The sequence below is a fragment of the Girardinichthys multiradiatus genome, chromosome 11 (assembly GCF_021462225.1).
Source record: "Girardinichthys multiradiatus isolate DD_20200921_A chromosome 11, DD_fGirMul_XY1, whole genome shotgun sequence".
NCBI lineage: Eukaryota > Metazoa > Chordata > Actinopteri > Cyprinodontiformes > Goodeidae > Girardinichthys > Girardinichthys multiradiatus.
Window position 1 is genome coordinate 17,680,695 of NC_061804.1, and position 103,082 is coordinate 17,783,776.

At 39.2% G+C, this 103,082-nt stretch overlaps 1 protein-coding gene and 1 long non-coding RNA gene across 3 annotated transcripts; one reads left to right on the forward strand and one right to left on the reverse strand.

The window, feature by feature from the left end:
- Nucleotides 1-10,310: 10,310 nt before the first annotated feature.
- On the reverse strand, nt 10,311-52,313 carry cpeb4b (cytoplasmic polyadenylation element binding protein 4b). 2 transcript variants are annotated; one of them, XM_047379597.1, is made up of 11 exons: nt 51,878-52,313; nt 45,661-46,897; nt 29,122-29,212; nt 22,997-23,047; nt 17,362-17,385; nt 15,263-15,433; nt 15,074-15,163; nt 14,600-14,718; nt 14,325-14,439; nt 12,181-12,362; nt 10,311-10,624 (listed from the first exon to the last, which is right to left on the reverse strand). In XM_047379597.1, exons 2-11 carry the CDS (start codon nt 46,846-46,848, stop codon nt 10,397-10,399), a joined length of 2,259 nt encoding a protein of 752 aa, XP_047235553.1. In that variant the 5' UTR covers nt 46,849-46,897; nt 51,878-52,313; the 3' UTR covers nt 10,311-10,396. The 2 variants fall into 2 exon arrangements, with proteins under 2 accessions (XP_047235553.1, XP_047235554.1); XM_047379598.1 differs by lacking the exon at nt 17,362-17,385 and having other exon boundaries at nt 51,878-52,311.
- On the forward strand, nt 52,287-74,549 carry LOC124876657. Its single transcript, XR_007040347.1, has 3 exons — nt 52,287-52,420; nt 56,201-56,326; nt 74,391-74,549. It is a non-coding gene; the product is annotated as an uncharacterized LOC124876657 (long non-coding RNA).
- The last annotated feature ends 28,533 nt before the right edge of the window (nt 74,550-103,082 follow it).

Sequence of the window (103,082 nt, forward strand, 5' to 3'; positions counted from 1 at the left end):
ACCTGTTACAGGCTGGCAAAAACATGGAATTGGGGCGGCTGATGATTAACGCACAGCTGGAAAACCAAAAGCTAATATACAACCAGAGCTTCGATGGAATCACACTGGAATGTCCACCACATAATATCCAAATGACGTACAATCAAATGTGTGGTTGTAAAGAAACAAAGTGTGAAAGGTCTGAATACTTTTTCAAGGCACCATCCATGGGATGCCTTTAACAGTACATATACAGGAGACACTTTGTTCATGCTGTAGTCCATGTATTATGGAACAGTCATGTGCTGCTTGTGATTACATTCTTTTAAAATAATTTAACTGTGAAGATGTAAACAAGAAAACATGTATGTTTAAAGGGGATTCATAATTGTTTCTGAATAAAAATTCAAAGCTTTATTTGGGTTAAGAATGAAAAATAGTCCATATCTGATTTAAAGTGTTCACAAGATAGTAGGACCGTCTGAATTCAAGCATAACATTTGAAAATAAAGAGAAGAGCCTTTTTAATTAGAAATGAAAATATGACCATTGATTTCCTTCTATGAAAAACTGGACTTTACTTCTGTGAATAAATGCTGAGTAGTCTAGACTTTGCTGGCAGAAAATATTCATTTGTTTGGCTGCAAAATTATATTGTAGAAAAAGATTTTTGCTGCAAAAGCATGCAGCCAACTGGTAGTTTTCAATCTGTTGTAGGTTTTTTTTTAATCACTAATATGTATTACGTTTGGTATTCATTGATTCATATGTGAAATATGCCATTGCAAAAAAAGCTGTTTACACATCTTTACCAGGAATGCCAATAAACATGGACATAGTATCCCTCCATGATTTAGGTACTGTTCCACTTATAAATTACAAGCCATAAATCTACAGGGTCCTACAGTCAATATGATAAACTGTTAGATTTAAACAGCCACGTGGCATGAAGTCAACAGTGTGCTGGAAATACAGGCCTATATGAACAAAACTGAGATATACAGGGGTTGGACAATGAAACTGAAACACCTGGTTTTAGACCACAATAATTTATTAGTATGGTGTAGGGCCTCCTTTTGCGGCCAATACAGCATCAATTCATCTTGGGATTGAAATATACAAGTCCTGCACAGTGGTCAGAGGGATTTTAAGCAATTCTTCTTGCAGGATAGTGGCCAGGTCACTATGTGATACTGGTGGAGGAAAACGTTTCTTGACTCGCTCCTCCAAAACACCCCAGAGTGGCTCAATATTTAGATCTGGTGACTGTGCAGACCATGGGAGATGTTCAACTTCACTTTCATGTTCATCAAACCAATCTTTCACCAGTCTTGCTGTGTGTATTGGTGCATTGTCATCCTGATACACGGCACCGCCTTCAGGATACAATGTTTGAACCATTGGATGCACATGGTCCTCAAGAATGGTTCGGCAGTCCTTGGCAGTGACGCGCCCATCTAGCACAAGTATTGGGCCAAGGGAATGCCATGATATGGCAGCCGAAACCATCACTGATCCACCCCCATGCTTCACTCTGGGCATGCAACAGTCTGGGTGGTACGCTTCTTTGGGGCTTCTCCACACCATAACTCTCCTGGATGTGGGGAAAACAGTAAAGATGGACTCATCAGAGAACAATACATGTTTCACATTGTCCACAGCCCAAGATTTGCGCTCCTTGCGCCATTGAAACCGATGTTTGGCATTGGCATGAGTGACCAAAGGTTTGGCTATAGCATCCCGACCGTGTATATTGACCCTGTGGAGCTCCTGATGGACAGTTCTGGTGGAAACAGGAGAGTTGCACATTTAATTCTGCCGTGATTTGGGCAGCCGTGGTTTTATGTTTTTTGGATACAATCCAGGTTAGCACCCGAACATCCCTTTCAGACAGCTTCCTCTTGCGTCCACAGTTAATCCAGTTGGATGTGGTTCGTCCTTCTTGGTGGTATGCTGACATTACCCTGGATACCGTGGCTCTTGATACATCACAAAGATTTGCTGTCTTGGTCACAGATGCGCCAGCAAGACGTGCACCAACAATTTATCCTCCTTTGAACTCTGGTATGTCTCCCATAATGTTGTGTGCATTTCAATATTTTGAGCAAAACTGTGCTCTTACCCTGATAATTGAACCTTCACACTCTGCTCTTACTGGTGCAATGTGCAATCAGTGAAGACTGGCTACCAGGCTGGTCCAATTTAGCCATGAAACCTCCCACACTAAAATGACAGGTGTTTCAGTTTCATTGGCCAACCCCTGTACATGCATGTTGACAAAAACCTGGTATTTACATAACTGCAGGTGCATGTCAAAAAATCTGAATACTACTGAAGTTTATTTTAGTAATTCCATTTTAAAAGTGAAGCTTATTAGATTCATTACGCACAGAGATGTTTATTATAAGCATTTTCTTTTTTCAATTTTGAGGAGTAGGGCTTACAGTCGGTAGAAACTCAAAATACGGTTGCTAAAAAATTTAAATATTACATGTCTAAAAAAAAGGAATCAACTTTTAATACAGAAATGTTATGGCTCACACAATTACACAATAATGAGGAAGACTGTTGATTTGACAGTTGTCCAGCAGACGGTCATTGACACCTTCCATAAGTACAGTAAATCACGTCATTGCCAAAGAAGCCGTTTGTTCACATAATGTTGTATCCAAACATATTAATGGAAAGTTGAGTGGAAGGAGAAAGTGTTGTAGAAAACGGTGCATAAGCAATGGGCATACAGGTCCTTCTCAAAATATTAGCATATTGTGATAAAGTTCATTATTTTCCATAATGTAATGATGAAAATTTAACATTCATATATTTTAGATTCATTGCACACTAACTGAAATATTTCAGGTCTTTTATTGTCTTAATACGGATGATTTTGGCATACAGCTCATGAAAACCCAAAATTCCTATCTCACAAAATTAGCATATCATTAAAAGGGTCTCTAAACGAGCTATGAACCTAATCATCTGAATCAACGAGTTAACTCTAAACACCTTCAAAAGATTCCTGAGGCCTTTAAAACTCCCAGCCTGGTTCATCACTCAAACCCCAATCATGGGTAAGACTGCCGACCTGACTGCTGTCCAGAAGGCCACTATTGACACCCTCAAGCAAGAGGGTAAGACACAGAAATATATTTCTGAACGAATAGGCTGTTCCCAGAGTGCTGTATCAAGGCACCTCAGTGGGAAGTCTGTGGGAAGGAAAAAGTGTGGCAGAAAACGCTGCACAACGAGAAGAGGTGACCGGACCCTGAGGAAGATTGTGGAGAAGGGCCGATTCCAGACCTTGGGGGACCTGCGGAAGCAGTGGACTGAGTCTGGAGTAGAAACATCCAGAGCCACCGTGCACAGGCGTGTGCAGGAAATGGGCTACAGGTGCCGCATTCCCCAGGTCAAGCCACTTTTGAACCAGAAACAGCGGCAGAAGCGCCTGACCTGGGCTACAGAGAAGCAGCACTGGACTGTTGCTCAGTGGTCCAAAGTACTTTTTTCGGATGAAAGCAAATTCTGCATGTCATTCAGAAATCAAGGTGCCAGAGTCTGGAGGAAGACTGGGGAGAAGGAAATGCCAAAATGCCAGAGGTCCAGTGTCAAGTACCCACAGTCAGTGATGGTCTGGGGTGCCGTGTCAGCTGCTGGTGTTGGTCCACTGTGTTTTATCAAGGGCAGGGTCAATGCAGCTAGCTATCAGGAGATTTTGGAGCACTTCATGCTTCCATCTGCTGAAAAGCTTTATGGAGATGAAGATTTCATTTTTCAGCACGACCTGGCACCTGCTCACAGTGCCAAAACCACTGGTAAATGGTTTACTGACCATGGTATCACTGTGCTCAATTGGCCTGCCAACTCTCCTGACCTGAACCCCATAGAGAATCTGTGGGATATTGTGAAGAGAACGTTGAGAGACTCAAGACCCAACACTCTGGATGAGCTAAAGGCCGCTATCGAAGCATCCTGGGCCTCCATAAGACCTCAGCAGTGCCACAGGCTGATTGCCTCCATGCCACGCCGCATTGAAGCAGTCATTTCTGCAAAAGGATTCCCGACCAAGTATTGAGTGCATAACTGTACATGATTATTTGAAGGTTGACGTTTTTTGTATTAAAAACACTATTCTTTTATTGGTCGGATGAAATATGCTAATTTTGTGAGATAGGAAGTTTGGGTTTTCATGAGCTGTATGCCAAAATCATCCGTATTAAGACAATAAAAGACCTGAAATATTTCAGTTAGTGTGCAATGAATCTAAAATATATGAATGTTAAATTTTCATCATGACATTATGGAAAATAATGAACTTTATCACAATATGCAAATATTTTGAGAAGGACCTGTACATGCAGCCTTAGGAGAGTTGTGAAGCAAAGCTCATTCATGAGTTTTGGGAGAGATTCACAAGGGGTGGACGGCAGGTGGAGTCTCCACACACTTACACATCCAAGACAATGTCCTACAACTGTCACTGTCCTTGTGTTCAGCCACTCCTGAACCAGTGTCAGAAGGACTGGGCAGTTGCTGAGTGGTCCAAGTGTTCCCTTCAGATGAAAATAAAGGTTGAATATCATTTTAAAATCAAGGCCCTAGGGTCTGGGGGAAGAGTAGAGAGGCACAGAAACTACCTGCTTGAGGTCCAGTGTGAAATTGTTACAATTACGTGATTATTTGGGGAGCTGTGATGTCTGCTTGTGTTGGTCCAATGTGTTTGTCTAAAGTCCAAAGAAAGTGTAATTGTCTACCAGGAAGATTTTAGAGCACTTCATCCTTCTCTCTGCTGACATGCTTTATCAGGATGCTGATTTTATGTTACGACAAAAGCACCAATAACTGCTTCAGTGACCGTGGTATCACTGCACTTTGTTGGCCTGCAGACTCACCTAACTTAGATCCCAGAGAATCGCTGAACTATTTTCGAGGTAAAGATGAGACAGCAGTTACCAAGAGCTGAAGGCTGCAATTAAAGCAACTTCTTGTAACACCTCAGCCGAGCCATAGGCTGACTGATAACTGAATACTCTCTAGAATAAGAGTAAATAGATCCAACACTACCTAATTAACCTAAGGCGACGTACAGTGAGTAGGCAAAATCCAATTTTAAACTCCTAACATGAAGCATAAATAATCAGACCACAACACACACTTTCATCACAGTTAAGATTTATTTCATTCAACATTTCACATTACAAATATTTAAAAATTATGCATACTGTTATAAATAGTTGGCTGCAAACAATTAAATAACATTAGATTTTTCTTTTTCGTTTCACTAGCACTTCTACAGACCAACTCCTAGAAATATGGACATATCCGTATTACATAACTTAATTAGAAAGGAAAATACAAAAATAGGAACTTATAAAGTGAAATGACAATAAAAATTAAGGTGATATCTTAAGTAAAAAATGCTATTAATAAATACAACAACCTTCCCATACACAGTTAAAAACTATTGAAATCTTGCCATTAAGTAACATCATTAACAGACAAATATTTAAATATTCATTTTCCTTCAGAAAATGTGAACCATATATTGTTGAGCACAATATAGCAATTAGTAAAAACTAGACACTTTAACATATTAAAAGCTTCACCTCAAAAATATAACAAAAATCTGATCAAAATTATAAAAATCAATTATACATTCCAATTAAAAATATACCAATAAACGTTGACCTAATAATTACAATGCAATCAATCAATCACAGTAGCTTAAAATCAACAAAAAAATAAGCAAAATGAGCACAAAAACCTTTAATGTTTGAAAAATAACTTCAATTATTTATATTAGTACAAATAGATTGATTTCTTTTCTTTTTTACAAACACCAGCATGAAAAGGATTACAATAACAGTAGAAAATGACTGTGAAAAACATATTAACATCTTCTTTAATTAAATGTCTGCAATTAAAAATGGCATTAAAGAATTACATTGCAAAGTCTTTCTCTGGAAAAAGGTTCAAAAGAAGTATTGCACATAACAACTTGAAGTTAACTTGCAACAATTTACCACATTCAAGTCTTTAAGCTCCCCTTTCCTCCAGATAGATCTACGTAAGCTCACCGCGACGCATGGCGGGGATGAGTTCTCAAGTCTTTTCAAAACAGTGTTTCTTTTTGTTTGTTTGTTTTTTATGCTGTTTTTTTTTTTTTTTTTTTTTTTTTTTTTTACACAGATGCTCAAAGTCCTGCACTGCCTGCATCAGATTAAAGGTTTTTTTTCATGTTTATCTCTCTGTCATGTGCATCCCTGCAGAGGTCTGCGGCTAAGTGGGAAGCGGGGGGGGGGGGAATAAAAAAAAAAAAATCGACACGAGGGGAGGGAAGGGAAGTGGGACGGGGTGAGCTGAGGTGTCCTTAACGTAATAGTTGAGAAACATTTGGTGCACACCACAACAATTAATTTTAATATCTAATTCATGTACTTGTCATTTTCTCTTTTTTTCTTCATGCATGCTAAGGATTACAATAGGTGCTAGTTGGCAAGTTCAAGAATATATTTATATATATGTATATATATATATATATATATATGTATATAGATTTTTTTTTCAAATATTAAAATATCTAAAACACCAAACATCCATTCTTGTGGTACGAGATTCAGCGTTTAAGCGTGAACCAGAATTTGCATTCTCCTCTTTATAAGTTACGCTCCATCTATGGAGAGGAAACCAAGACAGAATTTACCATTTCCCTCCCGCCCAACTAGTACAGCAACGTTTGAAGACATTTACATCAATTTGAAATTCCAAGGTTTTTTTTCCTTTTTCTGTTGCCGCCATACTTTTATTGACCAGATTGACTGGAGAACATCTAGCGTACGACCAAAACAAAACAAAACAAATAAAAATAGACCAAGAGAGCGTTCCGCTTTGGTCTCTCCTCTGCAGATCTGAAGTCGCATCAACACAACTGCGCACTTGTAAAGTTGTAAAGATTCCTCAGCACGGAAATGTATAAAAAGCATAATTGAAAATAATATATATTGAAATCACTCAACTTTTTTTTTGTCCTTTTTTTTCGTAAAACGAAACATCTCCATATATGCAGATCTCTCAGTAACAAAAGTACAAAAGCTACCTTTCACAATGTGAAAAATTGAGGTATTGCAAAAAGGAGTTTCCCCAGTTTGTGAAAAATGTGCCTAAAATGACTGTTTGGAAAAGAAGACAAAAAAAAAAAAAAAGGAAAAAATATTTAGAAAAGTAGTGCATAATAAATGTTTATATGTGCATGACAAAATAATTTAGCTAGAAAACACTGTACCAAAAAATCAGCAGGCCATGTATAAAATAATCTTTTTTTTTTCATCTCATTTAAACAGCAAATTCTTCACAAAGTGTTTTTTTTTTTTAAACTTCTAAAATGCTCACCCGCAAAACTGACGCTCGGGGCGCAAAACGACAGCCCCCTGCCAATATGAGGATTCTCACTAGTGTGTGTTATTAAATCAAGTTTCAGAACTAACTCCCTGACATTTAAATGCTCGGCTAGAAGGTTGCCACTGAGTGACGGAAAACACCAAAGAAAATATGAGGATTATTTTCATCTTCGCTCTGGGAATGTGCACTTTAAACTTGCAGAAGTGTTTGAGAGAAAAGAAAAAGAAAAACAAAACAAAAAAAGAAAAACACGTGCCTGACAGTACTACCTCCGCTTTGAGCTGCGGTCTTTTTGTGTACGTCTGATTCATTCATATATATATATATATATATATATATATATATATATATATATATATATATATATATTTAAAAAAACCTTTTTGAAGAAATGAGAGAAAACAGAAAAACCCAGACAGGAAATGAGCTACAGCATGACCCACTACTGCACAGCCATCTTTGGTTCCCCTGAGCCACTGGGTACAACCGAACGGGCCTGAAAACTGCATGTGGGTCATGATTGTGTTGTAGCAGTAGAGCACACTGCGAGAGACTATCTTCATTTATGCTTCTAAAACACTGGATGCTGAGTTGGATTCAGTTGGCAGCAGAAAGGATAGATGGATGGATGTTTGGATGGATGGATGGATGGATGCGCGGAGGGTTGTCCCACCCCCACCCCCTCTGTGAATCGAACAAGCGCCGACGTTGTGCAAAGCAGATCAACTCAAACCGCACGCTTCATGGAGCGTCGCTTTCATTCTTGATTGGAAAAGGAGCACTTTTGTCGTTAAAGACTCAGAAGAATTGCACAAATGGGTTTTGAGGGAACCAGCGGAGACAGGCGGTTCCCTGTTTGGTAGCAGCCCTTGAGCTGGAACTGTGAAAAGGCAGCGCCTAGCAAACGTACTCACACCCCTTTAACCTTTTCACATTTCAGTGTTATTTTAGGGAATTATGTGATTAGGCCAGCGTAAAGTACTATATATATAAGTTCACATGAACTCTCCCCATATTAAGCTGCTACAGCTAAATGAAATCCAATGCAACCAAGCTTTGGTTTCATCTACCATTCAGGCCATGCATGGATGAAAACTAACGCTGAACATCCCTTCCACAGGGTGAAACATGGTGGAGGCAGCATCAAGATGTGGGGATGCTATTCTTCAGCAGGCACAGGGAGGCTGGTCGAAGTTGACTGAACGATAGGTGAAGCTAAATAATGGAAAATCTGTAAAAAAAAAACCAGTTAGAGGCTACTAAGTATTTAAGACTGGGGAGAGTTTTACCTTCTAGTATGAAATCAATCCTAATCAAATAACCAGGGCTATGGTGCAATGGTTTAAGTCAAAGCATACATATGTGTTAGAATGGCCCAGTCAAAGGCCAGACCTAAATCTAATGAGGAATCTGTGGCAACATTTGAAAACTGATGTTCCCAGATATTCTTCATCCAGTGGGACTGAGATTGAGCTATGCTGCCCAGATGAATGGGCAAAAAAAATTAGGTTGCTAAAGCTGGTGGGGAGACACCTCAAAAAGACTTGCAGCTGTATTTGCATGTGGTTGTAATGGGACCAAAATGTGAAGAAAAGATTAGGAGGTATGAAATACTTTTGAAAGGCGCTGTACCCTCACCTCATGTCCTAAATAATCTGAATCCAAACTCTCAGGTTTTGATCCAACAGCGAGGCTGTGCTCTCGGTTAGCTGCTGGTTCTAGAGGCCACAAGCGGACATGAGGAGGGGGAAGAGGGGCTGCATTCATCTCTTCGCCTGCCTCTCAAGTATCCTCCCTTAGCCATACATTCCCATATTAAACTGTATACTGTACGATACTTTACTCCGTCCCTAGCACAACCCTTGGTTTGATTACAAAAATAAAGAGGTGATGAAGCAAGCGAGTATAAAACTGTGCCTGTTAGGTCACTCTCTATCTGTTGCAACACTTCCCTCTGATTCTCACTCAAAGGGAAGCTTAACACCAGAGAGCGGTAATGTTTCTTTTCTTGCTTACTTGCTGTTTTTTCTTCTTCTTAATGTATTCGGCACATTAGCAGCTGAGTTTGAGGTATTGGTTTTTGCATGTGAAAAATGGAGATCAAAACCCGAATCTGTGTTGCTAAAAATTTGTTGTGTGGTTTTTCAAGTAACGTCAAAATGTCTGTATGGTCTTGGATCTCATAAAAAGAGTTTTTCTTCTTTTTTTGTTTCAAACAGGGAGAGAAAAGACTCCATTACTTCCTGCAACCGGGCCCTTTCTGTTCTTCAAAGTTAATTAGGATGCAGCTTTGGTTAACTACAAAAGGGTCTCATATACGGTGTCTTCACTCTTTACAACAGGAAATAAGTGCACTCTTCTTCAGCAACACCTTTGTTAATCACATTTGCTCTGGAGTCTCTTGAAGCAGTAGCAAACTTAACCCCACGTCTCAGAAATAAATAGCCAATGACGCACTTTTTCAGCAGCATCTGCTGTGAAGACTTTGCACAAAAAGGAAAAAGGCAACAGCTCTGCTACAATATAAGACAGCTGAATGTCAAATCAAAAGGTGTTTTAAGGGCCTCTTGTATCAAAAGGAAATATTCTTTTTAGAAAAATATGCCAATTGAATAGCAGAGTACCATATTACACATCAAAACTTTCCTATATTTCTATATATATATATATATATATATATATATTTATATATATATATATATATATATATAAATATATATATATATATTTATGCGTGTTTTTTTTTTGAGAACTAATAAAAATATTTCAAAAAATCAGAAGAAAAATAAAATGTTACACTTTGTTTCCTAGATGAACATATTTGGATACAACTCCAGTTTTTCTTTTCTATCTTCAAAATATCGATATATATTAACTTTAAATAAAACCAAAAACAAAATGCTGTTAGGTGAAATTAGAGCAAAAAAGGAACCAGCAACAGAAAAGTGCATTTATTTGTACAATGATTTGCGACTCCTGCACTACCTCTCCTTCTCCCGCCTCTCTGTCGCCTCTCCGGTGCTCAGTTCCAGCGGAAGGAGATGTGGCGAGGCCGGTCGCCTCCTTCCTTTACCAGAGGCTTGTGGAACTCGCGGCCGGCGCGGGAGTGGATGGCGGCCCAGCAGTATTCGCAGTAGTACTGCAGACAGGTGACGTTGGCGCAGAAGAACGGCGCAAACTTGCCGCCGCAGCGGGTCCCCTGGCACTCATCGCACAGCTGGTCGTCGAGCACGTATGGCTTCACCTCCACCTGAAAGCCGCCACGAGGATTAGAAGGTTTTACTAATAAAATCTCAGATGATGCAGAGATTTGGCTCCTGCACATTTTTCATTTCAACATTTCATACTTTTTACAACTCAGACCTCCAGAGTTCTCAGTGCTTTTCATTATGAATTATGACAATAACTGGTAAAGAATAGCTTAGGGAAATAAAAAAATCTTTTCCATAGATTATTTCAGACCTGACATACTTATCCAATTTCATTCCAGACTGCATAAGAACCATGGAGAGCTGAGTAGAAGATATCCTATGATAAATGGTGGTGCTCTGTAACCTGCCCAAAAATCACTTCTTGAGGTGTTTAAAGTGGTAAATATTTGCTTGTGGAGAAATCAAATCTGCATTTGACAAAATAAGGTCAATGTGACCACTGCAAGCACATTTTCCTGGTATCTCCAGCTCTTACTGTCTTTCAAGCAAAACATTTTGATATTAAAATCAGCAAATCACAAAAGAAATATGATACCAATAATCCCATTTATTTCCAACAGAATGCATGTACTTCCTTCTGCCATTGATTGATATAAAAAAAAAACATCTGCTGACAGCAGTCATATGAAGTGAGAAATGTATAGCAGAGGTCGGCTCTAAAGATCGATTTTCGTAATCTTCACTTACTCTTTTGTGCAAACATGAATTACATTTGCATTATTCGCAGGTTATGGTGCAATGTGCACCATTCCTGCAGATGTTAGTGTGAATCCTCGACTAAATAAGCTTGCACGGTGAGCGAACCACGTGACTGAAACTGCCAAACGGTGATGCTGAGAAGCAGCAAAGTTCATGATTTTGTCTCCTACAGAAGATTTATTTTCAAATGACAGCAGAACAAGCATTATTGGTGCTATTGTTTCTAGGCTAACACACTGAAATGTCACCTGCAGTAGTAAAAATAAAGTGTTTACAGAACTGCTGCAGAGTGGGAGGGGAAATTTCAGCACCTTTGTTCCAGATGTAAAAATCCCATTTACTGCTCCCACACACAATTTTGTGACTCACAGTTGGAGCACATCTACAGCTTGGATCAGCGCAGATCTTGCTGTTTAACAAGAGTATTACAAAATGCATAGCTCTTCAATTAAAAACGCAAAAGTTAGGTCTCATAAGAGTTTATGGAAAAACAACAACTGAACCCTTGACTCCAAATCTTTTCAGCAAGAAGCTTTCAGTGTTGTTAAAGCTGCTGCCCATCCTCCCACTGCAGCCTGTTCTTCTACTCAAAGCAAAAATGCAATAAAACTTCATGAAAGAGAGTTAAATAAGAGAAAGGTTGTTTTTTTGTTTTTACTTATTCTGTATGTAGAAGTTATACTGGACACATTACATGCCCAATTTATTGTCTTACTTCCAACAAACTACTTTTATTTTCAGCAAAAATGAATTCTTGGCTCATCATAAAGACAAGGGCAGTTCAGTTTGAGATAAAGGAACAGGAAGTAAGACTGGTGTGTAGACGACTTCAGACCAAAAGGGGCTCGAGGAAGGAGACAGAAAAACACTGAGGCTGCCTTTTCTTTCCACTCACCCGTTTATCGATTTCTCCGTGCTGCAGCTGTACAAAGCGAGCACTGATAGCAGCAATGTAGCTCTGCTGATTAGAGAAGGCGACCCGCCCCGCTCCCTTGGGGTACTTCAGCTCTGGGTCCGTGTCGATGCCTGCGTAGCAAACTCCGCCGTACAGGCGGTCCATGATCATGGCCAGTTCCACTGAGGAAAAACAATAAAAGAAACATCGTTTTGACTAATGTCAACAAAAGGAGACGCAGCGGAGCAAAAAAATACTCAATGAGGCTGTGTTAGCATCCAACACGAGAGGCACACTTCTTCTTGATGTGAAAAGACTAAGTTTACACTCCAGCGTGAAAGTATTCCTACTCAATCAACTTTGTATTTTGTTACGTTATAACAACAAACTCCAGTGTTTTTTATTTCTGTTTTCCAACAGAAAGTATTGCATAATTCTGAAAAAAAAAAATGCATGGAAGGATCCCAAAACGTTTTAACTAGCAAAAATCTTAACAATGTGGTGAGCATTTGTCTTCAGCTCCGTCCATTTTCCCCATCAACTCTAAGTAGCTTCCCAGTCCCTGCTGGAGAAAAACAACCCACAGCATGATGTTGCCACACCATGTTTCATGGTGGTAGTTTCCTGATAAACAGGAAAGGCTTGCACACTGCAGGACTCCACTGTTGGCTCGTTTGTTGCACCATAATGCGGCACTATGTACAGTGCTATCTTGAACCATATGTTAGAGACGTTGGACAACATCACATGACCAAGGAAATACCAATATCTGAAATTTATCACAAAAATTGCTGAATAAACTGAGTCAAAAACACAAAACGTTTTCACAAAGAACGTAATGTAAATAACATCTGTATATAAGCAAACATGGAGAAAAGGTGCTTCGATCACAGTCAGACAAAAAAATTATAATCTTCATCAACTGGAGACTATACAACACAACAGAGCTGCTGTGGTTGATGATGGTGCCACCATCAAGGCAAGGAAGTTCAATTTTGGTCCCATCCTTGACAAGAGCATCTTCTTTCACGTTTGCCGAGTCTCCTACAAATGGGAATTTTTATGGTTTTCTCTCAGCGATAACTTCCTCCTGCCCCTCTTCTCTAAACACTACATTTGTTGGTTGCACAACTAATAGTTGTCTAAGCCAACAGGTTTTTCAGTCTGAACTGTAGCTCTCTGCCGCTCCACCGGAGTTCCTATGGGATTCTTGGCTGCATCTCTAAGTAATGTTCTCCTTTCTCTTCACAAACCAGCAGAATTTATACTGAGACGAAATCAGACACAGATGGATTACATTTACTAGTTATGCAAAGTCTGAAGTCAAATAGTTGCACTAGATTTTATTTAGGGGTATTAGCGTAAAGAGAGGCTGAGTACAAATGCATGCTTCCCTTTAGAGATTGTTATTTGAAAAAAATAAATGCTGAAAATAATGCATTGTTTCCCTTTTACACCAAAATTAAGTGCTACTTTTTGTTAAAGTAATACAGAAACTCCCAATAAAATACATTGTGGTTGTGTGTTAGATAAGATGTGAATATTTTTTCAAGGCACTTTTTTTTTGTCCTCATATTCAAGTGAACAACTTTGCTTGTTAACTTCGAAATGATGCAAATAATTTGTCTGCTCTATGTTTCTATTGTTTTTATAGCGGCTTACAGAATATTTACTATGGGTGACCTTGATCACTACTACTAAAGCATGACAAGCAGCACTGCAGACATGAACTAATAATAAAAATAATACTATAATAATAATAATAATGCAGCTATCCGGAAAAAAAAAATCAATATTCTAAACAGCTCAGCAGGCTGCAAAGAACTCATTTTAATACCACCAGCGTAGGTCAGTGCCGCTGTCGGTTTACTCTCCAGCAGGTCTGATCACACTACAGAGAGGAGTATTTAACGAACTGGAATGAAGCCGGAAATGTACAGGATGAAATGTAGTGTTTTATGCAGAGATGAGAAACAAACACGAGGAACATTTCAGAAACCTTTCAGAAATGACTCAAAATATAGGTCAGTTTTGAGGTCTGAAATTCAGCCCGTATGCTCAGTGTGTACCTTATATTCAACTGTTTTCATTATAAATACTCACGTGTTTTCAAATTACCCTGTAAAAAAACGAGTGAAAGATACCTGCACGGAGCGGACGAGGAACTCCTCCCACAAAGATGGTTTTTCTAGGGTCCAGAGGTTGAGATCCGTCCATCACGAAATCGCTGTCGTTCAGGTTCCATGGGCGAATCTGGACCTGATCCCACACACACACGCACACAAACACACACACACACACACACACACACACACACACACACACACAAAGCTTTAGACTCTCACAAAAGCTGCTCCCAAAGTCAAATAAAACCCAGAACAACAAAGAGAAAAGAAAAGGGGTGTGGCTTTAAACTAACCGGCTTGTCTTTAATGGTGGGACTGGAAACGCAGAGGTACAGCTTGCCGTCCTCTTCGATGCAGGCGTCGATCAGGGCCTGCACTGAGCTTTCGTCCTGGAACAGCAGGAAGGCGTAGCCTGCACCAAACAAAGGCAGGTCATTCAAGTAGCTCAGGCCACAAAGTACTGACACAGAACCAGTCAGCCTCTACTAGACAGGTATTAACTTTGTGCTTAAAAGTGATTCAGATAGATACCTAAAGTTAGAACCATATGGATGAAGCAGAACTAATACAGGACTAACAAGTTTAGGGTATTGAGGAATACTTAGAGGCACATTTATTGACACCAGAAACAAAATGTATTTTAAGGCTTTATACACCTCTTTACCAGGGGTGCTAATACATATGGGCGGCACCCTTATTTGCAATGTCACCCATAGACAATAGATTCAAACAACACATGAGCAAATCCATGTACTTATGTACAATACCTTTAGGAGGAAAATAGGACTTGCTCTCTGCTTTGTGAGGCCAGTCCACAAACAAGTGTCCAAAACGCCGGAAACTGGCAGTTATCTCATCTGAGACAGAAAGGAAAATGATCAATTATCAATTAAATTACTTTAAAGGGCTTCTGATATCAGTCTAATAAGGCTCGGTTTTAATTGTAATGATTGTACCTTCGTCTATGTCTGGAGGCAGTCCGCCGACAAAGACCTTGCGCGAGTAGCGTTCCACGCGCTCTCCGTTCTGATGTGGGAAGCAGTGTGGGGAGCCAAGGCCCGCGAGACCCTGATCAGCTCTCTCGTCGTCAGGGAAACTGTCCTCCATTGGAAAGAGAGAAGAGTGGCCTGAGAGAACAGAGGGAGGTCAGGAGAACAGATTTACTTTATGGAAACAGAGGAATTAACAGTTGTTTCCCTTTCTTTGATACAGCTTTATGTTTAAATGTTTTACGATTGAAAATGTGTTCAAAACACCTCTACTAAACTAAAAGAAAGCATTTGGAAAGTTGAAAAGAGAACAGTTGAACTTACAAAAAATACAAAAATAGAGTGACAAATTTAACAGCCTACAAATGTCAGAGTTTAAATTTTGCAAGTGCAAAAGTATTCATACCACCTTACAGTTTTTACATTTTGTCATGTAACAATCACAAGCTTCAGTTTATTTTGTTGGGATTTTACATGGTAATCAAACACAAAGTGACACATAATTGTCAAGTGGAGAAAAAATGAAACTGGTTTTAAAATTTGTTTGAAAAGTGTGGCATCTGTATTCTGAGCCATCAATTTTTTTAGTCTAAGCATTTCTCAATTAGATTTAGGTTTGGACTTTGACTGGGCCACTCTTATGCATGAATGTTTTTTCGCTCCTGCTGTATGTTTTCTCCCAAGACTGCCCTGCATTAAGCTCCATCCATCTGTCCATCAACTCTAAGCAGCTTCTCTGTCCCAGTTGAAGAAATGATTCCCCAGAGAATGATAAACATGATGTGTTCAGAGTGAGGTGTAGTGGCAGTTTGTTGCCACACATTGCATTTTTCAGATATGACAGTTTTGTTTTTCTCTGACCAGAGCAACTTCTTCCCTACGTTTGCTGTGTCCCCTTCATGGCTGATGGGCAAACTTTAAACAGGACATCTTATAGCTTTCTGTCAATAATGGTTTTCTTCTCATCACTCTTCAATAAAAGCCAAATTTGTGGCACGTACACCTAATAGTTATCCTGTCAACAAATCGTCCCAAAATAGCTGTGGATCCCTGCAGCTCCTACAGAGTTACCATGGACCTCTTGGCTGCTGCTCTGAATAATGCTCTCCTTGTCCTGCCTGTCACTTTAGGCAGATGGCCACGTCTCGATACCACATGTGTCATACAGATGGTTGCACTGGATTTTAAGGGGGCAAAAATAAACCTACACTTTTCTCGACAACCCTTTTCAGTTTTTTCAATGTAAAATAAAAACCAAAAACTTTGAAAACCAAGAACTCTTTTCCTACCACTTCACAATTATGTGCTACATTGTTGGGAGGGTACTGTATAGGAAGCTCAAATCTAAAGAATATGATGTGTGAAAACAAAAAGTAAGAAATGTTCACAATGTCATCTCTCAGTCTTAATGATTTCCCATGAAGCAGACATGGGGAGTAAAACTGAACATGCGTGCAAGCTTAATCACACGAACACAGCAGTCCTCTTCAGTTAAGCCTGAATACTTTCACTGTGGAACATAAGCATGATGGAGGCTAAGCCTTCCCCTCCGAACTGCTCTGAGCTCCTTTATAAAGGTTAATGCAGGAGTGCTAGTCTTAACCTCCAGTGTGACGTGTGTGTGCTTCCGCCGAACAGTTGCCAGGTCGTTACTGTAGAAATGAATTTATTCTTAATAACTTACCTGGTTAAATAAACATAAAAAAGAATTGGGTAAATGACACACAATGCTTTGTGTGCCTCACGGTCTCATTAACTCTCAGCTAAATGTAACACTGACTTAATGTAGAATATAATGAGAAGGAAATATTTAAGCAAAGTGAAGCCTGAAGAGAGGAAAAGGCAGTTTCACAAGTTTATAACAAGACTCAAGACTTTTCACACATAAATATATTTCAAAATTTACATGGAAATCCATTGAAAGGAAAAAAACCCATGCAGGCAATATTGAATAAATCATAAAACAGTTCTTTAAATAGAAAATACATAAAGCTGGCTGAAACACTGATAACAACAAAACAAAATATCCCACAGATGGACATTATACATTTATGAACAGGTTTTACCTCGTCTCCTGCTATAATTCCTGGCTGCATGAGGAATGAGGGGGAAACAAAAATAAAAATCAAAGGAGAGGCTATTTGTAAATATGGCTTAATAAACCGAATCAATAAAAGTGCCAGGTGGTTCATGACAATGTGCTGCACAGTTAGCCCGCCTGCCTGCACTTGATTCTGTTAATCAGCACTGAATCATAATCAGCCAGCAGTACTGCTTATGCAAGCAGGTACAGAGTGTATTTGTCATTTTTTATAGATTGGGTTTTGGATTAAGGATTTGAAACTAATATAGTCACCTGAGAGACTTTTCACCATGCATGCCATGTTTTAAAATGAATAATAAATTAGAATATTAGAGAAGGTAAATATCACATTAAACTATTTTAAAACAATGATTTTTAGTTCACAAATACCAATCCTTGGTTGGGGCTCCTTTTGCATGAAGTCCTGCATCAGTGAAACGTGGCCAGGAGGCAATCAGCCTGTGGTTCTGCCGAGGTTTAAAGGAGCAGCCTTCAGCTCATCTGCATCATAGAGTGTCTGTAATTTTTCTGGCCATGAAACATGAAGTGCTGTAAGACTTCCTAGGCTGCATTGATCTTGGACTTGACCTAGAACTTAAAATAAAAATTAAAGCTTGATTTCAACCAACATGTGCCTCTCCATTCTTCTATCACACTATAGAACCTTCAAAATGAATTCAAAATTTACTTTCATCTGAAAAGAGGACTTTGGGCCACTGAACAAAAATCCAATCTACTTTCACCTTTACCCAGGTGAGACGCTTCCCGTGTCATCTATGATATAGGGGTGGCTTAACACAAGGAATGCAACAGTTTCCCATGCCCTAAATACATCTGTGTGTAGTGACTCTTGAAGCACAGACGAATCCACATTCTTTTTTTTGCGTCACTAGTGACCTTTATTTTCCCAGTATTTGTAGAAAGTAGGTTGACGGGGTAAGACAGAGGGGAAGACATGTGGAAAATGTTTCCGGGGTCGGGACTCGAACCTGGACTGCCCTATCGAGGACTAAAGCCTCTGTACATGGATCACGCACTTAAACCCTGCGCCACGTCTGTCCCCACATCCTTGAAAGGGCTTTTATTCATGATCTGCCGTCACCCTAGATGCTTGTGCACTTTTTTCTCCCAGATTTCTTCCTTCCAGTTAACTTTCCATGAAAATGCTTGGATACAGCCCTCTAAACAACCAGCTTCTTTAGCAATGACCTTTTGTGACTTACCCTCCTTGTGGCAGGTGCCAGTCACTGTGTCCTGAATAACTGTCAAGTCAGCAATTATATGAGAGACTGGAAAGGTCATAACATGACATTTTCGTAATTGAAACACTTTATGTAAAACTCTAATTTTCAGAGAAAATGCATTTCAGGATTCCATTAGCTGCAAGTAAAGCTTAAGAGAAATACACTGCTCAAAAAAATAAAGGGAACACTCAAATAACACATCCTAGATCTGAATGAATGAAATATTCTCATTGAATACTTTGTTCTGTACAAAGTTGAATGTGCTGACAACAAAATCACACAAAAATCATCAATGGAAATCAAATTTATTAACCAATGGAGGCCTGGATTTGGAGTCACACACAAAATTAAAGTGGAAAAACACTACAGGCTGATCCAACTTTGATGTAATGTCTTTAAAACAAGTCAAAATGAGGCTCAGTATTGTGTGTGGCCTCCACGTGTCTGTATGACCTCCCTACAATGTCTGGTCATGCTCCTGATGAGACGGCGGATGGTCTCCTGAGGGATCTCCTCCCATACCTGGACTAAAGCATCTGCCAACTCCTGGACAGTGTGTGGTGCAACGTGATGTTGGTGGATGGAGCGAGACATGATGTCCCAGATGTCCTCAATCGGATTCAGGTCTGAGGAACAGGAGGGCCAGTCCATAGCTTCAATGTCTTCATTTTGCAGGAACTGCTGACACACTCCAGCCACATGAGGTCTAGCATTGTCCTGCATTAACCCAGGGCCAACCGCACCAGCATATGGTCTCACAAGGGGTCTGAGGATCTCATCTCAGTACCTAATGGCAGTCAGGCTACCTCTGGCGAGCACAAAGAAACCACCTACTTGGAGTTATATTGTGTTCTTTAACTGTTCCCTTTATTTTTTTGAGCAGTGTATATTGTGTAATGCATCTATATAATATCTGAATTTCACTTTTTAAATTTAATTAAAGAAATACATTTCAATGACATTCTAATTTACTGTGATGCACCTGTGCATTGTGCTCATTTATACAGAAAAATGCAGAGGAGAAGGGCCATCTCAGTTCATCAGTGAGGATCTTGAAAAGGATCATTATTCAATACAGAACAGGCATTAGCATAAAAAGCGAGGTAGTTCAAACACAATGTAATAAAGCCCACAAGATGTGTTACACCACATGTATAGTTAAACTCAATCAGGCCCAAATAGGCCATGTAACCCTGGAGACACCCAAAGCCAAACCTGGAAATGCAGCGTAACTACAAAAAGAGCAGCACACAGAGAAATATCTAAGAAAAGCACTCTGTTTAGACTTTAATGTTCCAATTTGATTAGTTGGGCAGTTTTAGCAAAAACACTGTGCAACTGATCCATTTTACTAAGCTTGACTGCAAGGAATAAAAGAAAGTAAGTGTGCTCAATCACAGGCAATAGCAGAGGGAGATGTGCTGCCTTTGAATGTAGCATGCAGAGGATAAAGAAAAAGCAGAAATGATGCAGAGATTAAAGCTCATCACTTTATCCGATCACAGCCTATCAGGGGACCTGATGCGATTCAAAGATGGTGCCCTAACCGCAGAGATTTGAGTCAGTCAAAAGCAAAACTCTGCAAGGCATCAAATGTAGCTTGTCCAGCTGCCCCAGCCTGACAACGGTGAGGTTTTTGTTTTAACTATAGAATATCTTTCTAGTCATAGGCTACGTTCACACTGCAGGCAAATGCGACCCAAATATGACTTTTTTTGCCCATATCTGACTCTGTCATGGCAGTCTGAACGGCCCAATTTTGATATTTTCACCTCCAAAAATATTCATATTGTTCTACTTCCATGTGTGGTACTGAACTGGATATGTATCCGATAGTTTTCAAAGTGTCCGCAGTCTAAATTATGGTCTGCATTTCATCCGACTTTTATGTCATTCACTTTTCTACAGAAGTAGCAGGCACTGCTCCATAAAAGGCCATTGTATTTAGTTATGCTCTCTTTTTTCTTACCTTTCTTTGTTTTATTATGATTTGATGATGATGATTTCATAATATTCTCCACTCCAATTGCTCACAAACTTAATAATAACACAGAGACGTCGACATCCATTATTACTTTCGTAAGCAGTGTGCTGCTGTGTGACGTCTACATTCTCCTTCTGCGCAAGTGGGTCATTTTGGGGTCATGACCTGTTCAGACTGAAGTCAGATGCAGTCACATTTAATTAGTAGTTTGAATGACCGCTCAAAAAAAATTGGATTTCAGCAAAAATTCCAAATTGAGCATCAAGACCTGCAGTGTGAATGTGGCCTGAATCTATATTTTCCAAGCAGAGGAAGTGAATGCAGTTGGAGCAACATTAAGATGAGAAATAAAGTTTATTTGCAGGGAACCGAAGATTTAAAAAAGCCAGCATCTGAAACTGGAAGAACATGGAATGGGTGAAGAAGCGGCTGGAAAACCCGGGCAATAATCCTCCCTCTGTGGACATTCCAAACCAGATGGACATTATCTCTGCCGGGAAAGGTCAAAGGCAGCCAGAAACGAAGAAAAATAGTGAGAGGCAGTAAAGCAGATTGAAAGAGAGCAGAGAGTGCTATAAAAAGATGTGTTTGTGTGTGCGTGTGTGAGGGAGCATCAGTGAGAGAGAGAGAAAAATAGATTAGAAGCGATGGAGAAATGAGCTGATAAAAAGCTGTGTGGGGGTGAGTGAAAATGACTGGAGGGAGAGAGGATGGGGGATGAAGAGAATGAGGATTGCAAGCTGCGTACCCTTATGAGGCAGAGAGAGAAAATCAGGGCTGGTGTGCAGCCTCGATCCGCTGGCACCATCTGTCTCAAGGCACAGTGACAGATCCTGACCATGTGATCCAAACATGTGACCAAACAGGCTTTTCAAGAAACTACTGGCAGTTCCTGTTTTACCCGCCGGCCGAAGCCCCGTCGGATGAAGTTAAAACACCACAACTATGCAGTGATAAAGCAAGAAATTGCATGACGGAGAGTTTAAATTTAATCACCAAGAAAAGTCCTTTGTTGCAATCATTCTCTACATGCTGAAGCACCACAGGAGCTCTACCAATTCCAGACAAAATCTGAGACTCAAAATCGTCTGCATCTATCAAACCTTTTTTTTTTAATCATTCCATCTTTTATTTCTTACATCCCTCTACATCCTTTTCTAATTGAAGAGCAAAGCAATAGAAATGGCCAAAAAATAAGATTAGAAGTTAAAAAGCTTGATATATAAGCATGCAAGCCTAAGCTCCTCTGCCTTGAGTCTGTTTTTACAAAGCAACGGAAGAACCCCCTCAGCAAAATTTCTGCTTAGGCTGTATATTAGGACAGGACTTATATGCTAAACATGTCAAGGTTTCAGTGTATTTCTCTGGGCTAAATAAAGACAATAGACGGACTCCCAGGGTTTGGAGGCAAGCACATTAAAGGTTTCTTGAATTAAATTTGAGTCGAGCGAGAAAATGGGCATTAAAACAAGCTTAATTTTAGAAACACACCAAGAAATCTGCTTTTGACCGTTATCGGCTTATGTTCAGTTTGATTGGTTGATCAGAATTTTAAAGAAGTTTACCCCTTTTCTGATCGGTGAACGCACCATTCTAAGCACTGCCAGGTCATGCTGACACTCTCTTTGGCGAGCACTTTGTTGCTAAGAGAGAAAGACTAAAGTTTAAAGCTACTGTTGGTATCAACTGTGTGTTTAAAATGTATTCAGAATGCAAATAAATGTAAAGGCTATACAGAAAAATGTATTTTCTATGACAGATCGAGGCATGTCTGCAGTTATTTCAAGCTTTAAGAGAGAGCAAGACTATCAGCAGATAACATGAAGGTTGATTAAAATACAGCAACGTTGCTCGTTTTTATCCTTTTGACCATTCAACCTCTGTCTTGGAAGTATCTGCATTTGAAAATGTTGTCAGGGAATACACACAAAGATTGTTAATTCAGCAATGGTGGCCAGGCTAACTGCTAATATAACATGCTAGGACAGTTTAAAATGTCAACTTTGACATTTTATGTCTTATTCCTAAACCAGTAAAACCCTGTTTCACAGACACTGCTCTCACACATAGGATGTAATCTAATCTCGACTCCTAATACATGTGACTACTCACAGCACTAAGCCTAGGAAAAATAATTTAAATGCTGTTCTTAATATAACTAAAAATAAAAAATAAAATCGGCTAAAACCGGTATCAGCGGGTCAAAGCTTTACAAAAACTAGACACCTGCCCCAAAATTCTGATCAGTACATCTCTACTTTATTTAGAGTTACAGACGGGGCGGACATATTAATGTGGTATGGACCTAAAATCCTAATGATGATGACTTTTATCTTTCATTTATAGGGTTAGTAGACTTTTGAGGACTGTGTGTAGGTTACCATACATACCGTTAAGGGGCAGAGGGTTGTCCCCAACGGGGTGAGGGAATCCCAGACGACCTACAGAGGAAAACAGAAGAAAAATGTGTATCATATAATATCTTTACTCCGTTTTAACCCTGTGTAAGTCTTTCTAGAAAACACCGTTGAGTTTAATGACTCTAAGAACAAAGGTTTAAATTTTTTTTTTGTGAAAGTAAGGAGCAAACTAATAAGTTGGCTTTTATGGTAATTGTGCAGTCTCCAGAAATGAAAAGTTGTTTTGTCTAAATGGCAACCATAATAGAAATAGAAACTGAAATAATGTAACACTCCGAACTGTATAATTTAGCAATTTCTAATTTGGCTAAATAATAACGCGATAGGCCTCACTTGCTGCAGTATATCAGAAGATAACAGATAAGAGTCAGGATACCTCAGACTGCCTCTGAATATAATTTCCTCTGTAGCTAAAAGTGTCTAATGTCCAGCTGCAGGGAAATGAAAAAATAATCTAATGCCCATGACTTCCTAACCGCCATACACAACATAGCAGATCAAGCTGCCAAGATTCCAGGAAGTTGCTGAGCAGCTTTAAATGGGGACAAGTTTGAAGTTTCCAGAGACAGTGGAAAATGCAATGATACTGAGCAAGTTTATGATCAGACCCCTCAAGGTTGTGTTTACATTCCTAAAGTGTCATCATGGACAATCTGCCACAGTCATATTTCCACCTTGGCAAAGAAAAGCCAAGAACACATGCTCACAGTCCCATAAAGTTTCCATCTCTTCAGGTTGTCTGACGGGGTGAATTCCTATGGAAAGTTCCTGTACCTTTTTTAGCAGACGAAAATGACCAATGGGATTGAACGTGCAACCGGTCTGATGTTCTGACCATTTGTTCACTAAAACATCATACATTCAAATAAAAATAAAAACACTTCTGCTGAAGTTGTGCCATTAGAACTCTCATTGACATATAGTGATATCAAAGGTTTGACATTTTAGGTTAAAAATGCCAAAAACATTTCAGGGTAGGCCTTCGTTTTGACCGTTGAGATATCTTGATGCTACAACCTGAGATCCTGTCCATAAACACCACAAACAGAATCGGTGAAAATGGTGAGCACTGTTGTTGTTCAACCCACATACAGCTTTGTTTTTGATATACAAGGACTGGATGCCCCCTTAAAAGCAGCCCAAGGTCCCACACAGTCGTATGCCTTCTCCAGATCCACAAAACACAAGTGGACCAGGCACCCAACCTCCAACGACACAATCAGCATTTATGCGAGGGTAAAGATCTGTTCAACTCTTCTATGTCTATGGTAAAAGCTACATTACTCCGCTGGGAATCAGAGGTTGGACAGTCAGTCGGAGCCTCCTTTCCAAAACCATGTACAATGGGTTTGCAAACCTTACAATCCAAAGAGCCATTTCTGCCCTCAGTCCAGCTAAATAAAACCCCATTCGCAGTTGTAAATATAACATGGCTTTTTGAAAAAAATATAATTTTTGATGAATATCTAATGTAGGAAGTTTGTCGTCATTTGAGACTATGTTTCTATTTTGAGGTTTTAAAATAAAGAAAAATATAAAACATTTGCAAAAAGAGGATAATATATATTTTATTCTGTGGAATGTTAATATTTATGGAAAATGAAATTTAACAAAGGCAAAATTTTCTACCTAATGAGGAAAAAGATCTACAAATTATCACTACTTTTAGTGTCCTTCTGTAGTTGACATTCAATGCAATTATTCCATGCTAGAACTGGAAAATTGCTAAAACCTGCATGTGTTGTTATATCTACATTTTAAATATTACATCAGTTGGTTCTTCATTATTTTTAGCCAAAGGAGTAAAAGTCATAGTTGAAGGTCCAAAGAGCCACTTGCAGCTCTGGAGCCGCAGGTTGCAGACCCCTGCCCTAGACTAAGCTTTCCCAAGGAGATCGAGATCTGCAATCTCTTAATAGCTAAAACACATCCTCAAGTCCCCTTTTCTTCATTATTAGGACCACCACCCCAGTCTGCCACTTCACAACTATTGTTACAGTCCTCCATGCAACACCTTGGAGGTATGTCAACCATGAAAGCCCAACAATGTCCAGAGCTGTCACCATCAGGGTGAACCTCATCTGACCATCGACCTTTTTAAATCTACCTCAGCGACTTCTGCTACAGTGCTTACAAAGTCCTAAAACTCTGCTTCTTTCACAGAGGACATAATGACCAGATTGAGGGACTCTAATTAAACATTTTTTTTATTGTTTTGATATCCTATAAAAAAATTGTTAACTAAAAAGAAAAAATAAGCTGATACGCAATGGACCAAGTACATGGTTCGTTTACAGCTAAAATGCCAATTTATAGGCACAGATTGAAGATAGAAATTAGCAAGGGCCCAAACTGACCAGAAGCCACTTCATCTTTTTCTTCTAGACAAGATAAAAATAATTTGGTTTCATTACATATTTTTGTTATAAATGAAATTACAAAGTAGTTATTTATTAGATACCGTAACTGCAAAATATCAACCATCTTTCCCAGTCTCATATAACTCCATTTTTCTATCTGTATCCTCATACCATACTTTTTACACTGGGCAATTTACAAGGGCCACCTCCCAACCCCACACATACACACGCGTGTGTGCGCACGCACACATACACACATACAAGCCACACACAAATACATGTTATGATTCCAAACAAGCTTCAAAGTTATGCAAGGCCCACTTGCACCAAAAGGGATAATGAGATGAAAGAGCTGAAATAGTACAGCCATTGTTATATGGGTACGGACCGCCTGGTGATTGGTGCATTCCGATGCCCCTGTCACAAGGAGATCTGCGGGCCCCACCCCCACACTCCGCAAACCCATCTCACAGAACAGGGGAAACAGAACAGTAGGGACTGACCCGAAGTAGATAAAAACAGCAGCCTGATTCTCACGGCAGAATTTACCCATTTATATCCTCTTGTGAATTAGCCAGGTAATAAAAGAAGGTGTAAATAGCTGCACCACCTAAAAAACCCAAAGTCCAACAAAGCATGAGCCGCCATGCTGGATTTTAAACTTCCCAGAGCCTCTGAGGAGCAAACAGGTACACCATAACCCAGTGTGTCTGCACGGCTGCTTTGTGAAGTTTATTTGCATGCTGCTGGATGCACACAAACAGTCCCCTTTAAAGCACATGTATGAACAAGCTGACACAATGCAGTAGTGTGTTTATGTGCAGTGGATGAACAGAGGGACCCTTTCTGTCAGTCAGAACAATGCTGGAAGGGATTCAAAGCCACTTCTTATGTAGACATTTTGTCTTGCCTCCTCCCTTGTTTTGTTGCACTCACTTTTCCTTATTATGTTGAGGTCAAAGGAGAAATTTCAAGATTTTTTTAATTTATTGTGTTGTTTGTCTAAATGGATGCATATGTGTGACAAATTGCAAAAGTGAATAGGAGCTGGCTGACAGAAAAGTGAAAACCTAGTGCAATGTCTTTTTTACTATTCTGCGTGGGAAAAAGAGCAAATTTACTCAAGCAACGCCTGTCATACTACTGTACAAGGCTGCACCATAATTATGAAAATTATGATTGTAAAATCTTATAGCCGCCAAGAACTGCACGTCGAATGAAAAGATAATAAGTAAGGGAGATGATATGGTGTGCTTTATCGTTTCTCCATTGTGCACCGTACATTTCACTATAAGAACAACCCAGACTATGACACAGGGAAAAAATAAAGATGACCAAGGTGAAAGGTGAAAAAAAATGTGCTGTGATGCATTATGGTAAAGTGCAAACCGAGTAAAAAGCTAGCGTCATAGAAACCTGTGCCAAAAAGCACAGAGGCTTTTAGCTTCTTGAAGTAAGATTTTCTACAACAAGCTCTGACAGCAGAACACACAATCATAGCTGGATGCACACAAGACTGGTTTGTTTAGGCCTAAAATAAGAAAAAGGTATTCATGAGCATAAGCCTGAAGCACAGAGTTTTAATTATCTTGTTATTGTAGCATCTATACTGATTTTATGTGCTTTACAAGGTGAGGCCCTTTCTAAACAACTTAAGGTATTTAGTGGGACAAAAGAGAAAATCATTTTCTTATCTAGTCCTACATTTTTGTAAGGAAATGTATAACAGAGGGAAAACAAAACTGGTTACTAAGATCTCTTTTCGACCCTACCTCTCCCAGTGTTAAACGAAAACCAGTGCTAGCTTAGCCACCATTTATATCATTTGCGCTGATAAACCTGAACTGTTTTTCACAATGAAATGGCTTCAAGTTGGCTTCTAGACTTTAGAAAACCTAATTATTTACCGTTTTTCTTAGCTGGAGATTAACTGCCCTACTAGGGTTTAACACAAACCCTGGTCTAGCACTGGAACAAGTTTGGTGGAAAAACCCTTTTCTTGACCGTGTGAAAACCGTATTTGGATTTGAACGTCAGGTCTACAAGACACTCAAACCCAGTCATTTTCTGTTTTTACTCAAACTGTAACCGCCAATTAAAAACATGACTGCTGTTTGGAATGAAGCCTTGAGATCTATTTAACTACTAATACATGGGGTGACTACTGACAAATTTATTCAGTATGCACCACCCAAAGCATTACCCTAATGTAAAGCCTGTGTCAAAGGTGTAACTATTGAACCAGCTCCTCCCTCTCAACCAACAGATAACAGTGGCGATAATGCTTTACTAGCCAAGTATTGCTCAGTTATGATTACTGAGGGATGCAACAGTTTAAAAACAATTCAAAAAACATGAACAAGTTGCTTAGCTTTTTGTTCTTGGTTAACAATGCTTTAAAACCTTTAGCAAATGTCTTGTAAGTCTTAAAAGGTGGTTACCCAATATCTGACTTAAATATCCAAGCTAAAACAATGCAAAAACATTGCAAAGTTTTGCTGGAAAAGCTTGGCATCTTGAATTTACCCTAAAATATTTCCTGCTAAACCAACCTTGTTGCAGACCAAAGTAAAGAATCAGGTAAGTAGGTGTAATCAAAGTCATCATCACAATATTCAACAATAGTATCCCTGATACATGCACAATGTCCTGATACTGTGAGGTCCTTGTAAAAAAAAAAGCTATTTTCAAACTGGTGTCTGGGAAAGACCAAAAAAAGGACATTCTAACTCTTTAAAGTTTATATGTTGGTTGAAATCAATTGAAGAGTAATGCTTCGAAAAGATCCGACAGTTTACAGACAAATGTTGGGTTTTTTTTAACACGTAATGGAAGTATGGGAACTATAAGAGCATTTTAGTCAAAAGACACAATCACATGGAACAATATGGTATTTGTGTCTATGACAAAATTATTTTAGGAAACTGTCCTAAAATAGGACTGTAAAGAGAATTACAAGAATATGATGGGTTTCGTAAATTCGTATTGAGCAAAAGGCCCCTGGTTTTAAGAAATGGAGGTCATTTAGGTAATTAAAAACAAGACTTAATTTTAATGCTTACATTTTTAGATGAACAGGAACCTTCTAGCACTTTAAAGTGAGAATGAAAGAATGCTTAGAAATAGCTAAAATCAAAGAACAGTGTTCAATTTGCTTTGGAAGTCAGAACTGGCATCTGGACATTACGTCACTTTTGATTTTATCGTGTCTTCGATGCAAGTTGGAATACCTGTGGGATTTGCTTTGCGTATTTCTGTCAATTGGATGCACTTAATCAACTTGTTCACAAAAAGAGGTTGTAACTTACTGAGCATGCTCCGGGTTATTAAGTTACAAGCCTCCAGAAGTGCTAACAGTTACCTGTAACTTTCACCATATGAGCGTTGAGCCATATTGGATATTGAACAGAAAGACCAGACCTTCCTAGATGGAATTCAAGCTTCATGATGCATTCCTGTCGTATTTTTTAAAAGAATCTTGGAAAACCCAACTTCAGAGTACAAATAAAACACAATTTTACCAGTGGCTTTGTCCAACTTTGTAGTATGCAAGGTTTTTGCCAATTTTTTGTTTTACTTTTTACTCTCTTTATTATACATGTGTGTGTTTCTATTAGGTTAAGTGCATCACACTTGTTGAAAAGGCCAAATGGTGCACTATAGCTATCTACCAGAAAGCAAACATTGTATTGCTGCTTGTCCACACATTTCTTGATTTTCAGTTGCCATATTTACCTTTCAGGGTGTCTTGCTCAGCTCTCATGATGTCGATCAGGGAGTTTTCCAGAGTGTTCATGTTGAAGCTGTCAAATGACCTGGTTCGTTCCTACAGGGGGGAAAAAAATAGGACAAATTTGACTTCTTTCTTTCCCTCAGAAGGCAGGTAGTTTAGATTCCTTTTTTTGTTATTGTGGGAAGCAGTGTTTAAAGTGGAGCAGGATTCATTAAACTTATCTTTTAATGCAGCACTGACCTAAATTAACGCATACAGACCAAAGAAGGAGGAGGAGACAGCATTTCTAATTTGCACATGAAAATATGATCCAGTACTTCAAACACCGGCTGAAGACGTGTGTGCAAGATCATAAAATATCACATTGATAATGATGACACAATTTAAATCTACGTGTATTTTTTTCACTATCTTTCTTTGAAGTGTGCAAAAACAAACAGCTGGATGAATTATATGTACAACAGTTTGTTACTGTGGATGTTCTAAGTTGCTTAGCCAGCTGAGAGACGAACCGGCTCGATGAGGCGGCGTTGAAAACAGCTTCAGCAGGGGCCATCCATGGCATACGCCACATAACTGTGTATGCACACATCAGCATGTGTAAACACTCTTACACCCTTACAATGTGCATACAGAAAATATGTTCTCACGCTGAAAAATAAACGTCCTCGTCCACAAACAAATACTGCGAGTGGCATGCTGATAAGCTCTCCGCCTCAGCCAGCTATGCAGCCGACGACAAGCGGCGACCCTGACAAACTCGTCTTGTTTCCCGCTTTTCAAAACAAACAAAGACCACCATCTCAAATTCAAAACCTTATTGTTTTTATCTTAAATGCCCAACAACCCCCACTGCATCACATGTTTGAATACTTCATCCCTTCCTTCCTACTGTTTTTAAACATTTTTCCAGTCATTCTACAGTGAGTGTCACCTCAAAAGTAGAAATTCCTTAAATACTGTCATATTTCTCATCTGTGCATCAGAGATCCCACACTTCAAAAAGCAAGTGACTCCTCTGGTCACAAGCTGTTGCTTAGTAGGGTTTACCTTCTGTTTAAAAGAAGCTCAAAGATGGTTATTTTGCCATAACTGTCGAGTTAAAACCTATTTTCTGCTCTCATTTGTTCCACTACTTCAAGGTGCAGCTTTAAAAGGCTTGCACAAACCATTTTAATAGAGATCTATCTTAATATGGTTCTATGACTTGTAAAATCTGAAAAACATCACACTTACTGATCTTCAGGCTGCAACATTAAACATGTTTTAAACCTGGAAAATATTCACTTAGAACTCAATAAAATCTGACAAGATACTTGATTGACCAGACTCTGAAACCATAGAGAAGCACTTTGCATTAGAATCGACAGAAGCTTGTTACATGTAAACAATCTGAAGTGATGTTGTGAGCATGAAAAACAAAATTAATCAAATTTGATTATCCAGTTTGTCTCAATTTGTTATCTTCCCTTAGTACCTGTCCAGTGGCGCCACAAGGAAGGTAGCAACCTAATTATTTTTGGATTAAAATGTCCAATCTCATACTCGGGATCAGGGTTTTAGTCCTTTAGTACCGATTTCTATTTTGATTATAAGTGCTGATTATGTCAGCTGCACACGTAGCAAGATGGTGCAGTGTCCATAGCCCGCAAAAACAAGTATTAAACTGTAAAATAATTTGGTTGAAAAATGAATCTGAAGGTTACCCAACAAGCTAAGAGAGACTGTGTTGGCTGTTGCCACATCCCGCGATACGTTCCCTGAAATCAGCTAAAAACCTTTTCAACAAAAGTTCACACTTTAAGATTTAAAGCAAAACATTATGTTTTTCCTTAGGCTTTTCTACCAGTGACTATCTGGAATTGCACTGAAAAATGTTGCGTAAATTAGCATCAAGTCACATCAAATCAGACAGGGAGCATGCTAGCACGCTAGTCCTACACTTCAGCAAACCGGTCCACGTGAAAACACAGTCAGCAGGAGTAAGACGAATCGAGTCAGGTATGTGCCCACACTTTTAAGTGATGGACATTATGGTTACTTTCTTGGCTTAATTATCCCAGGCTGGAGCAACTGATGAGAGTCTTATCCAGAGAGTATTATGTCATGAAAAGTGGTGTGCCATTTCAAAGCCCCTTTAAAGCTACCATGTTTACATGCAAATACATGAAACTGATTTTACCAACTCTAATAAAGTGTCGGACTGGGAGTTGGTATAGGAAAAGTCCTTATGTTTAATGACATGGATTGGTAACGGGGACAAAAAAATAAATCCTTTCAGGACATCCTTAGAATTGGATATATATTGATAGAAGCCTCCTAGGCTTTGCTTTGCTCGCTTAATGTTTTAAATAGCAGACATAAATATTTGAGCTGACAATGTAGATCAGGGATTGCCGCCACACACCAATTGACCCACTCAGATTAAGAAGAAAAATGGTATACACTCAACAACATGTAACCAATAAAGTTTATCTCTGGATAACAAGATTTCCTACTTAAGGTCTTGTTCTGAGTTACATTGTATTGTCTTGTACCGTTTCAGCTTTGCATTGTCTTTATGCCTTGTGACTAAACAGAAATAAAAAAACACAATTATCCAGAAGATCTGAAAAAAATCATCCTGACAAGAACATTAACACTGCACAAGAACTACTGCTGTGACTACAAAAGCACAGATGTTGCTCAAGAGGAATAACCCCAACATGCCAGTCAACATGTAGGCAATGTTTGCACAGCTCCTCTTTTCACTCTCAATACTGTACTTGAGTCTGTGCAAGTGTCTCAGGATTGTCTAGTATTTATAAAGAACCTGATTAAAATCCTTGAGAACTGCAGAGTATGTGAGTAAAGAAAGCCTTAGGGTGAAGTCACTGTGTAAGGAAAAGCTCACAGCACACTCTGCTACCATGAACTCTACAGGGGTTAAATGCTAAAGGGTTCAGAAAAACAGACCTGCTTCTGTGAACCACATGACCCACGCTCTGCCAACAGGCACCTCACTTTTTCATCCCTTCGCCGGTGTTTGGAGCCGCTCCCAAACTCAGAAGCTACTTTATGTGTCTGACGGGTTAAAGAGCGTTATTTACGTGGCCTTGCAAATGTATTAACCCCCTTTAACGTTTTTACCTTTTAGTAGTGCTACATTCATAAACCCTTGGTGTATTTTGTTGGGTATTTTGTATTCACTGTGATAAATCAACACAAACAGGCACATAGCTCTGACAAGGAAGGAAAAAGGATACGTGGTTTTTAAGAATAAAAATTTGAAAGGTGTAGCATCTATGTGTATTCTTCCTTCTTTACACCAATTCTGCCAAATAAATTCCAGAGGATTTAGTTGCCTCTAAGTAGTCAGCCTTTTAACAAACAGAGAATTTATGTGCAATTCAATTTCGGTACAAATACAGCCGTTCTGTGAAGGTTCTAGAGAACATCAGTGAACTAACAGCATTATGAAGACCAGGGAGCACAGCAGATAGGTCAGGGATAAAGTAAACTGTGACTCTGGAAATCAACCATGAAAAAACAATCCCCACAGTGAAACATGGTGGTGGCAGTATCATACTTTGGAGATTAATTTTTTTGTCTAGCAGGGACAGGGAAGCTGGTAAGAGTTGATAGGAAAATGTACTACCACTAAGGTGGGGCCTTCAACAGGCCTTCTTTGTCATATTTTACCTCATGCTGAATATACCAACCCTACCGTGAAACATGGTTCTGGCAGCATCATGGTGTAGGGATGCTTTGCTTCAGCAGTGACAGGAAAACAGGTCAGAGTTGATGGAAAGATGGATGCAGCTAAATATAGGGAAATCCTGGAAGATGTCCAGAGCCTACAAAAGACCTAAGAAGCAGAAGTTCATCCTCCAGCAGGTCAACGATCCTAAATACACAGCCAGAGCTACCATACAATGATTTAGTATATTTGTATATTAAAATAACCCAGTCAAAGTCCAGACTTAAATCTAATTAAGAATCTGTGGCAAGAATTAAAAGTTAATGTGAAAAACTGATCTCTTTTCAATCTAAGATTGAGCCTATGTACAAAGAATGGGTAAAAGCTTTAATCTTTAGATGAGCAAAGCTGGAAGCGGCTTACCCCTGAATTACTTGTTGCAGTGGTAATTCCAGCACAAGGTGGTTTCACAAGGGTTAACTCAGTAGGGCTGAATACAGATGCACTAATATACTTATCCGATGCTTATTTGTAAAACATGTGTTTGTTTTATCCCATTCTAAAAGCATGTATGACTGTGTGTTAACAGTCATACAAAGTCCCAACAAAATACATTGAGGTTTATGGCTGTAATGTGACAAAATGACAAAAAAAAAAATTAGAAGGGTACAAACATTTTGCAACACTCAGCCGATGCCTGGAAATGAACAGTCTAGATTGCTCAGCTGCAGCCAGAATTTTAGATTTGTGCAAGAGCAGATTTCCCACACTAACTGAACGAACCTGCAAAAACAGAACTGACATGGTAGAACGCACCCAGTGCACATCTCTCTCCCTCAAAACAAACATAAGCGCAGGGATCCAAGCCAGACTGCGTCTTCTGTTTTCTGATATTCACCACAGTATCACATGCGAGGCTTAGGGTGTTGCTTCAGGTCAAACAAACCAAACACTAAATACAGATCTGCAACAAGTGAAGGCCTATACAAATTACACCTATGAATCAAACCAAATTCCCATGCAAAAATAAACAGAGATATAAAAAGGCTGATGCAGTCCTCCAGCATTTCTAGGTCCCCATAATTTGACTCTAAAATAATATAATTGTTATCTTTGTCCTGGATATTTGGAATTCATTCTGTGGCTTTGGTACAATCAGTCCGGAGGAGGTGAGGGCTGGGTTGTGCTCTGCAGCTGGTAAAATCCAGCCCAGAAAGATGCAGAGGATAATTAATCATCAAATTTGTCGTATTCTATCTCAACAACTGGGCAGCGGACCAGCAAAGTGTTTATACATGACAGATTGAAGGGCATGCACAGATACACACTCGAGCACATCTGTAATGAGAAAGACTCAATTTATAAGGCAGCCTGTGTCATGAGTCTATGAGAAATTGCCCACTGTTAGCAAAGGTCATTGGTTTAGCTCATAGTTTGTAATTTGCTGACTTTGTTGTTTGCCTTCTGCTAAAAAATAAAATGCAGGATCAATAAAGTACCTCACTATATCCATCTTTGGCCGGGAATGATACTTAAATTGAGGATAAAAGCCAAGACACGACCTCTTCAAAAACTTCTGCAGGATAAGGTGCATTTCTGTACACTGCAAAACAACAGGCCCATGCTACAATTTGTGAATCTTTTACCATTAACTAAACCTTATATCTTAAGCTGAGCCAACTGTGCCTGGATCATGCAAGTAGTGAATGAATCATCAAATCTGAAAACATTACCAAAAACATGGTGGAGAGTAACTGGGGATTATATTTTATACTTGGGCTGGTGGGAGCCATCTCATCAGACTCAATAACAATGACCTTCGGATGCAGATACTGGTGTTTATAACACGGTGATGAATATTAATTGCAATCATCATTACGGTGATGTCAAAACATTCTCTTTAGGTCGAAGAACAATGCTACTCCCTCCTATACAAATAAAAGTCTTGTAAAATTATACAAATGGAGTTTGCATAACAAAAAAAAATGTATTTTTGTTTAGATCATTACTTCATCCGAAATGTAAAGGCAGTGATTGCAAATTTAAATACATGGCCATTGCTGCCACAAAATACCAGCCAGCACTGCAGTTCTGTCTATTCATTTGTAAGCTGTTTGGCTAAACTTTAATCTGCTGCTTTGCTGAAAGTAGAATGACATTGTATTAGTTTTGATTCATTAATAGATATTAATAGTATTTAATAGTTAAATCTCATCAACTGTGAAAGTGTGGAAATTGCTTTTACAAAAATGTCACGTGATTTGTGATGGGACTGGAAAATAATCAGACTCATCAATTTAGAACACAACAGCTGATTATGAAATTAATAATTAACAGAGCATTTTGTTACTTTATAGCATGCAGCCTGAGCTGATGGAGGCCAATGATAAATAAATAGCTGCCTTTATGAAGAGCCCGCCTACAGCTCCTTCTAAAAGTTTCATAAATCTTAAATCATTTAACATTGTTACAATAACCAAACTTTGTTTTCTGTGGTAGACCAACACAGAGCACTTCATAATTGTAAAGTGAACTGAATTATTGTGAAGGCCCTCTGTTCCCAGTTTTTCTTTTTTTTACAGATGAAAATCCAGAAATTCGAAATTTCTTAAACTCCGATCAAGTCTCTTAACATCAGTTTTTAAGCATTGCTTATGGCCGTCCACGTTTCCATAAAGGCCAGATTTGTTGATTTCAAGAGTAATATTAGTCCTGGCGCCAGATTCCACCATGTGACCTCGGACGTTTCAAAGCCACAGTAGAAATATTACACACCTCTTGATCGCTTAATGCTATTCAAGCCAGGCCTTTTAACTGCAAGCCTTCCAAACATGTCTGGGTAGGGTAGCGGTTATGTCACACTCTCAGCTAATTTGACATATTGTTATTACCCAGCCCTTCTATGAAAGTTTTATACCTGCATTATTAAGAATAAAGTACACCCAGGTGGATTTACTAATTTACAGCGCTTTCACACCAAACCTTTGGAACGCTTTGAGCCGTGCCAGAGTCCGGTTTCTGGAGTAGATCACGACAGTGTGAAGCCATCCCGGACTCTGAAACTGACCAGAGGACCGTACCCTGGCAGCTGCTGGTCTCAGTTCATCCGCACCCTGGAGCTGTTCGCTTGCGGTGTGAACGCATGGCGGGCCAGTGTACCAAAAGCATGTAACATAAGAGCACCGCGTTTGGGTAGAAGTAATAGAGGGAAACAAAAGTAAAAGCACCAATGTGACTACGTGAAGAAGTGAAGAGTGAATTACATTTGAAAACCAAACTAGCAACAGAAACCCCAAGGCGGACTTTGTTTTCTGTGCTTTTTTTCTTCTAGATCAGTGCAATACTGCCCCCGAAAAAATACCTTGCAACTGCATGACTTGGTTTGGTCTGGTCTAAAAAGTCTCTGTATAAAAGCAAACCGAGCCAACTGAAGGTAGGAATTTTCTCACTTTTACCGATCACCTGGACCGGACCCGCAGTGTGAATGCGCCCTAAAAGACCATTGGCTGCACTGGATTTCATTTCGGGGTATCACAAATATGAAGACTGATTGCTAGTGCCATGCTTGCATCATATACAATACTTTGTACCTTTTTGTTCTATCACATCAAATCCCAATAAAATACATTGAAATTTGTGGCTATGATGTCAGAAATAGTATAAAAGTTCAAAGGGTATGAATACTTTTGCTGGGCACCCATGTGTAACGCCCTCTTGAAAGAATGACACACTGACAAAGAGACCAACATACTTTGTACCAAAGCACTTCAGAATTTAGGTCACAAAATGTCCTTAGCAGAGTGAACCTCAGGCTTATCCCGACTTGCTAATTTGACATATTGTTATTCATCATCAGCAGCTGTCAACTCAGGCACCTGTAAAATCTATCAAAATGTTCCCTAAATTAAAACAATTTAAAGCTGCCTCTGTTGAATTAAAAAACAAAACAAGGGGTTGGATTTAAAAACTTGACGAGAAAGCCTGCAACATTGGAACTCAGGACAAAATAATTCATCAGATTTACACTGTGTGGCGTGGCAAAGAATGATTTAATGCACCAAGGAGTTACCTCCAGCATTATTCATGCTTGTTACCTGCCTGGTAATAAAGAATAAAACCCACTGAAGGCTGCAAGAGCTGTGAATCTAAATGAGGTAAAGAAACATAGGTGCAGTGTAATGTCTTCCAGGATTTTACGGTCAAGAGGTAGGTTCAGTCACTTCAGGGCATAAGTTGGAAAGCTCCGCTTCTGATCACTCTTAAAAAGGCAGCAACATGGAAAAGGAAGGGAAGCAAAGCATTGTAAAAAGAACAGAAAGGAGGGCAGGAAAGGGAAGCAGATTGGGCTTTTGATGCTCATTCTCCTTGTCCGATATTTCAAAGACCCATAATGACACAAAATACCCCCAACTGTCAAAACTACCCAATTACTCGGTGTTGGCTGAACAGCTCAATAGTGTGTACATGAGTGAATTTAGTGCGGTTTTAACGGGAGTGACTAAGTTACAGCAGTATTTGCTCAGCTTGAGGATTAGATCAACCTAAAACCGACTCCTGGAAGGATAAAGGCTAAACCTAAAACCGGCACATCCACATTATCTCTGCTTTATCTTCTTCCTCTATTGAAACACGTGCAGAAAACCATAGGCTAGGGACTAATTAGGAGTCCAGCGCAGACACGCATGTGCAGAGACAAGCGCCCTTTCTTCCCGTTTCCATGCATCTGTCAGGGGTGTGAGGAGGATACAATGAGGCTGCATTTAGAGCAGAGTTGTGCAGCTCAGACCACTCATTAGTTGGAAACAGTAGGTACAGATGTAGAGTTGGCAAGGTTGCTTTTGTGCTGCTCAAAAGACTCAGAGAATCTTTGGTTTTGCATGCACTTACGACAAAATTACTTTGTTCTTCACAAACAACATTCATAAGTCTCTGATAATCTGTTACTGTCTCATAATGCATAAAAACATTGGCATGTGAAAAGCTAAATTACCTCGAAATGCGGCAAGAAAATGAAAAGCAAACTGCAAAGGACCTGTTTTGAGTGCTGACAGACTTTCTGTGGTTTCTGAACTTTTTGTTAAGAATCAATTCCCTCTGGAAAACAATCATAGAGAAGTGAAATGCCTAAAAGATGGAAAGCACAGTTTGCAAAAAATACCAGGGGTGTAACTGTACACTTAAATCATAGTTTGTTACATACATCGGATTTGGAGTCAGAATTGGGGACGGTGTAACAGCAAAAAGAAACCAATGTCATGAAACCAAAAACAAGGTTTCTTTTTATTCTTTTAAACAGAAAATTACTCTAGAAGAAACAGCGACAGATAAATTAACCTCAGTTAGTGGTTTGTTAGGAGACTTTAAGGCAGCAGGTTATGTACTATGTACATCAAGGCAAGACTAATTGTAAAAAAGGTTTATTTGATGTATATAGGCCTTCTTTTCACTGGCTAATTTACGCAGCCGGTCCCTGGTTGGGCTTTTTTATTAAAAAGTGCAATTTACTTTAATATATGAAAACACATTTCAGCAAATTTCTGTCAATTTCTATCCAGGTAAAGAGAACCTAATGTCATATGTCAGATAAAGTGTTTGTTTTTTTAAGTCTAAAACAGAAAAAAGTAAAAAAAAAAATATATATATATATATATATTAATAAATTGATTTGCAACCCCATCCATCTTTCCAAAAACTCTGACCAGCTTCCCTGCTGAATAAAAGCATCCCCTCAGCATGATCCTGTCACCACCATGCTTCACAGTGGGAACGGCGTGTTCTGGATGGTGTACGGTGTTAGGCTGAAACGTTCAACTCTGATGTCATAAAACCAGAGCACCTCCTTCATCACGCTGTGTTGCCCTACATGGCTTGTGGAAAACTTTAAATTGAACTTCTAAATGCTTTTCTTCAACATTATTTGCTTTCTTCTTTCCACTGTTCTATATAGGCCAGATTTATGGAGTGCGTGACTAGCAGGTGTCCAGCCAACAGATTTTCCTGCCTGATGTCTGCAGTTTAAAACTTTTTTTTTTTTTATTAGTTAAAAATGGGTGTCTGTTTTAATTAGTTTTTCCTCATGTTCCTGCAAAATAAAAGGCAAACAGCTCTAAAAGCTATAAAATGTTGGCATGGCACTATATTAACACACAGTGGCGCTTGTTCAGAACATCACATGCATGTGGCTCATATGCGGAAATATCAGGTGCAGCAAAGCCCTTAAGGCCAGCTCCAAACTAGTTTGCAAAAAACCACACCAGATACAAAGTAAATGAAATTAAATACACTATCAGTTTGCCATACATGTGCCATTATACAACCTTTATGCTTACAGTACCTTTGCCATCTGTCCCTAAAACGTGTGCAGCTCCTTTAAAACAAGCCTCCCTGTCTTCAGTTTCCCGTTTCCCATTATCACCGTCCATCCTTGCATTCTTTGGGATGGAGTGCTTTATGTAATAATTTAATTTAAAAACATGTGCGCGTCCAGTCCTTAGTGGTGATTGACCTGACCGACTTATTTTCCATCTGAGTGGTTGTGCCCACGAGTGACTTCTGTTCTGATGATGATGGTCAGATGCATAAAACATGTCTCGTCATTTCCTTAGACCCTTACACAACACTGACGTTCTTTGGCTCTCCATTTGACCCAACAACTGACTATCTGGCCTAACAACTGTTTTGTCCACTCACCTCAACTATAGTTCCCCACTTCGGTAGTCACTGTTAAAAATAATTAAGCAAAAATTGCTGTGTTTACTGGGGAGGTTTTACACACCATAGCATCAAGCAAAGCCCCTTTTAAAAAAGAAATATTTTACTCACATAAAGCGTATGAACTGAACTGAGAAGCCAGTTTAATAATGACCTTGAAATAAGCTGTGTGAAGCTGGAGGGTTAAGGAGCTACACAAACAGTGAGAGGGCAACCGTAACCAACAGTAACCCAGGTGGCTTACTGAGACAATATCCTGGCTTGGCTCACTTTCCTTCAAGCCCTGCGGGTCTAGACCAGGTCACAAACCAAATTTCAGTCCAAATCAGCCCGGTGTGTGCACCTGATACAACAGCAGGTCTAACAGGAGAGGAATCAGGGGAGACGCAACATAAAAGAGAAGCTAAACCAAAGTAAAACAAACTATATGAAAGTATAATCTTTTGATCAGAAGCCACATACTGGCTGAACAGGACATTAGCAGCAGCTCAGCTGGACAAGGGCCCATTCTAAGCATTACACTGCGCTAATATTTGTGAGCCTCAGTGTTGCAGTGAAATGTCTTTCTGCATTTCACAGCGGTGAGCACAACTGGTGTTTTCACATTTACTACTATACAAAACTCCAAGGCCTGAGGCGAACAAAGAAGAGGTTTGATCCTTGCGTTGGCAGTCACCCACTAGAAAGTCGCATTTTATAAGGAAAATACATTCCAAAGGAACAATCCAAGGGACCTCCATTAAAACGCATCAGTTCAGACAACATTCAGTCAAGCCACACAGTCCGACTGTTATTTCAGCGAGCCCAGAGAGGCTCAACAATGACAAGTGTAAAGCAAAAGCTGTTGATCCCTCATCTGCAGCGTCTGTGCTAAAATGGGAAGTATGTGAAACAGTTGGAGACGGATTACAGTGGGAAAGTGTGACATCGGTTCCTCATCGAGTCTGTTCAGTTCGCAAACTGCTATTCTATTTAATTCACTAAAACCTGGGAGCTTGTTGTGCATAGGAAACATTTGTAATCTGGGCCAAAAACATGTACCGAAAGGGTGTATTTAAAGCAAAACAACTATTCATCGCATCAGATTTTGTGGAAAATTAAACAAAACTGAAGCGAACGACATGAAATGGCCATAGAGGACTCTGATGTGACTTATGGTGTACATAAAATGAGATATAACCCTCATATTACAGACATGTCTTTAAGAACGAGCCATAAGAGGGTTTATGTGAGTTTCAGCAAGTTAAACCAAGGGCTATTTAAGAGTATTCTGATTCAAATTTAAGGCCTAGATGAATTATGAAAAAAAACCTAAAAACTTACTTAATAAGTTTTATTTACCTTAACTCAAGCAAGTTAAATATAGGGTGCCAACCTAAATTGGTGTTTCTAACCTCTGGCATGTGGCTCATATGCTTTTAAACAAACGTTACCCAATTTCAACATCTTTCAACAGTATGTGGTACAATTCATAACACCTCCTGATGATGGGTTTCAGCCAGCTATTAAAATGCCTGTTTTTAAGGGAGACTTCCTTAAATATACACTTACCCATGATGAACAAGCTGGCTGTGGATAACACAAGAATGTTTGGATCTTAATCCAACAAAAACACTAAACTTTAAGCCTTTAAGGGAATTTCACAGGCAAGACTGTTTCTCAGGTTTCTAGAAATGGCTGAAAGTCTGGGGGTATGGGCTCAGAGCCTTCCTGCATCATGGGTAGTGGCGTACCATTCAGCCAGTACTGTTCTCTGGTTTTCTTTGTGGTCTGACTGCCGATTTCAGTTTTGTCCCATTCTGATGCTTTTCAACCTATGGACTATAACACAGAAGAAAAAGAATACTGCAAGTTTTTTTAAAGACAATATTGTTTCCATTGATGCTAATCCTAATTGGATTTCTTATCAAACTTTTAAAAAAAAGAAACGTACATTAGACCACATGCTGTTGGTTGATGTGTTTATACAACAAAAATATTAGGTGCTCTTAATTTTGATGCCTTGATTGAAGAGGAAAACAGAACATTTTGTTTTCCAGTATTTACTCTGCCGATCATCAATCAGAACCGATCAAGGGGAAGCTGACCTTTTCCGATCTCTGGCAGATTGACTGGTGCTCGTATATTCCTACACAGTTAGTAGTTCTGCATAATAACACCTGAATTCCTCAGCCAGAGCTACAAATCATGGAGTAAACGAATGTCGGATGCTTATTTATCAATCATTTAAAAATAATAACAAAACTAGTCGATTAAAGAATGGAAGAGACGATAAATGAAAAATCATTTAATCGATTTAAGATGTAACTAAATCTATTTCAAGACTTACTGTGGAAAAATCTTGTCATATTCAAGACTTTTTAAGGCCTATAATAAAGGTTTTTAAATTTAAGACTAAACAATGGAAACTTCCAAGGAAGAATTCATAGCTACACCTTGTCAATCTGCATGAAAACAAGATCAGAGATTTTGTTTTGCAGAAGAAAAAAAAACTACAAATATAAATAATAAAATCTCCATGCCTTGTAAGTTCCACTGACAAATTAAGTTTGAAATATTTATAACAAGTGCAGCAGCAGCCATCTTCATATTTCCTTTAGATCTGTTTAAAGCTGGTAAACAAATAAGCCAAGAGGAACTCCCAGCAGGCCAAAAAAATAAAGTTTTAATGGCAAGAATAACAGAAAATATTATGATTTTATTTTTGGAAATCAATAATGATTTGTGTTTCAAAGCCTCTGAGGAGCAAAATCTGACCTATGTGTCGTTGCCTGGGAAACTGCCGGAGTTATCCGAGCGGCACTGCCATCAGATTCCCTTTTTAATTTCTGCCTCCCTAAAGTACAAGTTATCAGATGAAGGTCAGTTAAGTGTGAACGTGCCAATGCCTGGGAAAAACAATGAAAAGGCTTGGGCATACAACAAAACACATGAATAAAAACTGAGATTGGGTCGTCATGTGAAACCACAGATAAGAAGGAAAGTAGGAAATGGACGAGATGAACTTCAGTGAAGTTACCCCTCAAAGAGACTGCTTAGATCTCTGCTGCAGGTCATACTGGAAAATATCATGTTTAAAGAAAAAAAGAAAAAAACTAAATTCAGAAACTGAGGATGGAACCACAAGGGATTGGAGAACAGCAGTCTGTTGGACACTTTGTTCCAAGTCTATTACCGAACAAATCCTGAATGCAGACATGGAGAACAGACCACCTGCTGCACCATCTGACCAAAACAGACAGCAACATGCCACTCCCCACACACCTTGTTCATTTAAGCTATTAAACTAAGTCTCTAATAGAAATCCTTCTTGTTGATTTTAGTTTAAATTTGTAAAAAGACAATCCAATTGTTATTGCCAAATGGGTTGTATTTACATAATTATTCCCTTCACACAGAAAAGCCATTCAAAGCCCATGCTGGGTCTGCCCTTACAGAAGCAAGAGGCCAGGAGGACAATGCTACTTCAGTTGCTCTGATTCAGCCAGGAACAACCAGCTGCAGCTACAGTAACGCAGTGCTTTATTGGGATGTCATGTGTTGGACCAACGCAAACCAATGCATATTTGTTAATTTAGAGGTAAGCGATAATATGCTTGTGTTTTCAGCACCCCCGAGTCAACATTTTGTAAAAGCATCAACCACCAAACCTTTGCCTGTTCTTTTTTTTACAAAATTGGTCAAGACAAGTCATATTTAAAGGATAACATCAACTTTAAGTCTTGTCACAGATTCTCAATTACATTTAGGTCTGGACTTTGACTAGGCCAGTTTAACACATGAATACACTGTGAAGCAAACCCTTCTATTGATGTTATGGCTATATGTTTAGAGTTGTTGTCCCGCTGGAAGATAAAGCTTTTATACAGTCTCAGGTCTTCTGCAACAGGTTTTCTTCCAAGATTGCCCTGTAGTTAGCTCCACCCATCTTCCAATCAAGTCTTACCAGCTACCCTGTCCCTGCTGAAGAAAAAGCATACCCGCAGCATTAGGCTGCTGCCACCGCCATCTTTTATGGTGGGGATAGTGTGTTTAGGGGGATGTGTGGTGTTGGTTTTGAGCCACACAAAGTATTTTGCACGCAGGCCACGGAGTTCGGCTTTGTCTCAACTGACCAGAGCACCCATTCTCCAGATGTTTGTTGTGCCATCTACATGGCTTTCTTCTTTCCCTCCCTTCTTGGAGTCTTGATTCTCAGAGTGAAAGAGAAATAGTCTCTGCAACTCCTCCAGAGTTGGCATCGGCCTCTTGGCTGCTTCGCTGAATAATGCTTTCCTCTGTCAGTTTAGGTTGATGGACATGTCTTCTTGTTTTGCAGTTGTGCCATACTCTTTCTGATTTGAGATGATGGATTAAACAGTGCTTCATAGGAATATTGTTTTACAATCTAACCCTTCTGGTGGCATTTCTTAGTCTTTATGATGCAGACTCTCCACTAATGTTCTCTAACTGAGGCCTTCACAGGACAGATGTACTTACACTCAGTTTAAGTTACACACAGATGCTCTGTATTTACTTCTCTGGTTACTTCTGAAGGTAAATTGTTACACTGCATTTTATTAAGGCCTCTCAGCAAAGGGGGCTGAATATTAAGGCACACCACCCTGTTGTCATGTATTCTTTGCTACTTTGTGTGTGTCTACCACATAAAATTGCGCAAAAATGAATTGGCATTTGCGGATGTAACAAGACAAAATGTGAAAAACTTAGGAAGTAGGAATACTTTTGCAAAGTGCTGTATGTACTTTGAATAGGACGTGTGCAAAGGAGTTAAGAGACTGAATCAAAACAGTAAGAGGGGGTGCTAATTCTGTATGTTGATATCGAATTAGTCACTCAGGCATGTGAATAAAGTTGAAAGGAACTTGTATCAGCTTTACAAAATTAATTTTGCTACATTTACATTTGTATCAGTTAATTCAAAATAGAAAGCCGAGATGTTTTCTTTATCTCTTACATTTACGTCCTTGTCAGCTGCAACACTTACTGAAGAGACTGCAGTGATGTCCACTGCAACTGCACGAATTTAGAGTGTGCCAACATATTCATCATTATGTAACGCAATACAGCAACCTCTTCCTTCTGCTTGCATGCAACAAAACAAGGCCCAGTGTTTTCTTTTTACTAAAAATGTTTTAAATAGCAGTCTAAAATGTTTTTAATAACTGCAAGAAAAATCGATTTTGGCAATGCAAACATATCCAATTGGCCTCCCTAAAGGAGGCAAATATCAGTTTTAGGCTGATATTAATAACAAAAAAAAAGTTTCAAAAAATTTGCAGCTGCTACAATTCTTTAACCTGTGGAGCCTCCTGAAAAAAGGAAAACAATATTTAGAAATGTCACATCAAGTAATTTAACTATAAACAACTAAGCTGACTTGCTTGTACATGGAAAAATCTGGAAGCGACATTCACTGACAGATTGCAGATACAACGATGCAAAGCAGTCGCTTCGAAAATTTCACAGTATTTTACAGATGATGCCCCTATAGGAACATTTGACCAGCAGGTACTTATGAGCAAGTTAATGTTCATTATGGTACTGATTACTAAAAATGATTCTTCATGAATTTACATCTGCATGTCTCCTCCTACCTTTTCCCTATTCTGTTTTTCCCCCAAAAAAATATTTGGGCCATCTTACGGTCTGAGGATAAGAATTATATTAACAGCGACAACAGACCGAAACCCTTTGTGTCAAAGAAACAACTAACCAGGCACGCTCATGGTGATGGCGCAATTACATTCAGGTTATCTTTGTTATTTACGACCGTTTTTTACTGAGGCTGCTCTCCTCCTAATTCTCTTCTCCATCTTCTCCTCTTCCCATCTTTTGAACACCCTCCCTCGTTTCCTCCTCTTCCTCCTTCCACCACACACCACTGCAGTGATATATCCGTGTGAGTCACCACAAAGGACATTCAACTGTGTAAGTGCAGAGTCCAGTGACAGCTTTTACAAAGTAACAAGCAAATTGTGCAAATCTGTTCCTTCTCCCCGATTTCTAAAAATAGCAGCAATTCCACATAATGTTAACATATTAACAAGAAAACACAAGCTGCCCCTTAAAGTGATAGATTCACTTAAATGCATGTGTTATATGAGCTTAAGGAAACATTGTTTGGTGAAATTATCACAAGTACACTGACCTGAAAAGGGAAAATGTTATCTCGACCTACTCCATCATCCATCCACGACTTTGGGTTGAAGCCAGCAGGACTGTTTCTGGGGTACTTCTGCGACGCCACGTGGTTGTTGGGAAAGGTCTTCTTCAGTGGAGAGATGGAATTGATGGGAGTCATCCCTCCATTAAGCCCCCGACGATAATCTCTGCCCTGGGATCCTCCCCAGCCACCGCCTCCACTTCCGTAGCCTCCTCCGGGACTCCAGGAGGTGGACGAGCCGGGGGAAGGAGAGGGGCTTTGGTAGCTGGCCGGACCCCAGGGGGATGGGGGCTTGTTCAAGCTGTTGGACAAATGCGGCAACTGGCTGAAAGCTGGATTCCTGTGCGGGAAGGGCGGTGGCGGGTGGGGGGAGGCTGGGGAGCGTCGATGCTGCTGGTGTTGGTTGTGGGGGTGTTGGAAGTGAGGGTGAGGCGGAGGGGCCGGGTGGTGCTGGGACAAGGCCGGAGCCGGTCCAATCTGGGGAGAGAAATTCCCACCGAAGCCCGGACTGACATGATGTGAGAAGTTCTGGAACAGCAGAGGCCCGTTGCTGGCGGAGGCCGGGTTGAAAAAGCTGACGTCTTCATTGATGATTGTTGACGGTGCAGGCGGGATGGCAGCCGACCAGTTGTTGAAGCCAGTAAGTGATGACGAGGTTGTGCTCGACTGTACCGGGCCCGTTCCACCTAGACCAGATGTCTCCTGATAATCAAATCCAGTCAGGACAGGTGACTCAAGACGAAGCTGCTTCTCCTTTCCATTGCTGCCCTCTGACGTGCCATTCTCCGTCTTGGCTTCCTCTGATCGGGATTTTTCCAGTTCTGAAATTATCCCACCACCGCTTCCAGTCTCCTGGTGACTACCAGGAGACAACTGCTGCTGTTTTTCTTGAGTTTCTTGCATTTCCTGTTGCTGCTGTGCTTTGGGCTTCTCCGCCCCCCCCAGGATTTCATCTTGCACACTGTTGTGGGTGGCCGAGGCAGGGAAGAGCCAGGGAGAGCCCCCCGTGCTGCCATTCCCCGTGGCTGTGGTGCTGTTTATGAAAGCAGCTGGGCTCTGAGACACATTCTGGTGGTGGTGCTGGGGCTGCAAATGCGGGTGAATTCGGACCGGGAAAGCAGACTTGTTGCCAGTGTTGTTTTGAACTAGGACTCCGAACCCGTAATCCCCCATTTGTTCTCTCCCCCAGAACAAATGCTATTCTGCGATCTCTTTGGTCCGACTGTGAAATGAGCACAAAAAAAGGCATGCAGGTTAGCACTCAGTCCTTCTCATTTCCCAATAGATCAAGAGATTTAGGATCCACCATGTGGGTCCACATCGTCACATAAAAGATTTTCCTTGTTTTCGGTTGAGTTCATAATTACAGAGCTGGCAACTTTATGTAAGTTATACAAGTCCTTCTCAAAATATTAGCATATTGTGATAAAGTTCATTATTTTCCATAATGTCCTGATGAAAATTTAACATTCATATATTTTAGATTCATTGCACACTAACTGAAATATTTCAGGTCTTTTATTGTCTTAATACGGATGATTTTGGCATACAGCTCATGAAAACCCAAAATTCCTATCTCACAAAATTAGCATATCATTAAAAGGGTCTCTAAACGAGCTATGAACCTAATCATCTGAATCAACGAGTTAACTCTAAACACCTGCAAAAGATTCCTGAGGCCTTTAAAACTCCCAGCCTGGTTCATCACTCAAAACCCCAATCATGGGTAAGACTGCCGACCTGACTGCTGTCCAGAAGGCCACTATTGACACCCTCAAGCAACAGGGTAAGACACAGAAAGAAATTTCTGAACAAATAGGCTGTTCCCAGAGTGCTGTATCAAGGCACCTCAGTGGGAAGTATGTGGGAAGGAAAAAGTGTGGCAGAAAACGCTGCACAACGAGAAGAGGTGACCGGACCCTGAGGAAGATTGTGGAGAAGGGCCGATTCCAGACCTTGGGGGACCTGCGGAAGCAGTGGACTGAGTCTGGAGTAGAAACATCCAGAGCCACCGTGCACAGGCGTGTGCAGGAAATGGGCTACAGGTGCCGCATTCCCCAGGTCAAGCCACTTTTGAACCAGAAACAGCTCAGTACTTGCTCAGTGGTCCAAAGTACTTTTTTCAGATGAAAGCAAATTCTGCATATCATTCGGAAATCAAGGTGCCAGAGTCTGGAGGAAGACTGGGGAGAAGGAAATGCCAAAATGCCAGAAGTCCAGTGTCAAGTACCCACAGTCAGTGATGGTCTGGGGTGCCGTGTCAGCTGCTGGTGTTGGTCCACTGTGTTTTATCAAGGGCAGGGTCAATGCAGCTAGCTATCAGGAGATTTTGGAGCACTTCATGCTTCCATCTGCTGAAAAGCTTTATGGAGATGAAGATTTCATTTTTGAGCACGACCTGGCACCTGCTCACAGTGCCAAAACCACTGGTAAATGGTTTACTGACCATGGTATCACTGTGCTCAATTGGCCTGCCAACTCTCCTGACCTGAACCCCATAGAGAATCTGTGGGATATTGTGAAGAGAACGTTGAGAGACTCAAGACCCAACACTCTGGATGAGCTAAAGGCCGCTATCGAAGCATCCTGGGCCTCCATAAGACCTCAGCAGTGCCACAGGCTGATTGCCTCCATGCCACGCCGCATTGAAGCAGTCATTTCTGCAAAAGGATTCCCGACCAAGTATTGAGTGCATAACTGTACATGATTATTTGAAGGTTGACGTTTTTTGTATTAAAAACACTTTTCTTTTATTGGTCGGATAAAATATGCTAATTTTGTGAGATAGGAATTTTGGGTTTTCATGAGCTGTATGCCAAAATCATCCGTATTAAGACAATAAAAGACCTGAAATATTTCAGTTAGTGTGCAATGAATCTAAAATATATGAATGTAAAATTTTCATCATGACATTATGGAAAATAATGAACTTTATCACAATATGCTAATATTTTGAGAAGGACCTGTATAATAATAGATATTGCTTTTTTTTTTAAAGAATTTTTTTGGCACTAGAGGCCTTTATTTTTGATGGTAGGCAGACAGGAAGGAGGGGCAAAGAGAGGGGGAGACATTTGGCAAAGGTCGCCGGGTCCGGGACTCAAACCCGGGACAGCCGCTTTGAGGACTATAGCCTCCATATGTGGTCGCGCACTAACCCCTACACCACCAGCGTCACACCCGATATTGCTTACTTTTAAACTGCATTCCTAGTAAATGTGTAAAACGTTCAAGCTATAAATGTTCTCTACAACACATTAATGTTTTCTAAGTTGGTAAATTAATGTCGGTGAATAAAGTCTTATGGCAGAATATACTTTGTTGGAAGCACTTATTAGAAGAACCACTAAAATGAAATGTTACCCATTATTACCCAAAATATTTAGCTTTTTATACCACTTATCTATACTTTACATATTCTGTTCTCCATACATGTTTTACACAAGCAAACCATTGGCGCTTTCTACTGCTTCCTACTTAAATAATCATCAGCTTCTCAGGAAATAACCACCCAGTGCAAACATGACGATGGGTTATGGGTTCAAAAATAGTGTGACGGTTTTGAGATAGGAGTTGCTCTAAGACTGTAGAAGTCTGACTTGGTCTTGCACCCTCCTGGACTAACCTTTTTACTAATCTGGAGGGAGACTTTAAGGGAGTTATCTCCTGCAGGTAACATATTGACGGCCCATAACCTCTTTAAAAAACCACACGTCAAAAATTCTGTACTATCCATCAAAACGTGTCTCCATATCAAACATCCTGCTCTATATCATACATCTACCAGGCTTCCTGGGGGACTACTCAAACAGAAATTCTGAAGGCAGAGATGTCACATCTTTGAAACCAATCACCTGCAGCTGTGAACCAATATGTGTTCAGTTGCATAAAGACATATGCTTTTTACCAAAAACTGCATACTTCAATTCAAAGATGCACAAAGAAATCAGATGTTCACTGAAATCAACCAGTTTTCATTTTGACTGAGCCCTGACCAGTGACCAATCGGTCTGAAACTCAAATATCTGATGTTTTTCTGACCCATGAACACACCAGAGGTAAGCACTACCAGGACGAACTGATAACGGCACCCTGCAGTGCGGAAGACGTCAGTTAGCTATTTTGAGAAAAAGTTGGGTAAGAAAGTAGCATGTGAATATGTTACCTGTATATTCTAATGCAAAAAGGTTATACTGTTTGTACTGCTTGATTAATCGATTATTGAAATAATGTTTTAGTATTGAAATAATCGTCAACTAATTTAGTAATCGAATATCGTTAACTGGAGTATATAGACTAAAAATGCCATTTGCTGAAAGAACAACCCACTCAGAGCAGTTATTAGGCCAAATTGTACCAAAAAATATATACATTTTGTATTTAAAATGAAAAACCTTCTTTGTCTGTAAATATGCTATATCCAAAACTCTTCAAGTGGCATGGCTTTAACTTCACCTGGTTCAAATTGTGTAAAAAAACAACTTTTGCTACGCAATTATTATATTGATTAATCAAAAAAATAGTCGACAGATTATTCGAATATCAAAATAATCGTTAGTTTGCAGCCATAGTAACAACAATTAGAAAATCCCAACTCGGGTGTGATGTCATTCCCTGCTTCAATTTCATAACAAATCAAACCTGGTGTTGAACTGTGAATGTTTCATTGAAACAGGCAATGAGAGAGCAAAACTTTCAGCAGATAACAAGAAGGCTCTGTTTAATCCATCTGAGGTTTTTGCATCTGTTATTGAACATGCTGGATTTGTAAATCTGCTAAAGTCAACTGTCAACTCCACATTCATTTTGTCTTTGTAATAAAAGACCACAAACAAGTTTTACTGCAAATGCCCTGTCATGCACACAGTGTGACGTCAATTAAGTTGCCAACATAAATGATTAAATACCAAGCATGCCAGGAAGGCAAGAAATAAATTTGAATGCTGTTCTCATATCTTCTTATTTATTGCAAGAGTACCAAATAATTACACAAATAAAGCAGTGTTTATCTGAAACAAAGTAGTTATACTTTTTTTAAAGTTTCAAATAAATGGTACATGGATTACAAAGGATAGTGAAGTAGTGCAAATCTACGGCATGTTAAATTCATAATTTAGTGAAGGGACATGATAATAAAGACAATTTTTTTCCTCAGGTAAAACCACTTTCAAAACTTCATTGGGCAGCATGCTTATTCAAAAAGTAGAATTTCAACATATGAAAGATATTTTAACCGGTCCTACATTTACATCTGTATCATTTGAAAGCAGCAACCGGATGTCTGCATGGTGCATATTTTGGGATGATTATTTTTTTGTTTATTTGTTTTGTAAAGCAATACTGCTCCAAGGCGCGAGTTCCTGAATTAGTATTTTGATCGAAATTAGCATCAGCAGGTCAAACAAGGTTCACAAAAATTAGGGATCGGCTAGAAAATGAGGATCAGTGCAGTTCTTTAAAGTAACCAAGTAGCGGTTACCGTCAAATTAACCAATGGCACTGTTTTCATATGTATTTCATTAGATACATTCTTTAAGAATAAATTAAGTATAAATTACTCATCAACAGTTGATTTTTAAATTAAATTCTAGACCAATAATAACAAAATATGATCATAAATGAGCTGACCTGCAATACAACTGACGAAAAACAAGCAGCGTTCTTGCTTTAGCTAATTTAACCCCGTGACGTTGCTAGTTTGTAAGAGACCAGCTGAGCTCCAGTCAGCCCTCCCGTAAAACCAGAAACACTGCTGTGTCGAAAACAGCCTTCCTCCAGAAGGAGGTGGTTTTCAGAAAGGCAAATTAGCTGGCAGGCATTTAACTATTAACAGCACGACAACGACATGAATACACAAATGTAAGAAATCGGGCAATGTTTAAAATGCGACAACTTAACCGACTTAACGTTTCGGAATAAAACAGTCGACCTTGCTTTGACAGCTGTCAGCAGGAGATACTATGATCGAAATAAATCAGAGATAAGTTTCAGTTTGAGAACAATGTGTCACATTTAATCGGACAATATGTATTTTTCATTTTTCTGTCTTCGTAGTGACATACATACAGTTAAAATTAATAAAGCTGGCCAGGGAAGTTTTTTTTTATCCGTTGCTAACATTAGCAAGCTAGCTATTAACGGCAGTTAGCACAGATGCTAGCTCGCTGGACAGGCTGTATATGCGAGTAAAAATCATTTTCACCTTCTGATCACCCCTTTCGACCTCGGCGATGCCTTTTTGTTGAGCTCCTTTGCTTCAGGCTGACAACGAGAGGATGTCCTTGAAGCGATGAGTGCGGCAGGCGAAGCTTTTCAAAGGCGATTTAATAGCTGACTCGTACAGTGCAGTCGGTCAGCTTTTTTTTTTTTCTCTCTCTCCCTTCTCCTGACGTGTCCTGCCTCTCAATGACACAGCTCTCTATCTGCTGCCTCTGATCTGGACTCGATCATCGAATAGCTTTGTTAACGTGGCAGCTGAGCGGTGTTCACTTTAAGCCTTATTCGATTGGTTTCATTGCCCGTTTGAGTCGTGTTTTTTTTTTTTTTTTTTTGCTTGCTGTCCTTCCTACAGAGCCAGCCGATCCTTGTGTGTGTTTCTTGGCTGCCCCTCTCTCCTGGAACCGTCCGTGGCCGAATGACAGCGAGAGATCAGCCGAGGCACGCTTCCGCTTCAAGCACCGCCCAATCCACCGTGGCCCCACCTCCAAGGAGGCACACCTCAATACGTGATTGGACCTGCCAGCCGGTAATCTCGCCCAGTGTCTTCATCATTTACCAGTCATGCACCAATAACACACCCATGCTATCAATAAGTACTGCCTACGGAGGTCAGGAAGATAAAAAAAGACTCTTCCCAGCACGGTTCTGTCCTTTCACGATGCAGCTGGTAGCAGGTCGTGAGAAAAACGAGCACCCCTACTCCCCCTCTCTTGAAAGGATGGAAAATCCTCCGAAAATGAGCATAACCAGGCTTTTTGATCTCATGCTCATGCTGCAAAAGATGGAAATTAAGCAGCGAGACATTGCATCATTGCAGTACATGCTTTTGTTAGCGTTATTCAAAATGTCTACGTTTTCTAGGCTAACCCCAATTTAGACATCATTATCTTTACATTCACTGATTACAGCACCATCAAGATTTGTCTTTTGGGCCTTCATGTCAGGTTTGTGTCATGATTCTGCTATGCTGAATAAAGGATAACATAAGATATGATAAGACAGGCCAACACAAAATAGAGTGTAATTTTGAAGCAAAATGAAAATGACACATGATTTCAAATGTATTGAATACGCATATTGCTCCATTTACTCTAATACCCCTTACTCAAGCTGTATTGTTCAGCTCCCTGATTTTAAAACAAATTCCCTTTGAAAAGTAGTGTCAGTATCTTTGCTTTCTGTAATAATTAATTTTACAGAATTATTTGCATATAGAGCAGAGAACTGCAACACATTCGATAGATATATCGTGTGTTGATCTATGCAAAAGAAGGCATGCTAACACTTGGTTTGATGAAGCAACCAACATGTGATATCTTAGTTCCTGACTCTGTGCAAAGTCTGAAATAATTTCAACACCTTCACACATAAACAGTGCAACTAGGCAAGATGTCGTGTTTTCACATTTGGTCTGTGCTCCACTAGAATATATTTTTGCTGTAACCTCCCAGTTCTTGTTGGAGTTGTTGTTTCATTACCAGGGCACAACAAAAGAGAAGCAGTGCTGTGAAAAGTATTTCTTCACTTTTTTGCTATTTTTCACACCTAAATGCTTTAGATCATTAAACTTCTTTTAATTTTAGGCAAGAATAATGGGATTAAATACAATTTCTATTATGATTAAAATCATTAATGAAAAAAAGCTATCCAAACTAACCTCTGTAAAAATATGATTGTTCCACTGTCAGATCATAAATCAAATGTGATTAACTACATTTTTTGAAAAGATTAGTTTAATTTCACTAGCCAGTTCCAAGCGTGATTACTGTCAGACCTGTACAAAATCGGTCAGAAATATGTTTAGAACCTGTCTAACAACACGAAGTAGCCTTAGAAGATCTAAATCTAAAAGCAACACATGTTCAATCTAAAAGAATCTAGAACAGATGATGATTTCTTGACATCTATCAGTCTGGAAAGGGTAGCAAATACATTTCTAAGGTTTTGGGACTCCAGGGAACCACAGTGAGCAGAATTATGCACATATGTAAAAACAGAAGAACATTGGATAACCTTCCTAGAAGGAAGAAACCCCAAGAAAACCCAGCACAAGATCTAAAGCGATACAAGTCTCACTTGTCTTAGTAAAGGTCAGTGTTCATGATTCAACAAAAAGAAAGAGACTGGGCTAAAATGGGATCCAAGGGAGAGATCCATGACCAAAACCATTGCTGAATAAAAAGAACACAAAGGCCCATCTTGTATTTGCAAACAAACATCTTGATGATCCCCCGGAAAATATTCTGTGGACTAACAAGACAAAGGTTTTAACCTTTTGGAAGGTTTGTGTAAAACTAAAACATAGCATTTCAGAAAAAAAAAACATCATGCCAACAGTCAAATGTGGTGGTGGTATGGCAACGGTCAGCAGCTACTTTGCTGCTTCAGGACCTCGATGGCTTCTTGTTATTGATGGAACGATGAACTTTGCTCTCTACCAGAAAATCATGAAGGACAAAATCTGAATATCAGTTCTTGACAAACTCGGGCACACTTGGGTAATGCAGCAAAACAATGAACCAACAACTCCACCTCTAAATGGCTAAGAAAAGCAATGAAAACGAACCAAAAAAAACAAAAACAAAAGGTGTTTGGAGTAACCTAGACAAAGTACAGATTAAAATCTGATTAGGATGCTGTGGCATGAGCTTAAAGAGACTGTTTATGCATGAAACCCTCCAGTGCAGCAGAATTAAATCAATTCTGCAAACAAGAGTGGGCCAAAATTCCTCCACAGTGACATAAAAGACTCCTTGCAAGCTATAGCAGAATTGTTTGATGTAAGTTGTTACCTTCAAGAGTGGCACATACAGTTATTAGGTTTTAGGGGCAACATAGTGGGATGAAAAAAATCAAACTGAAGAAATCTGCAAATACTGCACATTTCCTGATTTTCTGTGATGACCAAGGTTAACACAGGGTTGCTAGGTGTTGCCTCATATTTAAATAGAAATGAGAGTAACATCTATCTTCTGACGTTCTAAGACTTTAAAGAATGGCCTCATCTTGTATTTAAAAACAGCCCTGCACACAATTAGCTTCATGCACATTATTTGATTCTTTTTACTGGATTAAAGTATGAAATAAACACAAAAAACACAACTTATCTTACAAGAGAAATTTTTATAATTCTGTTGCTCCTCCTCTCCACATGTTCAAAAATCCTAGCCATATATACCTTCAGCCACACACACTATTCCTCTTTATCAGCTTCCCTGTATTCTCTCAGTGTCTTTCTCTTCTGTTTGGTCATTATCACAGAGAGGTCATCAAGCCCCTTTGACTCTGTCAGTCTTTCTGACTCTCATCTGGCAGCGGTACATGCAGTTGAAATGACTATCTAATATATCTGTCACTTCAAGTCGAGCTGGGAGGGAGAGATAAATTAGAAAAATCTGCAGTGTCCTGCATTATTAAGTGCGAACAGAAAGGGTGAGCAGGCAATGGGAGCCGATTAAAGCGATCTGATAAAAAAAATAGATTACATGTCTGATGATAATACTTCTCAGCTTGTAAAAAATTTTTCGGGCTGACGCATTCCTGCACCTTCACATACATAAAAAGCTGAATAGTCTCAAATGATGAGCCTTTACTTGGTATTAATTCATATAACATAGGTGGAGCTGGTGGGAAGTTTACATTCACTCATCATCAGCCAATAAAGTCTTCCTAATAATCCATTTGAAGCATTCGGTTCAGAGGGTTGTATGATTAAAGAACAACTTCTGAGATTTTTAAAAACAAAAACTGAGGGAACAAGTTTGAATTTATTGTGGATTTTCTCTAATTCAAACTTATACATACCTATATACATACACCCTTACTAACAGTTGGTTAAAAGTCCCATAACAAGTTGCAAGAAAACTACACATTTCTTTTTACTATCAATATTTTAGGGCATAATACCAGCTAGATATTTGACCACTGTTCTAAGCCATGTTGCTTATCAAGTGAAGTGATGTTGAAAAATGTGGAGGTAGCCCTCCAGTACTACTAAATTCCACAAGACAAACAGCAGCAACTGAAGTAATAAAAGGAAAAAAGAGAAACATACTTTATTTCCACATCATGCTGTGCGGTAGGAGATCTGAGAGCTGTTATTCGCAGTTGTATCTGAGCTATACCTGAGTTGATATGATCCCTGGACGGTTCATAAACTGAACTAAATATGCAGGAGTGTGCATGTTTTACCATGTTTCTTTTTTTCTTTTAAAAATGTACTTGATGGTCTGTAAGGAGATATTAAATAATAACAGAGCTGGAGTTGGTACTGATGATTTCCTAATGTCCACTATCATCTCCACAGTCTTCTTGGTGTAAAGCAGCAAGTTGTTTGAATTCCTATCCTGGCTTTGGCTGATGACTGAGATGTTGTCTGCAGATCTTCGAAGCTTAGATCGTCAGCATAATGCTGCCACCACTATGCTTCACAGTAGGTACAGTTTTTTTGTTTTGAAAGCCTTACCTCGACTCCTCCAAAAATTATTTTTGTCACTGTACCCAAAGACCGTAATTTTTACCTCACCTTACCTTAAAACTATTCTCAAGAGGGCATTTGGCTTGCCTATGTGGAGAGTTGCTAATTTTATTAAACCTTGAAGGTGATGACTTTGGGGCAGAGGCATCTTTCTTGGTAAGCACCCTCTCAAACCATGTTGAAGTAAAATTGACCTTCTTGTGGGCAGTGACACTAGTGTTCCAGCATAGTGCAGTTTATAATTGCTTTGATGGTTCTTAGGTTGTTTCTGAACATCTTGGACAATCTTCTTTCAAGGAGACAGTGTTATGATCCACAGCTGTTTGTGTTTTTGTTCTCTGTTTCCATTCAAGTTTGACAATTATACTACCTTCCCTCAGTTTCCTGCTTAGATTTTCCCTCTACTGCTCTGCATTCTGTTGATTATCCTCACATTGTTTGCATGCCACAATCACATCTCCACAGTATCACATCTCCCACGATCTCAAATATACATCAAAACTGGTTTTGGAACCAATAAAGCAGGATAACTTTTTTTCATTATGATTTTCAAATTACTATTACCATTTTGACAGTACTATTTCACATTAAAAGCACAATACTTTCATACTTCAGTGTGCTAAAATTTAAAATACTAGGTCCTTTGATTGCCTAAAGATAATAATAGTAATGTTTTACTTCTTTTGTTGAACTGATCTAACTATATAGTGAATCTAGCCTAATATTTGTGTCTTTTTGTTATTCAGCACAAAGTCATTTTATTACTTTTATAAATTTTCTTCCCTTCATCTTGTAATCTTCCCTCTGCTCCACAAACTAACTTGTTCAAGCGAGATCTTATTCATACACTGGAGGATAAGACTCAGCAAGAGAAAGGAGTAATGTTTGAGAGTCCTAACTGTGCTCCCGCTTTGCAACACTGTTTGCACAGGATAATGTACCCCTTTCACAGCGAGGTGGATGATAAGGATGAGTGCTAGGCACACTGTAAATGGATTTTATAGGACAGAATAACCGGTCCTACTGGCCTTATCCAGGGAACAACACCCTTTTCTTGCCACCATTTCTTCATCTGTCATATATATATATATATATATATATATATATATATATATATATATATATATATATATATATATATATATATATATATACAGTACAGACCAAACGTTTGGACACACCTTCTCATTCAAAGAGTTTTCTTTATTTTCATGACTATGAATATTGTAGCTTCACATTGAAGGCATCAAAACTATGAATTAACACATGTGGAATTATGTACTGAACAAAAAAGTGTGAAACAACTGAAAATATGTTTTATATTCTAGGTTCTTCAAAGTAGCCACCTTTTGCTTTGATTACTGCTACATACACTCTTGGCATTCTGTTGATGAGCTTCAAGAGGTAGTCACCTGAAATGGTTTTCACTTCACAGGTGTGCCCTGTCAGGTTTAATAAGTGGGATTTCAAGTCTTATAAATGGGGTTGAGACCATCAGTTGTGTTGTGCAGGAGGTGGATACAGTACACAGCTGATAGTCCTACTGAATAGACGGTTAGAATTTGTATTATGGCAAGAAAAAAGCAGCTAAGTAAAGAAAAACGAGTGGCCATCATTACTTTAAAAAATGAAGGTCAGTCAGTCCGAACAATTGGGAAAACTTTGAAAGTGTCCCCAAGTGCAGTCGCAAAAACCATCAAGCGCTACAAAGAAACTGGCTCACATGAGGACCGCCCCAGGAAAGGAAGACCAAGAGTCACCTCTACTGCGGACGATAAGTTCATCCGAGTCACGAGCCTCAGAAATCGCGGGTTAACAGCAGCTCAGATTAAAGAACAGGTCAATGCCACACATAGTTCTAGCAGCAGACACATCTCTAGAACAACTGTTAAGAGGAGACTGTGTGAATCAGGTCTTCATGGTAAAATAGCTGCTAGGAAACCACTGCTGAGGACAGGCAACAAGCAGAACAGACTTGTTTGGGCTAAAGAACACAAGGAATGGACATTAGACCAGTGGAAATCTGTGCTTTGGTCTGATGAGTTCAAGTTTGAGATCTTTGGTTCCAACCACCGTGTCTTTGTGCGGCGCAGAAGAGGTGAACGGATGGACTCTACATGCCTGGTTCCCACCGTGGAGCATGGAGGAGGAGGTGTGATGGTGTGGGGGTGCTTTACTGGTGACACTGTTGGGGATTTATTCATAATTGAAGGCATACTGAACCAGCATGGCTACCACAGCATCTTGCAGTGGCATGCTATTCCATCCAGTTTGCGTTTAGTTGGACCATCATTTATTTTTCAACAGGACAATGACCCCAAACACACCTCCAGGCTGTGTAAGGGCTATTTGACCAAGAAGGAGAGTGATGGGGTGTTGCGCCAGATGACCTGGCCTCCACAGTCACCGGACCTGAACCCAATCGAGATGGTTTGGGGTGAGCTGGACCGCAGAGTGAAGGCAAAAGGGCCAACAAGTGCCAAGCATCTCTGGAAACTCCTTCAAGACTGTTGGAAAACCATTTCAGGTGACTATCTCTTTAAGCTCATCAACAGAATGCCAAGAGTGTGCGGAGCAGTAATCAAAGCAAAAGGTGGCTACTTTGAAGAACCTAGAATATAAGACATATTTTCAGTTGTTTCACACTTTTTTGTTCAGTATATAATTCCACGTGTTAATTCATAGTTTCGATGCCTTCAGTGTGAAGCTACAATATTCATAGTCATGAAAATAAAGAAAACTCTTTCAATGAGAAGGTGTGTCCAAACATATATATATATATATATATATATATATATATATATATATATATATATATATATATATATATATATATATATATATATATATATATATATATATATACACTGCTCAAAAAAAATAAATTAACACAATATAACTTCTGTGAAATCAAACTGTCCACTTAGGAAGCAACACTGATTGGCAATCAATTTCACATGATGTTGTGCAAATGGTATAGACAACGGGGGGAAATCTTTGGCGATTAGCGAGACACTCAATAAAGGAGTGGTTCTGCAAGTGGGGACCACAGACCACTTCTCAGTATCTATGCTTTCTGGCTGATATTTTGGTCACTTTTGAATGTTGGTGGTGCTTTCACACTCGTAGCATGAGACGGACTCTACAACCCACACAAGTGGCTCAGGTAGTGCAGCTCATCCAGGATGGCACATCAATGCGAGCTGTGGCAAGAAGGTTTGATGTGTCTGTCAGCGTAGTGTCCAGGCCCTGGGTTCCTCCTAATGCAGGACAATGCTATACCTCATGTGGCTGGAGTGTGCCAGCAGTTCCTGCAAGATGAAGACATTGAAGCTATGGACTGGCCCGCCCGTTCCCCAGACCTGAATCCAATTGAGCACATCTGGGACATCATGTCTCGCTCCATCCACCAACGTCATGTTGCACCACAGACTGTCCAGGAGTTGGCGGATGCTTTAGTCCAGGTCTGAGTGGAGATCCCTCAGGAGACCATCCGCCGTCTCATCAGGAGCCCAGGCGTTGTAGGGAGGTCATCCAGGCACATGGAGGCCACACACAATACTGAGTCTCATTTTGACTTGTTTTAAGGACATTACATCAAAGTTGGATCAGCCTGTAGTGTGTTTTTCCACTTTAATTTTGTGTGTGACTCCAAATCCAGGCCTCCATTGGTTAATAAATTTGATTTCCATTGATGATTTTTGTGTGATTTTGTTGTCAGCACATTCACCTTTGTACAGAACAAAGTATTCAATGAGAATATTTCATTCATTCACATCTAAGATTTGTTATTTGAGTGTTCCCTTTATTTTTTTGAGCAGTGTATATATAGACATAGAGAGAAAGAGTGAGAGAGACGCTTATTTCTATGTCGAAAGCTTTGGCCTATAATTCTACTTTGTTCAAAGCTTCTGAGATATTGGATTTGTTGACTCTGTGAAATCTCTAACAGCCAGTTCTGCCATGTGTTCACTATCTGGCTGTTTTGTGTGTTTTTTTAGGAACTCTGCGTTAGCCAAGAGTGGATCAGTAATATGAATAAAACATTAGATCCATTAAAAAATGTATCTCCTCTACCTTAGGCATAATTATGGTGCAATTTCTCCCAGTGTGCACAAGTGTGTTTATCAGTGCAAGTGTGCACATGGATTGCTCAAACTAAATTCTTTCAGAAAAGCTCATGTCAAAAATGTAATTGTTTGACTGCAACAGAGCCGGTTCCTAGCTTGAACAATTGTCAGTTATCACCAGACCCGTTTTACAGGGGTACATGTCCCAGAATATATCTTTTCCGTTCCAGTAAAATTAACGACCAAACTTCAAGAAATCTTTTCAACTAATGGAGCAAAGCTACTGTTTTCGCAAATTAGACTGCATTGTAAATCACATTTTGTTCTGAAATAGATCATGAAAGCTTAGATCTTTTAAACATTGTTGCAATAAGTTGTTCAAAATGTCTATATTAACTGTAAGTAGGAATATAGTTTACTTTTCTATATATTTCCATGCAAAGTTGCATGGATATACAGATATTTACATACACTCTATTCACACAACCTTATCTCTCACTGTCTGACATGAAATCAGAATAAACTTTTCCAGTTTTAGGTCAGTATAGGATTAACAAAATTATTTTATAAGAAGTGTTTTAAACTTTCTGTAAATTAAGGATTTGTTATGTCACACACATCCTTAGTATTTGGTAGATACTAAATATATAATTTAGTTAAAATATTTTTTTGGCATTCTTCCACAAGTTTCTCACATTAGTTTGTTGGAATTTTGGCCCGGTCCTGACAGAACTGATGTAACTGAGTCAGGTTTGTGGATTTTCAGGTTTTGGTGGTATGCTTTGGTTCACTGTCCATTTGGAAGACCCATTTGTACCAAAATTCTAACTTCCTGACTAAAGTCTTGAGACGCTTCAATATTTATACATAATGTTCGTTCTTTAAAATGCTATCTACTTTTTGTGGTGCACCAGTCCTTCCTGCACCAAAAGACCTCAACAACATGATGCTGCCATCATCATACTTTGCAGTGATGAAGATGATCTCAACCTTGTAAGCTTCCTCATTTATCATTTAAATGTAACAATGGTCAATATGTTCAAACAGTTTTCAAATGTCAGTTTCATCAAACACCAAAAATGTCTCTAAAAAATAAAGTCTTTGTACCTGAGCTTATTAGCAAACTGTAGTTTGGCTTTTTATGGAACTTTTGAAGTAATTACTTCTTCCTCACTTAGTAGCCCTTCAGTCCATGTTGGTAGAGTACTTGTTTCATTGTTAATACTGACACTTTCTTACCAGCTTTAGCCAGAATCTTTACAAGGCCATGTGTTTTTGCTTTTTGTTTGGTACGCACATTTTGCACAACTGTACCGATGGATGGACCAGGCTGTTGAAGGTTCTCAGTTCTCTTCCTAAAACCTTGGCTGATTTCTTTTGATTTTCCTACGAAGTTACATGTATGGGCGTATTGTATGTTGTTAATTAAACTACCAGAATCTTACAAACCATGGCACGGACAGTGTTATCTAATACATAAATATAAAATAAATGCTGTTCCTGAGTATGGCTTTATGTCACCAATGAAATAAAAACATGTACAGAATTAATGTGAAGTTTAAACAGTGTAACATTCTGTGATCTGAAGTGCTGCTGAAGAATTGTGTTTGTGTTCCATGAAATATTCAGTGATGTTAAATGCAGCTAACAGCACAATATGGACAGACTCTCAGGGTGTTTCTTTGGGATGCAATGACCTCTGGTGATAAGGTTAAAAGGTGGGGGAGGGAACATATTGATCCGTGAAAAAGTGACAGACATAAATCAACATTTTAATTATTTTAAACTACACGCAAAATCTGCAACTTCATTCCGTGTCTGTATAACAAAACAAAGTGTCTTCCCAGTGTTTTGTTCATCTTTTTCCAGCAGCCCAACTGTCTCACATCCTTCCTCCTTCTAGTGTATTTTGCACTGCTGTGCTCCCCCTGGGGACCCTGTACTAATTAAGCCTAAGAGGTCTTTCTGGGTAGTGGGCCAGGATAACTGTTTAAAAAAAGCACATGGACTGGGTGCATGCATGCGTGCATCCATGCATGTGTGTGTGTGCCACAACGGCCAGGCTGATTTCATGACTCCACTGGGTACCGAAGGGATAATAAATTGCAAGAGAGCAGCAGCTGGGGGTCTATGATGTGAGTGTTAATATTTGTGTGTGTGTGTGTGTGTGTGTGTGTGTGTGTGTGTGTGTGTGTGTGTGTGTGTGTGTGTGTGTGTGTGGTTAGGTTGTGAAGACATGTTTACACAGTCTAATTAAGGGGACTCATCTTCCTTTTGGGGGTAGAATCCAAGTCATTGTAAGATAAATCATTAAATAATTTAAGGTAAAGACAAGTCTTAAGGCTACAGAGGATTAGAATGAGGGTTATGGGCAAATAGTTTTTATGGTTAATCTTAAAGAAACCCCCAGGAAATCACTGTAGGCTAGTGTAATGACACAAAATGCTTGTGTGTGAGACTGCATTTATTATGTGGCTTAGCCAATAAGTGTTGTGTTGAGTTAATGCACGTTGTGCAATACAAAGGTCCAAATAATTTGCGGTCTAAGTCATTTTTTGTTAGAAAATCTAGTAAGTATCCCAAGGCATCGAAAACGGGGCGTGGTTTACAACTAGCAGCATTCACCTGAGCAATGCATAAAATGTGCAGGGGGATTTCCAGAGGGAAAAGCCAAAAGTGCTGGCAAGCCCAGTATAGCCTTTTCAAATCCATTTAATTGAACAAAAGGATAACTACGCTAAGTTCATCATTACTGTTTTGAAAATAATGCTATAGGGAGACTTTTGTCACAGATTTTATACATAGTGCTGACGTCGATTCTCCATGACACCTCCGGTTGTCCCACAAGGACTGCTAAAATCTTTCTAAACACAGTTATGAGATAACTATGATACAACTTGTGATTTATGAATGGTCAGAGGGAGCTTAGAGGCAGCTCATCCTTGCATGTTTTATAAAAGAGGTACAGTTTATCACAAAGTGTAAAGAGTACATGTAAATCAGAAACAAAGGCCTTGTGAGCGCTTTGTTCTTCGTTATCAAAAGAGAGCACTCCTGATTTAGTGCTTCTGTGTTTTTTCTGTATCTCCTTCTTTTCCTCTCAACTACCAACCAATCAGGCTGTTCATACTCAGCCGGGTTAGGCTGGAGGTTTCTTCATGTTGAAAATGAAGTTTTTTCTCCCCTGTCACCACATGCTTGCTAAAAATGAGAGGCTGCTGCAAAGTCAACTACCTGCTGTAACTGACTGGATATCCTCTGCAATAAATCTTTTAAAAGAACTGTATTACAATTTAAAGTGGAATTTGGCTGTAAATAATATAATCTAAATCTGACTACACAGTGGAATTCTACTTAAATAAACTGGACTGATTTTAATTAAATTTAGGGATGGAATCTAGATAACTGGGTATGAACTGGATCTGTTTGTGTTTCAAAGTACACTAAGATGATTTGTTTGGAATTGACACCATAAAAACCAATTGAATTAATATGTTTGACCTGTGGAAGTACACAAAGAAAACTGCATTTATTGGAACAAAATATCTATCTTATATTAAAACTGAGAACTTTCTAGATGGAGGTCAACTGTGCTAACCCCTGGAGCTGCCATTCTGTCCAGACAATTACTGTGTATGTCTGTCTGCTAGGTTTTTTGAATATGGGTTGCCAGGTATTGCCAGTCAAAACTGGGGATACTTAAAATAATGTAAAGAAATCATGACAGCGTATAAAATATTCACTTAATTCAAAAGAAATGATTAAATTTTGGTCACCTTACCTAATCTTTTTTCTTTATTATTTCAGTAAAATAAACATATTTTATTACAGGTACATGAAAACATAACCTACTTTTACTCATTAAACAGATATTAATGAAAATGTGTTTTGTCAGGAAAAGGTCAAGACACCCTATCACCTAATAGGTGGTCTTACCTGCTACTTTAAATAACTTCAGTAAGATGCTTCTGTTAATCTTCTACCAGTCTCTGAGATCAGTCTCAGGAGGGTTTGCCCCACTCCTCACTTTCAGCTGAGAGATCTTTGAGGAGTTTTTGGCGTGTACAGCCCATGACCCTTACATGACCTCAGTGAGATCAGGACCTGAGCTTTGACTCGGCCCAGGACTCTCCATTTCTTAATTCTCAGCCAGTACTTGATGGACTTACTTGTATGTTTTGGGTCACGATGCAGGGTCCAGTTCTGGTTCAGCTTAAATGTTTTGTACAGATGTTCTCCCACCCTCTGATTCATGTTGAATTTCCTGGTTATTTATGTGACAGCAACCTTTCCAGCTCCTGCTGCAGCAAAAGTTCCTGAAGAGGTTATTTTTCCAATTTCAGACCAACAGTAGAAAGAGCCTGTTGTAGGTCATGACATTTTAGAGTTGTCTGTGACTTATTTTAGCATCTTGCAGTCTGGATTTATGGTGAACTTGCTTAGATAGGGCAGACCTAGACAATTGTTTTGAATGTCCCCCATTTGTAGTCTATTTCCTGTGCAGTCGATGTCTGATTTCAAAGAGCACATGTCCATCTGATGTGATACCTGAGTCATTTTAGGCATTTAACCTAAGCAATAAATATGAGGTTGTCCAAATTTCTTCTTCACCAGAAATGGCATTTTGTGTTACAGAAAAAAATCAAAAAGTCTTATCTCCAGTTTTAATTGTTTGTTTATATCACTTGAATTTATCAGTATTGTTAAAATGTATTTGAAATTTGCTCATGTTAAACTAAGTTAAAAACAAAGGCTGCTGTAGGGGGTTCTAATTTTTTCATATGACTGTGCTATTTGTGATATAGACTAGTATAAAGAGCAGTGTGAAAGTCCTTTGTTTAAATAAAGATTTTGCTGTCCTTTTAAACATGTACTAAATGCAATGTTTGGGTTTGGTTGCATTTTATTACTCCAATCATGACCAACACAGTTTTATAAATTTGATTTCATGAACCTGGTTCAAGAATGTGGCAAAGAAAAGTGTACCTCTCTTTAAACTTAATTCCCGTGTGCGTGATGATTCTCGTATTTTACCGCATGTGGCAGTCAGTGGTGTGGGAATATGCAGTTACCATGGTGATGTCAAATTCGGAGTACTTGTACATTTATTCACTGTACTCGTGACATATGAAAAGGCTTCAGATACTGCTTGTTTGCATCTTTTTTCATCCACATTTCTCAAGTGTATTATGAGAAGAAGTCTTAAAGTTCTAAATGTTCTGTGTTGCTATGAGTTTATCATACACGGACATATAATAAAGGATGTGCACACACATGTGTCTGTGTAAAATGAATTGGATAGCGGTACCTCAAAAGGCAGAATGGTTTCATTCACCTTCTGGGCACTTCTCCATGCTCGTCTAATGAGCCTGGCTGGATCACAGTTTGAAAGGAACCAGAATTTGTCATTATACTGGATTGTGTTCGTCCAAACTCCTGAGGGGACTGCTTTACAGGTATATTTGCAGGTTTTAAAAGCTATTCTATTTTGCTTAATTTGTCTAGTGGACTCACATTCTTAGGTTTTTATCTTATAAACCTTATCTACTGTATTTGTTTTCAGATGAACCGACATCTTGGCTTCATCCGTTTGATCTACAAATTAAGATTTTGTAAATTAGTCTGCTAGTTCCTTTCCTGATTAAGACTGTAAGGTCTGTCTGCACGGGGTCCCACGGGGCTCCCCTCCTCCTTTTGTGCTAGTCTGTACAAATTTACATGCACTCACTTTCAGTGTGCTGACAGAAGCTGAAAGAAAAAGCATACAACAAAGGTCTGCTGAGTCAAGCAGAACTTGGTCTTCCCCCACCCCAATAAAGGTACACAGCATATGACCTCATCAATTATTGAATGTCCTTCTTAAAGCTCTGAAAGTTTTTGACATGTGTGCAAGTTCAGGCGGTTTGTTTATCAAGTCATTGACCAAGTCTTCTCTATGTGTGTGTTAGAATTTTACACGTTAAAGGCTAAAGTCCTTCAAACAGAAATCATTACTGTTTAGAACAAATAGTTTTGGTTTGTGTAAGGTAACTCTCCTTGAAATACAAGTCAAAGTAATGGAAAGAGGAGTGTGTGTGTTTGTGTGTGTGTGTGTATGTGTGTGTGTGTGTGTGTGTGTGTGTGTGTGCGTGCTCTTGGCTCATCCAGATCTCTTTAACTTGAAAGTATTGCTCCAGAGTCTCTTATCAGTGGACACAGCCATACCTAAGGACACTGTGATGTGCATGTCAGCTGGCGGATGAAGCAAATACTGGTCTGAATAGAATGCATACTGTGACTATTAGCTGGAGGATTCCTGAGCTGGAGGGAGCAATGAGTACACATTGCTCCCTTCAGCAAGCTGTAATACTCCCTCCAGCAAGCTGTAATACACCCCCCACCACCAAATCTGTTACATTCATCCCTTCGGCTGCAACTTAAGAGTTAAGCAATTCTTGGCAGATACCACAAGCATGTGAAGCACCAGTCATTCTACTCTACCTTAGTTGAAATGTTAAAGTCATGACATGTCAACATGGTAAGTGTTAGTATCTTTAAAAGTGTAGCATGTGCGTGCTTGTTTGTTTTATAAAATTGGTGCCATATACTTAGAAGTTGAAAGAGATCAAACTGCCTCAACTATTTAAAGCACACTTCTGATCAAAATCTTTTAAGAGAAAATGTTAGTGGATTGTGATTAGGTTGTAAATTGGGCTTCAAAATGTAAAAAGAAGAAACAAGGACAAGAGAAACATATGTAAAACTACCACAATCAAAAAAGGACTCAGAGTATTCTGTAGGCTGGTGGGAAAGTAGCTCCATGTAATGAAGGTGGCTCCACGAAGTGCATCTATGGTGTAGAACTTCAAAGCAGGGGTGTTATTTCCCACAAAGAAGTGCTTTATTAGATGGGTGAACTGCAACCTTGTAAAGAACCCGGTGATCACCACACAGATGATGGCTCTCAGTCTAGAAATATAAATGCTGCAGCATCTCAGCATAGCAAGCTGTAATTTGCTGCTCCTGTAATACCTGAGACTCCATTCTTTCACTGAAGGAAAAAGCCCCCCAGATAATGATGCAGCCTCCTCCACTGTACAGTGTGGAAACCATCAGGACAGTTCAGATTAAATGTTTTCTTGTCAGAGAAAGAAGCTTTTTTTCACTTTTCAGTATGCCATGTATGGTTCTCCCTTAAGTTAAAATGAGCAGTTTTGTAGCGTAGGAGGTGGAGGAGACCTGACCTCTAAGGACGTTTTTTGTTCTCTTAGCCTTTCACTGGGAGATTCCATACTTTTGGTAATTGGGCTGCAGTCAGTATGTGTAAAGGCCTTAATATGGGTTGAGGATCTGTCTGTGTCTTCATGGATATCGCACTGGATCATCCAGCTCAGCGCGGTGAAACAATTTTGGGTCTACCACCTGGCCCAACCCTTCAGGGAATCTTCAGATCACTAAGGGGTTTTTCAAATGTCCAATTCAGCAACCATTTCTATATGTGAGTCACAAAATATTTGATTGCCTTTGTTCTAAGCTCTTTATAGCCAAAAAATGTAAAACCAGCCATCCTTTTGCTATAAATCTTGCACTACTCGTTGTTGCTCTCACACATAAAATCTCAATATAAATGCAGAGGTTTATAGTTTTAATATGTCAAAATGTTCAAGGGGTAAATGTACTTTTGCAATGCATTGTAATGTAGCAAAAAAATGTATTTTGAACTGAGAGATTTAAAACTGATTCCCTATTATAGTTACTTCTTTCTTGCCCTCAGTGGAAGACACACGCATTTTCTCTCCCTCCCTCCCTGCTGATCCCTGCTTCTGCTTTTGTCTGTATTTTTCTCAGAGCCCCGCTTTGCATATCCTCCAAACTTGTAAATTATGGATTTGGTCAGCTGGACTGTCAACTTAATTGATAAAATTTTTTCGACTGGAATACAGGGTAAAGGAGAACCCTCTTGTCCAGACGGGACGTTCTTTTCTGAATACACAATGGATTCTTGGCAGCAGTGGAAGATTGTGTACCTGACTATGATGTCAGTCGCAGACGTAGAAAATGTGTACATAGTTGGACTTTTGATAACAGGATTTCTGCTTTTTGGAGTTGATGGTTACCAAAGCATTCCAAAGCGTTCCAAAGCTGCCTCCGAAAATATCTCCTGGATGTTATATAAACACGACGCTCTTCCCAGCACTCCTCTACCAGCTGTGTGCTGATAGGATTATGCGGCCGATTGATAAAACTTCCACCTCTCTTCTCAAGGACAATAGCGCTTCTATCAGTGTTGAGAGTCTAATTCTAGCAAACACACTCAGACTTACATTCGCACCATCAAGATTCCACCGTACCTTTGCTAAATCTTTACGTATGTGTGTGTTGCTTACCCCTGCTGAGGTTTTTTGTACTATTTCAGACTCTATTCTGCTAAGAATAGAGTCTGAAATATGATTTTTTTTCCTCCTATCTCACTTTACCTAAATGTGTGATTTCATTACTTTTCATAGATTTTCAGATTTTTCAGAAGGATTACCAGCAAAAGCCAAATATTATTAGTATTTGAACATTTTTCTACAGCTCTTCTTACACCAATGACCAGAGATTTTTAGATTTCTTAGAAGGATTCATAGATTTTTAGATTTTTTAGAAGGATTGTATTACAACAATTATCATACCAGTGAAAGCCAAACATTATTAGTATTTAAAAAGTTTGGACCTACCAGTGACCCAGCTTCTCTACTCAGACTTCAGTGAGGGCCCATGACTGTTACCATTTATACCAGCGACCTCAAGGATTAATATAATCATTTTTCTTCTAGCACAGGATGAATTCCTTACCACAGAGAACTTAATGAGCTAATTACCTCTATTAGAAAGATTGGATTAGAACCAGCTCTTACCAGTAAACTCCCAAGGATTATTAATGTCATTTGATTTGTTTTTCTGTGTTTGATTTTCTGTATCAATGTATTGTTTTTCCTCATGTACAGCGCTTTGAGTGCCTTGTTGCTGAAAAGCGCTGTATAAATAAACTTGACTTGACTTGACTATTACAGCAGCTCATACCAGATTGTTAGGTGCCTCAGTGTATTCAAGCATTGCACATTTCTGCACACAACAGCAAAGCTACATAACATGACACATTACTTGGCTTCTTAATTTGCTAGACTAAGGCAAAGTCTCAGGATTTTTTCTTTTCCAATTGGTTCAATGTAAGGTTGCATTTGAAGATCATGTGTGTCACCAGAGTTACTAGATTTCATTAATCCTGTTTGGGTGTTTGGGTGATGATTGCTGGATGAGCTGTGTTAGTATCACTACCAAGCAAAAAGACCATGTGTTCTTCCCAGTAAAGTGATTGTATACAAAAGTGTAGACCTTAAGAGATTGATCCATGACCATCGCCACGCAAACAAACCCATCCTGGCAACTGGATCTGTTTCATTTATTGACCCCCATTTTTGGAATTCACAATCTGCCCCACCGGTAGTTAGAGCCATTGATTGGAGTATAACACATTCAAGATCAATGTGCTATTATCACACTCACTGGGAGTTTAACCAGTCACCAGCCACTGCGGGCATGTGAGGATCACAGCAATGTTACTGTTGGGGAGGGGTGTGATCTGTTGCATGCATGCATGCACAGGAGAATTTGATGTGCATTCTTGCCAAGCTATTTCGTAAAATCATTAAATATGCCCATTAGCATGCAGCATGTGCTCTTTGTAAACATGCATTAATCATACCAACGCTTCACGTTAACATCTCTGCGCTCAATCAATACTACAAAAAATCCATAGCGCCTCGGCATATTCCTCCATCATGTGTGATTCTTCCTTCAGAGATGCAAATTATGATGCTAAATCAAGAGCAAATGGTGCAGCTTATTTCTTCACTATAATAATTACAACACAGTGTGAAACACTGCAAAATGGTTTGGATATACCAACACATCACCAAAGATAAGTATGCTTTGAGTTCAGTAATGTTTCTAACAAGATTTTGGTTGAAGATAATCCTGTATAACAATCTAACAATATAAAGTGGAGAAGTTGAACTATCTTGGTCTCATGTTCATGGGAGAGAGTAGGATGGATTAGGAGACGGATAGACAGATTGGGGGCTTGTCTGCAGGGATGCCTAAACTACTATGGTCTGTCGTGGTGAAGAAAGAGCTGAACAGCCGAACAGCAAAGCTCTCAATTTACCAGTCATTCCATCCCTAAGCTATGGTAATGAGATATGGATTGTACTCTGTATCCTGGGTACAAGGGGTCAAATTTAAAGAGAGGAAGGCTTAGAAGCTCTGTCATTTGGGGAGACTTTAAAGTGGAAAGGAGATTAGGCATCTGTGAAACATCATCCTTGGCACTCTGTGGATGTATTCTGAGTAAGTACGACTGGGAGGGGACAGACCCAGAACTTTGAGGAAATATGTACCTCTTCTGGCATTAAAACACCTTGTGATCCACTAGAATTTTTTGCCGCTAATGGGATGTCTGGGTTTCCCTTTTTGACCTGTTGCCCAGGCAGTCTGATCTCAGATAAACTGGAGTCAGTAAACTAATAGTTATAAAAACGACCGTTGTTATCCTATGCTTTTGACCAATAATAGGTTTGTATGAAATGTTGGTTAATACCAGCCAAAAGCAAACTAGTGAGCTGAGCAGAAAGACCAGTTGACCAAAGCCTTTGCTGCAGGAGGAGGACGCCATTGGGAGCTGGAAAATGTCCATCAACAGCCTTCCTCCAGATGCCAAAATTGTGGAGTTTGACATTTATTGAGTATGTGTCATAATATTCTGGTTTTGGGTTGGAGCAAGGTGCAGAACAGAGTGAGGAAGCCACATGGTGAGTAGAAGAGTTGTTTAATAATAATAATAATAAGAAGAAGAAGAACAATAATAATAATTCATAATAACCAACAAGAGGTTTACAAAGAACAGGACACAGAACATGGGCAGGGAAGATTTGCAGGGTAGTTTTTAGGGTAGACAACAAGAGGAACCAGTGGCAAACAATGAAAACCAGAGAGTTTAAATACTGAGGGAAGTGGAGTATGGACCAATGAACTGAGGAGGCTAATCAGGCAGAGAATCAGGAGCAGCTGGTGGAAGGAAGCCTAAAGAATACTGAGGGAGAGTGACTAATAAACACAAATGAGCAGGGAGTGCATGGAGGTAACAGAAAACATTAAAATGAACTGGAGCAAGTAAACAATGAGACCATCTAAAGAATGTTAACAAGGGCGAACCAGATCTATAAGGAAAATATAAACTAGTACATGAAACCAAGGAAGTAACAACACCTGAACAACAGAATGAATCTAACAAATCTGAATCAACCGGAAAAAAAGCAAGTGAAAAACATGGCATTGCAAAGCCCCTACACAGAAAGCAAACCCAAATCTTAACATGGGCAGATTATGACAGTATGGAATTTAATGTGTCACTGGAAATAAAGCACTTATCAGTTGATTTTTTTTCTGTCGTGGGTTACAGGGCTAAAGGACAATCCTTCAGCCTAGTAACCCATGGCTAAAGAATCAATACAGATCACAACTCAAAGTTGAGAATTATCTCTAAGTAACCATTTCCAAAGGTAAACCCATAATACATCTGCTCTGTACTGACCATCATGTTCACCTGTAAGTCTGCTGCTGTACATACTGCATATTTACTCATTACTACAGTCCACACGGATATTACGCTGACTTTCAGTAGTAGTTGATATTAAATAATGCATAGTTGTTACGCTGTTGTGTCTTGCTGTTGTCAGCATGACCCATGATAAGTAGGCCTCATTGTATAAGTACATGTTGCAGAGGACATTTTCATTTCACCAACACCGGAGGGTCAAAGGGTGTCTTGCTAAACTGATTTGTGGGTCAGAGGTTTCAACATTTAGGGATCCCTGAATCAATTGACAAATCCTAGCCAAAATAAGAAAACATCCAATTTTGTTGGTATAACATCATGCGTCAGGTGATTGAATGTGTTTGTTATTTTTAACAAACCCCAGAAGACGTTATGATGGCTTGTCTGTTCCTTAGCTGACTACTCATTATGTAGCTACATGTTCAGTCTTATGAAAGGCATGATGCATCTGATCATTTAGTACAGATATTGATGCCAGGTGTGAACAGTCATGCTTAAAGCTGTCCACTTGTAACTGAATCATGCAAGATTCATGTTAATACCAGGACTTCCAAGAAACTCGTTCTATAGGAAGTATGAGCAAAGATCTTCATAGCAAAAAGCACAGATTTACTTTAGTACTGTGACTGCAAATAAATATATATTTTAAAGCTTAAAAGATGGGTATAGTGTACAAGGTTGAAATTGGCTAAATATCTGAATTTGGTATTTGCTCATATTTAATAGAAGTGTTTGACCAGGGATCTAGAAAGCTTTATATGTGGCTGTGCGTGTATTTTGTATACATGTACTTTTATTGCCTTGTCAAAATATATTTATTCTTCAAGCTGTTTTACTTTACACACAAATAAATCCTCAAGGTCCTCTTCCAAACATCACAGATGATTAAGCTTCTGGTTAATATTGCATCACACTCCAAACAAGAAGCAGTCACTTTATAAATAATATATTTATATATAAAATGTAATAAGATATTACACTCATTCCAGAATTTTATCTACGTTTTATTCATTGTTTTAACGCAGTCTATCAGCAGCTCTTTTTCTCTGAGGCAGTTCTGGTGGACAGATGGTAAAATCAAACTCCATCAAAGATTTACAACCCCACTGACACAGCCTCATCACTCAGAGTGCACTGACATTGTAAAGGTCCATAGATACTACCTCATATATGCCCACACACACATTGAAATACACACCAAGACCTGAGTTTCTTTCTCTCTGTTTTTGATGGTGTTATTACAGCATTTTCTGCCATGTTCCTCAAACCTGAGCACCTAAAGTCCATAAGAACCTGACGTCTTGACCCATTTCTGGTATATTGTTGAAATCTTGGTCTAGGCAGTTTATCAGGACACACCAAATCCATCTGTCCCAGTTTTGCTGCAGACTTCAGTGCCCAGGGTCCTACTTCTTCAACAAACGGAGAAGGACAAGGATGATGTGATGAGTCAAGGTGCAGGGAGAAAGAGAGTGTGAGGCGGAGGAGGATGACAGCGTTGAGGAGGATGGGAAGAGAGAGAAGATGATTAGCAAGCAAAGGAGAAAGAGGAGGAGGAGATGAAGATGGAGGAGGCAGAGGAGGAGGAGGAGGCACAGGAAGTAATATGGACAGATGGACTGCTTTCATTGTACAGTTTCCCTCAGATTTTCAGTGAAACCATCAGTTTTGCACCAGTATATGATAACAAACAGTAAAACTCACAAATCAAAAAATCATTCAAATTAATATTGGTGTTGTATTAGTTTTATTTTATAAGTTTGAAAGGTAATCTTTTTTTACATGTTGTTACAGACATTTCTGAGACTACAGCCTTTGTAGTGAATATGTAAATGCTAACATTTATACTGTCATAAATGCAAACGTATAGTTGGAAGAGTTAAAGATCTCAATAATCATCAGTCTGTTTCTATCCCAACGGCACCACAGAGATTCGGTTGCCAAGTCAACCGTGGCCACCTCAATGACAGCACAGTCAGCTTTTTCATCAGCGGTCTCATCAGGATTGTTTTATTTTACTTCTTTGGTTTTGAAAAAGTTGTACACTGTATATATCTTAACTGCTTCAAGATTTACTTTACACTGCCTTGCAAAAGTATTCACACTCCTTGAATAAAAGGAGTGTGTTAAGGGGAAATAAAAGATGGTTTCCAAAGGTGTATTGAAACCATTTTTGCTGCAGTTACAGCTGCAAGTCTTTTATAGTATGTCCTTTGTAGCACTGGCTAGATGTTTAGGTTCGTTGTCCTGCTGGAAGGTGAACCTCCACCCAAGTCTCAACTCTTTTGCAACTTCTAATATTTTCTTTCAGAATGGACCAGTATTTTGCTCCATCCTTCTTCACATCAACCTTGAACACCTTCTCTGTCATTGCAGAAGAAAAGCATCCTCACAGCATGATGCTGCCACCACCATGCTTCACCATGAGGGGTCTGGGTGACAATCATTGTTAGTTTTCCATCACACATATGGTTAAAACATTTGATAGGCTTCTTTATCCTTCGGAGAGAATATTTTAAAAACTATATTTTGATGAAACGGGTTTTCATAGCTGTAGTCAGAAAATCATTATAATTAACAGAAATTAAGGTTTGAAAGCATTAATCTTTGTGTGATTAATCTATGTGATGTGATTAGTGAATTTAGTTACTGAAATACATGAACTTTGTAATAATATTCCAATTTATTGAATATGACTGTAAATTAAAGCAACATATTGGTCAATATTGTAGCTGTTGATGCTGATTGTGTTGTTATTGTACTACTACTACGACTCAGAAAAAATGCTTGTATGCTCAACCAAGAGTCTGGGTCACGAGCCTCTTATATTTTAATATTGCGGGTCAGAAGCTGGAAAGTTTGAGAACCAATGATCTACAGGACAATTGTTCAGTGTAATCTTAGAATTTATCAATCACTTGCTGGTTTGGTAACCTGACTGTTACAGCAAAGATCAAGATTCACTATCTGGTATAGATGGCAAACAGGATAATGAGTACCCTGATTTCATCCACTTTACAAAAGCTGATTGAACAGGTCATCATTAAACAATGTAACAACATTTGGTTGGACACAAAACATGCATTGTCCTCTGAGTATGTGTTATTGGGGTCAGGTAGAAGGTACAGGGTCCCTTTTTGTAAGCACAATCATATTAAACATTAATTTGTTGGGTGGGTTTTGGTTTTCACAGGTCTTTGCGTTTTATCACTTCCATGTTTGTTTATGTTCTTTAGGTTTTGCCATATTCTGTTGATTTCTCTGTGTTCATTACTACATGAGTTTTCTGTGTATTTTAGTTTATTCTCTTAGATCAATGTTAGTCTGCTTCATGTGGTTAGTAGTTTTATTGTGTCCTAGTTTAGCTCTCTTTATCATAATTAGTCTCCCTCCCTCAGCTTCCCTGCCGTCATTGTGCCTCAGCTGTTCCACACAAAACCTCAGCCTCAACCTCAACCTCTTCTTCCTCTTTCAATTAATGTTGTTAATCGACCGGTTAGTAGGAAATAAACAGAACTGAAGACAATTGATTATATATGTTTTATGATTTTTAGTATTAACATTTAAAAATGTATTTATTGTTGCAATTGATGTTGCTTGTTTTGTTGTTATATTTATTTACTGTGTTGCAGCACAACCCTTTGTCTATCACATACTTCTCCTCTTGGAGACTAATAAGGAAACTTTGAATCTAGAACATTTTTAAAAAGATGAGTGGTGTGTTTTCATAATGCAGCAAGAATTTTAAGTCTTAAATTGTATATATAACATGTGAAGTACTATTCAGAAAAAATACAGCATTCTTATCTAATATTGCATATACTTGTATTTCTGCAGTTATTGCAACCTTTTTCAGTCATGTAATTTACAAGACCCAAATGTTTTGTTTGCAATAAAACCTTGCACTTTGAAGCTTTCAAATTAAAAAATATAGAAATGACTGCACTGAAGCTTTAAAAGGTTCTCTGTTAAAACCATGTATTGTTCCACATAAGTAGTGACAAATCTAGAGCACACAGCTCATAATGTCCAAAGAGAGGATGGAAGAGTTTTAGCAAAGCAGTGAGCTATGGAACCAACATCCCCAAGTGATGCATTAAATAGCACAGGAAGCTGCCTGCCGGCCACTGACTTACTCACCACCCATAGACAATCTGCTGCTCATGCTGCTTGTTATCACACCTTCGCCTTTAATAAGCAATGTGAGTCATTGTACCATTAATTTTTTTTGTTCAGACAGGTAATTTACTCATAATGACATTATGCATGCAAGGCACCACAACACAGTCAGCTCAGAGGTCACAGTGAGATGCCTGCAGGTCAGTCAGTGCATATGTTGTTTTTACAACACAACACGTTTGTATGTCTTCTAACCTGAGAAAACATACTGCAAGAGGTTTATCTGATCAATGAACAGACGCTAAGTGATATTTCTTTCCATCACTCTTTCTCTGCTGCTCACACAGACCCACAAACACCTTAGCCTTTAAAACATAAACCCAGTGCCAGTGATCACTCTGAATGCCATCACAGTGTTGGCTTTTCTTGACTCATTCTGCAGTGTGCCTGCAGACATTGAGATGCATAGCAAGGTCTAAATTGTGCTTTGCCAAGTTGTGGGCAAGCGATTTATTTATCACAACATGCACAACTGAGTGAGATACAGATGCACTCGGACTTAAGGGACACAGAGCTGGACCGGAGCTGGTTTAAAAGGCAATGTGTGGCATGTGAACTCAGAAATGATTGTTTTTATAATTTAAATAAGTCTATATCAATAAAAAAAACAACAAAAAAAAGCACTAAAGCTACCCCTAAAATCAGAAATCTACAATGCTCAGGGTTTAAAAATGTAGTCCTAGGGCTATCTGTCTTTAGTTGTTTAACACAAACAGATGACTCTTGGTTGTAATGCAAGTTTATTTTTATAGCACATTTCAGCAACATGACAATTCAAAGTGCTTTACACAATAAAAAAAAAGTATCAAAAAATTTGTTTAAATCACAAAAAAAAAGATTTTTGATTTAAACTAAATCTTTTTCATAAACCGAACTAGCTACATTGTGCTCTAAATGTACTGTAAAGTTGGAACATCTGAATTCCGACAGGGAAAACTAAAATTAAATGCAACATGTAGTCCAGCAGAGATTAGAGGTCATCGGTCAACCCTAGAATCAGATTTAGTCTCCCTGCTGTGAATGTACAGTTGTCTGAAAATAGCAGGAGTAAATTTGCTGCTGCTGCAGGTTCTATCACATTTAGCTAGAGGCACACTCAGTAGTGTACAGTCTCTATTTGTGAGCATGTTCCTCAATACTCTTTCATTTGAATGGTGTTAGAAGACTTGATGCCAGAGTTAAGTAAGGCTAATCTTATTACACACTGGATAGATTAATACGTAAGCACAATTTGACTCACAATTTTAGTCCAGGATGTCACAGGGCTTTTGACAATGTCAATGAATTTAGTCATTTGAGTGCCACAGCTCTCTCACGAAATTATACCTCGTGTGCACGACAGCAACAATTGTTGCCACTGCAACTTAAATATTTCATTAATGATCCAGTAATACTATTACATAATCTCATGCTATTCTATGAAGGTGTTTCACTCACAGCTGCATGCTGAACTCCCCTAAACTGAAAATAAAACTGATAGCATCAGCTACTAGATTCAGCTAACAACTATCTGATCACTTGGAGGCAGTCATTGAAGATTAAAACTGTATTCGGATATTCTCACTTCATCCTAGAACATGAAAACATGTAAATAAAAGGTGATGGTGATGTAAAAGCAAACGTAACACCCGACACTGATGCAGTTAAAAGCGAATTCCGCATCCTTGATCCCAATCCACATGCACTATTCAGAATTGGAGCACATCAAAAGAGACACACACATGCTTCAAAGACATGACAGATCATGAAGTCCACTTAATTTCCCTTGCATTTACACCCATATGACATGGATGCTTTCAATACCGTAGTAGAAAGCAGTGTGACAGCAGCTTTTTTCGCTTGAATGTATACAGTGGAGAGGAACATTCTTGTTTTTGGCTTGTATTGCTAGTCATTGCTCTGTCACAGAGAACAACAAGTAGCAACCCCTTGACGTCATTCCTAGATCCCATCTCCAGCTTCAGAGACAAATCAAGCACAGTATAGGTATTCTGTATCAACAAAGGGTTTAAAATCAAAATGTTAATCAGTCCAGATATGCAAAGAATATATTTAGTTTTGCTTTGTGAATCATAAAAAAACAATTATACATTTTCAGAATAAATCGAGGCAACTGTGGCTCAGTAGGAAGAGTAGTCATCTTGCAATCAGAAGGTTGTGGACTCGATTCCAGCTTCCTCCTGCCGTATGTCAATGTGCCCCTGGGCAAGGCACTCAACCTCAAGTTGCCTACCGATCTGCGTATCGGTGTATGAATGTGTGAGCGTTAGTAAGTGCGATTAGGTGAATGTGGCTCTAGTGTAAAGTGCTTTGAGTGGTCTGTATGACTGGAAAGGCGCTATATAAGTTCAGTCCATTTACCATAATATAAGCAGAATATGTATTTTTCATGTGAAACAAGAAGCTGTCATCTTCCAATTCTACCACTTTCCTCTTGTTTAAGTTTTGTACAATTTTCTTTATGTTAAGTTACAATCATAACACAAAGGGTATGTTCAGTGTTACACATTTAATATGGGTCATTGGTAAGAAAACAGCAGACGGGTTTTATTTTATCTTCTTGTCTTTCCATACACCGAAATACTGCAAGTAGTCTGAAACACCAACATTTAACTTCCATATAGTGCTATTTGCACTCCACCTTGTACAAATGAGAAAGCATATATATAACAAACATTAAGTTAACTGCTGAAATATTTATAAATCATACAAATATTTAAAATAATAAATAAAAAATCTATATTTGGATAATATTAAAATAAATCTGACCTTGCAGTGATTTAACTAACTCATATGCTTAACATTGCTCAGAGTTGGAGCTACATCAATTTTTATCTACATACACATTACAATTAGCACCTGTAGAAGTCCAACTGCCATAGATCATTCAAGACTTTTAAGAAATGTTCACAGGTAGATGTCTAATTTTTTTCTTTTTTCATTTATTCTCTGGGAAAGAAAGTGATTTAATTGCTTTAAATCAACAAAGAAATTACATTGCCTTAATCATTAAACAATATATGTTAAAAGAAATGTGTTTTCAACAGTTACTCTTGGAGCTATTTTTCTGTAACCTTCTGTAACAAGGTATCTATGTTTTCCCATACAGCACTGAAGTTTTTCTAATCGTTATCAAAAGCATAAATAAGTCCTTTATGGCAGATGTAGACAATACAATGTACACATTTTCTGGTGAACTAGTGACTGCTAACTTTCATATAAATGTATGGCAAACCATAAAGAAGTTGATGGAATTTTTTTCCAGAGTGTTGCAATGATGTGCAGACCACCACTGATGAGGAAAATGTGTCCCTTTTTTTCCAAAGAGCAAAACACAGTTTGTTCTTTGTCCTACTTCCAGACACAATTTCTTAAGAAGCATAATCTGTTTTTGGAACAAGAAATAGGTCACAAGCAAACATTTCTAGTTGGCCTGTGCTTTTTCCTCTGCCACCTCATTGCCACAGGATGGATATAAAGGCGTGCACTATAAATGTCTGCAATTATGTTTCTCACAATTCATTTTAAAACAAGGAAATACTCAAATTTATTGTGTTGGTGGTTGAAATGGTGTTTTTTTAAAGAGATGAACTTGCATGCTGGCCCATTGGATAACTTTGATTTAATGTACTGCAGTTCTGTATAGTTGTTGTAAGCAGTTAGTGGCATATCTGCAATAGACTGCAATCAGAGTCGTGTGAGTTTGGATAAACATACTGTAGATGCAGCCCATTGACTAGAGCTGCTGGCTCACCAGAGTGATCTCAAAATCTTCCTGTTAGGCAAACAGAACTAGAAATGTTACACTGAATTACTTATCATTAGATATTTTTGTAGCTTAGTTGTGTTTAACATTATAACATTTTGCAAAACAGTTCCCATGGAACATTATTGTTCATGCTGCAGACCAAAATGGTGTGTAAAAGTCAACTGTATCTTCTGATTTTAACTATCTCTTTGACAGTGGAGTGGTAGGTAGTTTGGATAAAGATACTGGCTCTCAATACCACAGATATCACAGATAAACTCCATCTAACTCAAGAACAAATCCACTAATTAATACAACATTTCGACTTTTAAAAATATGTTAATACAATGATTTTGTTTTTCCAGCGGCATAAAAATATGCTCACTGCCCATATTTTTAAGTACAGATTGCTGGTACCATGTTGCCTTCAGAACTGCCCTATTTCTTTACAGCATAGGTTCAACAAGGTGTTGAAAACATTCCTCAGAGTTTTTATTGACATGATATTGACATGATTGCATCATATCCACGATGTAAATTTCCTGTTCCTCCACATCCCAAAGGTGCTCTGTTGGATTGAGCAGTGAACTCATTTTTTATGTAGAAGACCATCAGAAGATGAGTATACTGTGGTCATAAAGTGATGGACATGGTCAGCAACAATCCTCAGGGAGGCTGTGGTGTTTAAAGTATGTTCAAATGGTACTAAGGGGTCTATGGTGTTGTAAAAAAAATATACCCAACACAAATACACCACCAGCAGCCTGAACCTTTAATACATAAAAGATGGATTCATGTATGAAGTTCTTGCTAAATTCTGACCCAGCTATCCAAATTTTGCACCTGAAATCGAGATCAGGCAACTTTTATCAGTTTTGTCACCCAGTTTTGGTGAGCCTGTGCAAATTGTTGCCTCTTTTTCCTGTTCTTAGCTGACAGGAGTGAGACCTCTGAGTGGTTGTCTGCTGCTGTAGCCCATCTTCTTCGAGACTTGATGTGTTGTGTGTTGAGAGATAGTATTCGGCATACTTTAATTGTAATGAATGGCTATGTAAGCTATTGTTGCCGTTCTATTATCTCGAACTAGTCTGTTAATTCTCCTCTGACATCACCAAGGCATTTCCACACAACTGCTGCTTCCCACATATTTCCTCTTTTTAAGAAGACTCTTTATAAACCCAAGAGATGGTTATGTGTTAAAATCCTTAATCAGCAGTTTCTGTACTACTCCAGTTTCTGAAATACTCCAACCTGTCTGGCAATAACATCCATGAAATGTTCAAAGTAATTTAATTTCCCTGTCATTGCCATTCTGATGCTAGCATTGAACTTCAGCAATTCATCTTCACTACGTCTAGATGCCTAAATGAACAGAGTTGCCGCCATCTGATTGGCTAATTTGCTATTTTTGTTAACAAGCAAAAGAATATGTGTACCTAATAAAGAGGCCTGCAGGTGTACAAGGAATTATTATTATCCAGTAACAAAGAAGAGCCTTTCTGTGACCAAAAGCTTCCAAGCAAAATCCCTAAAGCAAGAATAATTTTACTGATAAAAAATTTAAGTAACTCTGCATCTTATTTACACATTATGTTCACTATTTTTACACCAGAAGGCCTAAATGTCACACCCACATGTGCAGAGCAAGCTTGGCAATTCTAAAATCCATTTCATAAGGAGTTTCTTGTTTTTCTCTGAATATTAACAGCTCATTGCAAAGTTTTTATAAGTCACAATTTTTGTAATCAGTTGGAATACACAGATTATGGAAATTTGACATATAGCAACTTTTTTAAACTATCATCTGATAAATTCAAGGGGAACCTTTTGCGTGTGGGTGGATGACATTGGTTGGGCACTTTCAGTGGTTGCCCCGTAAACGCTGTAAAATTTTAATCCAGCATGTGGAAACCTGCCAGTGTTTTGTTTGCCAGATTGTCACTCAGTGAGTTTATTCACCACCTGCTCCAAAGCTCGTAAAACTCACTGTCTAACAACTGCCTATTATAAAATTTGATGACATTCTTTGTCCCCTGGAGGATGAACCAATGATTCCTGGTATTTCAGACCTTTTTTTAATGCAGTGCAATAACAATCATACCTTCCCCCTGAGCAACAATTAGGTAATGCACAAGGCACCTAAAAATGAGGAGCCAGAATTCAATTAAACTTACAGCAAATTATCCATGATCACCATGATAAAGGCGTCTCTGAATCTGGTGACCCTGATGGCTTTTGTCTATTGTGACTGTCAGAGAATTATTGCCTCTTATATTAGACGGATTTCAGGATAAAATGTGCAGGTTTCTGTGGTCTTAATAGAAAAGCTCTTTTTGTAAACCTACAGACGTTCTGTCATCAGGGGTAATCAGCTTTTAAGCTTCAGTACCATTTTGTTGTTGTTTTTTTATGTATATATACATGTATGTGTATGTATATTTATATATTTACATATGTGTAATAAAGATATGCATTTACCTGCCTCCCAAACAACTGGTAAATATGTAGTGCAAAATGCATAATATAGTGCATTTTCATGATTTTCATGACAACAATGATTGTTATGAAAATGGTGACCCTAAGATGCCAATCTCTGCTGCAGTTGTCCAACAAAGGCTTTCGAGATGTTTTTACATCACTTACCATCCTCCTCATGGCCCATGGTGGCAAGATACTCTCTGGCCATCGTCCAGCCTTGCTAGTTAGACTTCAAATTGTTTTAGTTATTGCTCAGACTGTAGATATGGGTAAGTTTCAGTGCATAGCTACAGGTCCTTCTCAAAATATTAGCATATTGTGATAAAGTTCATTATTTTCCATAATGTCATGATGAAAATTTAACATTCATATATTTTAGATTCATTGCACACTAACTGAAATATTTCAGGTCTTTTATTGTCTTAATACGGATGATTTTGGCATACAGCTCATGAAAACCCAAAATTCCTATCTCACAAAATTAGCATATCATTAAAAGGGTCTCTAAACGAGCTATGAACCTAATCATCTGAATCAACGAGTTAACTCTAAACACCTGCAAAAGATTCCTGAGACCTTTAAAACTCACAGCCTGGTTCATCACTCAAAACCCCAATCATGGGTAAGACTGTCGACCTGACTGCTGTCCAGAAGGCCACTATTGACACCCTCAAGCAAGAGGGTAAGACACAGAAAGAAATTTCTGAACGAATAGGCTGTTCCCAGAGTGCTGTATCAAGGCACCTCAGTGGGAAGTCTGTGGGAAGGAAAAAGTGTGGCAGAAAACGCTGCACAACGAGAAGAGGTGACCGGACCCTGAGGAAGATTGTGGAGAAGGGCCGATTCCAGACCTTGGGGGACCTGCGGAAGCAGTGGACTGAGTCTGGAGTAGAAACATCCAGAGCCACCGTGCACAGGCGTGTGCAGAAAATGGGCTACAGGTGCCGCATTCCCCAGGTCAAGCCACTTTTGAACCAGAAACAGCAGCAGAAGCGCCTGACCTGGGCTACAGAGAAGCAGCACTGGACTGTTGCTCAGTGGTCCAAAGTACTTTTTTCGGATGAAAGCAAATTCTGCATGTCATTCGGAAATCAAGGTGCCAGAGTCTAGAGGAAGACTGGGGAGAAGGAAATGCCAAAATGCCAGAAGTCCAGTGTCAAGTACCCACAGTCAGTGATGGTCTGGGGTGCCGTGTCAGCTGCTGGTGTTGGTCCACTGTGTTTTATCAAGGGCAGGGTCAATGCAGCTAGCTATCAGGAGATTTTGGAGCACTTCATGCTTCCATCTGCTGAAGATGGAGATGAAGACTTCATTTTTCAGCACGACCTGGCACCTGCTCACAGTGCCAAAACCACTGGTAAATGGTTTACTGACCATGGTATCACTGTGCTCAATTGGCCTGCCAACTCTCCTGACCTGAACCCCATAGAGAATCTGTGGGATATTGTGAAGAGAACGTTGAGAGACTCAAGACCCAACACTCTGGATGAGCTAAAGGCCGCTATCGAAGCATCCTGGGCCTCCATAAGACCTCAGCAGTGCCACAGGTTGATTGCCTCCATGCCACGCCGCATTGAAGCAGTCATTTCTGCAAAAGGATTCCCGACCAAGTATTGAGTGCATAACTGTACATGATTATTTGGAGGTTGACGTTGTTTGTATTAAAAACACTTTTCTTTTATTGGTCGGATGAAATATGCTAATTTTGTGAGATAGGAATTTTGGGTTTTCATGAGCTGTATGCCAAAATCATCCATATTAAGACAATAAAAGACCTGAAATATTTCAGTTAGTGTGCAATGAATCTAAAATATATGAATGTTAAATTTTCATCATGACATTATGGAAAATAATGAACTTTATCACAATATGCTAATATTTTGAGAAGGACCTGTATGTTCTTGTAGCCCTTTTCTGACTTATAAAGATCAAAAACCCCTGGCATATTTACATTTTCTGTTAACCAAGAAGATTGTTTTTGATCAGAATTGACACAGCCATCTCCCAAAAGGGGGACTGTTTTTGAGAAAAAAATCGGTTTTATCCCATTTTGGCAAAAGACGTGATTTATATCCTTCTCAATTACCAATGGAAACGTTTTTCTTGGCATTATAGCAGTCAAGTCCTCATCAAGTGTTAACCAGCTTTTTGCATGATTTTATTTATATTTCAGGCCATTCATCCTTTGCAAAGAGCTCTTTTTGAGTCTTTGAGGGTGGAAGGCCTCCTTGCCATCACCCTAATCTTTAGCTTCATCCTCAGATTCTCTGTTGGTTTCAAGTCGGGACTCTGACTGGGCCACTCCAAAACGTTAATGTTACTTTTGTTCAGAGGAAGCCAATTGGTAAAATTAAAAGATTACAGTCTGACTATAAGTCTAATTTAAATTTGCTGAAGATGCAAAAATGCTGTGTGTAAGCTATATTTTCTCCACTCCACTTCAATGTGGGCAAACTCTGTCTGGTTCTTGGTTTTTTACATTTGTATATTCAAATGAGCTTGAATAATATAAACTGTCATTTGCACTACACCCACAAGGACTTTGTGAGTGAACAATAAATGAGACTGCAAAAAACAGTAGTAGCACACAACTGTCAACTTTTGTCAACACACAGATTGTTTTACAAGGAGGTATTTCCATTTCTAAAATGCATTCAATAAATGTATTAAAGTGCAGAGTGACTGTACCTAAAATATGAATAAACAGGGCAGTGTATGTACAGTGTATTTTTTTTTTTTTTTTTTTTTACAGTGGTGGTTTTTAATATGGGTTATATGGGCAGTTGCACAGCGTGTCATTAGAAAGGAGCGAGGGAAAAAAACGAGCATACGAAATAAGAAAAATTAAAACTTATCTATCAGTTTCGTCCTGAACTTGTTTTCTATTGCTTGTATGCATGGGCACTTAATGGGGAGTTGTTGCCTCCTGCATGCTACTAAAAATAGGGAGACTAAGTTATGTGTGTTATGCAGGACTACACTGCATTTATGCCGCCCCAGAATCTCATATAATTACAGCATTTGTTTTGGTTAAGGTGAGGTGGAAGGAGTGGCTTGACCAAGGGACAACTTACACAAGAACAGCCTCTGTGTATGCATTCACAATATATGTGTACATATTGATTACTGGGGGCTCAGACAGAGCCTTAGCATTAATAGTTGAGTTTTTAGGGGCAACCTGGAATCTTTGACACGATACATTTCCTACTTGTTCATTTTACAATATTACATTTTATGCATGCTTTTCTCAAGAAGTCGTGGCTGCTTTAGCGGTTACTGTGTTCCCTTTTAAACTTTGCATTTGCAAAATCCCATTGTCCTTTCACTTGAGATCAGCTGCCAGTAAAGGACGGCACATTTATATGCACGTGTCATCCACAAGGATACAAAGGCGTACTGTTTCAGCACCCATGTGGAAAGATTTGCTCTTTTACAACAAGTTACAATTATAACTATTCATTTAGCCAATTGTCTATTCCTCTGCTAGAATAAATGTCTTAATCCATTTGTTCTCTTCCTAAGAAAGAAAACTCTTCCTCACCTGATACATTGTTATAATTGGGGTCAAAAAGAACTCATCCTTTATAATGATACATCCTCTTTTTCTTCCATTTTCCATTTGATCATCACAAAGGTTGTCGTGGCACCCAAAGGCAAAAAAAAAAAAGAAAATCGACCTTGCTGTTCCACTCCAGCTCCCATCCATTTGTGTGTTATGTTGTTGTGTGCATGCATGAATGTGACTATTAGCAGAGCCGCTGTAGGAATGGAGGTTTTTGTCTCTCTAAGACCCCCTTACAGAATCTTTTTTGTCCCAATCTGCATGTTTGGACACATACACCTAGAGACAGAAACAATAAAAGTGTATAACCAAAGACTGGTCCATACACAAGAGAAACTGCATTGTCATTGTCAGCAGTGGCACATCACATGTGGGATGGACATCTATTGTCTTTTGTTTTGCCACCAGTAAGTATTTATTTATTTATTTATAAATGAGTTCTGCTGCACTGCCACAAAATAGTGACTATACTTCCACTTTGATGCCATCATGAATTTATCTGTCACGATCGCTCCTATCTTCCCCTAAATCCTCTTTCTTGTGCGTGAGCCTGTGTGTCTTGATGCTGCCAAAATTTCCTTGTGTGGTAAAAATAGGGTGATGACATTACCATGACAACATGAGGAAGTGATGCAGGGTTATTCCTGAAATGAACCCTGATGACATGGATGAATCATTGAAGGGAAAGATGGTCTAGTGTGTTTGACTGTTCTGCATCGCCTCTTTAATATAAATCATTTGCACTCACATATTTATTGCCTGATTTCAATCTCAATTTCTCATTTGCTTCTTTTGCACCTTCCTTCTTTCCGACATTGTGCTCTCTGAGGTCCATTCTTTTTCCTCCTCCATTCTCTCCTTCTGCTTACCTCCATCTTCATTCATATATCATGTTTGGTGTTGCTGCAAACACTCCTCCATTTTCACACCCAGGGACCCGTCACGGCAGCAAAAGTGCGACTGGCTGCTTATCAGGGAAAGGAGAGGGAAATAAAGGAAAGTAAAAGCCAGAGGGAGGAAAGTGCTGGATCCTCGATGGAAGATAGTAACGGGAAACTCAGAGCTTCAGTGGGGAAATAGATAAGTAGGTCAGTCCTAATCTGGGGTTGAGTTTAATGCGTAAATAAATGATAAAGTCTGCTTCACTGTCAAAACCACATAGAAGAACAAACCCTCGCATACGTCAACTGCACTCTGCAATGACCTTTGTTGTTTTTAAAAGGGCTCACTGTCACTACAACACAACAATTATGATTAGCTTCTGTGTGTGTTATAACAGAGGTTATTATATACAGCTGAACAAAGCCAAGATCTAGAAGACAGGAAGTAGGTGATAACAGCACAACACAGCAAGTGTTGATTCTGCATGAGTTTGGTAAAAAGGAGAGAGAAAAGGCAATTACTTTGTTAAGATTGCGGGAGTGTTGAACATATGGCATCTATTAGTCAGATGGAACATGTGTTAGGTCATATTGTGGTGCTCATAAGTTTACATACCATGGAAGACTTCATGATGTGTTTCAGAGAATATGAAGATAATACAAAAAACGTATCTTTAACTTTTGATTTATGGTAAGGGTGAAGCCATTTCTAATCAAACTGTTGTGTTTGATTAGAAAGGGCTGCACGGTGGTGCAGTTGGTAGCACTGTTGCCTTGCAGCAAGAAGGTCCTGGGTTCAATTCCCAACCAGGGGTCTTTCTGCATGGAGTTTGCATGTTCTCCCTGTGCATGTGTGGGTTCTCACCGGGTACTCTGGCTTCCTCCCACAGTCCAAAGACATGTCTGTTAGGTTAATTGGGCACTCTAAATTGCCCTTAGGTGTATGAATGAGTGTGTGCATGGTTGTATGTGTGTTGCCCTGCGATGGACTGGTGACCTGTCCAGGGTGTACCCCGCCTCTTGCCCATAGACTGCTGGAGATAGGCACCAGCTCCTCCGTGACCCACTATGGAATAAGCGGTAGAAAATGACTGACTGTTGTGTTGGCTGTTTTTAGTTCTAATGACAACTGAAACCAACCCAAATGACACTGATGTACAGATTACCTAGATAGCCTAGTTCCTGATACAATGTATGGCCACCTTTACCGTCATTGACATGGTGAAGTATTTTGTGGTACTTGTGAGCGGGGCACTTTTGTTTCTTATGCTTCTTCCCAAAAAAGCCTTCAGTTTCTGTCAATTCCTGGGCTGTCTTGCATTATCTGCACATTTGAGGTCTCCCCAAATGGTTTAATTATGCAGATCTGAGGAGACTAAGGTCAGTTTGGCCTTCTGTTTTGGATGGCCATGTTGGAACATGTGCAGCTTCCGGGCTGATGAGTGCATATTTTCTTCTGGTACCTAATAATAACATGCTGCAGTCATTTAGCTATAAATTTTATCAAGGAATTGTGCACTTTTATCACAGGCCTTGTTGACTCCTTATGGTTGCGTCCATATAGTACAATTTTGGTCTCGCCCTACCAAATAACTTTGCTCCAGGTTGGTTTTTTTTGCAGAAAAAACTTGGGTTTTCTGATGCTGGAAAATAAGGACTGCATGTAAAATTGAAGTAATTTTTTCTTAAATACCAGTTTTAATTAAATATATTTATTTTTTCTAAAACAGCGACTCCCACAGGCTTAACAAAGCAATGCTGTGATGAAAAGTGCCTATATTTCTCAGTCATAAGTACAAAAACAGTGGAATCTAAATAGGCTCAGATATTTATAACCGTAGAGTATTTGACATATTGTCAAATAGAATTACACTTCTTCTCTTGTTTAAATTATTTTCTTATTCAATACGTATTTGTTTTACAATAGTGTGAGAACTTTATCCAGCTAACCTTATTTACATGTTGTGCACAATCAACAGGGTTTAGAGACTGTATGGCTGCAAAAAACAAAACACCACTGGGAAATATGACACACGTCCACTTTGCAACATTTAAGGTATCTACTCACGCCAGAATAGAGCAAACTAACATCTCAGTTCTTTTAACAGTCTCAGTTCGTCTGTTGCATCTGACTGACGTGTGCAGATGTGTTTGATGCTCCATTTATAGTCCTTAACTACAATGTTTGATGTGGATCATAATCATAAGCATTACTGTTGCAAATCTGGGGAGCAGAGCAGGATGAATTACCATCTTATTTGTAAATCTTTCATTCGATGAACAAAAAAATAAATACCTTGCAACAAAAAATACCTTTAGAATATTTTACCCAGAATATTTGACCCTTTTACCCAGAATATTTTACATTTAGACCTTAAAATAGGTCTAAATGTAGATGTGGTGTCACTTCTCCTTCATGAACTGTGATGGTAATATATTCCCAGCCATCTTGCTTTAACCCTGCATTGAACGCACAGGTTATTAATCTCCTTCCATAACACACGTTTGTTTTGAGGTGCAACACCTGTGGTTAACCTGCACTGATATCTGGGGCACCGCTGTGCAGCCTGACACACTTCTTTGTCACCATTAGCCTCCACCGATTGAATCCATTTCCTGCTGGCCCAATAGGATGTTATAACAACACCTTTCCTTTTCTCCAGGATCTGAAATTACAAATTTTTCTCTCATGTTAGATTTGACCTATTTACCTCTGGGAGATTCTGTGTTTTCCAAATGTAGCCCTTTAATCTTTCCATGTTTTTTTTTCCTTTTATAACCATTAACTGCAATGTACTTTATTTGTCAGTCTATCACAAAAATACAAACAAAATACGTAAAGGTTTGTGGAAGAGCTTACACTGGCTTTGGGAGAAAAAAAAACTGTATGTGTCTACTCAAACAGCGCTCTGATTAAAATCCTCACTTTTCTGTTTAATTGCTGAGTGATTTAAGGGTAACTGATCCCCAAATCAACTATCAACTAATATAAGTTTATGTTTTGTTCTTTCACTTCTACATCATAAGGGAGCCAAGAAACAGTAAGGTGGTTTTGAATGTACAGTTTGGCAGAAATATGTGCCACTGTGGGGTGGATGTGATAAGTGATCTTACTCCCGGTGATAAGTGATCTTACTACCGAGAGCATCGAGAGACCTCACTATGTGACTGAAAAACCAGCTCCTTACCTCTGGTTTCATAGCAACCATTGCAAACGCTGCATGTCTGGATCTACATTAGTGATGGCGGCCTGGTTTGAACAGTTAATCCCTTCCTGTTAGCAAAATTCTTTGTTTCCACGTCCATTATGTTGTTTGTGCTGATATTACTCATCAATGGTCACCTTTTCCTGTCATACTCCTATAAATATTCCTTAAGAATGAAAAATGTCCTGATTTGCTGCCTAAAAATAGAAATGAACAGTTTAACAAATCACATAAATGAATTAATATTTAAAAAACAAACTATAAAATGAAACATTATGATCAGGTATTGTTGCTGATTTTTTTTTTATTGCTGAGCTCTCGATAAATGTAAGAGAAAAACGATGTCTGCTGACATTTCAAGCCACATCACTGAGCACAAAGAAACCTTCAAAATCCCACAATTTTCTAGTAATTTGTATTTCATGTATATGCTGTCCTGATGGGAGCTAGATGAGAAGATTGATTTAACTTTCATCTCAGTTCTGTGGTGGTGTCTGCAGGATTCAGGTCTTGCCTCTGTTGCCTTAGCAAACACAAAGAAAACACAAAAACAGAACAGAAGAAGAACTCTTTTTTCCGAAATGTTTAATGTGTCTAAGTTCATTCTGCAAGGAGAGGAATCAGGGATAATAGTAACATTACTTGCTGTCCTAAATTCTCCTTTCATCCCAAACATTTTATTAAATGCATTAATTTTGTGCACATTTTTTTAGATTTTTGAAATGTTTAATGTAGAAACAGTCACTGCTCCTCCAGCTGAGAAATATATTCACATGGTAAAACTGCCAGTCTGTTTTGTATGTTTAGCTTCTCTTGTTTAATTGTTTTATAAAACCCCATTTTGCCAATAGGGCAGCACAGTCTTCTCCTATAACATTTCGCAATGATAAAGCATACGTAGAGATGGATCTTTCACCATCCTACTTTACACAACCTTTTGAATTGTCCAGAGTCCTGGTTTTGTGGTTTGGGGCTACAATTGGCCCCCAAGCCGCAAACCCTTGAATTAGTCTCTTCAGACGTTTCTATTTGAAATAGTGGGACAAAAGAACCCCTAATGATTGTTATGGATACTTGGAGAGCCCAAGATGCCACTGTTGTAGTTCACTTACAGTGGACATGACTTTTTCTCCTATTTTTTTCTGTCCTTTCTTAAAGTTTGTCAATGTTGGAACTGTAAACTGTGTTTTTCTTGTTTTTTAACACTTTTACATATGAAGTGTTAATAACCCTGGTGAAAAATATTTAAACAGAGCAAAAACTTTATTCTGCTTCATATATTTTATTTCTGTTTGATTATCTGTCGTTCAATGGTGGACTTGCTGAGGTGCCCTTGGTCATTGTCCTGCTGCATAACAAACATGCACTTGAACCCAGAGTTACTAACTGATGGACAGACATTACTCTTTAGGATTTTCTGGTAGAGAGCTGAATTTGCGGTTCAATAAACTACAGCAAGTCTTCTTTGTCCTGACGCAGCAAAAGAGGCACAGATCATCACACTGCTACCACCATGTTTAACTTTCAGTGTGGTCTTTTTCTGAATACTGTGTCAGTTTTATGCCAGATGTAAATGGACATAAAACTTTCAGCTTTTGTCCTATCAGTCAACTAGACATGTTCCCAAAGTCTGGCAGACCATCAAGATATTTTTTTTGAAAATGTGAGATGGACCTTTGTGTTGTTCTAGGTAAGCAATGGTTTGGCCTTGAAACCTTCCCATTTTGGTCCGGTCTCTTTCTTACTGTTGAATTATGAACACTGATCTTTCCTGAGCCAAGTGAGGCCTGATGTTGTTCTAGGTCCTTGTGTGACCTCCTACATGAGTTGTTGACAAAATCCTGGGATGATGCCCTCACTGTAAATGTCTTTGGAACTCTTTCCAGACTGATGGATTTGTTTCTCATCTGTTTTATAATTTCCTTAGATTTGATCATACAATGTTGAGATCTTTTAGCCTACTTCATGTTGTCAGACAGATTCTATTTAAGAGATGTCTTGGTTCTATGGGTCTGGCAGCAAAATGTGGCTAGAAAAGGTGATCTCTACTTTCCAAACATGTCTGGTTATCACAGTTAGTTAATTCTTAACTAAAGGGAGTAATTACATTTTCAAGAAGGGCCAAGTTGGTCTGGATTGTGTTATTTTCTCTAAATAAATGAAATCATCATTTAAAAAAACTGCCTTGAGTATTTAGAATCAGAATCAGAATCAGAAAAGCTTTATTGCCAAGTACGTTTTTGGACATACAAGGAATTTGTTTTGGCGTAGTCGGTGCAATACAGTACAAATTAAACAGTACAAACATATCTACAATATAATATAAATATAAGTGCACAGTTTTAAGTGAGTGAGAGTAAATATAGAGCAGTATAAGATGCAAGAGCAATACAACAGTGCAGGTGATCATTGTGCAAGTAAAGCAGGAGTCCAAGCTGAGCGTTAATGTAACGCATAGAGTTACAGGTTACAGGTGTCCTGTCAGCAAAAAAAGGGGGGGTGTGGGGGAAAGGGAGAGTGTCAGTGTGGTTTCCGGGCTTTGTTAACCAGGCTGGTGGCAGATGGGAAAAAACTGTTCTTGTGGCGTGAGGTTTTGGTCCGGATGGACCGCAGCCTCCTGCCAGAGGGGAGAGTCTCAAAGAGTCTGTGACCGGGGTGGGAGGGATCAGCCAGAATCTTCCCTGCCCGCTTCAGGGTCCTGGAGGTGTACAGTTCCTGGAGCGACAGTAGACTGCAGCCAATCACCTTCTCAGCAGACCGAATGACACGCTGCAGCCTGCCCTTATCCTTGGCTGTAGCAGCGGCGTACCAGATGGTGATGGAGGAGGTGAGGATGGACTCAATTATGGCTGTGTAGAAGTGCACCATCATAGTCTTTGGCAGGTTGAATTTCTTCAGCTGCCGCAGGAAGAACATCCTCTGCTGGGCTTTCTTGATGAGGGAGCTGATGTTTGGCTCCCACTTGAGATCCTGGGAGATGATGGTTCCCAGGAAGCGGAAAGATTCCACAGTGTCAATTGTGGAGTCACAGAGGGTGATGGGGGCAGGTGGGGCTGGGTTCTGCCTGAAGTTCACAACCATCTCTACTGTCTTTAGAGCGTTGAGCTCAAGGCTGTTCTGGCTGCACCAGTCCAACAGATGGTCCACCTCCCATCTGTATGCGGACTCGTCACCATCAGAGATGAGTCCGATCAGGGTGGTGTCGTCCGCAAACTTCAGAAGCTTGACAGACTGGTGACTGGAGGTGCAGCTGTTGGTGTACAGGGAGAAGAGCAGAGGAGAGAGATTATCTTAGTCTTATGCAAAACGTTATTTAATGATCTGGAACATTTGCAGAGAAATCTAGAATGACTGCAGAAGTAAATCATCAGAAGCCACCCCCGGCAGGGACTGTGAAGTATCAAATGAGTTTCAATAATGAATTATACAATGACAATTTTCCAATTATAATAAAACCATTTAATCATTGCCTTTTACAGCAAGCAATGCACTTACCAACAGCTCAGTCGTCATAAGACAAAATAGAATAAAACATATTGTTATGCACTGCCATGGATCATTTTCTGTCTTTATGTTCCCTGCTCCACTTGGTCACTTTGTATCAGATTTCATAAGACAGAGGAGCTGATGAAAATTAGGGTAATTCCTCAGACTGGGACTGAGACACCGGTTATTCTTTGTGGTCCATTAGTGTGGTCCACCGAGCAGTTGAAGAAAATGAGAAAAGCCTACATAACACATGCAGCACAAGAAGGTACAGTTGAAACTACTAAAATTCTCTGAAAGACTGTGCTGCAGTTTGGTGGAGATGAACCACTGAAAATATGAAGGTTCGGTTGTAAAACCAACCTTGAAATGTCTGAATATTGTCTTTTTTCGTGGAAATTTGTACTAGAAAAGCTACATAATACCAGCTTACAACACTCCTTTACAAGTACGAGTCACTCTGTTCTTTTATCGACTAACCTCTTTCTGTCTCTCTCAGCTCTACTCCTGGCCGTATACTCTGACTCAGATGTGTTGTGCTCTGAATCCTTTTTGCAGCATGTGACCTTCACTTCTGTCCTTTCATTTGCCTCCTCTTCTGCTCTTTCTCTCTTGGCCTCTATCTCCCCACCTCACTCATCTCGATGCACTGAAACTTCCTCCCTCTGTCATCTGTGGGCATTGTGCAGAGAGTCTGAAAAGAGCAAAGAGAAACAGTGGGGAACAGAGACACGTGAACAAGAGCCAACTGCTGCAGACGGAGACAAAGATGCTGTAAAGAAGGTGCTTTTTAATAAAGACAGGTTGCATGCGAACATTTTTGGCTTTTTGAGACATTAGAACTACAAACTTTAATGTATTTTGTTATGATTTCATGTGATACACAAACTTAAAGTAGTAGTAAATAATAATGAAGTGGAAGGAAAACAACTTTCAAGATTCTTTACCAATTAAAAACATAAAATGTGTGCCGTACATTTGCATTCAGCTTCCTTTACACCGACATCCCCATGTCAGGTGGGAGAATCTGTTCATAAAACAACTGTAAGTCATTTAGCCGAAGGGCAACCACAGGCCTGGCCTACAGGGAAATGAAGAAAAGTACACTAAGCTGTTGTTGAAAGCAAAATATTAAAAGTTCAATTCAAAGCTTGCCGGAAACCATTCAGCAAACACTGCAAACATATGGTAGAAGGTGCTCTGGTCAGATGAAACCAAAATGTTTTTACTTATGTGCAAAATGTAAGTGAGGAAACAAAGCAAGCACTGCGTCAACCTGACTTAACCAGTGTGAAACCACAGTGAAACATGGTGGTGGAGGAAATATTCTGGAGTGATGCTTTTCTTCAGCAGGGTCAGGCTGCAAAGAACCTGAGACTGGGTTGAAGGTTCACCTTCCAGCAGAACAATGACCCTACATTTTTTGCCATACCTACGATGGAATGGTTTAGTCTGTGGGCAACCTGTGTGCTTAGGGACCTGCATGTTTTAAAAATGTCCCTGCTCCATCACAGCTGAATCAAATAGCACAGATGAATCTTCTAACCCTGTCATCCAATTCTCAAAGTGCCAGCAAAGACCAGATCATGTGATTCAGGTGTGTTTAGGGAGGGGAAACATATAAAAAACACAGGTCACCAGCCTTCAAAATGCGCATTCATGTGTTAGAATGGCCCAGTCAAAGTTCAGACCCAAAAACAGTTTGACTAAAGTGTGAAGTCCTGCACAAAAGTGTAAAAGTATGTGTCTGAATGTGTTTTAATGTGTGAAAAATCCACTTCACGTACTTTTTCATTACTGTGATGATTTTTGTGCCTGTGAGTGACTAAAAACATTTCCAAAATGTCAATTTTAACTTTCAAGTTGTTAAAGGTACAGCTCAGACTTTTGAAAGTGGGGATCTGTGTTTCACATGGGAAGGTTTTTGTCAGTACCATGGACTACCCGAGTCTTTGTAGTAAATAACCCTGGACTTCTGTGTCAATAACTATCTAATGCATATGTGACAAAACTGTTAAGGTTTATAAAATACATTCACATTAGCCTCTATGACATGTCTTAGTTTATGGTTGGTTTAACTTTGCTTTCAGTTCTTCTCTGAAATGTCAACTAACAGGTTAACATCAGTTTCATTAAACTAAAGACGCTGAGAAAGATAACAGGAAGTTGCTGTAACTCTTTTTACCTAACATTTTTTACCACACAGTAACCGTTAATATGCAGTTCAATAGTCTGTATTTACCATATCAGAAACATCAATGCTGAGGCCGCTGTCAAAGATGTGTTACAGATTACAGCATTCAATGGAGGAAGTAAAAAAGAGAAAATGAAAAGAAGAAGAATCACAATGTTTATTGAATAAAACAAAACCTTCTCTGCTGAATCTCTGTTATCTTTAGCAGGTCTGTTCCCTGCTGAATTGCTTTCTGATTATTACTAAAATATCTTTTATAAAGAATCTGATAGCTATACCTCTGACTGTCACCAGAAAGTTTGAGAATATTCTTGTTTTTTTAGCCTCTTTCATGCACATTAATCTCAGCAATGTAGGATTTCCTTACTATTTAAGGCATTTTTAGCAAACTGCAAAACTTTCTCTGATGTTCATAACAGCTATTCAAATGAAGCTGTGGATATCCTTTACCGTCCTACAACAGCAGAGACATTATTTCTTAACATGAGAAAATTATACTAAAGTTTAATTTAAATATTTCTTAAGACTGAAGGAAATATTTGCTTCAAATGTCCCCGATCTGAATTTTAGAACAGATAAATCTCAGAGTTCAGCTTTAAGTTAATCGAACTGTCTCACAGTTCAATAATATTTCCGTCAGTACCAACCTAGGCTAAGATAATTTACAAAGTGGGTTTGATCAAATAAATGTGTTATGTCAAAGCGATCATTTAACTTTTAATCAAGACAGTTAATGTGTAACAATCCTTTGCCTCCTTAATCATATAGAGTGCCCTCCACACTTTTAGTGCCCCAAATAAAGATGTGCAAAAGCTTTACAATAAATAAATGTATTTATTTAGGTACTTTAATATCACAGTAAAAAAAAAACATTATTTAGCATATTGCATGATTTATTATCAGCAGGGAAGCGAACAACTGAAGTGTGTGGATTTTGTAAAAGGCAATTATGATCAAACCTCTTGTGCTTAAATTAAAGATTTTTTTTCTCTCTTTTCCACTGTGATATTATATTAAAAAAGAGTCCAGAGTCCTGCAGGACTTAGATCTGGTGACTGAGATGGCATAAAAGAAGGTTCATTTTGTGTCTGATTAATTACTTCTGTAATGATTTGGCCATTTGCTTTTGGGGGATTCTGCTGCTGAAAGATCAAATAGTGACCCAATTTTAGTTTTCTGGCCATTTTTTTTAATTATTTTTATTTTCTTCTGCAGGCCAAAAGTTGTTTTTTTTTATTCAAAATCTGATATTTTAAAGAGTTCTTGATGTCATGCACCCAAACTAAGTTTAATTTTAATTTTGTACAGAAATAGGCCAACATCATCACACACTCCCATCATATGTACATACATGCTTAAGGTTTTATGGTTTATGTGTTTTAGTTATTTATCCTCTATTTTGTTTACACCAGACCCACCGGAAGCTTAGATTTTTCTAAAAAAATTCAGTGGGAAATGATGAGATTATGCTGCTGCTTTAAAAACAATTTTTGTTTTAAGGCTATTTTGCTTATATTTATCAGTGGTGCCAACAGCTGTGGAGGTCACTCTATGTTTTAAATGAATAGGGTTTCAAATTGTTTTTTAAGCCATTTTAGTTTGATAAACTTAAGTTAAAAATGTTTTGTTTTTTTTGGTTTAGATTTACATTATTTTTAACCAAATTTATCTTTCTCTGATTTAAAGCAAGTTTGTTCATATTTAGGCTTTTTAAAAAGAGATGTAACTTTTACGTCTTTAGGACAAAATTAACTTTATTCTTAGCAATAAGCCCAGCCATCCAAACAAGATGTATACAGCCTTCATGGAGTGCTGTTTGTATCATCACAGACAAAATGAGAAGACTGCTGCTTGAAGCCAGTTTCATTGGGCCTTCAGCAACAGCACATGCTGAGCCCATGTGACCACTTCCATGTGAGCCTCTGTGTCTGTTTATGTCTCTTGGGCACATCTGCACCACTGCAAGCAGGGAGATGCAACAGATCTGACATACACATACACACATATAGGGTAAACTCACACTGTTCTGAAAACCTAACACATAGGCCAACAGTTAAAGCACAATCTTGAAGAGGAGCCCACTCAGATTAAACTTTGACCTGCAGTGTAAATGCACAAGCTCTTTTTGTTGGCCAGAAATCTTGTGACACTAATCACATGATTATCTTGTTCTTTACAGTGAAGCTATACCTTTGTTTTAGTCTCAATAAAATACCCCCTGTGCTCCCATGCTGTGTTAAAAATGCATCACTGAGCGTGTTAGCCGAGCAGTGACAGCTGATAATAAGCTCGTATCGGAAACCAGCCAGATGGTCACCTGCAAACACTATGTGACAAGCCAATTACTATCCTCCTGAACAAGCCTAATGTGGTTATGTTTTAGCCACACTCCACCTGCCAGGTGTGATTAGAAAATTCACAGCTGTGTGAGAGGACATCCAGACAGAAATATTTGGACATTGTGCAAGTATAAATACAAACAGTGTAACAAAGGAAACAAACCCACGACTTGTGGAACTGCAAAATGACAAAAATTTGATCCCCTCTCGCTTTATTTTATTTTAGTAGATGCAAGATGGGATCTATCGCCAGTTAATTTAGGAATAAGAATACACCCAGTTTAAATGTACAGGTCCTTCTCAAAAAATTAGCATATTGTGATAAAGTTCATTATTTTCCATAATGTCATGATGAAAATTTAACATTCATATATTTTAGATTCATTGCACACTAACTGAAATATTTCAGGTCTTTTATTGTCTTAATACGGATGATTTTGGCATACAGCTCATGAAAACCCAAAATTCCTATCTCACAAAATTAGCATATTTCATCCGACCAATAAAATAAAAGTGTTTTTAATACAAAAAACGTCAACCTTCAAATAATCATGTACAGTTATGCACTCAATACTTGGTCGGAAATCCTTTTGCAGAAATGACTGCTTCAATGCGGCGTGGCATGGAGGCAATCAGCCTGTGGCACTGCTGAGGTCTTATGGAGGTCCAGGATGCTTCGATAGCGGCCTTTAGCTCATCCAGAGTGTTGGGTCTTGAGTCTCTCAACGTTCTCTTCACAATATCCCACAGATTCTCTATAGGGTTCAGGTCAGGAGAGTTGGCAGGCCAATTGAGCACAGTGATACCATGGTCAGTAAACCATTTACCAGTGGTTTTGGCACTGTGAGCAGGTGCCAGGTCGTGCTGAAAAATGAAATCTTCATCTCCATAAAGCTTTTCAGCAGATGGAAGCATGAAGTGCTCCAAAATCTCCTGATAGCTAGCTGCATTGACCCTGCCCTTGATAAAACACAGTGGACCAACACCAGCAGCTGACACGGCACCCCAGACCATCACTGACTGTGGGTACTTGACAATGGACTTCTGGCATTTTGGCATTTCCTTCTCCCCAGTCTTCCTCCAGACTCTGGCACCTTGATTTCCGAATGACATGCAGAATTTGCTTTCATCCGAAAAAAGTACTTTGGACCACTGAGCAACAGTCCAGTGCTGCTTCTCTGTAGCCCAGGTCAGGCGCCTCTGCTGCTGTTTCTGTTTCAAAAGTGGCTTGACCTGGGGAATGCGGCACCTGTAGCCCATTTCCTGCACACGCCTGTGCACGGTGGCTCTGGATGTTTCTACTCCAGACTCAGTCCACTGCTTCCGCAGGTCCCCCAAGGTCTGGAATCGGCCCTTCTCCACAATCTTCCTCAGGGTCCGGTCACCTCTTCTCGTTGTGCAGCGTTTTCTGCCACACTTTTTCCTTCCCACAGACTTCCCACTGAGGTGCCTTGATACAGCACTCTGGGAACAGCCTATTCGTTCAGAAATTTCTTTCTGTGTCTTACCCTCTTGCTTGAGGGTGTCAATAGTGGCCTTCTGGACAGCAGTCAGGTCGACAGTCTTACCCATGATTGGGGTTTTGAGTGATGAACCAGGCTGTGAGTTTTAAAGGCCTCAGGAATCTTTTGCAGGTGTTTAGAGTTAACTCGTTGGTTCAGATGATTAGGTTCATAGCTCGTTTAGAGACCTTTTTAATGATATGCTAATTTTGTGAGATAGGAATTTTGGGTTTTCATGAGCTGTATGCCAAAATCATCCGTATTAAGACAATAAAAGACCTGAAATATTTCAGTTAGTGTGCAATGAATCTAAAATATATGAATGTTAAATTTTCATCATTACATTATGGAAAATAATGAACTTTATCACAATATGCAAATATTTTGAGAAGGACCTGTATTAGAAAAACAGTGGGATTCTCTAAACAGAGCTGCTAGCTGAGGAGGGACAATAAACAGAGAGATTTCTCAAGAGTAATCTTTTGGGGGGGGGGACGCACCTTACTAGAGGGTAATTATTAGCATCTGAATCAGAATTGGCAACCATCCAATCAAGTAATTCAGTCATGGTCCAAAATTGTAACAATCCAAACTACCGGTAACTTTGTGTACAAGCTTTCCTTCCCATGGAAAGTAATCCTGGCTCAGTGCTTCTGTGTTTAGCCATGTCTCCTTCCTGGATGAAGTAATTGACATGGGGATTGCTGCTCTTATGTTTTATGCTCTTTGGTTTTCTTTCCCAGAGAAAATAGTTCTTACTTTGTGCTTCTGTGTTTAGCAGTGTCTCTTTCCTGAATGAAGCCATTAACATAAACACTGGTATCATTAACTGTAAATTTTGTTTTTCTTGAAAGTACTGCTGACTCGATGCTTCTGTGCTTAGCAGTATCTCTTTCCCGCTTAACAATGGTAAAAAAGTCTCACTAGTGAGCATTTATCTCACTAAAATGTCTAAAATGCTGACATTCATGATTTGCATATCTAGTTAATAGCAATTGTTTTTATTTTATTTTTGTATGTTGTAGGTCATTGGCTGCCTTACATGACACAGCTTTCATTTTACCCTTAGTCTACCTCTGATTGGCTGATCAGTACTCCTGATGCCTCCTACCCTGGGAGCACATTGTTCCCAGCAAACTGGATTCAAAGAAGTGATGTGTAGAATCCGAACAAAACGACTCTTAGAGACATCTCTTTAGAGTGACCAATCTGAGCTGAGGTTTTACTCCCTTCTTTTTTTGTTTTGGTTGATGTTGTAGATTTTTAAGCCAAACATAAGCAGGACAGGGGGTAGCGGGTTTGAATGAGAGAGAAATCAGAGGACCAACTTGGAAGCCAAAAGAGCCAACTTTTTTTAGTGAGGCTGAAAGTTTCATTATTCATTCTGACTCACAAAAAACAGCAAACCCACCAAGACGTCTTGCTCAACTATTTCATACCCAATCACCCAATCAGGTTTGGTCATGATAATTGATTTTGTTTGAAGTGAATCCTTAGCTACTTTTGTCAAATTTTTGTGACTTTCCTGCAAAATCTTAGTTTCATTTTGAATTGTTTTCCTTGGCCATGAGCTTCATGTCTTTAGGGTAACTTTCTTTGAACATTTCCCAAAGTGGGGAACCACCACGACATCCAAAAGAATTGAGCAAGAACTCCAACTTGCCAGTTTGCAACTTACGCTTTCCAGAGGTCATGTCTTTTTTCATTGAAGATGTCAGTCAAAATATCAAACCATAACCTTGGAAATATTTGACATCAATTTTTTTTTTTTCCTGAACCGAACATTGCTCATAACAGAATTATTACTGTGACGGTTAGGCACAGTTTTCATTTTGCTCATAAACAAAAGACCTCTACTGTCCTAACAGCCTTCAGGTTAATATGTGTAGCCTTTGTCATTCTTGTCAATCTAACTGATGCCTTTTTAAGGCATATTTAAGAAATGAAGAGGAGCAGGTAAAAGGGCACCTGCAGCTGTGATTGTGTGCATGTGTGAGATAGCATGGATGTAACTGTCCTTGTGAAAATGCTCTGAGCACATCTGCAGAGGAAGAAAGACTGAAAAGTGGCTGTAGCTTATCTTCGGACCTCAGGATCTTCTTCATTTTTCTCGGTCTTTTCTGTCATGAGCTGCAGCTCACTGAGAGGAGGGAAAGTAAATTTACCTGGAGCTTGTCTTTGCGGATGACTGTCTCACACAGCAGTATGGATAATGCAATTTGCTGCATATATATGTGGATTAGCAGCACACCAGAGGGGACATGGTGTTGAAGGGAGATCCGCGGCAGGACAAGCAAAGTAAAAGAATAGAGGACACTAAATGAAGAGCGACAAGATGGCAGGATAGAAGAGGACATGAAAGGCGACTGCAGCTCTGGCTGCATGTGTGTGTGTGTGTGTGTGTGTGTGTGTGTGTGTGTGTGTGTGTGTGTGTGTGTGTGTGTGTGTGTGTGTGTGTGTGTGTGTGTGTGTGTGTGTGTGTGTGTGTGCATGTGTTTGTGTCCTGGCCAGCAAGAGCTAATTGACTGAGACAGCTAACTTTCAGTAATTCAGCTGATGAAGCTTTTCACTCTCAGCACTGCTGGCTGGACACAAACAAACTCACTCACTCACGGGGCAGCAGAGGACAAAGACAGAGGAGCAGAGAGAGGGGGAAGCACTGTGTTTTGTTAACATGCCGACCCACAATTGCTGACTTCCCTCATGCACACACACTACAGCAGAGAGGAAAGGCAAAGTGCTGATAGGGCTGTTCCCATTCCAGCTTTGGTGAAGGCACCTGCATGGCTGGCCGGAGCTGTGAAGATAATGTGGCATGCTAAGCAGTAGACAGTCCAACTGGTGGTGCAGAGGAATGCTGTCTGACCCTGTTTAGTTTTTAAAACTGGCCTCATCCTGATCTCTTTTGCCCTGATTCAAATGATCTCACACAGATCCATCAGTACACAAGTGACCGTTTGCTCTTATCACTTCTGTCTGATGCACTGCCAGCCTGAGCAGCTCAAGCATCAACAGTTTTGTGCAACCAGTTAGACTGTTTATGTTCCATTAGGGGAAACCTCCGATCACCTTCTTTATTTTCTCTTTGTTCATTGAACTTCTCTCATTTGATGTTGGAGTAAGCAGCAGCAGATGAGATAAGCTGCAAAGAACCCACAGAGGGACATATGCAGATGCATGACCCAAACATTGCACCTGCTACTGCTGACTCCAGCGATGCTAAAGTCTGGGTGGTCATGAATCATGAAGGAGACGTTGCAGAAAAAGAGAAAGAGATAGGATTTTAATACTCTATCATTTGTAGCTCCAATTTTTTTAAAATTGAGGTTTCCCCAGCTTCACGTCAGATATTACACAGATATTTCATCATTGCGCACTCCAGTAGATTAGATTCCTGTCCTAAAATCTCTCCTCGTACGTGGGCATGA

Coding starts and splice junctions, on each gene's coding strand:
- cpeb4b (XM_047379597.1), bottom strand. CDS start 46,848: ATGGGGGATTACGGGTTCGGAGTCCTAGTTCAAAACAACACTGGCAAC. Junction 12,363..14,324: donor TCCTCGTCCGCTCCGTGCAG/GTATCTTTCACT, acceptor GTTTTTCCTCAG/TGGAACTGGCCATGATCATG. Junction 10,625..12,180: donor ACGGAGAAATCGATAAACGG/GTGAGTGGAAAG, acceptor GGCGGCTTTCAG/GTGGAGGTGAAGCCATACGT.